General features: G+C 44.1%; 1 protein-coding gene across 1 annotated transcript; it reads right to left on the bottom strand.

The window, feature by feature from the left end:
- Positions 1 to 23,280: 23,280 nt before the first annotated feature.
- PAFAH1B1 (platelet activating factor acetylhydrolase 1b regulatory subunit 1) lies at positions 23,281 to 141,822 on the bottom strand. Its single transcript, XM_040338446.1, has 11 exons — positions 141,434 to 141,822; positions 96,652 to 96,859; positions 68,060 to 68,144; positions 59,327 to 59,401; positions 56,957 to 57,163; positions 53,055 to 53,223; positions 51,716 to 51,818; positions 51,352 to 51,580; positions 49,408 to 49,509; positions 31,756 to 31,912; positions 23,281 to 28,090 (listed from the first exon to the last, which is right to left on the bottom strand). Exons 2-11 carry the CDS (start codon positions 96,681 to 96,683, stop codon positions 28,017 to 28,019), a joined length of 1,233 nt encoding a protein of 410 aa, XP_040194380.1. The 5' UTR covers positions 96,684 to 96,859; positions 141,434 to 141,822; the 3' UTR covers positions 23,281 to 28,016.
- Between the last annotated feature and the right edge of the window lie 2,357 nt (positions 141,823 to 144,179).

The raw sequence follows: 144,179 nt of genomic DNA, 5'->3' as shown, positions 1-144,179 counted from the left end.
GACATCCAAGGATGCCAGAAAAAAATCCCCCTGATGGAGTGCCGCTATTACCAAGCGAATTGACGCCACCTGAAAGTTTGCACCTTTTTTTTTTGTAAATTATTTTTTTATTATTGCATTTCAAACAATACAGGTTACAACATGCCACCCAACGTGGATAGCAACCGGCCAAAAGGGAGCCGGCATATACAGAGAAAAAAAAAGAGAATCACATAAAAGGTACAACATAAATAACCTCACCAAAACCTGTGAGACATTCTCCCCCCCCCCCAATGCTTGCTCAGATAGGCACGGAAACATGCCCACCCCCATGCGGAGGCGGGCAAACATAAAGAATGTGTAGAGTCCCACCGCTCCCCATGCCCCCCCATCAGATATAATAGTTAGAAATTAGCCCCCCCAGGACCCCCACCCCCCCAAAAAAAAATAGCTTAACAAAGCGGAAAGCCCTCAGACCCCCATGATTTCAACAATGAGACCCCACCAGTTTTCACTCAATCAGACACTGTATGCATGGAAGTCAACCACCCCCCCCCCCCCCCAAACCTTATCAAATTTAGTCAGGGCCCCCCTATTCAAGTATGTAGCCTTATAGAAGGGGACAGCCCTATTGACCAGAACCTTCCAAGACTCCAAAGTAGGCGCTACATTACTCTTTCAGGATAAGATGATATGTTTTTTAGCGTAGAATAGCAACAGGGTAAGGAGGGTCCGTATAGCTCTGGTAGTGGCCAAGGGCTCTACTATATGCAAAAGACATATCTCGATGGACATGGGAATAGATATGGAAGTGACCTCCCTAATGCAGGAGGCAATTGCTTGCCAGTAGGATTGTATCAATGGGCGTTCCCAGAAGATGTGCATAAAGCCAGCCATGGGTGTCGCACATCTCCAACACTGCGAGTGACTCGTCCCGAACATTCAAGCCAACCTGGCAGGAGTGAGATAAATTCTATGCAGAAATTTATACTGTATTAATCTATCCCTGCTAGACACCAGATACTGAAACGCAGTCCCCCACATGTCGTCCCAGTCATCCCTGTCCAGTCCCGGGGCCACCTCCTCCCACGCTCTCCTGCAAGGTCCCAATAAGAGGTTAGTCTCACAAAACAAGTCCCTATACAGGCGAGAAACCGGTTTCGACAGGGAGTCACTACAAGTTAGTAATTCCAAGTCACTGGGCTCAATGTTCAGGGGCTCCCTCCCAAATTGTGCGTAAAAAGCATGCCTTAATTGGATGTATCGAAAAAATGTGTATTAGGCAAATCAAACTTTACCTTGAGGTCATCAAACGACACCAAAACACCATTTGAAACAATGTGGAACAGAGTCTTGATACCATATTTAGTCCACACTACCGGGTCAGGGTAATTGAGAAACTCCGCTAAATTGGGATTCCTCCACAAAGGCATGTTAGGCGAGAGTCGGGTCACACCAGACAAGCTCAATCCCTGGGCCACAACCCATGCCTTCATCACTGAGCGCATGGATGATGTCAAAGGATAAGGAGCTCTCCTACCCCTGTACACCATATGGGTCAGTGCTTCGTAAGATCCAACACAGGCTGCCTCCAGGGAGACGGAAGCATCCTCCTGGGGAACAGTCAGCCAGCGATGGGCCACCGTCAACTGCCCGGCCAGAAAATATTTGTAAACGTTTGGATCCGCCAGACACCCCTCCCCCCACGGCTGCTGCAAAATTGCCAATTTAAGGCGGGGAACACCTCCCTGCCACAAAAAGGAGGAGACCACTGCATCCAGCGATCTGAAAATTGACCGAGGGATCCAGACCGGGGAGTTCCTAAGAACATACAGTAACGAGGGCAGGATTTTCATTTTAATCAAGTTCACTCTCCCTATGAGAGACAGAGGGAGGTTCTTCCAGGCCTAGAGCCGCCTAGACACCAAGACGAGCAGAGGGTCAATAATAAGTCTGATAAAGTCAACCACCGACTTGGTAATCTGGAGCCCCAAATATTTAATCTGAGAGACCCACTGCAGGGGAATATCGGGATCCATTTGGTCAGGCACTGGGTGAGAACACAAAGGGAGCATCTTGGATTTAGACCAATTGACCTTGAGCCCAGAAACCCGTGTGAACCTATCCATAAGCTCCAATGCAGCCCGTAGAGATGGCCCAGAGTCACTCACAAAAAGGACCAGGTCGTCTGCATAAAGCGCTGTGGTCTCAGTAAGGGTACCTACCTTAATGCCCTGAATCAGAGGGGAGGAGTGCAGTGAAATCGCCAGGGGCTCCATTACAAGCGCAAAAAGACCAGGAGAAAGAGGGCACCCCTGCCTGGTGCCCCTAGACACTGAAAAAGGCCCGTTAACACGGATGGGCGCTCATACAGCAGCGACACCCACTTAAGGAATGTGGGGCCAAACCCCATGCGCTGCAGTACATAGGTCATATAGCTCCAGTCAATGGAATCAAAGGCCTTCTCCAGGTCAAAAAACACCATGGCCCCCCCCGGAGGATATCTCCTCCCCCAGCTGTGTATGGGCATGGACTACGTAAATTAATATCAGTAGCCTTCTTGGGCATAAATCCCGTCTGGTCAGGGGACACCATGTCCTGAATTACAGTCGTCAGTCTATTGGCCAGCATCTTCGTGAGTATTTTTAAGTCCATGTTAAGCAATGCTATGGGTCTGTATGAAGAACAGTACAGAGGATCCTTATCAGGTTTGGGGAGCAAAACTACATGAGCCCCGTAGAATGAAGGTGGCAAGCCCCCCAGGTCCAAGCAGGCACGGTACAGCCTGAGGAGCCTGGGTGACAAAAGCTCCACATATTGTTTATACCACTCCGCCGGGAGCCCATCAGGCCCCGGGGACTTACCATTAGGGAAGGATGCAATGGCCGCCCTCAATTCCTTGTCCGTGAAGGGCACCTCAAGGCTGGCCGCCGCCTCATCAGACAACATCGGAACCCGAAGGGGGCCCAGCAAATCAGTCAGCACCTGGCAGTCATAATGCGGGATAGCAGTATACAATGCAGAGTAATACTCCACAAATGCCTGCATGATCTCCTCCCTGTCCCGTAGCAAAATCCCTCCCGAGGTATATATACAAGGTATGGCTGCATGCGATTTCGTATCCGCAGTCAAATATGCTAAAAGCTTTCCATTTTTGTCACCTAGCTCAAACAATTCTTCAGCCCTACTGGTGCATCTACACTGGGTGAGGTCTTGGAAGTGGACTAGTAAGGCCCTCCTAGCCATCTGCAGGGCAGCCAGTGAGGCGGGGGAGGGCGTATCAGCATGTGTCTTGGCACAACACCTCTCGTGGGCCTGTAACTCTTCAGTCTTAGCGTTTTTTTTCAACCCTTGCCGCCTTGATGGCTGACACATATGCCCCCCTGGTGGATGCCTTAAAAGCGTCCCACACAATATGTCCCCCCGTGGAGCCCTCATTATGACCCCAATAGTCTTGCAAGTGAGGTGAAACAAGGGTCTCCACTGAGGGCTCACTAACCCAACCAGGACTCAGCCTCCAGGACCTGCAGCTGCGGCTCGCAGTAAGCGTCAACACCACCTTAAGGGGGGTGTGATCCGAAAGTCCCCCAGCCAAATAGCCAACCTCCGCAATATGGGGGCAGCAGTGCCGGGCTGGCAAATGCCAAGTCAATGCGGGAAGAGGAGGCACTGACGTGGGAGAGATAGGAATACCCCCTCTCCCCCGGGTGTTTCCAACGTCAGACCTCCTCCAGAGCCGCAGAGTCCGCCCAAAGGCCAAGGTCCAGATTCTGAGCCCTATTCGGGTTCGAGGTATCCAAAGAGTAATCTAGGATGTTGTTGAAATCGCCCGCCACTAATACCTTGAGAGGGCCGAAGGCGACTACCTTCTCCAGCACCTGATACAACACCTCCTTTTAGAAAGGAGGGGGGACATATACATTGACTATGGCTATCAGCTGAGATTCAACATTTATGACTACTATAGCATAGCGCCCCAACGGGTCAGTTACCACATGTTCAATTTTACAAAATAAGCTCTTATGAATCAAAATGGCCACACCTCTTGCATAAGAGGAGTAGGTGGAGTGTATAGCTCTCTGCATCCAGTTCCGGTTAAGGGACAGTATCCTGTTACCCAAAAGGTGAGTTTCCTGCAACAGGATAATGTGGGGGTTTAAAGATTTAAGATATTGTAAAACCAAGGACCTCTTGAATTTGGAGTTCAATCCATGGACATTCCATGAAAGAAGTCTGAGATCACCCATTACGTTATATAGAGTTTATTATGAGGAGAGGAGAGGGGCCCAGGGAAGGGAAGGCTGGCATAGGAGGAGCCTGAGCACAGAGAGCCGCAGAACCCAAAACAAAAAAGCATCAAAAACATGTACCATACCGAGCAAGCATAGCAGCCACCCACACCAGCAAAAACTGCACGGTGCAGGCAGAGCGTAGAAAAAAAAAACCCTACCATGAACAAGAAAAAAAGAAGAAAAAAAAAGTCTCAAAAAGCATTAGTTCAACAACCCCACGCCCTGTTTGCTCCGGGCAAACCTAACCCAAAAAATTGCCGGAGAAACTTTGATCCCAAGAACCAAAAAAAAAACCAGTGGGAAGTTTCGAGAGTTCATCCACTCCGTGAAGTTCTAGTCACTCGACGTGTAGTTCAGTGCATCCAAAATACAGCCAGAGTCCCCCGCTGTAAAGGAAATAGTTCTGTCCAAGGATATAGCACAATCACCACCGCAGCAAAGGGAAGCCCAATAGGGGAGCAAGTGTATAATGAGCCCATTAGACCGTACACTTCACAGCTACCAGAGAAGGTTGCAACAGATGTGGGTAGCTCCGGATTTTTAAGTCCCTAACAACAGTCACTTCACTCACACCGCAGTCTCACCATCATAGACGATGGAGTCCAGCCAGTCCGCCGCCTCCATAGGGGTATCAAAGAATTTGCTGACTCCACGATGAATAACTTTCAGGCGGCTGGGATAAAGCATTCTGTAGACCAGATTTTTCTCTCGCAGTCGCTTGCGGACATCTGTAAAAGAGCGCCTCTTTTTCTGCAGATCCGAAGAGAAATCAGGATACAAATGTATGACAGCATTCTCGTGCTTAAGCTCAGGGTGCTTACGTGCCTCCGCCAAAATGAGATCTCTGTCCCGGAAATTTAGTAGACGGACCAGAAAGGCCCAAGGCCACGCGCCCGCAGGCTGCCGCCCAGTGGGTACCCGATGTGCCCGCTCCACCACATAAACTGGCGACAGATTCTGCAGGCCCAGGAGTTGCTTGAAAAAGGCTTCAGCAAACACTACAGGGTTCTGGCCTTTTGCACCCTCAGGGAGACCTACCACCTGCACATTATTGTGCCTTAAGCGATTTTCGGCATCCTCTGAGCGCGCCATCAGGGTCTTCACCTGTTGCTGCAATTCACTTACAGACTGAGCAGTGACGGCCACAGAATCTTCCACCTCTGGGATGCGGTGCTCTACATCCGTGAGGCGGCCTCTGAACTTGTCCATATCCTGTCTGATTAGCCCGCATTCTATTGTAAGGGTATCTATTTTAGCCTCCACGGAGGACTTACTTTCCGCTATGGCCGCCAGGATCATTGCGGTGGACTGTTCTCCCGGTGCCTGCAGGTCCCCCCTCAGTGTAGCAGAAGGTTCCCCCCGCTCCGGTGACCCGAGCGCCGCCATCGCTATGTCCGTCTGCACCGCAACAGACGCTGGAGACCAGGAAGTGACAGGCAAGATGGCCGCCGCACGTGTGTTCGGCGGCTGGAGTCGGGACGGCAAGGCAGCTGTTTTCCTGGAGGACCTGCGCTTACCCGTCATTGGAAGCGCCGGGGCCGCCCCCCAGACCACCGGGAGAAGTTTGCTCAGCAGGATGGTCGGTGAGAAGGTAGGATTCCGGCGGATAATGCAGTCGGATTGCGGGAGCTCCAGCTAGACAAGTCTGTCCTCTCTCACATCCCGGCCACGCCCCCCAAAAGTTTGCACCTTGACAAAACAAACGAGGGACTTGAGGCCCAGGATTGACCGGGCCCCATCCTCCGTGGGGACACAAACAGAATGGAGTATAACCCCTGAGACCATTCCAACGAGGGAACTGGCACAACACCCTGACCAGAAGATCCTGGACAGCCCCTGACAGAGCCAACCGGCGAACCGGAGGAGGCCAGAGGCCGGAGGGAAAAAACCTGTTTGGCAGACAAGAGAGAAACTCAATCTTGTACCCCAAGGAAACCACTTCGCAACCCCAACGGTCGGAGAGGAGAGACCTCCACCGAGCCATGAACGTGCAAAGCCAGTCTCCCACCCGAGAGACGGGCAGGAGCAGACCTACAGGCGGAAGCAGGTACGTCCGCAGACTTGTTAGGCATGCAGTATCAGGTGCGCTGCTACCCCGCGGCGGGGATTTAAGCACCATGTAGACCTACCCCCACCGCACAGGGGGTAGTCAAGGAGGGTCCTTGCACAGGGCAAGGTCCCTAGCCCTTCCCAGACTGTGGGAACAACATGCGCTTATCACCCGTGGCATCCACAATGATGCCATCCAGGGAAGTCCCAAAAGGACCGTTCACCCTTAAAGGCCATCACCAAGGCCTCCTTAGAGGACTAGTCCGCAGCCCAGCTCTTCAGCCACACAAGGCGGCGCAGAACCCTGCATAGACGGAAGCCCCGGAACGTATCCATGGCCGCCTCGCAGAGTAACTTCTGACCCTGAACTAATCGTTCAGCCAGGTCCCTAGAGGACTCGGAAGCGTCCCCTTCTTCCAGCTCCTGCAGCAGGAGCTTCGCCCTGTCAGTCGGGGGCCTGACCAGGGCCCGGCCAGAGCCGGCCTCACCGCCGAACCCACCACGTGAATAGGGAGCGGGCCACGGCCTCCACTCTCCTATCAGCGGGATCCTGAAACGCAGGAGCCCCTTTCACAGGCAATGTGGCGGCCCTGCTCAGTCTGGACATAGGGGGTCCACTGGCGGAGGAGAGACACACTTTTTTTTTTTTTTTTTTTAATTCCCCCTCAAGGGGGTAACGGGTTGCAACGTTTTTTGACAAACTTTTTGCGGAGCATCCCATTCCTTGCATAACATATTGTCCAAATAAGGAACACAAGGAAACACTTCAGCGGTGCGTGGCGATCTGCGGAATCCAAAAGGTACTGACATGGTGGTGTCTCCGCCACAACCTCAATTTTTAGAGTCCCACGCACCGCAGAAACAAGAGCTCCAACAAAATCTTGCCAGCAACTGAAACTGCAGCATAGACATCCTCACTATCCATGTGGGTCAAGCCCGCAGCCTCTGACATACCAGAACCAGATTCCATGTCAGACATCCCCAGAAGCAGGCTCAGGGAGGGGGCGCTTTTTAACCCCCCATCCGGGCACTAGCTGCTTCAAACCTGCCAAGAAACCCAGTACAGCCAACATAACAGATGGGGAAGGGGCGTTAAGGGTTAACTCAGGTTTAGTGGAGAGGGAGACCTGGCTCAGGTTCCATAGCGCCAGCGCTAAGTCACCCACCCTGCAAGGCAGGACAAAAAATCCCCACTGGTCACCTCCTTGCAGCTAATGCAGAGCATGGGGGCCCCTGGTACTCACCACCCCACCAAGCTGCAGAGAGCTGAAAACCTGAGGTGTGCTCTGATGTGCTGGCTGTGATGTGTCTGCCACCTCAGGGAAGAATCATCACAAGAGACCAGAGGCTGTGCTTGTCACCTCAGGGAAGAAACGCAGCGTTTCACAGCACTAAAACTGTCCCACAGACCAGAGGCTGTGCTGTGTCTGTCACCTCAGGGAAGAATCACAGCGTCTCACTAAAACTGTCACAAGAGACTTCCAAGATGGCCGCCGTCTGAGGTAAAAATCACCTCATACAACACAGCAGCACACAGCAGCACCCCCCAGAGTAACAACACAGTACCCCAACAACACACGGGCCCCGGTGGTAATAAAGAAAACCCAGGAGGCCCCCCTTCACAGCCACCACTCAGTCAGGGAAAGGAGGGAGAGGAAGGGGAGAGAGGAAAGCAGGGCGGACCCTCAGTCGACCTCCCCAGGGAAACATTCCAGCCAGACCACTTACCTGAGTAAGGGGCCACTACTTACCCGTCCTGCGACTACCCGGCTGGAGGTATCCCAGACAGAACCAACGTCCGTAAACGGCATGGCTGTCGGCCAGACACACTGTGACACAGCCATAGAGACCGGTCATATGTGAGCCCTAGAACCGAAGTTCCCCGGCCGCCCCTGGAGCAATGGGGCCTGTCGTGGATGTCCTAAAGCTGAGCTAAGGCCTGGCACACGCTCGATGGCCGGGACTACAAGAGTCGAGGACCCAGCCTGTCACCCAGTCGGCTGTTGATAGAAGAATCGCAGGATTAAAAAATGCAGGAACAAAAAAATAAAAGCGAGAAAAAAATCGCCAGAAAAAAACTCCAGAGTACAGGAACTCCAGAGAGCGCCTCACTCTCCTGCCGTTAGGCAGAAAAAGACTGAGGCTCCTAGAGCAGGGTGTGGGTTATGCCTGGGGGAGCCACGCCCCCTGGGAGGAGCGGCACGAAGGAAAGGTTATAACACTTTAAGTGCTGTTAAATTCTGCCTAAACTCTCCTGGTAGGAAGAAGCATAACCCTAATGTCAAAGAAGGCTGTGTCTGTCTATGAACGGAAGAGAAAATTAATCTGTTGAAAATGTTTAAGTCTGAAGCAGACTATAGACATAGCCAGGTTGCAATTGTTTTTAGCATTTTTTTTTACTTTTTAATGTATGTATTTTTTTTTTTCATTCAATCTAAACATAGTAGGGGTACATAATGTGTCTGGTTATGCAGTAACTGTCCACATGTTACAGCTGGATTGAAAAATCCACAAAGCTTGAATAATAAAAAAAAATCTCTTACAAAAGACCTTACTAGATTTGTAGTAACACTTATGCCCCGTACACACCATCACTTTATGTGATGAAAAAAAACGACACTTTCTGTGAAGTAAAAAATGACGTTTTTGAAACTTCAATTTTCAAAGACGAAGTTGCATACACACCATCGTTTTCTCACAATGATCTTGCAAAGTCAGGTTACGTTCCACCACGTTTTACCATTGAAGCTAGCTTCTGGGCATGCGTGGATGAAAAAACGTCTTAGAAAACGACGTTTTTTGCTACACACGGTCAATTTCTGTGAGGTAAAAAGTGCACTTTTGAAAAACGACACATAAAATTGAAGCATGCTTCAATTTTTTTCTGTCGTTTTTTAGAAGACATAAAACGACGTTTTTGCCCACACACGGTCAATTAAATTGACGTTTTTGAAAATGACGTTTTTTTCCATCGCAGAAAGTGATGGTGTGTACGCGGCATAAAACATGTCATGCTGGGAGCTCTAGATTTCATTACTTTCTAGCATCAAACATATTATCAAAGCGTTTGTTATCCCAAAAAAAAAAAAAACGATCCTATTCTCTTAAAGCATGTTATACAACACAGCGCTTGTGCTGTGTCATATGGCACCCTGTAATACCTGTCTGATCCTGCCTGGCTATGCCTGTCCCCTGTCCATTGACCACAATGTATCAGCGCTGCTGAGCCCTGACACCGTTGTCGACGTATGTGCCTCTGTCAGCCGTAGCCCTGCTCACTGTCTCCTGTGTCCTTTTCCTCCATCATCTCCCCCCACCCCTCTGACTGTTAGTGATTTTGATTGCCAGTGTTAACAGTGGGCCTTTCTGCCTTTCCGATATGCCTCACAATTGATACAAATCTGTTTGGGCACTCTAGCAGTGTGGGGTGCTGGACACTTAACAAATCTAGATTGTCAATCAGTCTGTAAGAGATGTATGCCATTACAGCTATCATTGCTGCATGACCCCCGTTACCTGGAAAGGTCATCCAGATCAGGAGATCTGCTGGGATTAGAAGCAGATTTCCTTGTCACTCTCTGGGAACAGAACTCCCTGATATGTGCTTCCTTCCATTGAAGCTTCCCAAATTGGTCCAGACAAACTATTTCACAAAGTGTTGCATGAACTGTATGTCGCAACATACAATACACAGTGCTGGTTTCTGGCTGTGAGACAGAGTCCTTTTTTGTCTCACATTGGAACAAGACAGTCAGTCTAAGGGGCACTCAGCCATTCAGAGGCAGCTCTGTATTCTGTGTATGAATACAAAGCTTCCTCTGGCCGAGTCAGAGATCGTGATGTCATCAGCCTGCCTCTCTGCCTTAGCCAATTAGAGGGAGCTTTGTATTCATTCACAGAATACAAAGATGCCTCTGAATGGATGTGCGCCACTCAGACCAACTGTTCTGTTCTGTGTGTTAAACAGAAAGTCTTATCTCACAGCTGGAACCCAGCACTGTATGTAGCTGTCACAATGGGTGATCGTGTCAGGGTGGTGGCAGCTGATTTTAGTAACCATAACAATGGGTGCAACATCTTACTAAAAGGGAACCTATACTTGAAGCCTCCAATTTACCCTCTTTGGGAGATTCTACCTCTATCAAACACAAGGCCCCAACCGCTCTACCTAGATTTCAGCTTCAAAACCTAAGTTAGAAGTGCAAGACCAAAAATCCCACCAAATCTTCCGTAAAAGTCCTCTTTCCAAAGAAGGGATAGACTTATGGCTAGGAGTGGGGGGGCCGTCTGTTACAGTTTGTTTCTCTCTGGGTCAGCAATAGCCTAGACCTGTGCATTAAGTTGGTGGTTTTGAAGGGGTAAAAAAAAAAAAAAAAAAAAAAGTTTTAAAACTTTACCACCTTACTGCTTTCTTTTCTTCAATCAACCAAAAACTGTCCAAGATGTTTTTTCAGAATGCCCTGAACCATCTTTTGTCCTAGGGAGTAGTAGTGCTTACAAGTCAGGTTCAAAGGTTCTGACCTGTTCACGTTACCAAAGCCCAGTTGGGGGTATTCATGCTGTTTTGGACCAAAAATCCTTCGATACCTTCAACTTCCAAAACTTTGGACTATGGCTTGGTATTCCATGTAAGCGGACGCTTGCTTGGGCTCTCCTGCTGAAGCCCTGTACACACGGCCGAGTAGCTTGTCAGGAAAAAACCGTTGTTGTTCCTGACGAGATTCCTGGCAAGCTTTCTTGCTTGTCGAGTGTACACACGGGCCGTTCTTTTGAATGGCAAGAACGCTGTAACATCATCAACTATGACGAGCATGCGCTCGTCACATTCGATGCTGTCGCCGCCATCTTGCTACACCCTACACTATGCCTTGGAAGCTACGGCGCATGCGCCGTAGTCTCATCGAGCATGCGTGGGTTTCCATGAAGGCAGGTAAGTATACAGACGCTCAGGTTTCTTGGTAAGAAAAAAATCGCTGAAAATCACAACGAGAAAATAGAGAGCAGGTTCTGTATTTTTCTTGTCGAGATTCCAGGCAATTTTCTCGACGAGAAACCATACACACGCACGGTTTTCTCGGGAAAAAGCTCTCCCAGCAGTTTTTTTTTTTTGTGCAGAGAAAACCATGCGTGTGTACGAGGCTTAAGACTCTGGTACTGTTACCCTGTAGGAACGTTCTATCCTGTTTTACCGACACACAACTATACAAATTGCATCAGAACATACTGCTGGTATATGTTTTAGCTAAATCCCGCAATGACCACACAAAACAAAAATGAGCCCTCTTCAGTGGGATATTCCACTCAAGGTTGCGTTCAGCCATGGAGAGACCTAGAAAGTGGCCCAAAAAGCTGGAAAAATGTACCTACCCACTCCCTGCAAAAGCCAAATCAGGTCAGTGTACACTGTACTCCTGCAGTGGATGAGTCTACAAGATGGGACCAATGCAGAGATAGAGACCAGAGACCTCAGTGGGGATGCATGGGACACTGATTATACCATGTACCAACATTCTGCAGACATAGGGGATGCAGGACCTATCCTCTGAGGCATACTCATCGTAGTGTGTTCCTGTAATACCTCTCTAACTGACCTAACAACAGAACTTAAAACCATAAATGATGTTAAACTGGTTAGACAGTATGCAGAAGATAAAGAAATGCACATATGCACTTTAAGGGTGAGAAGCTAAGGCCCCTATCCAAAGAGATTTACATCAAGCCCAGTCTCAAATGTCTGACCATGATGCTCAGTTAGAAGACATGAAAAACCAGCTGTCGAAACAACGTGTGCAGAGGCATCCCTGAAAGAACCCCTGTACTCTTTTATCAAGCACTGGTTAATTAATAGATTTGTCAACAACAGTTTCACCCCCATGTTTGCAGTGGAATGAGCTCACAGAGTGCCTGCATGTCAGCTCAAACCCAGACCATTCTTGCTCAAATGATTAAACTACTGTACAAAGACAGACATTATCCACTAGAGTTAGAACTGTGGGGAATATTGAGATAAATGACTCCATGATATCACTGCTTCCATATTTCTCTGCCGAATTAGTGTCAGAGGGCCAAATACTTCAACTTCGAAAAAAAGTCTCAAATTTATTAAACTACCATACACCTTGCTCTGTCCTACAAAGTTGAGAGTAGTGGCCAAGGGTGAGACACCTTTCTTTGAAACTCCTGAAAGCTGTTAACCCCTGGCTTGATCATAATGAGACACCCCTCAAGGCTCAGACTGATACCTAACATGTTGTTATCCCTAATAAAGATGATGCTATTCCCACTTTTGCCTCAAACATGTTCGAAGGTGGTGACCTACAAATATGCATTCTGCAAGAACCACTTGTGACTATGCTAAACCCATGATACTAGAGGACAACTTCCTGCAATCAGGCTACATTGTGCCCCCTCGGTCATGTTGTCTTGCATGACGGTTAATGCACAGTTGCATTTGGTTGTTTTGTCTGTTTTTTGTTTTTGTTTAAAAGTATCAATGAATACAATACTTGGCTTCCTTATATATCTATGGCCTATTGGACTCTGACAAGCTGCGAAAAACAGCACATACTCAGCGCCCCCCCCCCCCTGTGTCCCCGCTGGCTCTTCTTGGGGTCTTCTGCTGGTTTCCCCCAGGAGAACAAATAGCATTTTTTAAGAAGTGGACGGATGACTCTAATGCCTGTTGTGGTAAATTCCTGGAGAACGGTAGACTGCCCACCCTTGAGACCCACAGGGCTTGCCATGGTAGCTTCCCTCTTGACTTCTGGTGACATAAGCAACTTAATCACTTTTTTTGTCACGCAAAACCAACCCATTAGAACTACCTCCCAGCTGACTCCATTCAAGCTCCTCCTTGTTTTCAGAAGAACCCACCCCCTGCATGATTTCATAATTGCACCAACTATTGGGCTCGGCCGCCTTGGAGATTAAGCTGGCCTATATTAGGGAATAGGAATGGGAGCGGGACCTGGGAATAGAATTTTCTGGGGTGCAGCTTACTCACCTGTACCAGCTAACGCACTCTAGCAATATCGAGTCTAGAACGCAGGAAACTAATTACAAGCTACTGGTACAGGGTGCCAGCAGCCCTATCTTGAATCTACCCCACCATGTCTGAATGCTGCTGGAGGGAATGTGGCCACTGGGGCACCTTGCTTCACATATGGTGGGTGGGAGTGCCCGAAAATTAAACCATTCTGGGAGGAAATTAAAACTCGGATACAAGATATACTGGGCATTGACGTTCTCCTCTCTCCTTTGCACTTCCTATTTCATGTTCCTCCTATGCCGGTCAGCCAATATCGGCAGAGTGCTCTGCCACACTTCGCAAGGTAAGCTGGGTTCCACAAGCCCCCCACCCAAAGTGACTCCTGTCACACATCTCCCCTTTCGGCAGAAGACTAACACATTAGAGACCGTAATCCCATCCACTGATATCAGCTCAAGCTACAGTTGTGAGGTGCCGATTGCATTTTCTCCCTGGAGCATGCTCTGAAGCCAGCTCTTCTGCTGATGGCTCACCGGTTATTCTTCAGCAGAAAAATCTATTAAATGCCCAGTCTCTGGAACTGGGGATAGAGGATCACCATCTCCTGGCTATAGAACGAAGGAGTGCTGGGCAGAGCTCAGTGACGTTCGACCCTGATGCCAGTTCTTCTGCTGGAGGCTTACTAGGTTGTTCCTTCTCTATCCCCATCTCTGGCGTCTGGGGATAGAGGTTCACCATCTCCTGTCCGTAAAACAAAGAAGATGTTACTGGTGCTGGGCAGAGGCTTCAGGTTTGGGGACATCATTCTCTGGAGTTTCTGCTGTTAATTCTGGGGCATGCTGCTAAACTTGTTCTAGCAGTTCTCTGTATGCCCTTTCTAGGTGCTGTTCTTTCCTTAGCAAGTATTCCAGATCCGGGTTAAGCTCTGAGACCCCTGCAAGATCGAGCATAGCCTCTCTAAATTATCAAAGGTTCTCAAGGGTAGGTTCCCCTTCAAAGCCAAACACAAAACCATCTGTGAGGCTCTGCCACAGCAATTCAGGGCCGCCAAAGTCATATCCCTCTGGAGAGCATTCTGTTGTCTCCCCTAAATATTCCTGCTCTGCATGCCATTGCAGAGCCTGATATTATTTGTCCAGCTCTATCTCCTGCTGGACCAGCCTGGCCAACTCGAACACCCATTGCTCCTAGGACTGTTCTCCCAGGAATGGCATCCGTAACTCCCGTTGGTCACTGGCTCGTTGCTCTGGGGTTGGAAAGCACTTGCCCTGGTGTCTACCAGCGACCTGGAGAGCTCTAATCCAGACCTACACCCAAATCCGCTGCCTGATCTCTAGGTACTTATCTGCAAACATAGTCCTGGGGATTGCTGAAAGGGCCATCCACAGCAGCCCCTGCAACTCTGATACCAGGTCCATATCTCCGCTGGGGTAACCGAAATCTGCTATCCCGATCTTGGATCCCGGTGGTGGTTTGGACGTGCTCACAGCAGCACTATCCCACCGCTTGCCACCAATGTTTATTCAAACAGGTACAACGAGATATACACTCGGGCCAATCCCCACTTTGCATAATGACTGAGGGCTGGGTAAACTACATTCAGTAACAGTAACAAGAGACACACAAGTGTATTCAACGTTCCAAGAGTAGACCATCTTTAGGAGGGGCTGCTGGAGAACCCCCCACCCCTCTAGCATCTCATAGCTGACAGGGGTTTCATTAACATGTAAGCCAATCCACATAAGCATATACACTCCATATTAGGTTGCTTCCAAGGCACACCAAAGCAATAGAACAATGGGATACAGCCACACCTCAAACAATCTAGTAAAAAGTATGCAGCAGTCTATGAGACCAAGCTCATACAATATTCCAGTGTTTGGAAAGGTGTCCCAAGTCAAAGAGCCTCTTTATTGTTTCAACACAAACCACACATATAGAACCCTGGATAACAGGGGTAACATGAAATGCTGAGTCCAGAAATCATAACATCATAAAAACATCAGTTTTATTGTATCTTGTTAAAATATGCTATCTAGCTAGAAAAGGTATATCAATGCATGTGCTATGCTTCTTCAGGGTACACATGGCAGCTACAAAAGTAATGAGGAAAAAATCTTTAATAAAAACACAAAATAAATACTGAAACAAATATGAAGAAACATAACACATATGTAATGATACATAAACTGTATTAGCCAGTGGTGGACCTCAGAAAAAAAGGGGGGGGGGTATATAGAAGGAGGATAGGAGAGGAAGAAGGGCACACTTTACTCGAGCAAGTGAGTTATGCTTCTTTTTGCAATACTCCCTGGGGTATATGTTTTTGAGCCCTTTATTTATTTGATGTACCTTCCTTTTTTTTTTTTTTTTTCTCAACCACTTCTTCCTCTGCCCCCCCCCCTTCTTTCTCCCCTTTTTGTTTTTCTCTGACGTCCACCCTGGCTAATACAGTTTATGTATCATTACATATGCATTCTGTTTCTTTATATTTGTTTTATTTATTTTTATTTTGTTAAGATATTTTCAAATTACTTTTGTAGCTGTCATCTTTAAAGCGTGTACCCTGAAGAAGCATGTAGTGAAATGCGTCATTTGTCACATGCTTGCTATACAGATGGACATTTGTCTGATCGTTTTGTATTGTTGATTTTAATTTAGATGGCATCAGTTTGCCCACCACATATTCACTAATATATTTTAACCCTTGGCTTGCCAGGAACACACACACTATACGCCTCCATTACTAGTATAGTGTCTGAACGGATTCATATCTTTGATCAGATCAGAATACTAGCGTCCCCAATAGTATAGTGTTCCCAAAAACGCAGCATTAGCAGGATCACCCCCGACACCTGCCAGCACCTGTGTTTAGCTCCTCCACCCAGCCCAAACAAGTGCAGGATCGATAAATCACCATCACACCCAATATACAGTATACAAAACTGCAGCATTAGCAGAGTCAGGCATGATCTCTGCTAGCTCTAGCAGTTACAACATTTTTGTAGCAGTTCAAGCAGTCTCTAGTTACCTATAAATGTATTTGCAAAAATGTACAAACAGAGGTATCACCCCAAGTGCCCCCCCCCAAAAAAAAATCACTGTCACATCTGATACACAAAAACTGCAGTGATAGCAAGATCAGGCCTGATCTCTGCTAGAACTAGCAAGTACATTTTTTTTGTAGAGTTTCAAGCAGGTGCTTTTTTTAATTTATTTTTTTACCTGCGAGTCACACTAGGTACCTATAGAATTAGTGGCCCAAATGTCCAAAGAAATGTACACTATTGAAGAGGCCTACAGGATACTGAGCATGACAGATGAGAGCGATGAAGAAGCCTCACTGTCAGAATCAGGCTCAGTATACAAACCTGTAGAGAGCAGCGACATCCTGACATAGCTCAGAAGATGGCTAAGGTCAGGCGTACCCGACCCCGTATCCGAGATGGTACAATTGAATGATAATACCAGTACTAGTGCCGCTCTACCTTATGGTGAACTGGCGAGCACCAGCAACCTAGTACATTCTGGTTTTAGACACACCAACACTGCAGTAACACTTGGTGACATGGTGAGTCCCTTAAGTGCAGTCCAAGCTGATGCAGTGGCTAGCACAAGTAGTGTCCCGCAGCCACCAACAATTCAAACACAGGCCCGTAGAGCCCATAGTATCCTTCCTGATGCGCTTGCAAATCCTGATTGGCAGCCCACAGATTCTGCAGCACCCATACTTCCCCCCATTCACTGCCCAACCCGGAATTCAGGTGGAAACTGCAAATGTAACTGCCCTTGGTTTTCTTGAGGGGTTTTTCACAGATCTGTATGGATCGATTGTGGATCAAAGCAATTATATGCTGAGCAATATATCACTGCAAACCCAAATTCAAACTGCCAGACAATTCCCAAGGAAACATCTCGGTTTCTGAATTTAAGACGGTTTTGGGCCTAAACCTTTTACATGGGCATTACTAAAAGGAATGCGTCACGGTCATATTGGCCCACAGATCAAATTCACGATATGCCCATGTTCTCTGACTTGTATACGCCTCAACAAGATGTCTGCATAGAGTCCCTCACTAATTTTTCTGGCCGCCTTGCTTTAAAACTGTTTCTGCCCAGCAAGAGTGCCAGATATGGGATCAAAATGTATAAGCTCTGTAAGAGGGCAACAGACTATACATGTGATTTCCAGATTTATGAGGGGAAAGATAGTTATATGGAGGCCCACCACTGCCCAGACTACATAGGAAGCAGTGCAAGTTTGTTTGGGACTTGGTGTCTCCCTTGGTTTGTAAAGGGTCTCCTTTGTACAAGTGTGCTACTTTTTAGACACCTATTTAAATTAGAAATTGGCTCATGTGGCACCGTGCAACCTAATCACCAGGGCTTCCCCCCCCCCCCCCAACAGCTTGTTAATACCTGACTAAGACAGGAGGAGAGCGCCTGTTTGACACGTAATGAACTGCTTGCAGTGATGTGCAAGGACAAAAATAAAATTATGTTTTCACCCTGTCTTGCATTAAGGCAGACACGACAGTCCAAATTGCAAGGGTGACTGGTGTTGAGAAGCCCCTCTGTGTCCACGACTACAACCCTAATATTGGGGGGGGGGGGGGGGGGGGTGGACTTCAACGACCAGATGATGGTGCTGTACTTCATTTCCTGTAAAGTTAGATGCTGGTACAAGAAGAGGTCTGTATATTTATTTTATCTGGCTCAGTATCATGCTTTTGTACTATACAAAGTGTCAGGAAGAAGTGGATCCTTGTTAAAGGGGTTGTAAATGTAAAATAAAAAAAATTCCCTAAATAGCTTCCTTTACGTTAGTGCAGTCCTCCTTCAATTACCTCATCCTTCAATTTTGCTTTTAAATGTGCATATTTCTTCTGAGAAATCCTCACTTCCTGTTCTTCTGTCTGTAACTCCACACAGTAATGCAAGACTTTCTCTCTGGTGTGGAGAAAGCCTCTTGACGGGGCGAGCAGGAGTGTCAGGACGCCCACTAACACACAGCTCCTTTCTCTATCTGCAAAGTAGAGCGCCTCCTGCTCGCCCCCTCAAGAGGCTTTCTCCACACCAGGGAGAAAGTCTTGCATTACTGTGTGGAGTTACAGACAGAAGAACAGGAAGCGAGGATTTCTCAAAAGAAATAAGGACATTTAAAAGCAAAATCGAAGGATGAGGTAAGTGAAGGAGGACTGCACTAAGGTAAAGGAAGCTATTTAGGGATATTTTTTTTTTTACCTTTACAACCCCTTTAAGTTTCAGGAAGAGATCATCACAGACCTTTTGTATCCAGAAGGTGCTGCAGCCCACGCTTCCAATCCAGATGCAGTGAGCCAGCTGCATTAGAGGCATTTTCCAGATGCCATTCCTGGTACTCTGACCCAATAATCACCCCAAAAAAAGATGTGTCTATAGCAGACACAGAATAAGAAGAGACGCCAATTTTTATTTTGTCCCTCCTGTCCTGGCCAACCTGGTTTCCCTTAAAGGGGTTGTAAAGGAAAAAATGTTTTCCCTAAATAGTTTCCTTTACCTTAGTGCAGTCCTCCTTCACTTACCTCATCCTTCAATTTTGCTTTTAAATGTCCTTATTTCTTCTGAGAAATCCTCACTTCCTGTTCTTCTGTCTGTAACTCACCACCGTAATGCAAGGCTTTCTTCCTGGTGTGGGTAAAGCCTCTTGAGGGGGCGAGCAGGAGTGTCAGGATGCCCACTAACACACAGCTCCTTTCTCTATCTGCAAAGTAGAGAGTGTCCTGACTTGCCTTCTCGCCCCTCCTCCCTCAAGAAGCTTTTTCCACACCAGGAAGAAAGCCTCGCATTACGGTGGTGAATTACAGACAGAAGAACAGGAAGTGAGCATTTTTCAGAAGAAATAAGGACATTTAAAAGCAAAATTGAAGGATCAGGTAAGTGAAGGAGGACTGCACTAAGGTAAAGGAAGCCATTTAGGGGAAACAACCCCTTTAAAGACTGCTTCCATCGCTATCACACACTAGTGGAGTCAATTAGTCATTTGTCGTCACAATGTTTTTGGAAAATGAAGAAAGAAAACAAAAATGTATTTTTTCAATACCTTAGGACAAAAAAAAAAATGAGATCTGCAAAATACTCACCATGCCTCTTATACAATTCCTTGGGGTGTCTACTTTCATGGGGGGGGGGGGGGGTTGTGCGGTCATGGCATTTCAGGGCCTCTAAAACTGTAAAAGGCAGCAAGGAAGTGAAATAAGCAAGTTACACCCTTGAAAGCCTGAAGGCGGCCATTGGTTTTCTGCACCCGAGCACAGCTAGGCTCCCAAAAAGTCCCATACTCAGGAGACGCAGCAGAATGCTTTTGGGGTTTAATTCCACATATACCCATGGCATGCATGAGCAATATATAAATTTAAATGACAACTTTGTGCAGAAAAAATGAAAATGAAAGGAAAATTTACTGTATTTAATAGACAATTTTGCATTTTCCCGACAGATTCCATGGCAGCATACGTTTGGGAAATAACTCATACACATCTGGGTGGGTAGATGCTGAGCAAAGAAAAGGTTTGACACCATCAACAGATAGGATTTCTAAACCAAAATGAATAGAGGATAAAGCAGCTGGTTCTACACATTGAGTCATAAATGTATTAATTGAAGACCAGGAAGCTGCTCTGCAGATCACCTCGGAAGCGACGTGCCAGGAGGCTGCCCAGGATGTTGACAATTCTGGTCAAGTGTGCAGTCACTACCTCCAAGCCCTTCTCTTTATGGGCCCACTGGATGGCCTGAACGATCAATGCAACAATGGACCTAGATAAGTCCCGCATCCCCTTTTTCTTCCCATGCAAGAGGACAAATAGGTATTCAGACTGTCAAAAAGGTAGCATTGGCCTCTAGATATTGTTTGTTTCATGGCGTTTCCCACGTCAAGTAGGTGGACTTTAGAATCTTTGGTTGATCTGAATGTGGGGAGAACAATCTCCTGGTTTTCATGAAAAAACGGATGTAACCTTACCATTTGGGGAATCCTGGCTTCCTCTGGGGCCTAAGTCTCGCTGCATCAAAAGAACTGCTGGATAAGCTCGTGTCTGGCCCAAGACACACCAGTGAACTCTGATATAGCACCTAGAGAGAGCTGACTGACAAGGCCAAGTCTAGGCCCAACTGCAAGAAGCTCAGGATGTCTTGAACTGCTGGGGCACTAAAAGAACTGGTTCTGTGGTTTGAGAATTTTGACCAGATTTTTTCGTAGATTCTGTTCATGCTCTTCCTCCTAGTGTTTACAAATGTGAGGATGACTTCCTCTGGCCAACCTAAGGCCTCCAGCCTTAATTTCTCAAGAACCAGGCCCTCAAGTGCAGGTGAACCAGCAGCAATGGATGTAGGGAAGCGCACTGAGACTGTAGGTCTGGTCTGAGATGCAGGGGGATCGGATCCCGGAAACTCCTGGAATAGCATTAACAGAGGCCTGTTGGGGCAGTGTGGCATTATCGCCACTACTTCCAACACTTCTATCCCGAGTCCTTGTTTAAAAATAACAAACATGTTATACTTGGCTCCTCTGTGCAGTGGTATTGCAAAGAGCAGCCCAGATCCTGCCCTGCTCAGGTTCCTTACTGGCACCCCTGGCCTCGCCATCCTGCCAAGTGCCCCTAAAGTAAGCAGGGGCACCTGAGCCATGTGTCTATGCTCTCGTGCAACATAGCTGGATCAAGATGGGGAAAGTATATGGGGGGGGGGGGGGGGCTGACGCACACTTTTTTTATCTTGCTGCATAGAATGCATTAAGAACCACTTAACGGCTTCAGATCAAACCAAGACCAGTCTGATATGATGCTTGTACAAGCTAGCAATAGTTTATAAACAAAAGAAACAGGATATGACAAAATAATTGCCCCTAGGGGACTTCCAAGATGGAGAGGGATCCTAGTAGAAGACAGACTGAGCAATAGCATGTAGAGTCAAGCTGTGGCTACCAAAGCCAGCAGAATATTAGCATGCATTAAAAATTGAATTTACTCCAGAGATAAAACTTTTATTCTGCAACATTTTTAAAGCTCTGGTTCAGCCTGGGAGAATTCCATCCATTTCCAGTCACTAACCCTCAGAAAGGATGCGCTGGAGCGAGTCCAGAGAAGGACAATTCAATTAAAGCACTAAATTTATTCTCCTTGGAGAAGAGACGCTCGAGAGGCAATATGATAGCGATATACCGATATCTCACCAGTGATCCCAGCGTAAGTATGAAACTTTTCAGTCCCAGGGAGTGAACTGGATGGACTGTTGTCTTTATTCAACCGTTTCCAGGTCCCCCACCAGGATGGGAGAGCCCAGAAAGACACCCTCCTACCACATGTAAAAGCAATTAAGAGGCTAGCCACAAGGGTGGATTTTACAAATGGAATCACCCACAGAGGGAAAATATTAGGCTGATGCCTGTCACTGCAGACATCCTTCCGGTATAACAAGTGAAAGTTGTGGGCGGTGGAGTAGTTAAAAGTGTCTGTAAAGGCTTTTTTTTTTTTTTAACCTCTGCAATGAGTTTTTTTTTGGTGCAGCTACTCCCACACCCTACTTACTCACCCGAGTGTGATCTTGCTCTGCTCTCTCCCCTCCTTATCACCGAATTCAGTAAGCGCTGTAGGAGCCATTGTCTCCTGCTGCAGTCAATCAAATTCAGTGACAAGGAATCAGGGGCAGGGTCAATCCAGTGTCATAAGATAGATCTAGCCCACACAAGTATCCCCCCCCCCCATTGCAGAGCAGGAAAGCAAAACATAAAAAAAAAAAAAATTGAAAAAAAAAAAAAATCATCCTTTACTTTTATGAATGGTGGGAAATGGCACCGAGCATGCAACACTCCACCAGGTGGATGGCATGGGATCATAGTTCCTCAGCATTAACCCCTTTAGCAGTAAAAACAACATGATTTGGGAAACGTGGGGAGGCTTCTGCTGTTCAGCTGACCAGCACAATCACAGAGTGAGTCTTCTGACCCAGGGCAAGTGCAGAGTTAATGCCAATGGCTCTTAAACTGGAGACCACAATTTGTCACCAAAATAGGAGCTGGAATGTGTTCAGCACAGAACTCCATACCAAAGGGTGACTTCCAGGCCTCCCCTGCAACATCAGAACCAGCAGGGCCTGGGTAAAAAGCTGCAATTGTTGAAAACAACTCAAGCAGCGATGTTATACAGTCTTGATTGAAGAAAAATACTAGCTAAAAAAAAAAAAGTAATAATTTTCGGTGAAGACCAGAAGGATAACCTCCTGGGATATTAGCAAAAGGCTGAGGCGTACCGGTAGTGGGATTAGTTATCCTGGATCAGCTCACATTTTGTTTGCTAGCGTTTTTAAACCTCCTGCAGATTGCCATTAAACCTGACAGTATATGACTTCCTGTGTTCCTCAATTGAAGTGAATACATGGACGTTGTACAGCAGCGATTCATTTAACCAGGTTATCAACATTTGTACTGGTGGACGCTTGAGATACTTAAAAAGGAAAATGACCTAAGGGCAAGTCATGGACTTTGAGGGCTTGAGATACTTACTCAATTTTGAGAGTGTACAAGGTGGCGGGACAAACCAAATTTCATGCAAAGAAGTTACATAACTTGTGGCTGGCCAATACAGAGGGCTAACTGGACATGAAATAAGATGACCTGTGAGAGCAATGGTGGGCATTTTGAGAGGCAAGTGTGCATAATAGCACAATATGACAAAATCAAATACAGAAAAGTACACCCAAACAAAAAATTCAGCAACAGGTAAATGGTAGTTTCCTAGTAGTTAAAGGAAAAAAACCCTCAGGAGTAACTATTGGAACCAGAAAGGCAGAAGGCTTGGCCTGAGAATTCTTACAGGTTGAAGGAACACCACCATGTTACTTTCAGCTAGCACAGAAACTCCATTGTCTCTAACAGAAGGCCAAAGCTACCAGAATTCAATACTGGCATAGAAAAGACAAGAAAAAACAGGCATCTAGTTTTATATGCATTTAATAGTTTACCAATTGGTACAATAAGATTTTCTTTAATATGCAGAAAAACGAATAAATTTTGTTTTACACAGTCTGAGAGCAACAAATCTTACTGTAAAACACAGAGCAGTATTATATACATTCCTTTACTGATTTTTATAATCGTCCTTTAATTGTGTCACTTTCTTCTGTTAACGCTTACAGTCCAAGAAGAAAAAAAAATTCCTCCAAAATAAAACCTTTCCGTTTTTCTTACGAAAATGGACACTTTCTGTCATGTCCGTGTCAAGGGTCTACTAGACTGAAGAAACGGTTCTTCGAGAAAGGTGAGGAATGAGTGTATGTGTGTGGGAAAGGAAGGGGGGGGGGAGGGGAGACAATGTCAGCTTGGAGAACAAAGTAGCCACTTACATGATAGTGTGGATCAGCTTAAAATGGTTGTTTAAAGAAGTTTCAGTCGTGACTTGTAAATCCAAAACTTGGTTTCAATGAGGAAAAAGGTCTCTGAATTTACATTCACCACAAGTTTACATCTGTGTAAGTATTAATTTATTAACTAGAGCTACAATTTTGACAGATCTTGTAAGTGCCTGTTAATATATATATATTCATTATTTTCCATATGACCAGGATTATCAAGTCACCACCGAACAATAAAATAAAATAGCATGTTTAAACATCCCGTGTTGAGGGCACTGGCAGATTGCAAGATAGAGTTCAATCACCAGAGGGTTTCACATAAAGCAGAGAAGAGGCAATTCGGGGATAAGCAGGGTCTGACAATAATAGACTGGGCTTTGTGGGTCTAGAGTCCATTTTTGAATCTACAGTGCTCCACGACCCTGGACAACTTGCTAGTAACTAGTTACTGTTTGATTAGTGCCTGGGCACATCATTGGTCACACCAAACTAAAGCAGGACGGCTTAATCTTCTAAAGTGCAAGATGCTAAACAGACAGCAACAGTTTTTCACTCAACCACCCCACATTTCTGGTTATGTTAGAGCGACACATTTGCACTTTTCAAGCTAAACTGAAGTATAGGCAACAGAAGTGTCCATCAAACTGGAGGCAACTTTGTGAATGTTGCCTGTTGCTGGCTTGCATGACCATGGGCATCTTCAAAGTGGTCACAGTAGAGGCACCAACAGCACAAGTTCAGCGTTGCTGCAAGATAAGCGATACACTGCTCCAAAGTACGTGGAGTCCTTTTCTGTTCCACAGAAGTGTATAGTGCAAAAGCAATTTTCACTAATAAATAGGTGTTGATGCTTTATCCAGCTATGATGTGCTAAAATTTCAAGTTTGAGTTATAATGCCTGTCATTCTGACACATCCTTTCCCCCGGCGCCATTTGGCTGTTGAATGCCTTTTGTTGCCGAGGTTGGTCTCGATTCTCCAGTTATGATTTGCTGTTTGTAGGACAAAATATTTAATTAACCACAGGGAGCAAAGAACGACTTCTAAGTGACCCCAAAAAGCAACAATGCATGTAGTGACTACAGCTATGACATGGAACTTCCTTTTGGTTTTAAATTGCTAAAAAGGCATTTCTGCGAGCTAAAGCCTTTGACTAGGCCTCTGCAGCATCTCTGAAAAGACAGCAACACTACAAAGCAGATCAATAATGCTTCAACATACTATACAAAATGTGTCAATGTACAGAAGAGGCAATAAGGCACACTCACAATTGCCCAATCACTGAGAGTTCACATGACAGCTGACCGTACACTGAACATCAGCCAAGGAGTCCATTACATAGTATGCACACCGCTGACAATTTAATGGAATTCTAGACCAAGGGATCCTTCAAGTACATGTCTAAAAAGTAGATTGTGATTTGGGAAACCTCAAAAAAAAAAAAAAAAAAAACTTGAAAAAAAAAAAGTTATAGAAAATGCATTTTCTAAGAGGGCATTGGTCTGAATCTGTATTTTTTTTTTTTAATAGGGTGGGTAAAGCAGATCTAGAATTTTAGCTACAAAACGTGCTGGACAAACCATAAATGTGAAAGAGCTCTTTGTGTTTGGGAGCAAATGGTTACTGATGTTTCAAAATAAAATTGCCTTTTATATTTAAAAAACAGTGTAGTGTGACTTTTTTGTATTTTTTTTACTTTTTTTTTAAAGAAATCCTTGCTGGATACAACAGGCCAAACACTTACTAAACTTAAAAGCCTTTGTGCAGTTTTGGTTGTAATATTTAGTCAACTTACACTCGGGAGGGTAAAAAAAAAAGTAGATGATGCATAGCAGCCTGTACAGTGAACTGGACTTGCCCAAAAAAAAAAAACATTTAAAATTTGTGGGCACTCATAATGGAAACACCTGTGTATTACTCCTATAGTTTTGCAGGGTATTTTTATTTATGTGGGAGAAAAAACAAACAAAAAACAAAAAAAGGGGGGGGGGGGGACGTCAATATGACAAGGATTTATTTTTTTGACTATTCCACAAAAGGGAATTTGTTTTGCTTAATTTTTTTAATTTTAATTTTTTTTACACAAACTGCTTTGATATTTGACATGGTGACTACTGTGAGCACAAGTTTCAGGCATCAGAATAATTATACATGCTTGATTCCAAAGGTGCTTTTTGAAAAGGAATGGTTAGATCTGGTATTAAAACAAGAAATCAAAGAGAATGAACACAGTCACTGCAAAAGAGTGTGGGCCAGGAATCATCCAGGTAAATAGAGTGTCAAAAGCAATAGTAGGTAGAAAGGAAAAAAAACACATCAGTGGCTGTTGCTCATGAAGAGCGGTCACACTTTAAAGTCTATTTGCGTCAATATGTTTAGAAAGTACGTTTAAACTAGCTGGTTTATTTATTTTTTTCAGTATGATTTTGCCCATTTTTTTATTTGCATGGCAGTGTGCATGCTTTGAGTATTGACACATACACAAAAAAAAAAAAAACTAAAAAAGAAGGCAATTGTAAATGTTGCGTCTTCTCAGGTAACCAGTTTAAAACTGTGTACACGCTGCTTAGTGGTATTTCAGTAACAAAACATACAGCCAACGGATGTGAGAAGGCTGTTGCATGGGCAGGTGGAAGGAACAGCTTTATCTATTCATTGCCACCTTATTTGTAATGTGTTCATTGGTGCCGTCTCATTGGAAAGGATCAAATACAACAAAATAGAGCACTGATGTGCAGAAGGTCCACGTCTGAGGCATTTCCATTGAGCAGAGGTTTTGATGGGTTTCAGGATTAGTGCAAAGCATTTTTTTTACAACTCCACAATGTGCCTGCGTTTACTAACTAACAGAAACAGATGATTAACTATTATAGCATCTGTGCCTAAAGAACGCCCCTAAGAAACATTGATTTTAATGAGTGCAATGAATGCAAAGTGCACCCGCCCGTACGTAGCAACTAAAATTAGTAGTGATCTTAGTAAAAACTGAAATTTGACAGACTACTGAACACTGCACTCATTGTACTTTGCAAAACCTATATGATGTAGTTACCTGGTCCTTAAGGAGCGGTCAAAGCCAACATGAGCCTTTATGCATTCAAAATAGCTAACCCAGAAATCCTAAGCGCAATTAAGATTTTCAGTCAAGTGTAAAGCCAATACTTTTTCCAAATTGTATTTTTTAAAAGTGTCTTAAGTAGCCCTGGCAGCTGCTGCAAAAATAGCAAGCAGCCAGTAAGATTTTATATATGCTGCCTTGTTATAGATTAGCTGACCATACAGACTTGTGTATGGTGCAATACAAAACTCCTGTGTGTGGCTCTCCAACTTTAGCACTGTTTGGGAACTGCTATATGGGCAATCAAAAAATTCTAGTTTGTTGAGAAAGGTTTGTAGGGCAGCTTTAATCCTTTGCTTTAGATGAAGGCATGATGGCAGCTAATCCTGAGGCACAAAATGGTGGATTGACAGAATAAATAAAAAAAGGTAAGACAGCACATGGTTTTAAACATGCAGGTGTTCGTAATTCGAAACAAAACAAACTAACAAGTTTGTTGCATATTTTCTTTTTCCTTTTACGCTGATGAAAAGTCTTTGGTTGCCATCCAACAATCACCTCCTTAAAGGCCATCAAGCATGTAATGCCTCATACGTACCCTGAAGTGGCGATTCTTCGACACTAAGCAAGCATCCAGATTTATATGGACAAAAATTTATTAAATAATAATAAAAAAAAAAAAAAACACAAGAGGGGACACACATGCTGCGGGGGAAGTTTAATACCTGCAACAAAGTATTTAGTGCCATATTTTGCAGTAAGTTTACATACATAAAAAGACAAGTGCTACTGCTACACAAACCTCTGACTCTGTGGACACTCCAACACGAAGTGTATATTTTCATTTTAAAGCTCACTAAAATATTGTAATAGATCCACATTACTTTTCAAAAAGCCCCACAAAAATGTGCTTTTGAAGTGAGCCAACTGATCCAGGAAACCACAACCGAAGACAAAAAGCGACAGGCATGATTCTGCGGGACACCCCAGAATTACCTAGTTCTTGCCTGTTAGGTCTGATGTGACCAATGCCTGCCCATGTTCTTAAACCTATGGTACTTCTAGACAACGTATGTAAATTTACAGTATACAATTTGGATTCACCATGCATGAATACTTTTTGTGTAACATTTAATAAGCTCAATCTACATCCAGAATAATTTACATGAAAGGACAATAGGTATTTAACAGATGGGTAACCATGGTATCTGAGTGCATCCAGAGGAGAGGGAAGAGGCGATGGGAACCAAGGTGAGTTCAAATCAACGGCACTCCCACACTTTTACTGTTTGATCTACGCTTCCAGTGACCACGTAAGGTGCAGTCTTGTGGAAATCTAGAAGAGAAACCAAAAAGAGTATATTAGCTTACACTCTGCATACAACATTCAAGCTCAATCTTCACATAAAAAGGCTCGTTTACAGTAAAGAGCTTACAAGTTTACTGCTGTAAGGATATTGATGCGACTACCAAATATTCTAGATTAGCATTAAACAAATAACATTTCACTGGAGGACTGTACGTCATGTGCCGAATTGGAGTCTGATCTGACACAGGATTCTCTGCCGCATTCACAGATCATGTTACAAGCAGTGTAATCAATGATAGGAGAGGGGTCATGCCTTCCATGCACCATCTCTACTGCTGTTCTGTATGAACACCTAAAGCTGTTAACCCACACAGGACCAGAAGTTTAGAGACATGGAGACAGGCATCCCTGCAGTGAGTATTTCTCAATGATCCAGCTGCCTGCACAATGTGGGACATCATTCATTACAGGTAGAGTGATGCAGCACTCTCTACCTAGGTAGGTGCTAGAGTTTATGATTTTTTTAGAGCAGGTAAATTTAGGCAGGCCTAGCTGGAAGCCATTTTTTCTGATCTGTGTGGGCTAGGAGTGGCTCAGACAGTGTCACTCCATTATCTCTTCCCTTTTCCTTCTAAAGGATTCTAGAAGTGGAAGCAGTCTGTGGTATCTCAGGGAGCCATGACCAATCCCCAACTAGGATTGGCAGGGGGGACGGCCTCCTTGAAATATTTGGGGTCAGCCCAGCTGGGGAGGTGGAAGAACCAAGGATGAAGTACACAGCTGTCAGAGCCTTGGAGGAAGCTCGTGGGGTGACCTAGGGCTTGAGATTAGGGTGCAGGACAGATCCCTTCAAGAACTCATGAAGGATCTGAACAAGAGGCACAGAGAGGAGTCAGCTGGAGCTAGTACTGCCGGGCAGGTCTTCAGGAGGGAACCACCGGTTTGCAGCCAGGAGGGCTGGTGAGAGACATGTGCTATTAAGAGATCTAGAGAGGCATTCTATAGGAGGAAACAGTCAGTGTTGGGTGTGAAGCCTGTGAGGATTGAAATGTCATGGGCAGTAAAGACAGGCAGCTGCAGCCAGGAGGGCCTGAAGAGGGCTTACTGGAAGCAGTAGTCCCACCTAGGACAGCTAGCACTAAAGACTTCTTATTTCTATTTATGCTACATTAAAGGGGCCCGCAGTCCCTGCCTGCAAACATCGGTTACTAAGGTTTGGCTTGGTCAGTGTCAGGCCTAAATATGTGCTAGCTGTGCCTGAGAAGTAAGGCTAGGGGCTGTCTGCCCTTAGCGGGCTCTCTCCGTGCCGTCCCTTTAGGAAGTGTGCTGGAGCCGTTTGCGCCGTATTCCTAGCCACTAGAGGCAAAAACACATCCCCAAAATGGCCGCTCAGTAATAAGAGCGCGTGGGCTACAAGAAAATGTCCGCCGACACTATTAAACATGGCAGCGAACCCCCAGGGGACCCAAGGCAGACCCCCCCGCACACATGGCACCCCCAGAGAGCGGACCCGCCTCACAGCACTAAGCCCCAGGATGGACCCCCCCCCCCCCCCAGGTGGACACCCGTATCGCAGCCCCCAGCTACCCAGAGCATAGGGAAGGGAGAGAGGGAAAGCAGGGCGGACCCTCTATCGACCTCCCCAGGAATGCCCAGCCGCACCACCCTGCCGGAGCAGAGAACTGCTACTTACCCATCCTGCGACGACCGGCTGACGGCATCCCAGACAGAACCAACGTCCACGCGGTTACGGCATGGCTGTCGGCCCGGCACACTGTGATACGGACATAGAGCCCGGTCATGTGTGTGCCCTGGAGCATATAGCTCACCGGCCACCCCTGGAGCAACGGGGCCAAGCCCTGCTGTCTTACAAGATGCAGCCGCAAGACATAAAAGCGTGGGTGTTCCGAAGGAGAGCACTTCTCCGACGGGGCACTCAAGACAAGCCACAAGCGCTGCTGAAGGACCCCAGAAGAGGAGGATCAGGGCCACTGTGCAAAACCAACCGCACAGAGGAGGCAAGTATGACATGTTTATTTAAAAAAATAAAAAAGACGTTTAGTAACCCTTTAAGATAGATTTTTTTTCTAGCACAATACCCCAAGTTCGTGGTTCTCAACTCCTGTTCTCAGGACCCACTAACAGGCCAGATTTTAAGTATTACCTTGGGGAGATGCAGACTAGAATACTGCAATCACTGAGCAGCAAATTATATCACCTGTGATGTATTTCAGTTATCTTGCAAACCTGGCCTGTTAGTGGGTCCTGAGGACAGGAATTGACATCCACTTAGGGCAGTGGTTCTCGAGGACCTAAGGAGTTGGAAACAACCCTAAAAGGCAACCACTATACATCAGACTGACCAGAGGGGGGGAAAAAAAAAGGGTACAAGATGTATCCTTCAGCAGAACATACAAGAGTAGTAAAACCACCCTATACTGGTGCAGCAACACAAAAAAAACAGCAGGATGACTGGATGGGTCCACAAGCATATCCGGCGATTTCACAGGTTTCGCATAAAATCTCCTGCAGGGCCTGTGTACATTATTCAGGAGATGGTAATGCCAAGTCCTCCAACTTGCAACTATGCAGCCTCTTAATAGAGAACTGTGCAGGTGAGGGCATCATACCGAATGTCATTTAGTGAGCATTAGATAAAGTACGCAAAAAGTAGGTGTAGTGAAAAGGTTTTTGCAGCCTCAGAAGCTCTAAAAAATCCAAAAGGCCTATAAAAAGCAGACCGATCCTCCAAATGCAGGGGGACATGCACAGCATCAATGAGGCCTGAAACAGCCCCTCTATATCAGAGCCGGCTGAAGGAGACTGGGGACCCAACGACAGTTTTTCCCGACTACTTAGATTCTAAATCTGAAATGACAATGGGGCCATTTGGCTCACAGTCTTAAAAAGGGTCTGAAATAGATTGTCAGTTATCACACTTGAAACCACTATATAGACAAAGATCTAATAGCTGGGCACAAATTCCAGGTTAGCCCTGCAATCTTCCAGTCCAGTGGGATCCAAATACCTCAATAGCTGTAGCCAAGGATATGCCGCTTCAGCTGCTGTGCAGAGACTGGCTCAAGAAGCGTTACCGAAGTCTTGATGCAAGTCACAGAAGGGGGGGGGGGTGAGGAGAGTGGGGGGTTAGGTGGCACAGTGGGGTCATGGTTAAAACTTTTGCCTAGCAGTAAAAAGGTTCGCTGGTTCAAATCCCAACCACGACACCACCTGCCTGGAGTTTGCATGTTCTCCCTGTGCCTGTGTGAGTTTCCGCCCACACTCCAAAGACATGCTGATAGGTTAATTGGATCCTGTCTAAAATGGCCCAAATATGTATGAATGTGAGTTAGGGACCTTAGACTGTAAGCTCCTTGATGGTAGGGACTGACGTGAATGTATAATATGTATGTAAAGTACTGCTTAAATTGACAGCGTTATACAAGTAATAATAATAATAATACTAAAAGCTAATGGAAAAGCATCCAACTTCCTGGCACAACCATAAAAAACATTTTTTTAGGTAGGGTAGGGTTGGGTTATACAAGGGCTACCCCCAACTGCTTTAGATTTTCAAAAATTCCTGTCTCCCTTTAAAGGAGTATCGAGAGCAATAACCTTTGAGTCTAGAAAAGTTGCAATAATGGCAAACTCACCTGAAATGATAAAAACATTTATCATAAAAAACTTACCCAAAGAGGTAACAAAGTGTTCATGCGCATTCAAGGTTTTCATGCAGCGCTTGTTCTTATAGTCCCAAATACGTAGGGTTTTATCATCAGCACAGCTCAATATAAACTTCCCACCTGGATGAAACAGGATGCCACGTACCCAGTTATCATGGCCAACCTATGAAACAATGGTATTTATTTTTAAAATAAGTTTATTTAGAAATGTTTTTAACAGACCAAACAGGTCAGGATAATACATCTTAGCATATAATATATTCACATTTTGCCATCTCTTATCATTCATATGTGTAGTATAAGATTGGTAAACAACCCAAAAAGTCCATGAAAAGAAAAAAAAAAAAATAGGATATTTTGCACTCACTGTAAAATCCTTTTCTCTGACGTCCATGGACGGACACAGCTCCTTAAATCTTGACAAGTGGGTTATGTTCCCTGTTTACAGGAGACGACTAGGCAGAAACTTGTTCGATAATTAAATACATGTTACATTAACAGAGTTTAACAGCGGTCCCTCCAGACAAAACTTTCTTGCAGTATGCAGCCTCAGTTCGTAACAAGCAGTACAAACCTAAAAAGAAGGGGGGGGGGGGGGTGCTGCTGTGTCCGTCCATGGACGTCCGAGAAAAGGATTTTACGGTGAGTACAAAAGATCCTATTTTCTCTTATCGTCCATGGACGGACACAGCTCCTTAAATCTTTACAAGTAGGACATCCCCAAGCAGTGTCAAAAAAGAGGGGTGGGAACAGTATCAGTAAAACCAATTTAAATGTCACCCCAAAACAAGCAGAGCTCCTCAACAGAAGAGGTGCAACAGTAAACAGCCGCCTGCAAAACTTAGCGGCCGAAAGCAGCATCAGAAGATGCACTCACAGCAACCATGTAAAATCTGGAAAAATCTGGAAAAAGTGTGAACGGACGACCAAGTCGTTGCCCCGCACACCTGTGAGACTGTCGGAAAACTCAGGAAGCACCAATTGCCCTGGTCGAAAGTGCCGTGACCGGAAAGAGAGGTGACCGCCCCCTAAGAGTATAGGTCTGTATGACAGCCTGCCTGATCCACCGAGAAATGGTGGTCGACGAGACCGCCAGGCCCTTTTGTGGACCAGACACCGACAGAAAAGGAGAGTCAGATCTCCGAAACGGAGCAGTAGCAGGCAGGTACAGCCGCAAAGCGCATACCACGTCTAAAGTAGGAAACGCAACCTCCTTAGAATGCACCGGCCGAGGACAAAAGAATGGAAGAAAAAAGTCCTCATTCAGGCGAAAGGCCGAAACCACCTTTAAAAGCACCACCACGTAATCCTAATGGAGGATCAAGCATGGTGACTTGCAAGGCAAGACCTTAAACTCAGAAACCCTTCTGACAGGATTAATGGCCACTAAAAATGCCACCTTCCGAAATAGTGTCAAGAGAAGAATCTGATGTTTCCAAAAAGGAAGGTTCCTGAAGAACCGAGAGCACCAGAGTCCAAACTCATGGGGGAAGAGGTGAACCAAGAGGGGGAAGTATGACAAACCCCTAGCACAGAAAAGAAAATGGGCCGCAAAAGGCCACTGACAAAAAAAACAGTCAAGGCTGAAATCTGCCCCCAAACGGTGCTTGAGGCAATTTTTAGATCCATTCCAAGCTGTAAAAACAGCAGGACCCATCTCTTCGCACAAAAGAGACGTAGGCCTTCTAGGTGCGATGGTAAATCCTCCTGGATTTACCATCAGCATGGGTGAGATGACCGAGACAGACAGACCCCGGTCTCTTAAAGTCTGGCTTCCAACAGCCATGTCGTGCAAGACAGCGACTGTACCACAGGAGGAAGTATGGGACCTTGAGACAGGTCGTCCTCCCGCCCTGGCACCCACCAGGGTACATCCGCCACCAGGCGCCCGAGATCGGTGTACCAAGGACGCTGAGGCCAATCTGGAGCGATTAGAGTCATCGGGATCCCCTCGGCCTCCACTCTTTGGAGCAGCCGAAGGAAGCAACTACAATGGAGGAAAGACCAAAGAAGCCGATACAGACCCCACAGGGCCACCAACGCGTCCGTACAGGGATCACTAGACCTGGCCACAAACTCCGTCACCTTGTGGTCGAGACGAGCGGCCAGGAGATCCATGCCCTGCGAGTCTCCCCTCCTGCAAGGGAGCTGAAACACCTCCAAGTACAGCGATCAGTCACCCTGGTCCAGCATCTGGCGACTCCGGTAGTCTGCCTGCCAATATACCTGATGGTAGATCGAAGCCACGGCCGTGGCGTTGTCCGGCTGAATCCAGATCGGGCGACCCTTCAACCTCCTCGACCACGAGGAGAGGCATAGCCTGATCGCCCAAAGTACTAGGACATTGATTGGTAGACAGGAGTCCACTTGAGTCAAGTGACCCTGGGCCGACTGGACCCGCCAGGCGCCCCCCTCAACCCATGAGGCTGGCGACCGTTGTAATCGCCATCCACTGAACGGGAAGAAACTACTTCCCGGACTGAAGAGTCAGGGATCCCAGCCACCAATTCAGAGAGACCGAGTAGGTGGCTCACCAGATCTGATGATCCAGAGACCAAAGAGATTTGTACCACTTGGACAGTATCTCCCACTAGAAAACACAAGTGTGGAACTGGGCATACGATACCGCCTCGGAGGCTACCAACAGGCCCAGGACTGGCATGCAAAACGGAGAAATGACCGATTGCATGAAGCCAACACCCTCACTGCAGACTGAAGAGTCTGCAATTTCTCCAGGGGAAGAAAAACATTTGCCACTGAGGAGTCCGGATCAACCCTAGGTACTCCAAACGCTGAGTCGGAACCAGGACCGACTTCAAAATGTTTAACACCCAACCAAATTTTTGGAGGGTCCACAATGGCTATAGACACATCCTCCACTAATTCTGGGCCAGAAGCTGCTGTCAGAAAAAGGGCGTCCAAGCAGTCCACGATGGCAAAGCCTCACTGTCCCAGCAAAGCTAGGATAAGTGCGAGCACCCTGGTGAAAACTCTTGGTGCTGACGCTAGATCAAAAGGACACTGACAGTGGACCTCCCCAATCACGAAGCACAGAATCTCTGACTTGCGCAAAATGGGGCATGCATGTATGCGTCCTTGATGTCCAAGGACACTAGAATGTCCCCCGGATGTAGCGCAGCTACCACCGAACGAATGGATTCCGTGCGGAACTACCCATCGTTCACAAAGGCATTTTAGGCCCTTGAAGTTCAAAATCGTATGGACCCCGTCCATCTTTGGGACAGAGAACAGATTCGGATAGAATCTCTCAAACCTCTAGTCCCGCAGGACAGGTAAATAGCAAGCGCCACACTGCCTCAGGGAAGACCGACGAGCCGCAAGACTCGAGGGAAAAAATCTGTTCGGTGGATTGGAAGGAACCCTATCAAATACTCTGAAGAGACCACCCCGCAGACCCACTGGTCGGCGATCAGGGAGGTTCACTGAACTGTGAACCTGCAAAGCCGTGCCCCCACCCAAGATACAGGCGGGGGGGGGCTACATACATTGGCGTGTTCGGCTTACGCACCCAGGGACATTTCAGTCCCCCAGTTGAGCCTTTAGTCGGCCCGGGAGGGTCAACCCGCGGGCCCTGACTAACGCAAAAATACCGCTAAAGGACCGGCCCACATCACGGCTCCATTCCCCTGGAGGACTGAGGGAGAGTGCTCTCACCCCCAGTGAGATCCTTGATAATGTCGTCCAAAGAGGTACTAAAAAACCTCCCACCCCTGAAGGGTAAATCAGCCAGGGCATTTTAAGATGCTAGGTCAGCAGACCAGCAATTCAGCCAAACCAGGCGGAGCAAAACCAACGCGGAAACAGAGGCTCTGGACATCAAGAATGCCCCGTGTGGCATCACAGACATATAGAAGGCCCTGGATCAACTGGTCAGCCAGTCTAATAATTTAGGGAGGGAGCTGGTGCTCCTCCACAGTCTGTGCAAAACCTTGCCCATTCAGAGAATGTCAGACACCAAGGTTGCGGCCACAACAGGTCGCAATGCATACCCCAGCATGGTAAACATGGAGCGGGTCAGCGCCTTGGACCTCCTATCAATAAGGTCCCTGAAGGCAGGGGTCCCTTCTATAGGGAGAGCAACAACCTGAGAATTTTTTTTTTTTTAAACTCTCCTCAAAAAGGGAGAAAACCCCAGGCGCTGAGGCACTAAAAAGACATGTGCAGCATTTCCCATTCCTTATAAATGAACTAGTCAAAGAAAAAAATAAGGAAAAGCTTTCACAGAGCGGTCCGATTTACACAAAAAAGACAGAGCACTCAGAGAAAACCTCCGCTGCACAGACAGCATAAGGGAGTTCCATACAGCGCACTAACAAGTCATAGGAGTGTGGGAGGAAATCAGATTAACCGGAGAAACCCCACGCAGACATAAGGAGAGAGCATGCAATCTGCAGGCAGTTTGTGTTGGAGTACAGATTTAAACCTGTGACTCTCTTGCTGCCAGGTGAGGGAGTGAACCACCACATCACCGTCCACGTCTCCATATAAAACAGAACAGGGGGACCTGAGCCGCAGCCAGGTCCTGGTCTGATATAAATCATTCCCCATGGAAAAAGAGTAACGCTCCAAGCCCTGCGACCTATGCTATGCTCCCGCCCTGTAGTACTGACAGGTGCAGACTCTGCGCTGATCCGTGGAAAAAATAAATGTTCCTGGACTGCCGCACTTGGATAGGCGATTTATTGAAACAAAATGAACAAAGGATAAAATCCAAAAATTCATGCAACACTGCAATCAATGGTAGCAAGTGGACATAGGGGACAAAAAAGCGTCTGTGGGAATCCCAGGTGCAGGAGCACCAGCTGCCACTTCAGGCATGATTGGGGAAGAGACTGACTCCATTTCAAAAGCTTCCAGGGCCCTATTCAGGCTAGACTGAAACCCCACCCTCTTGCTGCGCTGAACGGGGGGACCCACCATCACAGCAAAAGACTGCACAGCACCGCTGCCCGCCCTAAGTAAACAGCGTGTGTGAGAGGAGGAAAAACTGAGGAGACCTGCGCACCGTAGGGACCAGCACAAGATGGCCGAATGCAATAGTAACCTGCGCCATAGCGCGGCTACAACAAAATGGCCGCCAGTGGGATTTTCAATAGTAACTGAAAATCACCCAAAAAAATGGCGACAGCACTGCAAAAAATGGTGGCAAAACGCAGCATTTTGAACAGTGAAATCCCAAAAAGTCTAAACAGTGTCCAAACTCCCGTTTTAAAAAGACCCCAGCAGTAAAAAGAAACACCGCAGTCCCCAAAGTAAGGTGCCACCCCTCAGTAATGTAATGCAGCAGAGGGAAAAGGAGCAGGGAAGGGAGGATAGGAGGACCCCCGAAACCCAGGAATGCCAAGCCGTACCAACCCACAGAAGCGGGAGGGACTGTACTTACCCGTCCTAGCGAGGACTCACTGACGCATTCCTGACAGGCCTACAACAGCAATGGAGGTAGCCGTCGGCCCGGTCAACTGTGAGTGAGACAACACCACAGCCCCGTCATGTGTGGACCTCTGAGCAAAGCTCACCGCCCGTCCCAGGAGTCATGGGGTAGGTTGTGGCAGACCCAGCCTCTTTGCAAAGGTGTGCTTACGCTCGCTGGCTGGACTGAGTAGACTACAAGGATCTATACATCCAGCCTGTCTCTCAGCCGACAGTTGATAGAAGAATCTTTCAAGAAAAAATAAAATAAAAATTTTCCTCAGAGCGCTGGGCCCAAAGGGAGCCATACGTCGTCCTCCTTTGCTAGGCAGAACGAAACTGAGGCTGCATACTGCAGGGGGGGGAGGGTTATGTCTGGAGGGACCGCCCCCTGGGCGGGGCTGTTCAACTCTGTTAAAGTAACATGTATTTAATCATCTAACATGTTTCTGCCTAGTCCTCTCCTGTAAACAGGGAACATAAGGAGCTGTGTCCGTCCATGGACGATAAGAGAAAAGTCATTTTTAACAATCACTGAACTTTAGAATTACAATAAAAAGCTACAAAATAGAACTGAAGCCATTCATAGTGGCTGCATGTTTCTGATCAACAGCTTTACATACAAAGGGCTATATAAAAAGGAGTTTAGGCCCATCAAGCGTTTTTTCCCGTTGATTTCGATGGGAAGGGGCGCTTTAGGAGCGGCGTATTCACCGCTCCTAAATCGCTGCAAAGAAGCTGCTTGCAGGACTTTTGATGCCCTGCCAGCGCAGTGCCTCAGTGTAAAAGCACTCGGGATTTCACATTGGGATTGCAGATGCGGCTATTGCGCCTGAAAAACGTCCTAGTGTGAAAGGGGTCTACATGGACATCTAGGCTAACAGAGTTGCTTCTACAGGCTGAAAGAAAAAATGCCAAATGCTTGAATAAGCAACATTTTTTATGTCCAATGCGCATGAGACCTATCTGTCATATCCATGCACAATGTATACCTCAATACTGAGTAATATACAGTGCTACAGTGCCTTGAAAAGGTATTCATAGCCCTGGAAATGTTACAACCAAAAACGCAAAATGTAGGTTATTGGGATTTTATGTGATAGACCACACAAAGTGTCACATAGTTGTGAAGTAGAAATATTTTTTTTTATTTAATATATATATATATATATATATATATATATATATATATATATATATATATATATATATATATATATATATATATATATATATATATATATATATATATATATATATATATATATATATATATATATATATATATATATATCCTAACCCTGCTTTAACCTTCTCCACAACTTTATTTCTGACCCATCTGGTGTGTTCCTTGGCCTTTCATTATGCCGTTTGTTCATTGTGGTTCTCCAACAAACCTCTGAGGGCTTCACAGAACAGCTGTATTTTTACAGGGGTTAAATTACATTGGCGGACTCTTTACCAATTAGGTGACTTCTGAAGGCAATTGGTTCCACTAGATTTTTAGTTAGGGGTATCAGAGTAAAGGGAGCTGAATACAAATGCACGCCACACTTTTCAGAGATTTGTAAAAAAATATCGAAAACCATTTTTCATTTTCCTTTCACTTCAGTTATGTGCCACTTTGTGCTGGTCCATTACAAAAAATACCAATAAAATACATTTACATTTTTAGTTATAAACGTAGAAAATTTCAAGGGGTTTTTAAGGTACTGTATATTCCATGTATACACCAATACTGAGCACTATATATATGTATATTCCATGTATACACCAATACTGAGCACTATATATATATATATATATATATATATATATATATATATATATATATATATATATATATATATATATATATATATATATATATATATATATATATATATATATATATATATATATATATACCCCATTACTGTACACCCCCCTCACAACACACCTGTATTGTTAATGTTTAAATATTTTATTTTATGAACTACACCTGCATTAAAGTTAAGTAATTTAGTAGTTACTGTTCTAAATACTGTTATTGTATTCTGTGTTCAAGCTACATGCAGGGAGTGTTTTTTTTTTTTAAAGATTAAAATAAGGTGCGCATGCGCGAGCGGCGGTGATGGACGCCTGATCCGTGCGCTCCGCTCCAGGCTCAGGCAGCGGCGCCCATAGCTCGGTTCACGGCCGGAGTTAAGCGCCAAAAACGACACGAGCTGTCTCCCCGGGCTAGCGGGCACATTTAGGCATCTTAGGCGGTAAGAAAGGACGAAAATTCAGGCCGTTATCGGAGGAGGAAAACCGTGAGGTAAATCCAAGATGGCCGCCACGCAGCAGCCTAAAGCCCTCTCACACAGCCTAAATGAGAAGGGGACACACAGGCCGATGCAGCCCTTCCTCTACCCACCGCAGTTTTCCCCAGAGGCAGTGGGGAATTCCCCTCAGGGGTGCTCTATATCCCAGGAAGCCATAGGCTTATTAAACAAGTCAGAGGGAGCTGAATTACCTCCCTTACAGGTGGGAGCTAACATGATGCTGACACAAAATCCCCTCAGCCATGACACACAGCTACAGGGCTCTGCAGCTTCAATGGATGACCTATTCCTCAAATTCTCTATGCTTCTGGAGAGAGGACTATCACAAACGGCTGCAAAAATAACAGGGGATTTGAAGGCAGACTTTCACTCACTAGGCTCCAGAATTGAAGCTATTGAAAGCAAAATGGAGGAGACAGTGGCTGCTACTTCACAAAACTTCAGCCAAATACAAACACTACAAGACCAACTGGACATTGCAATGTCTCGTATCGATGACCTCGAGAACAGATCGAGAAGAGCGAATATTAGGATCCGTGGGCTCCCTGAGACCATTTTGAATGTGCCAGAAGCAGTGCAGGACCTAATTAAATATCTCGTACCGTCTGTTGCCCCCCATCATTTGGAGCTGGATAGAGCCCATAGAGCCCTGGGACCTCCCAGGAAAGACGGCTTCCCCAGGGATATCATCGCCAAACCCCATCATTACTTCATAAAGGAGGAGGTCATGAGGCAAGCTAGATCTAATCAAAACATAATGTGCCAGGGACATCAGGTACAACTTTTCACCGATCTATCTCCGTCCACCATCCAGAGACGTCGATCCTTGAAGCCCCTTCTCCTAGCTCTTACCCAGAAAGTGATCAAATATAAATGGTCCTTCCCTTTTGCAGTCAAGTTTGAATTCAAAGGCAAACCATACGCTTTTTCCAATCTACCAGACGGTGAGGCATTGCTTCTTCGCCTGAAGATCATTGCACAAGAAGCGGAAATGGACACGTCTAACACAGGACAGGGATCTAATAAACGAGCCATTCCCACTAGCCCTCCATCTCCTTTATGGGTGAAGAACAAAAACAAGAAGGCTAAAGATGATGGAACAACTTGAAGTAGTACCTCTCCTGCTTGAATAGCAGGTTTTTGTTCACCGTTGTGCTAAACCTTGGCTGAGCTGAACAAACTGACTTGATTTGTCTTGCTCGATTTCATTCATTGTGTGGTGTTTCTTCTCTTCTCATTTTTTCTCTCCTAGTCTCTACTAAAATGTTGGATTCTAGGTTCAAGTATGCTCTATACTCCCAGATATGCTAGAACGGGTGACTTTATTCTATGTCTTTACTCCCAGGTTAGGGATGTATTGTGTGTCGTGAGCCGTTCTATTTTTTTTTTCAGGTGATCATCACATTTTCATGGGCGCCCGGCCTGGGCCTGGTCCCTATGCGCCTCCTTCCAGCCTTCGGTCGACTTATGGTCCCCGAGGGATGGACGGCTCTCCCTGGTTTGGGGAGAGCTGATTGTGAATTCTCTTACATGAGCGTCTGGGGCCTCTCCTCCCTAGCGCTCCTTTTTCCTACTTCAGGAGACCTTTCTGGTTCTGTCCTTTCCTGTCTTCCCCTCCCTATTCCCGTGATCCCTAAGCATCTTTATGTTGGTCTAACATGTGTTTTGCTTCCAGGTACCTCAGTTAACAGAATCAGCTCGGGGGTTCCAGACCTCGTGAAGGTTGTTGCGATCGGGGTCAGATCCTTCTTGGTCCTGAGACTGCAACAGGTGAGTGGGGGGTGCATGCGCTGGGGGGCCACCTCTGAACTCCATGGCTAGCTCCTGTGATCTTAAGCTCCGCATTGCTTCCCAAAATGTCCAAGGTATCAACTCCCCGATTAAACGAAGGAAGGTATTGGATCAATATAAATCTCTCCATTTTGATGTCATTATGTTACAGGAGACTCACTTTCCTATCCGATACAGCCCTACTTTTCTTCATCAGCATTTCCCCCAATTTTATTTAGCCAGTGCAGAAAACAAAACGAAAGGGGTGGCTATTCTTTTCTCCAAAAAATGTGCATTTGTTAAGACTTCCGACATCTCTGACCCGGATGGGCGGTTTTTACTTTTAAAAGGCAAGATAGGGGATCAAATATTCTCATTTGTATCTTATTACGCCCCGAACAGGGGACAAGCAAAATTTTTCAGGGAAATGCTTGAGGCCCTATCCCCTAATTTGGAAGGCACTATAGTATTTGGTGGTGATTCTAATATGGCCCTGGATCATGGATTGGACAAAACTAAACCGCCTGGGTCTAGACTAATACGTCCATCGAGAGAAAGCCTCAAAATCGCCAGGCTTCTGCATAGCTTTGGCCTTGCGGATGCCTGGAGGGAACTCAACCCCTCTAAGAGAGACTACACTCACTTTTCCCACCCACATCTCACCTATGCTCGCATTGATCACATTCTTACACCTTCCATCACCTTACCGGCAATACTGTCTGCTTCCATACGGGACTCTGCTATATCAGACCACTCCATAGTTCTTATCACACTTAAACTAGGCCTTAGGGAAGGCTCGCGCACGTTATGGAAATTGAATGAGTCGCTACTTTCTGAGCCGGCCAGAGTCAAGGAGATAGGTTCTGCCCTATTGGACTATTTTAAGCTCAACGACACTGGAGAAGTGTCCGAGGAAACACTCTGGGCGGCCCACAAAGCCTATATAAGGGGTAAGCTTATACAGATCTCCTCGCGGGTTAAGAAGGAAAGATTAGCTGATATAGAGAAATTGGAAAAGGAATATTCTTCCCTCAAGGAAATGCATAAAAAGAACCCTACGGGAGTCCCTACTACCCTGCTTGATAATGCCAGGTTGGCTCTGAACCTAGCTCTGACAACTCGAGCAGAAAAATCAATTAGATGGGGTGCACACAAATTCTTCACCAAAGCTGACAGAATTGGACCCATGCTCGCATCCAAACTTTCCCCCAAAACCAAACTGATCTCCATGCCTAAAATTAAAATAGGGGGGGATCCTCCCACGACCAATCCCTCCAAGACTCTGGAAGCTTTTCACAGCTTTTATTCAAGCCTCTATGACTCTCATACACCGCCCTCGACGAACCTATATTCCAAATTTTTTGATGGCCTCCCCACCCCTTCTATCTCGAGGGCTCATAGGGAGATAATGGATTCCCCAATCACAGGGGATGAGGTGAGGGAGGTGATCAAGGGTCTCCGTAAGGGGTCAGCTCCGGGACCGGATGGTCTTTCCATTCCTTATTATAAATCCTTCGTAGATATACTCACACCCCATATGGTCAGATTCTTTAACTCCAAAACCATGGGCAACCCTTTTGACCCCCAGATTAACACGGCTTTCATTTCAGTTATCCCCAAACCTGACAAAAACCCTGAAGAGGTCCAGAATTACCGCCCAATTTCCCTTATTAACAATGACCTTAAGGTCCTCACAAAAATTTTAGCCAACAGACTGGCGGGGTTTATTGGACAGTATGTACACAGTAACCAAGTGGGATTCATACCGGGCAGACAAGGCCCAGACCAAATTCGACGGGCAATAGACTTAATATCGATCCTACAAACCAATTGGAAGGGAGGGACCCCCCAGAAGGGGTTTTTATTGTCACTGGATCTCCAAAAGGCCTTCGATTCTGTTTCCTGGCCTTACATTTTCAACGTTCTCGAACGTTGGGGTTTCGGGTCCGGGTTTCTAGGTATAGTCAGAGCACTGTATGCACACCCTAGGGCGATTGTTCGGATAAATGGTCACTACTCCAAACCCATAGAAATTAAGAGAGGCACGAGACAGGGCTGCCCTCTGTCGCCTTTATTATTTGCTATTGCGATAGAATCTCTCGCTATTGCCATAAGACAGAATCCCAACATATTAGGAGTCAAGTGTGGGGAACAGATTCATAAATGTGCGCTCTTTGCGGACGACATTCTATTGTTCTTGACTTCTCCCATTACCACCCTCCCCAACCTATGTCGTATTCTAGACGACTTTACTAATCTGTCGGGCCTCTCGGTCAACTACTCCAAATCTCAAGCACTTAATATATCTCTAAGTCCCCAAGAAGTTCAGGGCCTCCAACATTCCTTTAAATTTATCTGGAGTGAGTCGACTATAACATACCTAGGCATCACCTTAGCAGCCAAGACCGAGGCTCTCTATAACCTTAACTATCCCCCCATGTACAAAAAACTGGAAACCGACATGCTCAATTGGTCTAAATTAAACCTTTCCTGGATTGGTAGGATCAACTCGATCAAAATGTCTCTGTTCCCCAAACTCCTATATTTCTTTCGCTCCCTTCCTATCCCAATTAGAAGGAATCACTTAAAATCTTTTCAAAGCAAACTACTTAAGTTCGTTTGGGGCGCATCGGGGTATCGTATACCCCAGGATACACTCTTTCGACATAAACGCAAAGGTGGGCTTGGCCTTCCTGATCTATACAATTACTACCTCTCAGCTAGATTAGCACAGCTCTCATCTATATATGACAAACACAATATACCGGATTGGGTCAGCATTGAGGAACAAGCAGTCCCCAACATACCGCTGGACTGCCTTCTATGGATCCCTATTAAATCACGCCCTTCTATCTTATCCCCAGTGTTGTCCCAATCTTTTGCCTTGTGGGATCGCCTTAGACAAAAGCACCAACCTTATCTCTTCTATCCGTCCTTTAGCTCGTATTTTTAATAACCCTGATTTCCCTCCCGGATTGCGATCAGAGGATTTTCAATGGTGGACGGATAAGGGGCTGTATCGGATAGGACAGTATTTTACCCCTAGTGGTCCTATTTCCCTTTCTTTCTGTATTCAAACCCTGAAACTACCTGAATCGGAGAAGGCTCACTTTCAGCAGATTTCACAATTCTTGCATGCCATCTGGAAATCAAAACCTTTACCCCCCAACTTTACAACATATGAAATATGGTGCGGCCAAGCCATGGAGCGAAGAGGTGGTATTTCGGCAATCTATGCGGCCCTCACTCATCCATCAACCAAAACATCCTATATGGAGGCCTGGGAGGCTGACTTCCGTATGGATATTAGCCAAGAATCCTGGCATAAAGCATTCTTTAGATCATTCCGGGGTATACAGGGAACGTCCTTGATGGAGGCTAGTGTTAAAGTCATTACTAGATGGTATCTCACACCCTCCAGATTAGCGGTCATGTACCCAGGTGGAAACCCGAATTGCTTTAGGGGTTGTCAGCTGAGAGGCACTATGGCCCATATATGGTGGGAGTGTCCTAGGATCCGATCCTTTTGGAGAATCATCTTCAACATGATTTTCACAGTGACAGGGACCCGGATTCCTAGGTCTCCAGAGGTAGCTCTCCTGAATGCCCATATCCCTCTACTGGCCAAACCTACTCAAAAATTAGTGCACTTTATTCTGCTTGGTGCCAAAATAGCCATTGCAAAATCCTGGAAACAACCCAAGCCGATGGTATCGGTTGCCAAGCAAAAAATTTCATGGGTCATGACCCAAGAAAAGTTATCCAGCATTCTGGAGGATTCTTCTGAGATGTTTCTTGAGACCTGGGGACCCTGGGCTGAATATATTGGTGTTCCTTTGGCACCCGTTTAAGTCACAGCTTGACTGCCACCTAGTCCTATGTTAGACACTTTAGATCCCCTCCCTTCCCTGACCTCTTTCCCTCCTCTTCTATCTATTTCCTAATCTATTTTCTTTATGTGACTATCCCTTTGGTACTAGATCCTCTTGTTTTTTATTTTTTAATCAAGCGATCTTCATAGGATTACGGTCGATGATACTGACACTTTAATGTCTAGTTAGACTCCTTTATTTATAGCAAGTGTTGTAAGGGGAAATTCATAGTGGTTTTTTTTTTTTTTTTTTCATCCCGCTGCACTCCATTCGCCCGCACTAGTGGGAGTGGTGCGGGGGGGGGGGATGGCGAGGAGCGGGGGTCGGGGTCCTCTCCCTTAGCACAGCAGGATCCCATACGGGGTGCTGAGGGTCTGGTCTCCGAGTTGCCCTCAAATCCGAGCCACAGTTTACTTAGAATGACCTTCTTAGGTCATGAGGGTAGTTCATTTTACTACTTTATTTAGCCTACCAGACAGTCACTACTTCTTCTGTTTTTTCCTCAAAGAATTATTTTATTTAATTGTATTAAACGTTACAAGATTTATTAGCATACGGCTATTTGATGCTCCTAGGTGCCATATCTATTTTTGAGAAGTATATATGATGACTGTATTCCTATATGAAATATTTAATAAAAACTTATTGAAAGTAAAAAGATTAAAATAAAAGAGTTTTTCTGACTGCTTGAATCTTTTGATGAAAACCATGGGAAGTGCTTTGCGGAATCGACTCGTTGACAATATAATTGTAATCGAATAGTGAGACCAGTGGAGATGCACACCTTTATTACTACCAAATTCTTCAAGGATCCTGGGCACTACTTGGAAACTAGCTCCAAGCTGGCTAGAGGAGGTAGGTGATCAGGTTCTATCCAAATGGCTGTCCATTAGGCCTGAAAATCTCAACAGGTGGTATGGGATATGTTTAACCACTTAACCCCGGAACCATATTGCTGGTCAAAGACCAGAGCACTTTTTGAGATTCGGCACTGCGTTGCTTTAACTGACAATTGCGCAGTCGTGCGACGAGACTCCCAAACAAAATTGTCGTCTTTTTTCCCACAAATAGAGCTTTCTTTTGGTGGTATTTGATCACCTCTGCGGTTTTTAGTTTTTGCGCTATAAACAAAAATAGAGCGACAATTTTGAAAAAAAAATGAATATTTTTTACTTTTTGCAATAATAAATATCCCCCAAAAATATATAAAAAAAACATTTTTTTTCCTCAGTTTAGGCCGATACGTTTTCTTCTACATATATTTTTATTTTAAACGTTTATTGATTAGTTTGCGCAAAAGTTATAGCGTTTACAAATTAGGGGGTAGTTTTATGGCATTTTTATAAATTATTTTTTTACTAGTAATGGCGGCGATCAGCGATTTTTTCGGTACTGCGACATTATGGCGGACACTTCTGACACATTTTTGGGACCATTGGCATTTTTATAGCGATCAGTGCTATAAAAATGCATTGGATTACTATAAAAATGCCACTGGCAGGGAAGGGGTTAACACTAGGGGGCGGGGAAGGGGTTAAATATGTTCCCTGGGTGTGTTCCAACTGTAGGGGGGGGTGGACTCACTAGGGGAAATGACTGATCGCTGTTCATACATTGTATGAACAGACGGTCAGGCATTTCTCCCCTGACAGGACCGGGAGCTGTGTGTTTACATACACAGCTCCCGGTCCTCGCTCTGAAACGAGCGATCGCGGGTGCCCGGCGGTGATCGCACCCGCCAGGCACGCACGTCGGGATCAGGGAAGAGCGGCTAGTGGCCGCTTTAGGGAGCGAGGTATAGCTACGGGCTCTCGCGCAGGGGAGCCGACCTGCCGCAGTAAAACTGTGGCGTCTGGTCGGCAAGTAGTTAAAGCCAGCACACTAAGGACATTTACTTTCTGCAGGTCATTTTTTTTTTTTCCCTCCGTACATACCTTTATATTCTGATTTTGTCCAGGGCTTCCGGGTTGCGATGACTGCGGGACTGGGCGTTCCTATCCTTCAGTTCGATGATTGACGGCTTGTGAAAGGCGCATCACCAGATTTCCAGAAATAGCCGATCTGCGAGTCGGCACTATACAGCGCCTGCGCAGTCAGCTCTACACGGCAGGCGCCGTATAGTACCGACTCGCAGCTCGGCTATTTCTGGAAATCTGGTGACGCGCGCTGTGCGACAGGGGACCCGTTTCACAAGCCGCTAATCATCGAACCGAAGGATAGGAACGCCCAGTCCCGCAGTCATCGGAACCCTGAGGCAGGGATAGGAACGCCCAGTCCCGGAGTCATCAGAACGCGGAAGCCCTATAAAAGGTATGTACGGAGAAAAAAAAAAAATGACCTGCTGAAAGTAAATGTCCTTAGTATGCTGGCTCTAATGTTAAACATTTGTTTTTAGGGTGAACCCCCGCTTTAAGTCTGTGAAAAGTCAAGTTACCCTCCAGCAGCTGCAGGCTGAATATGAGGGCAAAGATAAGATGCATTCCCTTCAGAGGCTAAACCAGGGATGGGCAATCTCGGCCCTCCAGCTGTGGTGAAACTGCAAATCCCATCATGCCTCTGCCTCTAGGAGTCATGCCTGCGATTGTCAGGGTCTTGCAATGTCTCATGGGACTTGTAGTTTCAAAACAGCTGGAGGGCCGAGTTTGCCTTCGCCTGGGCTAAACCCTCTCCAGACTCCCCACTATAGTATAAACCTCAGTTCACATGTCCTAGAGATCTGATCTGGCAATCTGGTCCAAACCATTGACGATATTTTGCAGGGTAGTAGGTTTACAACATTTGAGGACCTGAAAAAACGTCTCTTCCCAATTTCTATAATTTTTTTGAAAGTGTGCAAGTGTGGGATTTACTTGGTTTCTGTCAAATATCATATTAGAATTCACTTCACCCCTGTAAAACTTGCAGAAATATATCGATCACTCATCTGTATGCTCGCATTTCACTCAATCACCTGCTATCAGCCACAGTTTATGTCCAAATTTCTGGAAAGGAGTTACCCAATTTACTGAATACTCCCTATTGGGACTGGTGAAAGGGGTAGCAACACAACAGCCCCTAGGACTTCCCTTGGTATGCGCTTGTTTTTTGCCTGCAAGGCTATTACATTACACGGGAAGAAGTTAATGGCACCCTTTATGGTTAATCAAGCCTGTCCATCTAAAATTGACAGGATATGGCAATACCAAATCCATACTATAAAGCACATATGGTTACTTTAGCTTTTTTTTTTTTGGAAAAGATGGGCTAAAGCCAATCACAGACTGTTTAGCAGGAACCAGCAGAGACTTGAACCCTGTATGGGCAGGCTGACTGATCAACTTGGGTACAACCAGCATGTCAGATTCTTCATACGATTATTGCCAGGGGCCTTAGCAATAACAAAATGTTTGTTCTCCCTGCCGGGGAAGCTCCCTCCTCTGGGAGAACACAATAGCTCTGTGGGAGGAACTCCCCCCATCAACACTGTGTTGAGTGGGGGTGGGGGGGCAGCCCAGTTTCAACCAAATCAACCCAACAGTACAAGTTAAAGGGGTTGTTTATTTTCTAAATAGGTTCCTTTAAGCTAGTGCATTGTTAGTTCACTTACCTTTTCATTCGATTTCCCTTCTAAATGTTTTTTTTTTTCTTTGAGAAATTCAGAGGTAAGTGAACCAACAATGCACTAGCTTAAAGGAACCCATTTAGAAAATAGAAAAAAACAAACCTTTACAACCCCTTTAAAAACAGGGGTTTAGTCTGCACACATTTGAAAATACATGCGCAAGCCATAGAGCCTCAGACATGAGCCATAATTCAGTTTGTCTATAATTATAATTGATGTTCACTGGATCCCAACGGGCTAGAGTAAGCTCCTTTACAATGGGTCAATGGTCCTTTCTAGCAATATATATATATATATATATATATATATATATATATATATATATATATATATATATATATATATATATATATATATATATATATATATATATATATATATATATATATATATATATATATATATATATATATATACACACACATACACACATATACACACACACACACACACACATATTTTATAAACACACAAACCTAGAAAATGAGGGTTGGTTTAAACTAGAATGCAGTGCAAGAAAGTGTATTTTCAGCACCACAGATGATCACATGGGTGTGGGTGCCAATATATTAACTATTATATATTAATAACTATTTCAACAGAGATTTTAATTGAACTGCTCAATTACACTTGCTATAAAACAATCTGATATTATCGCAAAGAGGTTTGTTAGACTTACAAGTGTCATTAGGCACATGCCAGTACTGATATCCCACATCTTAATAGTCTTATCTCTGGAACCGGAGAGCAAAAATGGTCCAGGCTTACCACTCTTCTTAGTCTGAGGAAACAAAGGTTTGGTATGAGATTATAAAATATCAGAAAAGGGAGGGGGAAACAAAAAAAACACAGACTACATATCTGTAGGTAAAAAGACAATGGGGGTTATTTACTAAAGGCAAATCCACTTTGCACTGCAAGCAAAATAAACAGCATTTTAGCTTGCACATGATTGGATGATAAAATCAGCAGAGCTGCCCCTCATTTCAGATCTTCCCCTCAGATCTACAGCAACTGAACTTTCAAGTGCACTTGTAGTGCCAACCCCAATGTTTTAAGCAAATCAATGGATATCTAGGACACATTTAAGCATCACTGTCCCAAACAGAAGCAAACCACTTACAAAACACCCATTAAATTACATTGAGTTTAACATTCAAAGTTAAGCTCAGAACCGTTTCCCCAAAATCAGATTTCTGTAATCACTAAAGAACATTTTTATTACCATTCTTAAAAGTGGGCGTAAACTCCCATCTCTGACTTTTACCTATTAGGTAAGCCTATAATAAGGCTTAACTATATTATAGGTAGTAAAACATCGCTTAAACGTGCAATGAATTACATGAAATTCAAGTAGCTGCATTAGCAGTGATTAAACGAAAGTGTATGCAAATCACAAGTTGAGGCGAGTGTCCGCTCCAGGATGAAATCTCCAAGAACTGCAGTATGTAGCCATGTGAACTACGTGGGATTCCTAAAAGGCAATTCAGTTAAAGCGGTATTAAACCCAAAACCAAAAATGTAATACATTGCAGCTTACCAATCATTAGATGTGGTGGCTGTATTAGTTTTCTTTTTAAGGCTTCTTTCCCTTTGTTCTTACCAGGTGATCTGGCCAGTAACACCTCCTGTATTAGAGTGCCCCCCACTCTAGATGAAGGAACATAGGGGCATCTTTGGATAGCAGCATTGTCAGTAAGGGGAAAGTGGAGTGTTAGATGTGCAAGTAGATTTAGGTACAATAACAGAAATCTAGAACAGAGCAGCTCCAGACACTTCCTGTTTGTACAGAGCAGCTGTGTGGTAAGAACATTTACAGGCACCTGGCAGCATACAGGGTACATGTGGTAGTATGCTGCCCAGGATTGGGTTCCAGGGGAAAAAAAATTACGGTAAAATTTTCCATTTTCCTGGCACCAACATGGCAGCATACTACCACAACTATGTAGCCATTGATTGGGGACAGGAAAGGAAATTAAGTATTTGATACCATTTTCCATTTGGATTTTGTATGCAGGCAAAAGCATCAAGCTAGCCAGCAAAACGGACAGTGCCAGGTAGGAGCATAGGCACTTCGCATTATTATTATAAGTTGAGCTGGACCGAGCAAAGTGTCAAAAATAAAGTATACAAACTCAATTTGCAGAAAACAAAAATATGCGCCATCACCCCACAAACATGCCTCAAAGTAGATCATTTCTTATACATCACTTCCCTTGTAAGCAATTCTCACTAGGACAAAAAAAAAAAAAAAAACACTTCCATGGGCATCAAATATTCTTGAAGCGTTTCAATAGGAGCATTGCTTTGTTCTTCATAACCAACACACATATGAATAAGCCGTTACTCGGCATATTCTTATCTTGCTAAACTGTATGAAGAAAAATATAAGCCTATGTCACAAATATTGACATCTTTCAACCTGTACTATTGCTCTGGTATAATCTTTGTACTGGCACAATGCTTAAAGATAATAAAAAAAAAAGGGAGGAGAAACTAACCAAGAAACGTGCCGGTAGAAACTGACCATGAAAAAGCAAATTTAAATACAGAGAACGCTCTTCAATCAAGGTGAAAAACAAAAAAAAGAGCGTCTAGCAGGAAGGATAAGAAAACACTGTACCTCTGATCCTGTTGCATCCAATATAGTAGTATAAGAGCTTTCGGGGGCCCAGGAAATACACTCTACAACGTGCTCATGTTCTCTAAGCTCTGCTTTGCATTCTTTTGTTGCTACCACCCAAACACGGACTGTCTGATCATTAGAACAACTTGCGATTAGGGTACCATCTTGATTTGGCCTCACCATTCGCACCCATTCTCTGTGTCCTGTGAACGTCTTCACACAATACCTAAGTATTTATAAAAAAAGAAAAAGTATTTTTTTTAATTAAATACATTTTATTTTGTATGTTCAAATTAGCAGGGAAAATAGATCAGTGGTGCTTGAATGACACAAATTGTTGGAAATAAAGCAAAACACTTACCCAGTATGAACCTCCCACATCTTAATGGTTTTATCCCTTGAGGCTGACACTATATGATCTCCATTAGGCATTATAGCTACTGAAGAAACATTGTGATCATGACCTAAAGACAAAAATAAATAAAAAACACACATGTTGTAACATGATTAAATAATGGCATTGCTCCCCTGCCAGTAGAGCTACAACATAATTGTAAAACACATTGAAGATCAGTATGGATGTTTACTTCTACAAACAAGCCCAACAGCAAAACATATTTCTGATATTATGTAAACTTAATGACACAAAGATTGATTTACTAAAGGTAAAATAGATCATTTTGCAAGGGTAGCATATTGTAAGCGAGGGGATCTTTTTAAAGTGTTACTAAACCTGCACCCCCACAGTACACAACCTATGTGTTTTTTTCATTAACATAAAACCGCTATACACAAACGCACACACACACACACCTTTTCTGACCCCTGACCCCTTGTCCGGTCAGCGCTGTGTGCCAAATCATGACCAGTTCCCCCAAAATAAAAACTCCTCAAACAGGGAATGTTCTCTCCAGCAATAGAGACCAAACTGAACATGTGCAGCCTGACTCCACACACTGGGTCTCTTACGGACTTGTGCAGGGGGTCATCGCAGGAGGGGGGAGGATCTGTACATACACAATCAGCCTTTTAAACACAACGTGGAAGATTAACCCCTTAGGTTCCACAGCGAGTATAAGAAGCATGCTTTACTGCATATACAGACTGATTTTAATGGTGCGAGTTTAGCAACACTTTAGGGCACATTAGAGGGACTATTAAACCACGTCTGTTGAAGCTTAGTAAGCATGTTTATGTGCATGTAGAAGAGATCAGATCAGTTTTACTAGAAAAAATAAAAATCTATAGCAGCTGGGAATTTTCTTTATGTGGTGGCACTGCCGTTGATGTAGTTATACTGGCAGCAGAAAAAAAGGATTTTTGTACTCACCGTAAAATCCATTTCTCTTTCGTTCATAGACGGACACAGCCTTCATTGACCTTAGGGTTATGCTTCTTCCTACCAGGAGATTTAAATCTCCTGGTAGGAAGAAGCATAACCCTAAGGTCAATGAAGGCTGTGTCCGTCTATGAACGAAAGAGAAAAAAGTTTTAAAGAACACACACAATTTTAAACTTTGTGCCTTTCACTTTACACTTTTAAATCAAGCTGTTAAACTAATGAAGTCTCCTAAAGACCACTACATTTTAGGTTGTCTGTAGATTTATCAATGGCAAACACTGACGATCATAACATTTCAGACATTACTGGTATTTTAACACAACAAAATGAATTCTGTTAAATGTAGTTCGGCACTTACCATGCATGGTCCTAATGCACTCAAATCCTTGAAAATCCCATAGCTTTATGGTCATGTCAGCGGAGCAGGAAGCCAGCATCTTGCCAGAGTGATCAAATGAGATATCCTGCACAGAGTCTGTGTGTCCCTTGAGTGTTCGCTCAAAATCTCCCGTCTCATAGTCCCACACCTAACATTGAGAGAAAAATCTGTTAAACGCTAGCCTGTGGCTTGACAAGTTGTGGAGGCTTCCATTTGCACTCTGCAGGGCAGTCTGGCACCTCTACGAAAAAATTAGCCAGGCACAAAGGAAGCTTGCCTCACATTCTCCATTCTGGCCTGGAGCCTTCACCTCTGCCAAGAAAACGATACCAAGCATGATCCAAAAATATACATGCGGCAGACTAGCATGATATATTGATTTATTAACAAAAGGCAACCACATGAAGGTTGTAGTTTTCATGAAAAATACACAAGGTCGATGTATTGTAAGTACAGTATCAATGGGAAAAAAACCCCCACAAAAATAAAACCACAGATGCAAAAAGACGCATCCACCATGTCCAGGGCATGTGGATTGGTATGGTTCAAGAGGGGGAACTCGCATGCTCCGATAAGGGTCTGCTATGGATTTTTAGAGGGGACTGCGAGCCATTTTGTTTTTCTTATTTTGGCATGGGGGTTCCCTCTTAAAATTCATACCAGACCAGAAGGGCCTGGTATAAAAAGAGGGGGGGGTTTGCCACTCAGTTTTTTTATGCCAGCATTTGTTTTATTTACATTTCATCCCACTGACAGCCAATGAGTTATCCGTTAAGGATGCGACAGCCATCCTCTCCTTAACAATTCAACATTCACTGGTTGTTTAGGGCGTTGGCAGCCTCTAGCTCCTTATTCAGGTTTTCTGCCAGAAAAATCGATCCCAAAAATGCAAAATAAAAAAGTTTTTTTTTCTGCTCCTAAATCCTGAGCTTAAAAATGCCTCTAGACTACAAAGTGCATGGACATACAGTATTAAGAAGTTGGAAAAAAAAAAAAAAAAAAAAGCCTCTAGAAGCGACTAAGCCAGTTCATGGAGCCCAAAAACATTTATACAGGATTTACTAACGTGCCAAACCTGGCTTCAGGCGTTAAAGATTTGTTTGAACTTTTGTAATTAAGGGGTTAGTATGCAATGCACAGTTGACAGTAGCTTCTGGTCTTTGCTGTTGATCGCTGACTGCCAGAGGTTTTGCAATGGCCACAACCCCCACCGAAAAGTAAAGAACAGACATGCACACTAAACTACACAGGCCAATTTAGTCTGATCCACTTATAACTTTTGTCAAAAGATGTATAACTAGAAACTGTTCATTAGATGAGAAACATACACACTGGCCTCTATAACAAAGGGTAATGTTATGCATTTACTACATCAACCAGTCTGAACAGTCACTGATTACCGACAGACGGTGAATAACTGACTGTCAATCACTGCTGACTATTTCTATAACAAAAATCAAATTTCCCCAATTCACCTGACAAATTGCACAAGCAAATATTTTCAAGGGAAAGACAGAATTTCAACTAGGTTAGCCATATCAAAAGAATATTTATTCAATATCAATAAAAATTATTAATGCATCATAAAGAGACAGAAGTTATTTTTGTAACACTTCTGCAAATATGTGCACACAAGCAAAGACATATGACAGATATGCAATTTACCAACTTTTCAGCTCCAGAACAAAAGATCCAGAGAGGTTTTTGATTTTATTTAAAATGATGCAAATTTAATCACCCAAGAATGGCCATAGGACTTTCACCCTCGCTCCAAAGAAAACGTCCTAAACCTGGCTTATATTTGTTAAACACCAAAACGCCTTACAGCATACTTTAAAGGACATAGGAAACCAACATGGGGCAGACAATTCAGTTGGGGGAGAGCTACAGACTTAAGGCTAGTCACTGATCTGCACTATGCAATAGAACTTTTAGGGTCAACGTGATCACAGCACACAACTGTAGTATCTTATTTGGTGTATATAGCTGAAAACTATTTGGATTCAAGCAAAGACAGCTTTCCATTCATAGGTATCTGAACAGAATGCTGCAAATAATGGAATCACCACTAGGTGGCTGTGATGTTCTGCAAAAGAAAGACATTAACAGTTTTAGGTGGCCTGCTGTCACTTGCCATACTCCAGAACAAACAGAAAATTAGGCCTAGGTTCACACTACTGCGATGTACTGAAAATTTGATCCATTTTTGGTCTGGTGTGAGGTGCGAATTTGTCTTGTGTTTTGAGGTGAACAGGTGCAAATTTACTGCGAATTTCAGGACGAAGACAGCGAACAATTTGCAGAGATGTGAACTGTGTGCTGCAAGTTTACTGCAAGTTCAGCTGTAGCCCATGAAGGTAAAATTCACACTGCACCATAGGAATTTGCATCACACCAACAAAGGACCCTTTTTTTTTTCTCGCGCCAAATTCACAATGCCCAGATGTGAACCAAAACCATGGAATACTATGCTTTTTACATGCTGTAAATTTGCATCAGTATGAACCCAGGCTTAAGGTCACAAACATTTCTACATCAATTTAACAATAATGGAGTCCAAATACTTTTGAAATGATGCATTCCTTTATTTCCCATTAAGGCGACAGAGGAATGTAAAATGCCTGAAAAATTATTGCCCACAATTCTCCTGTTTACGGACATATATTAACGTGAAAAACCCAACCTTTGAAATACACTCCACATGCAAACATTTGGGACACATACAACTGTAACCATGACATGCATTTTAATTATGGATTGCACCTAGAAGAATTCTCTATTGTTCATCACAATCAGTTTCGGAGGCCCTGTAACACAAAAATAGCACAAACCCCCCAAATGACCGCTGCTTGGAAAGCAGACGGCGATAAATTGATTAGTGTATAAATGGTTTTGGGCCACACTAGATCAATACAGTCTTTGGTGAAAAAACAGTTAAAAAAAAATAAAAATACATACGATGTTACCACCTGAATTTCGGGCTGGCCAGTATATGGGCGAAGTAAAAGTGCTGCAGAATCTGTGGGCTGCCAATCAGGAATTGCAAGCACATCAGGAACTATGCGCTCTACGGGCCTGCGTTTGAATTCTTGGTGGCTGCGTGATACTACTTGTGCTAGCCACCTCACCAAGTGTTACTGCAGTGCTGGTTTGTCTACAACAGCACTGGTATCAACACGCTGTCTCAGCCCTCCCCTCTGTCTCTCTGCCCCCCCCCCCCCCGTCTCGGTGTCCCTCAGCACCGCCCCCCCGTATCTCAGCTCCCTCCTCTGTCTCATTCACTCCCCGACTTGGGCTGCTTTCACACTGGGGGGGGGGGGGGGGGGGCATTGACGCTAGTTTTAGCAGCACTTTACTGTCATTTTAGCTGCTCTATTCAGCTTCTAGCAGGCGCTTTTAACCCTCAGAGGGTTAAATATGTGCCTACGTGTACTCTACTCGTGTCAGTGTAGTGCTTGCGTACTCGCTGTTGATCCTCTTTTCCTTGCACGCTGGAACCGAAGAGGGCTCCAGGAGGGGCGATTGTATTAATTCCTGTCTTTACATAACAGGATGTTCTGCCATTTATTAGAACTGATCAACAGGTCCAGGCCATAAGTCATTGGCCTGGACCCGATGACTGATCGGTTCTGAATCTAATCAGAACGCTGCGGAGATGGCAGCCACATGCCCCCTAGCCGCACCATACGGAAGTGGTTACGTTAACTGCTAACTCGCAAGTGCAGTGCATTCTGAACATGGCGCAGGGAATGCACATGGAACGCAGGTTTCCTGCTTCACATTCTGGTCTAAGCTGGTCCCAAACAATGTTAAAATTTGCCTTCAGTTCTAAAAATGTTGTTTCAACTGTTACACGACTTCAAAAAATTTACTAGAAATACCTTAATAGTTGCATCCTCTGAAGAGGTCACCATAACACTAAAGACTGGATGGAAAATTACACGAGTGACCGGACTCCTGTGACCACTAAGTGCATATTTTTCGGGAGGACGTGGTATCCATTCTTTGGGGTCCCTCTTCTGTCCTATAGGTCCCCCAGAAGTAAACTCTTCTTTTGCTTCATTCAGTTTTGATTCTAATTCCATAACCTGCAATTAGAAAGGGGAAATAAAATGTTAGGACAGTCATTGATATTAAAACGTTTGTCACCCCAACATTTCATATTCCCGATACGTACCATGTACTTGTATCGGAAAGTATCCTGTTCTCTTTACATGAAATCCCTGATGTTCCTGACAGTCTCTGCTTTCCTGTTAAAAACTGACCACACTAAGCAGGAGAACACACCGTGGTCAGTTCTCTAGCTATGCTGGGAACTCAGCCTATTCTCCAATGATCAGACTTGCCCTGAAAGCACCCCTCCCCCTTGCACAGCCTATCACTGAGAAGTTCAGTATGCTGTCGCTTCTCCTCCCCCAACTCTTAAGCAGCCGAGAACAGAGGGAATGTGATCACTTATTAAAAACATACTCCAAATGTTTTGCTTTAATTTGCATTTTAAACTGGATGGGTTGTTTTACAAGGCGATGTTCTACGAGTTGGGATAGGGCACAAATGTTGCTTTAGGTGATCGTAAACTATCAGAGCGAGTTAAAAATACACTGATTAAAGTGGAAGTCCATGCAAAAACGAAAATCCCTGCATGTATAGCCATCAACATTCTAATACTAACCTCTCTGGCCCCGAAAAGAAAACACGAGTATATATACCTTTTCTACAGACAATCTGACCAACAGCAGAAGCTCTAAACTCACGCCAAGCTGTCAGCCGCGGCTTCGCTGAGGAGGTGGGTGTAGAGGACACGTCCGTCAACGGAAGACCCATAGTAACTATGGGTGACACAGCCGTTGTCAGACGTGTACTCAGCAGAGCTTCTGCCGCTGGAGATCGGGTTGGATCGCCTGCAGAGAAGTTATGTATACTAGGGCTAGAGAGGCTAGTGTTAAAATGTTGGTGGCTATAGATGCAGGGATTTTCGTTTTTGCACTTTAAAGAACATGGAATGAGGTCTGCTAGCTTGAATACAAATATTTAGTAGAAGATCTGATAATATGCAACCATGTATAATACTTGGCTCAGGGCTCGACAAAATCCGGGCGCCTGGTCGCAATTGTGACAGGAAATTGTGAAATGGCGCCCGGGGAAGCTTTGGCCTGCAAAAGGCCGCTGCCTCAATTAACGGCCAACGCAAGCCCGGCGCGATTGCGTGGCGGGGGCGCACGGAGACACAGGATCCTTTAAAATTGTGACCGCTCGTGGAATGGCGACAAACTTTTACCCTTTAAAATCTCTATAGGCGACGTTTAAAAAACTCTACAGGTTGCATGTTTTGAGTTGGAGGTGGTCTAGGGCTAGAATTATTGCTCTCGCTCTACCAATCGCGGTGATACCTCACATGTATGGTTTGAATACCGTTTACATATGCGGGCACTACTCACGTATGCATTCGCTTTTGCGCGCGAGCTTGGCGTGACGGGGTGCGTTTTCTGGTTCCTAACTTTTAGCTGGCTCCTAGATTCCAAGCAAATTTGTCAAACCTTGACTTGGTTACATATCTATATATCTAAAACTCAACGTGTGTGTGTGTGTGTGTGTGTGTGTGTGTGTGTGTGTGTGTGTGTGTGTGTGTGTGTGTGTGTGTGTGTGTGTGTGTGTGTGTGTGTTCCAGCATCACGTCCAAACGGCTAAAGATATTAACATGAAACTTGCCACACATGTTACTTATATGTCAGCAACAAACATAGGATAGGTGGTTTAACCCTTACCCACCCCCATTTGCCATGGTCGGGGTTTTCCTTTAAAGTCTCATTCAACTCTATGGGAAATGCATGTTACTTCATAACTTCCAAACGGCTGTAGATATTTCCATAACACTTGGTCACATGTTACTTATATGTCCACGTAAACTATAGGATAGTTAATTTATCCCTTAACTACCCCCATTTGTGAGGGTCGGGGTTTTTGTTTAAAGTCCCATGCAAATCAATGGGAAATGTATGTTCCCACATAACTTCTGTACGCCTGGAGATATTTCAATAATACCTGGTACACATATTACTTATATGCTAAATAAAAATATATGACAGTTGAATTAACCCTTACCTACACCCTTATATAAAAGATGGGTATATTTATATTACTATGATTCCCCCCCCCAAAAGGTTAAGATAGGAAGACCGGGCAACGCCGGGTATTCAGCTAGTTCAATATAAATACAACGTACATTTATTCACAAAAACAAATGCAATTACCTTCTTCTGTAATCTGATAACTGATGTCCATTTCTTTTCCAGTAGGCCAGCATACTTTTTATCCATTTCTTCATTCTGAAATGAAAAATACATATTGAACAGGAAGAGCTATGTGAAAGGCATCAACGTGCTGTAGAATTCAACTATATAAGAAACTATCTACAGCACTTTACTATAGATAGATGCCAAAATATGTGACCAAGATTGAGTTTTTCCTAATTCTTACAGAACGCATTTCTAATGGCATCAGTACCACTATGTCTGTCTTTCAGTTCAACCATTTTTACAGACTGTTGTAATAGAATTTAAAGGACAACTCCACTTTAAACAGGCCAGAACTAGAGGGGTAGGTAAACCAAAGGCTGTACATTACATTAATCTCCATATTCTTATTTCAGCTATTCCACCATTCTTAAAAGTCCATCTCTACCAGTTTGGGACCTGCAAAATTCCTGTGGGATTGTGTGGATGGCTTCACTTTGACATCCGACTTCATTGACAGGTTTACCAGTTTCAAGTGGATTTTGAATGGCTATAGACTTGTGCATGAATATACTCTGCCTTAAAAAAGTATTCATAACCCTTGAAATTTTCCACATTTTGTCATGTTACAACCTAAAACGCCAATGTATTTTATTGGGATTTTATGTTCTGGACTAACACAAAAGTGGCACATAATTGTGAAATGGAATAAAAATGGTTTCCAACATTTTTTACAAATAAATGTGAAAAGCGTGGTGTGCATTTTTATTCAGCCCCCAAGTCAATACTTTGTAGAACCACCTTTCGCTGCAGTTACAGCTGAAAGTCTTTTTGGGAATGTCTCTAACAGCTTTTCACATCTAGTGAGTGACATTTCTATCCGTTCTTTGCAAAATAGCTCAAGCTCCATCAGATTGGGTGGAGAGCATCTGAACAGCAATTTTCAAGTCTTGTCACAGATTCTCAATTGGATTTAGGGATGGACTTGGCTGGGCCATTCTAACACATGAATATGCTTTGATCTAAACCATTCCATTGTAGCTCTGGCTGTACGTTTAGTGTTGTTAGAGCATCTAGTACAGGGATAAATCCCAAGGTGGGAACCTGATTGTCTATCGGGGTTACCCTTTCCCTGGCTGTCAAAAATCTTTTTACCAGTGGGTTCAGGGCCAACCTTTGGTTAAAGAATACCGATAAGGCTGCCACCTGAACCTTGAGCGTACTTACTGCCAAGCCCTGGTCAACTCCCTCTTGGAGGAAATCCAGGACCATGGGGATTGTTTGGAGAGGACCTTCTGTAGGCTGACTCCAGCGAGAGAAGACTTTCCAAACGTTTGCGTATATTTCTCTTGTGACTGGCTTCCTACCCTGCAAGAGTGTGTCAATCACCTTTTCCCGAGCATCCCCTACGCCTTAGGATCTCCCTCTCAAACACCATGCCGTCAGGGAAAGAAAAAACCTGGATCGGGATGCAACACTGGTCCCTGGGAGAGGAAATCGCATCTGGACGGGAGATGCAGCGGAGGAGCCATCGACCACCTTCTCAATGTGGGGAACCATGCTCGCTTCGGCCACCAGGGTGTGATCAGAATAAGGTATCCTTTTGACCTGGATAACTTCTGTAGAACCTGTTCCAGAGGAGGGAAGGCATAAGCTAGGGTGAATTCCCATTTCTGTGCCAGGGTACCTATGCCATAGGCGCCCTGCCCTCTGGTAAAAGTGAAGTACTTGTGGACTTTCCTGTTCTTCTTGCAGGCAAAAAAAATCTATTTCTGGTCTGCCAAAATGTTGGCTTACCAGAGAGAAAACCTTGTTGTTTAGCTCCCACTCTACCTGATGAATGGGCTGCCTGCTGAGGAAGTCTGCCTGAATGTTGAGGGACCCTCTCATATGTACTGCCGAAAACTGAGATAATGTCTCTTCTCCAAGTCCCCCAGGGTCTCCTGGGTCAGTTTCATCAGCTTGCTGGACCTTGTTCCCCCCTGATGATTTAGGTAGGACACAGCTACTGCATTGTCCGAAAGGATTTGTACTTCTCTTCCTTGGACCTGGTCTTTGAAAAAGTTTAGAGCTTTTCCGACCGCCAACAGCTCCCTGAAATTGGAGGCTTTGCTCTGCTCCCGGTCCCAAGGGCCCTGGGCAAAGAGATCTCCTATATGAGCTCCCCAGCCCCAGGTGCTTGCATCTGTAGTCAATCAATGGATTCTGTTGGGCCCAGGTCCGACCTTCTGACAGGTTGTCTGCGTTGAGCCACCAGTCTAGGGAGTTCCTTGCCTCTTCTAAAAGGGACACTTATGTCCAGGGATTCTCTTCTCCCATCCCAGGAGGAGAGAAGGAATTCCTGGAGTTCCGGGAATGGAATTGGGCCCAGTGAACCGCTGGGATGCAGGAAGACATGAGCCCCAGCACTCATCATGGCCCTTAGATCAACCTCTCTGGTACCAGAGCAGAGACTGCTTTTTGCACTTTGGTGATCTTTTCTTCTGGTAGAAAGATCCTTTGGTTCACCGAGTCCACCCGGTACCCTAGAAACACCTTGGTTTGTGCGGGATCTAGGGAACATTTTTCTTTGCTAATCAGCTACCCCAGATATTCTAGAGTGGACAGCACCTTGTATCGGTCTGCTTGGAGCTGTTCTAAGGCCAGACAGAAAATCAGCAGGTTGTCCAAGAATGGGATCAAGGCTATCCCCTGGAGGTGTAGGAATGATACCACCTCGGCCAGAACCATGGTAAAAATTCTTGGACTGGCCGCTAAGGCCGAAGGGGAGAGCCTTAAACTGCCAGTGTCGAACGCTCTGCCTCGTCTGCACTGCAAACCTCAGGAACTTCTGATGTTTCAGGGAAATGGGAACATGCAGGCAAGTATCCTTTAGGTCCAAAGTTACCATAAAGACTCCCTCCTGAAGGTGTCTTCTGACCATGTAAATGCTCTCCATCCTGAACTTTTTGTAAACCAGGAATTGGTTTAATTTTCGTAGATTTATCATCAACCAGAATTTTCCAGATGGTTTTGGTACCACAAATATGTGGGAATAAAACCCCTGGCCAATTTGATCTACTGGGACGGGAATGATGACCTGCTATTCCGCTAGTTCCCGGACACTCTCCAATAGGCCCCCTGCTTTTAATGGGTCTTTGGGGAGATGGGTCAACATAAAGTTTGGTAGAGGGGGAGACAAGAATTCTAGCTTGTACCCTTCCTTTATCCAATTTAGAATGTAAGGACTGTATGGAAGTGATATTCTCCCACTTATGGAGGAACCACGAGAGCCTTCCGCCAACTTTTTGCAGGCGTCACTTGGATTCTTTGTTGGAAGTAGAAGCTCCGGAAAAAAGGATCCCGCCTTATTCCTTGCCTTTACCGAATCCCCACTTTTTATTTGGCTCCTTCACGAAAAAATGTCTTCCCTTTATGTTTTTTGGACTTAGCAGGGAACTTTTTCCCTTTCTCTGTGGAACGAGACAGTACCTGCTCCATATCAGAACCAAAGAGCAGGGATCCCCCAAAGGGAGTCCTGCAAAGGCGAGACTTGGATGCAAAATCTCCATCCCATGTCTTTACCCAAAGGGCTCGTCTGGCAGAGTTTAAAAGAGCTGCTGATTTGGCAGTAGTTCTGACTGTTTCCACTGCGGCATCTGCTAGATAGGCCACTGCTTTCCCCACCACTTCTAGGGAGTCTAGCACTCCTTTGGATTTGCTGTCCTGTGCTACGTGGTCCATTAGTCTGCGGACCCACTTGTACCGAGATCTGCGTGGGCGGCAGCTGGATGTCCTCAGAAGTATAAATCACTTTGAGGAGATCTTCCATATCCTCCGCAGAAAAGAAGTGGCCGCCAGGTCTAGTATCCCCCAGGCTACTCTGGTCAGAATCTTCCCCTTCTTCCTGAGAAGATTAACCCGAGGATTCCAACTCTTCCTAGTAGGTCAAAGACGGCCCCTGAGACCCGTCCATAACGCTTGTTTGGGTCTCTCCAGGGAAGGGGAATATTTCGTACCTAGGGGGGACCAAATCCCTGTTTGCCACCATGGCTTTAAAGGATTGTAGAGTAGCAAGCATTTCAGTCTGTAAAGCTCTGCACTGCTTCATGGCCTGCACTGTCTCCCTACCTGCTATAAATACATTTTTCTCTTTTCTCCTCCCCCCTTTTTCTTTCCACCCCCCCTCTTTTTCTTATCCCTTCCCTCTTTTCTTTTCCCTTCTTTTTTGAATTAATTTAAAACAGAAGGGTTATGTATGGTCCTGTGGGAGCTTATCACCACAGTTCCCACAGTGCTTAGATTTACCAGATGACTTGCCCCTAGCTTTACTGGTAGTCTCCTGGGCAGGGCATTCAGTTTCTGAAAAACAAACAAGAAACCCCTGTTTCCCCCAGGGGTAGCCCTGGGAGAGAGTGGATAAAGGGCCACCCCAGAATCACTACCCCCACCAGTCAAGTCAATCACCCCCTGTGGCGACTTGTGTTGCTGGAATCGATCCATCCTCCATCTTGCTCAAAGGCAGCCCCGCCGCAGGCAAAGGATCACCGCCTGTAGTAAAGGCTGGGGGAGATGTAGGACCGTGGACCCCCGCTCCGTTTACCGCTCCGAGGCCTGCAGCACGCCGATCGCCGCCATCTTGGCGTAGCCCAGGCGCGCGGAAGTGACATCATCCCGGCGCGCCGCTCGTTTAGCTTCTGGACATGAGCAGTAGAACCTCTGGGACGCTGAAGCCCGCACTGCATTGAGAGAAGTTTCTCTTTGCCTGATCCTCCAACACTACGCCGCCAGAGACATTGAGGCAAGACACCAGCAGCCAGCGCGACTCCTCCCCAGCCAGATGGGACATCCGAGCGGCTCCTCCCCACCATCAGGTAGGAGGAGAGAGTGGGATAGATGGTCCCTGGAGACATGGACACCCTCACCGTGACCAAAATGCCGCCAGTATTCTCAGGAAGCTTTGCGGTAGCCCAGCATACCTTGCTTCCTGAGAAAATATAGAATGGGGGACCCTCCTTGGAATAAAGCTAGAGCTTTAATCTGTCCATGCAGCCGCCACTGACTACATTTTGGTCAGAAATCCAAGGAGGGAAGACCTTGGTCCCAGACCTTAGTCTATTGGAAAAAAAAAACTGTTTCGCTGCCATCCTGTGGGAAACACAATCAATAACTGAGGGACAGAAGGAAGGGTGGGGCCTTTTAAACTCTGTTGATTGTGTTTCATGTCAGGTGGAGCCCATCATCTCAGGTGTGCCATCCTGGAAGATGACTGGAGAAAGCATCCCTACAACATAATGCTGCCACCACCATGTCTCACGGTGGGGACCTTGGTTAAGGGTGATGTGCAGTGTTAATTTTCTGCCACACAGATATTTTTTTTAGGCCAAAAAGTTAAATATGGGTCTCATCGGACCAGAGTACCTTCCTTCCACATGTTTGCTGTGTCCCCCAAAATAGCTTCTCGCAAACTGCAAACGGGAACTCTTATGTCTTTCTTTCATTAATGAATGAAACTGGAGTCGGACCACTTGGCCTTCAGGAGAAAGATTAAAACCCATCTCTTCTGAGGTCAAGGGGTTACTTACCCATGAATTGGATACAGCGCCCAGAGGCAATTCAGTTTGCATGTGTTGCGCTTTACAAGTCTCTCACTCACTCAATGGCTTTCTTCTTGCCACTCTTCCATAAAGGGCAGATTTGTGGAGTGCACAATTAAGGCTCCATGCACACTGAAGCTGATAAAAATGCCCAAACTCACAAAAACATCAGTTTAACAGCCCTTAATCTCCCCTCTGTTATCCTATATGACCATTTGTTTGAAGGTTATTAGCAGGGGAGTGAATGGGCTGTTGTCTGAACGCCTTAAAATTTTGTTCAAGAGCAGTCCTAAAAACAACTGGTGCCTGTAAAAAAGCGGTTTAAAAATGCTGTATACAGAGCTTTAAGCCTCGTCAGGCGTTTCTCTGCCTTTAAAAAAAAAAAACAAAAAAAAAACCCAATGGTTTCCTATGGGAGCCAATTGATTTGAAAATAAGTCGCACCAGAAGTTGGATCATGACAATGCGACTTGTGTGCTGAAGATGTTGAAGGGGAACTCCCGCCCAATTGACCACCCCCCCAGGAAGATAGCAGACCCCCCATTCCCCGAGGGGGGGGCAAGCGAGCCCCCCCCACGGATCATACCAGGCCACATGCCCTCAACATGGGGGGGTGGGTGCTTTGGAGCAGGTGGGCACTGCTCCCCCCACCCCAAAGCACCTTGTCCCCATATTGAGGACAAGGGCCTTTTCCCGACAACCCTGGCCGGTGGTTGTCAGGGACTGCGGGGCTTATCGGAATCTGGAAGCCCAGTTCATTAAGGGGGCCCCCAGATCCCTGCCCCCTAACCCTATGTGAATGAGTATGGGGTACATTGTACCCCTACCCATCAAAAAAATAAATAAAAAAAACAGTACACAGGGTTTAAAAGTATTTTATTAAGGCAGCTACTGCGTCTTCCAATGTCTTCTTCCTCTGCTTGTCCTTCTCTCTGCGCTGTCTTCTCGCTCTCTTGCCAGGTCTTCACCCCTGTTTTCTCCCTCTGTTCTTCCGATGTTGACACGACACAATCTCCCAATGTAAGGCTGGACCGACATGGGGCAGGGCCACCCGCTGATGTCATCCGGTGGCCCCACCCCCTTGTGACGTCACCACCCTGGGCATGATAGAACAATGACGTCACCAGGAGCAGGAGTCTCAGAGCTTAAACCAGATCTGGACTATTTGTTACGCAAGGAATAGTATCTGGAAAGGGCATACAGGAAACTGCTAGAACACGTTAAGCCAGCGCAGGGAGGAAAAGGACCAGCAGAGAGAGAAGACAAATCGCCAGAGGGAGAAGAGCCAGAGAGGGGAGAAGAAAATCGGAAAAGATATCTTAATAAAATACTTTAAAAACCTGCGTACCGTCTGACACTTTTAGGTGAATGGGTACAATGTACACCATACTCATTCACATAGGGTGGTGGGCCAGGATCTAGCCCCCCCCCTGTTAAAGCCCCAGCCAGGGTTGTCGGAAAGAGGCCCTTGTCCTCATGACATGTCAAATCGCATGCCAAAAAGGTGCGATGCCGCATATGCATGTCGCACCGATTTCTTAAAATAGTTTCTATACTAATTTCAGCGATTTCGGGGAATGATTTCCATAGCACAGCTATTTCTGAAATCATCCCTGAAGTCGGGGCTGACATGCGGGAATGAAAATTTCCACAGTCAGTGTGAACCAGGGCCAAATTCAAATGCACGCCACACTTTCCAGGTATTTGTTAAAAAAAAAAAAAAAAAAATGGAAAACCAATTATTTTCCTTCCACTAAAAACAATTATGTGCCACTTTGTGTTGTCTATCACAATAAAATATATTTACGTTTTTGGTTATAACATGACAAAATTTCAGGGAGGTATGAATACTTATAAAAGGCACTGTAGAACCCATCTGACACAAACAGAAGTCCATCAACACGGGTTTAAGTTTGAGTAAATTTACGACACCCTGAGATATGCAATTCTGGTGAATTTTTTTTAAAGCAGTCAGAGCCATATGCACTACAATCACCTCCCCACCCTGCACCCATGCATGCATCCTCTGTGGAGTACTTTTTAACATACACACTAAATGTATTTATAATGTATATATTTTACACACACACAAAAAAATTAAAGGAATGCTTTTGAAATCAGAACTCCTGGGATATTGATCTGGTCAGTTAAATAGCAGAGGGGGAGGGGTGTATACACAGGGGGTTGTTAATTTCAATTAACAGCAAAGCAGCTGAAACTGATTAACAGATGCACTATATGGATAACAATGAGACAACCTCCAAAAACAGGAATGTTTTTTCAGGTGGAGGTGTCTGAAAAAACTCAATTTACAATTGGATTTCTTATTCTATTTTTTTATGGACACCGCACCGGTTCTGAGGAGCTGCGGGCAGGAGTTTCTTAGGCAAAGCCGTGGCTTCGGCCTAGTCCACGGCATCGCAGACAGGGGCCGAAGCCACGGCCTCGTCTAAAAATCCTGCCCGGTTCTTGAGGGGGGCTTTTTTGGGCGGGGGGGATTGATTTTCTGAAAGTCTGAATCGATTTGACCTCGCAACTCGATTCAAAAAGTTTTTTCCCCAGCCCTACTCCCAGCATAGTCTCAAGAGCATGGAGGAGATTCCAGGAGACAGGCAGTTACTCTAGGAGAGCTGGACAGAGCCGTAGAAGGTCCTTAACCCACCAGCAGGACCGGTATCTGCTCCTTTGTGCAAGGAGGAACAGGATGAGCACTGCCAGAGCCCTACAAAATGATCTCCAGCAGGCCATGGGTGTGAATGTCTCGGACAGAAACAGAGTTCATGGGGGTGGCCTGAGGGCCCGACGTCCTCTAGTTTGCCCTGTGCTCACTGCCGGACACTGTGGCGCTCGATTGGCATATTCCATTAAACGGCAGAATTGGCAGGTTCGCCACGGGTGCCACATGCTTTTCACAGATGAGAGCAGGTTCACCCTGAGCATATGTGACAGACGTGAAAGGGTCTGGAGAAGCCGCGGAAAACTTTATGCTGTCTGTAACATCGTTCAGCATGACCGGTTTGGTGGTGGGTCAGTGATGGTCTGGGGAGGCATATCCATGGAGGGACGCACAGACCTCTACAGGGAACCCTGACTGCCATTAGGTATCGGGATGAAATTTGATTTGTTTTTAAACTAAAAACGACAGCAGACATGAATCGGCAAAACTAGGACTTACCATGTCCAACTCTGCTTCCTTTCTAAAAACAGAGTAAGCTTCTTCGTAGCCATTGGAACGAAGATAATCTGCTATTGCTCGATTTCTGGGGGGAGAAAAAAAAAATTGATATCAATTAAAATTAATACTTTCACAAATAATTTTCAAAGGTCTCTACAATATATCTCAACTGTTCAGCTTAAAGTGAACTTGCCATATCTGAATTAACCTGTACATGAGATGGCACCTATTATGCTTGGTTACAAGTAAATACATAGTGTAAGGTTAAATCCCAAACCAGACCAGCTGGGGCGCCCTCTCAGGCTAACTGAACTGTTTATTTTTTTGTTCTTCAGTTCAGGAAGGATTTGATTTAAATCAAGTCAATTAAAATCACAATTTAAATCACTAGTAAAAACTAAAAAGGCTTGATTTAAATCATAATTTTTAAAGAGCAATCGTCATCTGTGCCGCAGCAGCTCCTCCTGATTTGCTGTTGACTCACCGACAGTCCCATTAATTTTAAAAGGGACAGTTGGTGATGAGGCAGTGACACAAGGTGAGGGATGTAGCAGCAGCAGGTGAAATGACAGGTGCTTTTTAACTACTTGCTGCCCGCAGGCAGGGAGGTGCAGCTATTGTTCTGGGCAGGCGTCATGCGACGTCCTCGCCTTCCCGGGCCACTATGGGCCCGATGCGCGTGCCAGGCGGCCGCAGTGTCCGCCGGGCACCCGCGATTGCCCAGTAATGAAGCAGGACTGTGGATCTGTGTGTGCTGTCAGAGAGGAGAGGAGACCGATGGTGTGTTCCTTGATCGGTCTACTCCCCTTGTGAGTCCCCTACAGTTAGAATCACTCCCTAGGTAACATTTAACACATTGATCCCCCCCTAGTGTTAACTCCTTCACTACCAGGTACATTTATACAGTAATCAATGCATTTTTATAGCACGGATCGCTGTATAAATGTGAATGGTCCCAAAAATGTGTCCGATATATCCGCCGCAATATAGCAGTCACAATAAAAATATAAAAAAAAAACTATAAAAATCTATCCCCTTTTTTGTAGACGTTATAACTTTTGCACAAACCAATCAATATACGCTTATTGTGATTTTTTTTACCAAAAATATGTAGAAGAATACATATTGACCTAAACGGAGGGAAATACTTTTAAAAAAAAATTAAAAAATTATAGCATAAAGTTAAATAGTGTTTTTCTCCAACTTGTCACTCTTGTTTAAAGCAATAAATCAAAACTAATTTTCATTTGGGTACAGCGTTGTATGATCGCGCAATTGTCATTCAAAGTGTGACAGCGCTGAAAGCTAAAAAATGGCTTGGGCAGGAAGGGGGTGAAAGTGCCCTGTATTGGAGGTGGTAAAATGTAAAGACTCATTCTTGCTGGTAGTTAGAATCTTTAATATTTGCAAACAAAATTAAGGTTTTCCCATTTAGAATAAGCCGTCAGGTTAGTAAAAAAATAATCGGATTTTTAAACCTTTATTTATATCCACCCTGCTTCAGTTTATGGCAACATTTTTGTGCACATTTGTTACAGTTTGGTTATTGGTGTACTATATATTTACATTTATTGCACACGGCTGATTAACCACTTCCATACCGCGCCTATTCTGGCACTTCTCTGCTTCATGTAAAAATCAATTTTTTTGCTAGAAAATTACTCAGAACCCCCCAAACATATATATTTTTTTTTAGCAGACACCCTAGGGAACAAAATGGCGGTCATTTTTATCTTCCACGGTATTTGCGCAATCATTTTTCAAACACCTTTAATAATTTTAACGGTTTCATGAATTAAAAAAAACAAAACAGTAAAGTTAGCCCAATTTTTTGGTATAATGTAAAAGATGATGTTAAGCTGAGTAGATACCCAACATGTCACGCTTTAAAAATTGCACAAACTCATGGAATGTCGCCAAACTTCAGTACTTAAAAATCTCCATAGGCGACACCATTTTTTTTTTTTTACAGATTACCAGTTTAGTGTTAGAGGTTGTCTAGTGCTAGAATTGTTGCACATGCTCCAACGCACACGGCGATAGCTCACGTGTTAACAGCGTTTACATATGTGGGAGGGATTTGCGTGTGTGTTCGTTTCTGAGCACAAGCTACCGGGGACAGGAGCATTTTAAACTTTTTTTTTTACTTAAATTTTATTTTTACACCTTTTTTACAGTTTAATTTTTCTGATAACTTTTATTTCTCTTACAAGGAATGTAAACGTCCCTTGTAATAGGAATATATTGCGACAGGTCCTCTTTATGGAGAGATGCGGGGTCAATAAGACCCCAAATTTCTCCTTCAGGCTGGAAGGCATGAGATCGAGAAAAAAAATTCCCCACTCTCATGCTGACAGCCGGGGTCGCGGCTTTGCTTACATCCGAGAACCCAAGCGTCGCGTTATAACATCGAGCACAGGCCTCCGGCGATTATAGAGATGACTATCATCCAGTGTCGGCCGATTCTTTCTCCGGGCTCCCGATGGCACAAGAGAGCCCAGAGAAGCACCGGATGGTGGACGTCCCCTCCCATCGCCTATAAGAACGATCAATCGGCCGAACTGCCAATATGATTATTCTTATCGTGCACAGAATCACTGGCTGCAAAGAATGATATCTGAAGGATGCCTGTTGCTGCAGGCATCATTCAGATATCCCTGCACAAAGTCAAGGATGTCATGGCGGCGTGCGGTAGGGAAGTGGTTCATTTTTACAGGAACGCTGACTTTAATTTTACTACCAATTAACAGTGTAAGCCCAATAATAGACACTCAGAGCCTAATGACTATTCTCAAGTAAATCTTAAGGGCCGGCTCATACCCGAGCCACATTGAACGTGGTCCACGATCCTCTGTATATTTCTGCATGGTACAATTCTGTAGCCATTTGAATAGGTTACAAATCATGCCAGAATGCAACATTTTTTATAAATTGTGCATGCATTATTCCAATAAAAAATACCACACCAAATTGCATTAGTAATGCGGTACTAAGCAATCTGGTGCCCGCAAACGTAGTGTTTGGGGTGGCATTAACATTAAATTAGCATCCACAGCAGATTGCAAAGGCAGTGCATTTAAGCATGGTGCAGGAAATGCGCCTTTTCCGCACCACGTTCTGGTGTGAACCGGCCCAAAAGCAGTATTTAACCCAAAATAGTTTGCTATATCGCAGCGTATCAATTTTTCAATGTGATGGTTGCATTGTTTTCATTTCATCTGGTGATCCTGCAAGGTAATCGTTTTTTCCAACAGAACAAGCTGTCCTTGCAGATGTAAGAGGTTTGCGACAAACCAAAAAAAAAAAAAAAACTAACACTCCCCCAAGATTAACAATGCTGCTATCCAAAAGGTGCCTTAATGCTCCCCTTATGCAGAGTAAAGGCACTCTAATGCAGGAAGAAGTGTTACTGGTTAGATCACCTGATGACAAGGAGGGGAAAAAAAATGAATGAGGCCACCACATTAATGACTGGTAAGCTGCAATATATTCAATTTGTAACCTTGGCCCAATATTTCAAAAGAAATATGAGGGCTGCCATTGTCAACCTCTCGAAACTGCTTACTGCCTTACTTATGACGACTTACTGGCTTTGGCATTTTTAGTCACAGATTCCAACAAATACGCATATTGGGAAAGTCAGCAGTAACCATCTGAATACATCAGGGGTGGACAAATGAAGAGAATTCTGGAACCAGTCTGTCCAATCAAAAATAGTCTTTCTTCTTTTGGGAGCCTGCTACACTGACAACTAGAGAAAACCTCAAAAGTAGAAGGCACCAGCTGTGGTTTTCATGGAGCATTGGCTGGCTGCCTGGCTCTTGGGATTTGTCTGGCACACATGTATCTGGTTAGTGACTCAGAAGGCCAGCAAGACAGCCAGGCAAACGTGCAATAGCAAACTCCATAATTCCTTTAACCACTTAAGATCAGGACCAATATGCAGGTTAAGGACCTTGTCCTGTTTGCGATTCGGCACTGCGTCGCTTTAACTGACAATTGCGTGGTCGTGCGCCGTGGCTCCCAAACAAAATTGGCGTCTTTTCCCCACAAATAGAGCTTTCTTTTTGGTGGTATTTGATCGCCTTTGCGGTTTTTATGTTTTGCGCTATAAACAAAAATAAAGCGACAATTTTGAAAACAAACAATATTTTTACTTTTTGCTATAATAAATATCTCGAAAAAAATATTTCCTCAGTTTAGGCCGATGCGTTAAAAATCGCAATAGGCGTTTATCGATTGGTTTGCGCAAAATGTATAGCGTTTACAAAATAGGGGATAGTTTTATGGCATTTTTATTATTATTTTTTTTTTTTTTACTACTAATGTCGGTGATCAGCGTTTTTTTTCCGTGACTGCGACATTATGGCGGACACAGACACTTGACACATTTTTGGGACCATTGTCATTTTCACAGCGAAATGTACTATAAAAATGCACCGATTACTGTGAAAATGACAATGGTAGCGAAGGGGTTAATAACTAGTGGGCGCTGTAGGGGTTAAGTGTGACCTCATGTGTGTTTCTAACTGTAGGGGGGCGGGGCTGGACTTGTGACGACATTGATCGTCTGTTCCCTTTATCAGGGAACAGACGATCACTGACATTGCCACACAGAACAGGGAAGGCGTGTTTACACACACCTCTCCCCGTTCTTCAGCTCCTGTGACCCGATCGCTGGACACCCGCGGCGATTGGGTCCACGGGTCCCGCAGTGACGGAGCTTCGGACCAGGTCGCGAGCACGCCGGTGCGATCTTGACCCATGGCTGGGCTCTTAAAGGGGTATATATACACGTCCCTGTGCCCAGCCGTGCCATTCTGCTGACGTATATCGTTGTGCGGCGGTCCTTAAGTGGTTAAACTGCTTAATCAGACTAAGGCTGGGTTCACACTACTACACTACTTTCATCCTACTTTGCTCTGTGTTCAATGTTTCCCTATGAGAGCGTCTTGTAGTGTCCTACACAAGTCGGTCCGACTTTGAAAATGCTCCCTGTACTACTTTTGGTCCTACATTGATCCTACTTCAGGCCCATTGAATATCATTGAAGTCGGACCAAAGTAGTATCCTGTTCATGAAAGTAGGATGGATGTAGGACCAATGTAGGATAAATGTAGGACCAATGTAGCAGAGCAAAGTAGGATGAAAGTAGTGTGAACCCAGCCTCAGTCAAATCTCAGTTTTCCCATACAAAACAGTTATTTTCATTTAACAACCAGTCAAATCAAGGCAAACATGCAACTGCATATATAGTTCTTGAGAAATGGTATGTAAAAATGTTTTTATTAGGGAGATTCATCCGTCTTGTCCTGATCACCAAGGTCAGTAAAATGCATGGGCCAATGATGAGAAATGCTAAATATTTAATTTGTTACCAGAACAGCAATAGAGAGAAAAGAAAAAATCTTCCAACGGAAACACCTGTTCCTGAGACGAGTGCTTATACCCCTCACTTTGGAAATGTATCTTTTCCCTTTCTGTTGAGTTTACAGGGTGGGAATTAAAAGGCAAATCTCCTGAATGAGACATAGCTGTCAATAAAAGTCAGCCAGCAGTATTAAACCTCCCTAAATACCTATGTAAAAACAAAAAATAAAATACACAAGTGGGGTTGCTTTGTTATGGCAAGGCGTAAATCACTCATTTATTTTAGTGCCATGTCATGCAGGGTCAACCAATTATATCAGCTACGAGCCTGACTTCCGACATGTCATTTGTGGAGATTGTGGATAAAAAGGCAGTTTTAATACAGATAATATATACAACAAGCAGGCAGGTTATAATATACACACAATATATAAATCATACAGTAGATGGTAAGCGTCAGTCATTCATTGAAATTCAGAAGACAATAGCAACATGACAAGTGTTAACTGACAATTTCAGCCTAGGGCAAGATAAGCCAGCCTGACACCCTCAGGACTAGCTGCTACAGAGCTGCAAGAGATCAAAGTTCACAGTAGATGGAAAAGTCCCATCAATAATCACCTTCATAAAGCATGGTCACTGCAGTTGGGTACAAGCAATTATCTGGAAAGACCTGCACTTAGTACAAGAAAGAAAAGAAGATATAATGCAAGGAGTATTAACACTGGGTGTTAAGGTGCAAGTAGATAAAACGCCAAGCCGGATTTATATATAAAAAAAAAGTAAAAAAAAAAAAAAAAAAAAGTAGTGTAGGGGGCTGGCGGAGGGGCTTTGTGGGAAGTAGAGAAGCCAGAAAAATACTGGACTTCAAACAGTTCAGAAACATACTAAATATATCCAATTATCTTTATATAAATTCCTTAGAATAGAGGTAAACGAGATGGGGAAATCCAAGAGTACCTGCAGGGCCTAGACCTTCCCATGGTGCCTAAGGAGGAGCTTGAACAAATTGATCCACAGATTATGTATGAAGTATGGAGAGCAATAAAGAATTTGGCCCTGGGAAAGAGCCCGGGCTCCAATGGGTACTCTATTTTATATTATAAAAAAAATTCAAAAGCTTCCGATTCCTAAACTATGCAACTACTTGAATACCTTAGTACAAGGGTGCCCAACCAGTGGCCCAGGAGCCACATGTGGCCCGTGGAGCCCTCTGATGTGGCCCGCGACCTCCTGCTCTGCTCTATACTATTATTACAGGTAAGTTTATTACTAAAATCACAGGGTATATATGGACATATCTGTTCTGCAGTGATTACCAGGCTTTCAAACTGATCCGCAGGTGTAGAGCAGCGTGGGTCACCTGCACTGAGCCATACGTGCGAGTTTGTTGAGATTTCTGAAAGTGCACTACACCTACAGCATATAATAGAAGTCTATGGCAAAGTGCAGCTAACCTGCATGAAAGCTCCAGGTGAACTGTGCTGCACCCGCAGTGCTGGAAAACAACAGCGCATCGGTGTGAATGCAGTCCGACCCAATTGGACCCTCCATTCAGTCCGACCCAATTGGACCCTCCATTCACCTCTAAGGAGTAGCAAATGTAAACGGACTTGTGTCCATTCACAAACGCCTACCTCCAATCCAATCTGCTAAAAAAAAATTTAAATAAGTTGAGTGGGCTCAGCTCATTGTGGCCCACGACCGGTTACCAAGTCGCTTAAGTGGCCCTCGCTCCATAAAAGGTTGGGCACCCCTGCCTTAGTAGAAGGAGAGACCATGCAGGAGGAATCATTATTGGCCTATATAGCGCTTATTCCAAGAGGGGAAGGCCCAGCGAGCTATAGGCCAATATGTTTTAAATACAAAGATTTTTGCCAAAATAAATCGCAGAAAGATTAAAAAACTGTTGCTACCAAGCTGGATCCATAATGATCAGGCAGGGTTTGTGTAAGGGAGGGATAACTGCTTGAAGTCTATGTTCTTGATCCCAACCCTAGGACAACAATCCCAACAGTATTGGAGGAGTTGAGAAAGTATGGAAAGTTGACTACCGTATATACTTGAGTCTAAGTCGAGATTTTAAGCCCTTTTTTTGGGGGGGGGGGGGGGGGGGGGCTTATACTCGAGTCAGTGTACCTGGAAATAGAGAGGTTGTGGGCGTCCATCGTTTAAAACTCGTGCTCTCCTCTTGTCCCTTCCGTGATGGGCGCAACTCGTCTGCTGAGAAACGCCTATCACGAACGCTCTCTAATCCTCGCCCATCCCAGCAGACACTATGTTCAGTGTTCCGCCAATCACGGACGCCTTTTTATCCTCAGACATCCGTGATTGGCGGAACACTAAACACAGTGTCCGAGGATGAGAGAACGCCTGTGATAGGCGGAACTGTCAGTTGCCTATCACGGAAGGGACCAGGAGACCGCGAGTTTTAAACATGGAATGGACTCCCGGTGCCTCTCAATTTCGGGCACAGTGAGGTTGCAATGGGCATAGTGAGGCGTGCAAATTGGCTGTTGACCCGCTTTTTCTCTTACAGTGGTTAATGCATTCTCACTCTCTGCTTATACTCGAGTCAATACGTTTTCCCATTTTTTTGGTGGCAAAATTGGGCACCTCGGCTTATACTCGGGTCGGCTAATACTTGAGCATCTTTAATATAACTACCCCAAGGGAGGAACAGCACGCCATTTACTCTAAATTCTGCTTTGTAGGGTATAGGGAGGAATTGGGATATTTGGGAATAAAGCTGACTGCGTCCCTGCGGACTATGTTTGGTGGCAACTATATGCCAATGCTTAAGATTAACCACTTCCTGCCCGCCGGCCGCCATATGAAATTTTTGACTTTGTGCAGGGATAGCTGAATGATGCCTGCAGTCGCCAGCCGGCAATTCCCTAAACCATAAAAACGATCATAGCAGCTGCTCCGCTGCTTGATCGTTCTTACGGGAGGCGAGAGGGGACATCCCCACTGGTGCTTCTACCCAGCGCTACGATCGGTGAGTCGGAGACAGGATCCTCCGGCCCTGGATGTTTGTCAGATTTCCGGGGGACCAGATGGTCGCCAGAGTCTTTATGATTGGAGGCTGGGCGTGATGTTATAAAGGTCACACCCTTGCCTCTGTATTCAAACAAATGGCAACGCCTCAGCTGGAAAGCCACGATCGTTTTTATTTTAGACCCCTTTCACACAGGCTAAACCTGTTCAGTTTTTTAGGCTGACCTGAACGGGCGCTCCGTGCTCCTCTATGGAGCCATAGATGTCATCTGACATGTCCGCTGACATCCGACCCGCCAAAGTGCAACGGAGGAAAACCCTGCTTTTCATTCCGTCTGGCGGATTGGGCGACAACGGACTCTATGGTCCATCGTCATCCAATACCCCATAGGGTAGAGCAGTGCTCTCACAGGTCGCTCCCTGCACAGTGTGCAGAGACAGAGAGCGATCCCCACTGAGCAAAGCGGAGCCCGCACACTGATCGGCCCCATGTGAAAGGGCCCTTAGGCTTCCCAGCCTAGAGGTGAGATGTGGTCTCATTTACCCCCATCTCTCACTGTAAAGAGGACCTGTCATGCCATATTCCTATTACAAGGGAGGTTTACTTTCCTTGTAATAGGAATCAAAATAGAAGTGTCAAACTAAAAAAAAAAAAAAAAATGTTTAAAGTGCCCCTTTCCCCGTGTGCTCCCATGTAGAAGTGAACACATGCAAGTCCCGCTAACATATTAAAACAGTGTTCAAACCACACATGAGGTATCGCCACGAACGTTAGAGCGAGAGCAATAATTTTGGCCCTAGACCTCCTTTGTAATTCAAAACATGTAACTAGTAAAAAAAAAAAAAAAAAAAAAAATTAAAGCACCAACTATGGGGTTTTTTTTAAGTAGCGAAGTTTGGCACCATTCCACGAGCGTGTGCAATTTTGAAGCGTGACATGTTAGGTATCCATTTGCTCGACGCAACTTCATCTTTCACATAATGCAAAAACATTAGGGTAACTTTACGGTTTCGTTTTCTATAGCCAGTTTCTCCTCAAGTGATTCTTGGTCAGTGGAAATGTGTTCTAAATTATTGGCAAGATGGTACGTGACCCCTCAGAGGGCTCGGGACAGAGGGACCAACTTGGAGAGGCTGCGATACACCGGGGACCTTTGCGTATCTGTAGTGGGAATGTATAAAGATACAACCTTATTGGGAGGAAAACATAGGAGTGATTTATTAAATTAAACAAAAAATGGCAGAACAGATTCAGAAAGACCACTGGGAATATTTCATGATGGGAGGAAAACTGTCTCCCAATATAGGAAAATCTTAGTCCCATATCTCCTAAACGCAGCTAAAAGCTTGGTCCCGAGTCTATGGAGAACCCAAGAAGGCCCGAATATGAAGGAGTGGGTAGCAAGGGTGGAATGGGCGAGATATATAGCGGAAACAATCCATACAGTAGGTGATTCACATATGAGACATGGAAAAAACCTGTGAACGTGAGATCATAATGGAGGCTTGGGGGGGGGGGGGGGCGACTTTAGGAAGCAATTGGGGTCCCGCCCGTTTATTTGGGAGGGGTTAGGGAGTTTCAGGGAGCATAAATTAATTGATGCAACAAGAAATTTTTTTTTTTCCTGTACACTTATTACCTTCTGCACAATAAAAGTATAAATTCCTTAGAACGAAAAACAATTGGTTCCTTGTTTTTTGCAGGTTTGATTGGAAGTGCACTTGGAAACACCTTGTTTTTTGTTCCTTCCATGTGCACTAGAGCTGCACGATTCTGACCAAAATGAGAATCCACATTTATTTGCTTAGAATAAAGACCACGTTTCCCGTGGCTTAACACCTTTCACATTATACAAACAGAAGTGGGAAAGAATTGTGATCTGTTCCCTACAGTAGATCCGAATTGTTTTAGGGGATATCAACTCCTGGGAACTATGACTCATAGCTGGTGGGAGTGTCCTAGAATTAGAACATTTTGGAACAACATTTTTTCTATGATTTTCAATGTAACAGGTTGCCAGGTCCCGACATCTCTACCAATAGCTCTCCTGAATGCGCATATATCTCAAATTACAAAACATTCTCAAAAATAAATTCACTTTATTCTTACAATTGCCAAAAATTGGAAGAAACCCAAGCCCTCTTTCTCGGAAGCAAAAAAAAAAAAACTCTTGGATAATGACTGAAGAAAAGTTAGCCAGCATTTTGAATGATACGGTTTTGAAATTTGGAACGATCTGGGAACCTTGGGCCAGATATAGGTATTTCTCTTACTCAGGATGCCTCTTCGATTCCCACAAACACTGTAAATTCGGTATATAGCGTGTCTTATCCTCTTTCCTCACTCTCTCTGTCCCTTTTTTTCTATCCGCCTTTTTCCTGCCTTCTTTTTATTTGTCTCCCCTTCTTTAGGGGAGCTTTGTGATGTTATGAAGGGGATTTATCCTCATTATATAGATGATATTTTTTAGGGCTAGAAATAATGACCTTTGATTTTAGATATTAATTTTAATCTAGCAACATAGGGTTTGGTTCAGAGTGTAATTCAGTATGTCGAAAAGATTCCGCTCCTGGTGCAGGTTGAACCCGATAGGGGCACCAGGAGGTTATAAGTATCCTTATTTCTATTGAGTTAGCTTTCTCTCTTACATCAATATATATATTTTTTAATTGTTTAACTTTTAAATACTCACATATTTTACTACAATGTATGACTTTTAAATTTTTTTATTTTATTTTTTTTCTCTCCTTCTCAAATCGGAAGGGGGGAGATTTTCTATCCCCCTCTCTGAAAGTCTTTTTAAGTTCCTGCTGACATTTGCTAGGTTATGTCCATATTAATATGTATTGTGATTTATTGCAATTTTTTTTTATTTCTGAAAAAAAAAAAAAAATTGAAAGAATTGTGATCCGATTCTTTGACGCAGGGTTTGGCAAATTTGCTTGGAATCTAGAAGCCAGATAAAAAGTTAGGAGCCAGAAAACGCACCCCGTCCCGCGCAGAAGCAAACTCATACGCGAGTAGCGCCCGCATATGTAAACGGTGTTCAAACCACACGTGAGGTATAGCCGCGATTGGTAGAGCGAAAGCAATAATTCTAGCCCTAGATCACCTCTAACAAAACATGAAACCTGTAGAATTTTTTCATGTTGGGTATCAATTTACTCGGAGTAACATTATCTTTCATAATATAAAAAAAAATTGGGCTAACTTTACTGGTGTGTTTTTTTTTTTATTATTAAAAAATAAGTATTTTTTCCCCAAAAATTGTGCTTTTAAGACCGCTGCGCAAATACTGTGTGACAGAAAGTATTGCAACGACCGCCATTTTATTCTCTAGGTTGTTAGAATAAAAAATATAAATGTTTGGGGGATCCAATTAGAGGGAAGGAGATGGCAGTGAAAACACTGGGGAAGCTCCATTAGAATTGCTGGTTTACTTGTCATACCAATGGCCACCACAAGATGACGCCAGATCACAGAAGGAAGCATAGGCTTGCAGAAGGCCACAAAGCCGCAGCCCGAAGCGATCGCGCGGTGGGGGCGCACTGGGGTATCCTGTGTCACCATGCGCCCCCGCCGCGCGATTGCCCCGCACCGGCCGGTAATTGAGGCCGCGGCTAAGCGGCCTTCTGCAGGCGCCAGGTCGACAATTCTAGTCGCAATTGCGACCGGGCGCCCAGATTTTGTCGAACCCTGCTTTAACGATTAAAGTTAGGTGCACATCAGAGCTGCACGATTAAAGGATCAGTTCACTTTTTCTAATATGTCACATCTTTGTCCTTGGACGTGGAGCATTTTTCATAACATGACAATAAACCAAAATACACATCTAAGGCCACTGTTGCATTTCTAAAAAAAAAAAAAAAAAGGGTAAAAGCAATTCAGTGGCCAAGTAGGTCTCCTGATCTGAACCCAAATTGAACACCTATAGGGAATTCTGAAGAGACAAGTTGAGCATTACTCTCCATCCATCAAACCCATTTAGACTTACACAGTAGAATTATTGTTCTCGCTCTAACAATACGCTGCAATAACTCACATGTGTAGTTTGAACACCGTTTACCTATGCGGGTGGGACTTAAGTATGCATTTGCTTCTGTGTGCGAGCTTGATGACTTTTATTCCCATTAAAAGGAATGCAAACATCCCTTATAATGGAAATAGGCACAGACGGGTGCTTTTTATTTTGAGATCTGGGGTCAAAAAGACTACTGCCTATAAAAGCAATCCCGTGACAAATCAGCCGCTGAAACCACTTTTATATAAAAGCTGGCCGCCTGTTGTAAATAAAGATACCCCGGTATTTAAATATCAAAGTAATGATGTACATTTACAGTTAGGCGGCCAGCAAATTGGTTTAGTATTTTTTTTTTTATTTCATCACTGCACCAGATCTCAATGAAAGCACGCTAAGAAATGTGAAAATCTGAAAACATTCAAATGGTCCACACACATTAGGCAGCAGAAAAAGATGCATTAAAAAAATGCTTATAGCAGCTCATATTGCACAAGAGCTTGAGAATACATTGGCATTTTTCTTTTATAAGAATTTTTCCAAAAAACATTCCCCTCCGCTTACTTTTCCCTATAATATATGTACACTTAAAAATGCTAAATGCTCCTAAACACTGTTTGTGCTTTCAGACATTTGAGCGAATTTACCTCTAAACTCCTGAAATGCCTATAGTGTGCATGGAATTATTCGCCAACAGGCAGAGAATAATAAAGCTCAAATGCGCGTAGAAGCAGCTTTTTTTTAGATACAGTCTGCATGAGCCTTGAGGGTGCCTTCATTCACAGGCCAACCAACCCCTGGTGCAATGTTACAAATTCTCTATATTCCTGAGCTAAGGGCATATCGTCATTACACTAATGCATGGTTCTCAATAAGACCTCAACAGGAGTAAAAAAAAGAAATCCACTTTTTTTACGGATTTGAAATTGGATGCGTTATTGTCTATGGAACAATGCACACAGCTGAGTAAAGATCAGTAATACAGCGATGAGTATAGCACCATATAACAAAAATAGAATTGTTTACCTTTGTGTGCAGCAATTTATGCGCATAGGTTTGTTTATGCATTTATAAGCATACAACTAAAGCTCCATGTACACGGGACGTTTTTACAACTGCTCCTAAATGATTAAACTTGACAGATAGTAACCCACGTTTAAAAACGTCAGTTTTGCCATGTTTAAGTTTAGAAGGCCCCTTGCACACTGGGGCGTTTTTCATGCGGTACAGCGCTAAAAATAGCGCTGCTATACCCCATGAAAAATCATGCCCTGTAGTATTCAATGTGAAAGCTCGAAGGCTTTCACATTGAAGCAGTGCGCTAGCAGGAGCGCACCAAAAGTCCTGCTAGCTGCATCTTTACCGCGGTATAGGAGCGGTGTGTTCACCGCTCCTATACCGCGCCTTCCCATTGAAATCAATGGGAAAGCGCGGTAATACCGCGGTATTAACCCTTTTTCGGCCGCTAGCGGGGGTTAAAACCTCACCGCTAGCACCCGAATATCGCCGTAAATACGACGGTATAGCCGCGCTACAAATAGCGCGGCTATACCGTCACCGCGGCTGCACGCCTCAGTGTGAAAGCAGCCTAAAAAATAAAAACCGCTATTAACGAAACGCTGCTAAACGCGGTTTACTGTGTTAAGCGTCTGAACCCATTTTTTTTGGGCTTTCAAAGAAATGCTGTTAAAAACGCAACTGCCTAAAAACGTCAATAAACGAGACTGTGTACATGGTCACATAGGATAACATTGAATGAGTTTACAAGCAGTTGAAAAAAGCGCCCAACTGCTAAAACGTACGTTTAGCAGTGTCCCGTGTACATGGGGCTAAGTGTTTGCACCTATAAGCATGTTTATGAGAGTATAAATCAGTATATTACAACACTGACAATTTTTGTTTTGATAATTAGGCTATTTATACACTCAGCATTTAGCCTGTTTTCAGACAGACAATCACTGTGTTTTGGTGTTTGGAGGGCACAGGTGCGGTGCTCAGCCCTGCCGTCTGCAGCCTGTCAAAATTACAGTGCATCCAGAAAGTAATCACAGCGCTTCACTTTTTCCACATTTTGTTATGTTACAGCCTTATTCCAAGAATGATTCAACTAATTTTCCTCAAAATTATACCCCATAATGACAACATGAAAGCAGTTAATAACAAAAAAAAAAATCTCATGTACACAAGTATTCACAGCCTTTGCTAGGACACTCAAAATTGAGCTCAGGCGCATTTTGTTTCCACTGATCATCCTTGGGAGGATTCTACAACATTAATTGGAGTCCACCTGTGGTAAACTCAGTTGATTGGACATGATTTGGAAAGGCACACACCTCACTAAGGTCATACAATTAATGCATATCAGAGCACAAACCAAGCCATTTAGTCCAAGGAATTGTCTGTAGACCTCCGAGACAGGACTGTATCGAGGTACAGAAACAGTTGTGCAGCATTGAAGGTCCCAATGAGGACAGTGGAATCCATCATTTGTAAATCAAAGAAGTTTGGGACTACCAGGATTCTTCCTAGAGCCGGTTACCCGGCCAAACTGAGCGATCGGGGAGAATGGCCTTACTTAGCCAGGGAGGTGACCAAGAAGCTGATGGTCACTCTGACACAAGCTCCAGTTTCTCTGTGGAGAAAGGAGAACCTTCCAGAAGAACAACCATCTCTGCAGCACTCCTCCAGTCAGGCCTGTAGGGTAAAGCAGCCAGACTGAAAGCCACGCCTCAGTAAAAAGCACATGACAGTCCATCTGGAGTTTGCCAAAAGGCACCTGAAGGACTCTGACCATGAGAAGCAATATTTTCTGATCTGATGAAACAAACATTGAACGCTTTATCCTGAATGGCAACCATCATGTCTGAGGGAATAAAGTGACAGTGCTTATGCGCTACTATAGACACTCAATGAATAAACCCTAAACAAAATGTATCAAAAAGTTGCTGCAAAACCTAAAGTGTTTACAATACACAAATATAATAATGGAAGAGGTGAGGGGCTCTGCGCAACCTAGCACGCAGACATGGTGAAAGTGCCGAGTATAAATAAATAAATATAAATACTGATAAGTGGTAACAAACACGAGCAAATAGGAGCTCAATCCAATCCAGTGAGAGAGTGAAAATATCCAAACAATAAATATAAAATGTATATAAAATATAGAATATATAATATATAATATTAATATGCAATAAATATACAGTCTATTTATATATATGCATATATAAAGTGAAGTCTATAGCCGTGAAAAAGTGTCCATTCATAGGGTGAGAAATGGATAGATTGATTGATTTATTTATTTATCCATTTCTCACCCTATGAATGGACACTTTTTCACGGCTATAGACTTCACTTTATATATGCATATATATAAATAGACTGTATATTTATTGCATATTAATATTATATATTATATATTCTATATTTTATATACATTTTATATTTATTGTTTGGATATTTTCACTCTCTCACTGGATTGGATTGAGCTCCTATTTGCTCGTGTTTGTGTTACCACTTATCAGTATTTATATTTATTTATTTATTTATTTATACTCAGCACTTTCACCATGTCTGCGTGCTAGGTTGCGCAGAACCCCTCACCTCTTCCATGTCTGAGGGAAACTAGGCACCGCTCATTACCTAGCCAATACCATCCCTACAGTGAAGCATGGTGGTGGCACTGACAGCATCATGCTGTGGGGGTGTTTTTCAGCAGAAGGAACTGAGCAAAGGCTGTGAATACTTATGTACATGTGATTTTTTATTTTAATAATTTTGCAAAGATTTGAAACAAACTTCCACGTCATTATGGGGCATTATTAGAATTTTGAGGGAAAATAATGAATTTAATTTTGGAATAAGGCTGCAACATAACAAAATATGCAAAAAGTGAAGCACTATGAATTTTCCCATATGCACTGTATATGGCAGGGTGAATTTAGTAGTACTCGCATTTAGGGCACTATACATTTAGGGACCTGTGCCCAGAATAGGGCCGAAACAACAAATCGATTAATCGACAACTAATCGATTATGAAATTAATCGATCACTAATCGATTAATCATCCAGTAACATAATGGGGTTAAAACAACTAAAATTAGCCCTTTATAGAACAAAAAAGCAAATCGCTACTGTAAATATTACTTTCACTGTCCCACAGTAAAAAAAAAAAAAAAATGAATCCCTTACAGTAGCGATTATTTGCTCTTTTTGTACTGTTTTTTTTTTTTAACCCCATTATGTTACTAAACATCTCAGGCCCGGGGGTCACACCTCTGTTTTTTGGTGCTTTTTGCAGAAACACTACAGTTCATTTACATGTTCTCCTATGGGACACATTTCACATCCATGATTTTTTTTTCCAGCTGCTGCGTATTTGGAAAGGGCAAGGACTTTTTAATGCAAATACGAAAAAAAGTAATTTTTTTTTTTTAAAGGCCATTAATCGAATTAATCGGACAACTAATCGATTACGAAAATAATCGTTAGTTGCAGCCCTAGCCCAGAACACAGAATACCTGAATTTTCGGGTATACATACCTAAAAGCATAGGGCCCTAAATGCAAGTTCCAGTCAGTACAGCATTCAGCCCTGTCCAGCCATAGACTGAAAGGGTGCAGGGCTGGGTGCTGCCCCTGTACCTCCTGGGCAACCTAAAATGGCGGGCTTGGACGCATACATGCATAAACACAAAAAAAGCAGGTGCTTATCAAGTGACCACCACCTCATATTTCAGTTTATACCAGGTCACAGACTCCAGAAAGATCAGGATGGCTTTGGAGGCTCCAACACCAAAATCAACTCAATGGCAGTTAAAGACACAGAGGGCCAATATGCAATATTGTACCACAGAAAAACAAATATTGGTAAAAAAAAAAAAAAAATAGCTAGTATCAAAAAGTCCAGTACACAAAAACTCCAAATGGAAATATATAAAAAGTGGATACGGTGCTAATTATAAATAGCAAACAATGAATGTTGGTAAAAGTGAAAAAGAAAACTGAAAAAATAAAATAAAGGCAAAAGTTCCATCACATAAGAAAGTTTATAAGTGTCTATTTAGAGTCCATCAATGAAAATAAGGAATAGAGCAGTGAATGATCTTCACACACAATATATGTATGGTGGCTCCGCACACCCAAGGTGGTATGATGGTCTTATTACCAGATGGCGATGACTGACAGCAGTCTTGCCCAACACAGGGATACAACGGCCTACCCAAAACCTAAATGGTGTCCGGAGCTTCTAGAGATGATGATTCCTAGTGTCGCCAGCTAGTGGATCATATTGCTCAGAACTTTGACAACTTCAGCCTCAAAAGATTTTACCCACAATTGCGCGGTCGTGCGACGCAGTACCGAAATAAAATTGGTGGCATTTTTTCCCACAAATAGAGCTTTTTGGTGGCATTTGATCACCTCTGCAATTTTTTTCTCTTGCACGCGTTTATTGCCCGTATGTAGTTCCCTTTTCTTTTCTTCCAACCAAAATGCTTTCAACACTCTAAATTCACAAACATGTCAGCAGAAGCCTCAGATTTAAAAAATAAAAGCTTAAATTTTGTTGAAATTTACCATAAGCCCAGGTTCACACTGGGCTGCGGGAGTGAAGCCGTGCGAGTTCAGCTGAACTCGCACGATTTCACTCCCGCTTGTCAGTCCCGATTTCGGACGCGATTTCAGAGACATCTGTGCAGGTTTCTGCACAGATGTCAATGTAAATCGCGTCCCGAAATCGCAAAAACTAGTACAGGAACTACTTTTTGAAATCGGTTAGGATTAGGATGGTGCCATTGCCGACAAATGCCGCCGATTTGAGATGCGATTTGACATGTCAAATCGCATCTCAAATCGTACCAATGTGAACCAGGGCTAAATCAGAGGTTACACACAAGAGGAGGTTCTGCTTCTCCTATTCCCCCCCCCCCCCTAATATAATTGGAACTTTGACAGTTCAGACCCTTCCTACCCACGGAGTCTCTTGTAGCTTTGGACTTTCACATTTTAGTTTACAGGATGAAGCTTCTCTTTAAGGGGGAGGCAAGGCCAACCTAGAGTACCGGGTCCCTTACACACTGGTCTGTAGAGGTGCAGTTCTTCCCTCCCACAGAGCTTAAGTATGCAGCTGGTGAAAGTCTATGGCAGGCTGGGGCTCAGAGACGTACCGAGTGACACCAGCATTTAGGGCCCTGGGCATTCAGAATTGGAGGTTCCAGAACACGTCTTATGCATTTCAGAACCTTGTCAAAACTGCAGACAGTCCACTCTGTATGCTAGGTGGCCTTACAGGGAGGCAACAAAATAAATAAAATCAAGCACGGCATTTCATTTTAGCTGACTACCAAAACGTTTTGACAGGCAGTTTTTACTGAAGGTAACAATTATGTATTTTTCTCACATGTTTAAATTAGAAATATGCTCGATTGTGACAGGATTACATAAAATAAACATGCCCGGTGAATCTGAAAGTTGAAATCAGCCCAGCAAAGGTTTATATCTAGATATAATAGCTGAAGCAAGCCAAGGAAAGGTCGGTTAGAGGTTGTCTGTATTCTGACAGCTGTGCATGTTGGCATGCGACTTGCAGAACTGCTGGAATTGTAGTACAAGGGGAAAAGCTGACATTCACACAATACACATTTATCTTTTCTCCACTGCCTAAATGGAAAAGCAGCTTACAAAGTTCAATGCAAGATCAGATCAATACTGCTTTATCGTTTAGATAAGTCCAGCCATTTAGAGATTTTTGCTTCAAAAGGCTTCTAGAACCTTAAAAGCGGAGGTTCACCCTTTAAAGCATTTTTTGACATCACACAAAGTCGCGCCATCCTACCGACACAATGCCGGTGTTTTTTCTTTTTGTCAGCACATACCTCTCAATCACGATTTTCACCTCACGGCGATCCCGTGGGAGTGGGCGTTCCCAAGCACTGCCTGTGATTGACAGGCTTCCGAACGGCGCATACTGCGCGTCACAGGTTGCCGACAGAACCCGAACGTCGGTGCGCAGGCGCCGTATAGAGTCACACCGACGTTCGGGTTTTTCCGGCAACCTGTGACGCGCAGTATGCGCCGTTCGGAAGCCTGTCAATCACAGGCAGTGCTTGGGAACGCCCACTCCCGCGGGATCGCCGTAAGGTGAAAAATCGGGATTAAGAGGTATGTGCTGACAAAAAAAAAAAAAAAACACCAGCATTGTGTCGGTAGGATGGCGCGACTTTGTGTGATGTCAAAAAATGTTTTAAAGGGTGAACCTCCGCTTTAATGAAGCACCATACTTTGTGTGAATATTTCAAATCACTATCGCCTCTTAAGAGAATTAAAATACTCTGGGGTTATTACAGTTTCATAACCTAGCTGGAGGCAGCATGGTCTGATGCTGCATCTGTCCCCTGAGGCCTTTACACTGAGAACCAAACATTGTGGATGACTCCGTTTTCACAGCTCCCCGGGCAGAGAGCTGCCAACTGTCTATCAGCAGCTCTCCGCTCCTCCACGCTCTCTCAATAAGCGTATATTGATTAGTTTGAGCAAAAGTTATAGCGTCTGCAAACTATGGGAAATATTTTTGCCATTTTTTTTTTTTACTAGTAATGGAGGTGATCTGGAATTTTTAGCGGTACTGCGACAATGCGGAAGGACAGATCGGAGACTTCCTTGACACTTTTTTGGGACCATTGACATTTATGCAGCGATCAGTGCTATAAAAATGCACGGCTTACTGTGTAAATGTCACTGGCAGGGAGGGGGGTTAACACTAGGAGGCGATCAAGGGGTTCCCTCTGCATGTTCTTTGTGGGAATGTGAGTGACTAGGAGAAGCCATATTGTTTTCCTACTTCGTAGGAACAAACAATATGGCTCCTCTCTGACAGCACAGGTATTTGTACTTGTGCTCGCTGATGGCGATCATGCTCTCCGACCACACACACACACACATCGGGCTCCCTGCCATGCACCGCGGGCCCTCTAGTGACCATAAATGGGTAGGATGTACCCGTATGGGGTTTCGCCCAAAAGTGCCATTGTGCCGCAGTATATCTGCATGACACAGTCGGCAACTAGTTAACCAAGTCACAGGAAAGATACCGAGCTTTTCACACACAAATGAAAGCCAAGTACACACTTCTGGAAATTAAAGCAGTATTTAACCCCAAAAGCAAAAATTTATTAAACTGCAGCACACCAATATGTAGATTTGGTAAATATTTGTTTTTTAGGCTGACCAAAATGACAACCGAAGATCTTCCAGGTGAGCACTCCTAACCGCCAATTCCCTTTCCAGCAATCCTATAATTCTCTATGGTTCCTCCTCTAAGTTTTCCCATGTGTGTTTCTCATGTAAAGTAAAGAGACTATATATTTGCGCAATTAAAACGGATTAGGATAGAGGTTTTCGGTACATTTAGAACCACTCACATAGACCAGAAAGTTTGGCGCATGTATTAAAACGATCAGATCCAAATTAGTGTGTTGTATGTAGTCACTTAGGCTCCTCCAGACGCGTTGCGTCACATGTCACGTGACCTTTTCAAAGGTGAAAAAGTCACGCAACGCTTCGGGAGGAGCCCAAGTGACGACATCTGTGTAACATCACACCACCTCTGGCTCAGACCCTTGGGGAGGGCTGCTCACCACAATCACTTGCAAACACAGAAGTCTGGTTTCTGTGTTTACAAGTGACAGCCCTGCACTCTGTGTGTAACCCTCCTACTGTTCGTGAAATTTGACTGGAGGGTGTGTGTGGGTGGAGGGGTTTTGGAGGGTCGTGGCCGAGTTCCAGTTCCTATTGTTTGAGAAGAAAAGCCCTGATTACTCTCATACACCACTGTAAACACAAACAGTTCTGGTACAGGGAGTCACTTGCACTCCCACCTCAGCCATTTATAAAGCTTCTAGTGTTTATTTCACAGAATAAAAGGTGTTCTGTAAATAAAGAAAGAGGGGAAGGTTATCTCCACCTCATCCAATCACAACACATCTAGTATTCTGTGAAAAGTCATCTGAGGTGGACAGAATGGACCCTGCACTGTGAGAACTGCACTATAGCCACAAGACCAAGTTTAATTGTCGATATTTACATATTGACAGCGGTGTAGGAGACTAAAAGGTGCGATTCACACTTGGGCAGAATTTGCAGCGATATCTATGCGTTTCCTGCTCCATATCAAAAATTGTACCCTCTTCATGCAAACCGCTGCAGGTGTGTATGTTAACACCTCAAAAAAAGTAATTAAATTATTCTGAAACTGGGTCTTACGGCCTGCTGACATTTTGCAGCTCAAGGGAGGAATAAAGCACTACACGCTATGTGCAGAAAGTTCACAAGGTTTATAAGCTGCTTAGAAGGTTTCACTTTCATTATTACTGCGCCTCACATTTGGAGCCTGTTACACATTTCTCTTTAATCATAGTTTACCTAGGATTTGCAAAACAATGGGATAAAGGAATATTCCTGAACTTTGTTTTATCTCATGGTTACTGTGAAATTGTGTGAATGCATAAATGCAGTGCATGGTATCTCCGCTTCCAGAGCTTGGATTTGTTGAATGAGTATACCAAAAAAAGTAAATATTGCAGAATAAACAGTCTCATACCATATAACCAAGCTCCATTTCATGCTGAATAAACTAAAATTAAATGCATCTTCAATAGTTTTTTTTCTATTTTTAGATTTTTACTCCAAAATAATTTTATTTAAAAAAAAAAATAAAAAAAAATGTTTTTTTATCAATCGATTTTTATCTACCCTGGTTTGGGGCCAAATTGGCCCAATCTACTTCCCCAATTGATATGGCTGTTATCGAATAAACTGTTTCAGCCAAATACAGTATAAAGCACAGTGTTCCCAAAAGAGGTACAAGACTTCCTGCCTGTTGCTGGAACAAAAAAAAAAGTCAGGCTGAGTGCTTTTCAGCCATTCACAGGAAGTCTTGTATTTTCATCAATACAAGGCTCCTGATTGGCTGAGGTTGGATGGAAAGTCCCTGTAGCTCTGTCTTAACATAGCACTGTATGCATCCGATGCTACATACAGTGCCGACAACAGCCGTATCATTTAGTACAGGAAATTGTTTGGATCAGCTTGGTCCAAACTATTTAAAGTACAAGCAAATCCGGATTCAGGCAAAATAAATTTTAAACAAATTTGCAAGGAAGAACTCTTATTGCAGAAGAGAAATGCCTTAGAGCCAGTTCACACAGGGGCGACCCGTCAGGCGACTGACAAGTCGCGGTCCGCTCTATTTAATGGAACCGTTCTAATAGGAGCGACTCAAGATGCTCCGACTTAGAAAAAGGTTCTTGTACGACTTTGGGGGCGACTCGCATTGACTTAAATACAGAAGTCATTTTGCAAGTTGCCTCTCAAGTTGTTCTTGAGATCGCCTTGCCGAGTCGCCCCCCAAAGTCGTGCCGCCTGTGTATGAACCGGCTCCTAAGGCAGATTTCCTAAAAGGTGTTAAACTTTATTGTAGTGGTGTTCACTTTGAATATTTACAAATATTTGCATTCCAAATCAAGAACTAAAGAGAGCCTTTTTTGAGTGAAGAATCTTAACTCCCTTAGTAAAATCACCCGCCTCATTGGCTGGTAATAAGTTCTTATACTGTGAACGTTAACTTTCACAGACTTCTAAAATTTTCATTACATGCAAACATTTCTACTATAGATTTACAACTCATTTTGATTAACCTCCTCTGGACCACCTCACGTACATATACTGCAGAAGGGTGACCTCTGTGCGTGAAATCACATACCTGTACATTATTCACGCCCACGAGTAGGCCTGGCAGGGATTGGATTTGTTTCAGAACCAATTAATCTACAGGCCCAGACCAATAACTTAAGGCCTGGACCTGCTGATTGGTTTTGACAAATGGCAGAACGTTCTGTGCAATGTAAACACAGGCACAGGAATCTATGCAATCTTCTCTCGAGACCTTTTTGGTTCCAGTGAGAGAGGAGATGGCATCAGACTGTGCGTACAAGCACGACACTGACACCAGTACACACAGTTAGGCCCCATTAAACAGTTTCACTCTCTGTTAAAGTGGCACTAGGTACAGTGTACAGATTTTTTCCTCATCACTGTATTGGGGTAACTGGTGACAGTAGAGTTAGCAGCAGTCCCAGATAGGGTCAGGGTACCCGCTATATATCCCCAATATAATATTTAACCCCCTGATCACCCCAAGTTAACCCTTTCACTGTATAAGAAAAACAAATGCTCCTGCGCTTGAGAAATTGCTGTGTGGCTGATTGAAAACATGTGTCTTCACTGGTGTAGCTACCACATTGTGTTGCCACTCCCAAAAGGAACAGAGGGTGCACCAGCCTAGCGCATTACCTTTGCGACAAATTTAAAAGACGTAGAAAAACACTCACAACTGAATGATAAAGTCAAGCAAAATATATAGACTTCACCAGATGCTCCATCCAGTGTGATCTGCTTGCCAGTGACAATTGAGGAATGAAGAGTCGAAAAACTGACGCCAAGGACGAGCGTACCCGACCCCGCTCCCAGGTTGCCGAGGTGCTACAATCACATGATTCTCATATGCAGCAGAGTGTCAGTGCTAGTGATGCTCTACCTTCTGGTGGCAGTCCCGCAGCCCCCAAGAATTCAAAAACAGGCCCATTCCCAATACGCTTGCAAATCCCGATTGGCAGCCCACAGATTCGGCAGCGCCGTCCTTCCCCTACTCACTGGCCAGCCCGTAATTCAGGTGGAAACAGCCGATTCAACACCCCCTTTTTTTTTTTTTTTTTTTACTTTTTCACAAAAGATCTGTACAGATCTATTGTGGACCAAAGCAATTTATATGCCACTTTCGCCGCAAACCCAAATTTGACCCTCACCAGACAATTTGCATGGAAACCTATGATGGTTTCCAAATTTAAGACTTTTCTGGGCCTATCCCTTAACATGGGCATTACTAAAAAAGTTGGTCATATTAGTCCACTGACCCAATTCATCATATGCCAGTGTTCTCTGCTGCCATGGCCAGGACTAGATAAAAGCAAATATTGTGGTTTATGCACTTCAGCAACAATGAACTTTGTCGTCCTCGGGATGACGCTGGATATGATCGGCTCCACAAAATTCTGCCCCTCGTAAATCACTTCAACCAAAAATTGCAGCCTTGTATCACCCCCCGTCTGCGTAGATGAGTCCCTGAAGAAACTTTTAAACCGTTACAGGCATCATTCAGATATTTTTTTTTTTTAGCCTGCAATTCAGTGCACCGTAACAATCAAAGCAGCAAATGAGCAGCATGATCGTTCTTACAGGCGGTGGAAGGAGGCAACACGCTCTCTATGACCCTCAGAGGCCCAGGCGTGATGTTATAAACGTAAACACTGCTGGGGACGCGGCTGGAAAGGCCGAGACAGTTTAATTTTTTTTTTTTTATCTCAGTCTTTCCAGCCTGAATGAGAGATGTGGGGTCTTATTGAGGGGTGCTACCTTCAATTGTGCTGGTCTCTCCTGGTAAGCAATGCATGAACCTATGGATCCCCAAATCATGCTAAATGTAATATAATTGCCATCACTTTTTTATTATATACTAGTTATGGCTGTTTGACTAGGAGATCATATCTATAACTCATCTTGTAGATAATGATCGATTCCTCCTGAGGACGCGGCTTATGCCACGAAACATCTACATTAGTGTGCCCCTTGTGTTAATATGGGGCTCATCGACCCATTTGAATATCATCAACAATGCACGGCTTTAACTATCCATTGTATATCATTTTTTTCATAATTTTTCCCTCCCCTTTTTAATCATGTTTTCTGTGCAATAAATTATCTTTATTACATTTCCACCTAATCCTTGGGTACCGAGAGTCCAATTTTCTCCAATCTTACCAGGGGCATGTTTGGGGCAGCCCCAAGTATTCCCTTCCATTAGTAAACTATTGTGGATGATGGTACCTGCCCCTATTTCTAGATTTTGATTGAGGCATAAACTTAAATCAAACAGAGAGACAAGTACCAAAGTTTGGCACCATTACACAAGTGTGCACAATTTTAAAGCGCGACATGTTAGGTAGACATTTACTTAGCATAACATCTCCCACAATATACAAAAAAGTTGGGCTAACTTTACAGTTGTGTTTTACGTTTTTAATTCATTAAACTTGCCACCAAAACCGTGTTTGAGAAATTGTCGCGCAAATATAGTGACGTAAAAAGTTGCAATGACCCCTATTTTATTCCCTAGTCTCTGCTTAATATATAATGTTTGGGGGTTCGAGTAATTTTCTAGCCCAAAAAAAAAAAAGGGGGGGGGTGATTTTTACATGTAGGAAGGGAGTGCCAGAATATGCCCGTATGGAAGTGGTTAAGATACATTAAAGCGGTTGTACACCCCATTTTTACATACAGATAAGCCTATAATAAGGCTTACCTGTAGATAAAATGAATATCTCCTAAACCTTGCTTGCAACCGCTGACGTCAGCGATGCATGCGCTCTGAAGTTCCGGCGGATGCTGCCAAAAAGATGTATGGAGGTGCATACTAACTCATTATGCCATTGCCTTACAGGTTGTTTTTTTGGCAGACATAAAACTGCTTTAATAATTTTGTTTATTCAGCATTAAATGGAGCTTAGTAATGTAGCATGAGGGTAAATATTCTGCAAACTTTACATGTTTGGTAAACTCATTCAACAAATCATGCACTGCATTGATGCATTCACACAATTTCACAGTAACCATGAGATGAAACAAAGATCAGGAATATTCCTTTATCCCATCGTATTGCAAATCTATGTACACTACAATCTGTATAATTGAATCGGTTCTGATATCACTGTTTTACTAACCTGACAGCTTATTCTAAAATCGGAAACCTTAATTTTGTTTGAAAATATTAAAGATTCTAACTACCAGCAAGAATAAGTCCTTACAGTTAAAGAGCACCTGTCATTTCAAATCCATCATGGCAGCGCCTGTTCGTGGGCATCCACTAACCTGCTGCCGCTACGTCCCTCACCTTGTGTTAACTGCCTCATCACCAGCTGTCCCATTAAAAGCAAATTGGACTGTCGGTGAGTTAACAGCAGTTCAGGCCTTTTTACTAGTGATTTAAATCATGATTTAAAACTCGACTTGATTTAAATCCAGCCTGCATTTTAGATAAAAAGTATTAAAAAGAAAATTTTTAAAAAAGCCGAACCGATACAAGTTAGTTTATTATCCAGCATTCACTATTCAAAAAGACCAACTCAAAATACTTCAGTAAATTCTTTAAACCATGTAACCAACACATTAGATTTTTATAGGGATTTAAGCTAACGGCACTTGTTACCATTTCAGAAATATAAGCCTGTTCAACCTGTTCACAGACAGTACAAAGTCTACTACACCCAGACTCTCCTGAAAGCCATGGGCAGGGCAGTCTGACATGAAAATTGTATATTCCTTAATAGAGAGTAGAACACCTATTTTCTTTTGTTAAAAGTCGAAGTAGCTGGATTGAGCACATTTCAGTTCACGGTGGGAAACCTTACGCAAATCATTCAAGACATTAGGTTACTTCACCAACTCAAAAAAGACTGACTTTATTCAGTTTTTACACCAACGTATTCATCACGGAACTATATATTCTACTACAGAAGTTCAGTGCCAAATCAGTGTTAACTTGCCAGATCAAAAGTTTGGATCCTGCTCCCTTGAACAGGGGCGTCAAACAATGCTCAGGTGCAAAACCTACAATACTGTACATGAAATTAGAAATTGACCCACCATTATTAAAATACACAACCAAATGGTACATGTTTGCATTACTATTACAATTGATAAGCACTTGTGTGTCCAAAAGAGTTTTGCTAAAGTTGCAATCAGATTAAAATCTGTCCACTAAAACAGGCTGCAATATTGCATAAAAAAAGCTCAACTGCAATAAAGAAAGATCAATTTTGCAGCAAAGCCCAAACTGGGACTTGGGCTGGATTCACATTTATGCAGTTTTAGTGCAAATCTGCAAAATGCAAAAAGCGCTATCAAACTTGTTCGATAGGAAACCATGTTAAATGGACTGCAGTACAAATCTGCAGAAATCACTAAAACTGCATAGGTGTGAATCCAGCCTTAGGCTGACAAACCGACATCCTTTCCTGGCAGACCAACACACACTGGAACAAGCTACATACATCCTGGGTGCTTAGCTGTTTCCTAGAGTGTATTTATGCATCATCCAAAGTCTTAAATAGGTTAAGCAAAGACATCGCTGTTAACCACTTGCCAACTGTCGCACACGGCGGCAGAATGGCACAGGCAGGCAAATTGGTGTACCTGTGCGTCACTTTGAATTTGGCGCCTATCAGACGCGCACTATAAACAAGGCATTTCCCTGTTCTGCCTAGCAACATGACAGGGATCTCCTGCTCCCATCATCGTGAGCAGTGATCTTACTGGACACACTTAAACCCTTGATCGCCCTCCTAGTGTTTAACCCCTCCCCTGTCTGTTATTTATTTATACAGTAATCAGTGGCTATTTGTAGCTCCGATTGCCATATAAATGACAATGTTCCTAAAATAGTGTCAAAAAGTGTCCACCATAATGTCACAGTCCCGATAAAAATTGCAGATCGCCACCATTACTAGTAAAAAAAAAAAAATATATATATTTTTTTTTATAAAAATCCAGTAAATCTCCTATTTTAGACGCTATAACTTTTTTGCGCAAACCAATCAATATACACCAATTGCAAGTCAAAAATATTGCTTTTCTTTCAAAATTTACGCTTTTTTGTTTATAGCGCAAAAAAATAAAAAATGCAGAGATGATCAAATACCACCAAAATAAATCTATTTGTGGGAGGAAAAAGAACATCAATTTTGTTTGGGTACAATGTCGCACGACCACTCAATTGTCAGCTAAAAAATGCTCTGCCAGGAAGGTGGTAAATCCCTCTGGGGCTGAAGTGGTTAAGACACTGTCAGACATGGGAGAAAATGTACGCCAAAAAGGAATAATATGCAACAGCAGAATTATACTGTGTGTACTTAGCCTCCAACTCCTTTCCATATTTCCCCCCCCCCCCCCCCCCAACAAGCATGGTCTCATTAACTAGAAAAACTGGTTTTACTTAGTGTCCGAATCACTTGATTAAAATAACCATTACAACATACCAGAGTGAAGAAAATGTAATGTACATGCAATTGCAACTAAATTGTTAAAACTACTTACAGCTCATCTCGTTGCCTCTGTGACAGAACCATGATTGGAAAGTCTCTGTTGATTTTATATAGGAGAGCTTCAGGAGTTCACAAATCCTAGGGAACCCCAAATCTGCAAAGCATACAGCCACAGAGTGGCTTCAGTTGTAGGAAACCTCTTCACCAAAGGCAGGGTTCCAAAGAAAACTTGGGAGTCATTCAAGGAAGGGTCATTCCACCTGGAAAATAAAAACAATTATTGTGAATTTTTCAATACAAGACATAACATTTATTGTTTATAGCATATGAAAATTCTGGTCAACATGAGACCACTCAAAATAATAAGTACAGTTTCATGTTAACAGGAGGATAGTGCAGGTCAAAAATGCAAAAAAGAAAAATTACTGAAATAAACACATTGGGAGTTAATTAAAATTGAATACCTTTGGCTTCTAATTTTTTTTTATATTTAAAGCTTTTATTGAACAATTTACAGTTTAAACATATTTCTGTAGGTTATAAGGCAATACTGTGGAAATGCATAGAAGGATATGTGGCTCATGTACATTTAAATTGGGTTTCTATTTTTAAATGCTTGCTGTGCCATATATGTGTACTGAAGAGTGTTGTGTTAATTAGCCACAAGGGGGTGCTCTGCATGTGGCAGCCTCATTACTTAAAGGGAATGTATAGTCGTTTTTTTAGTTTATACAGTGCACCCGGTAAGTATTCACAGTGCTTCACCTTTACCACATTTTGTTATGTTACAGCCTTATTCCAAAATGGATTAAATTATTGTCTTCAAAATTCGACAAACAATACCCCATAATGACAACGTGAAAAAAGTTTGTGAAATCATTACAAATTCAAAGTGGATGTAAACCCGAAAACATTTTTTTCCCGTTCCACCCCCTTGCTGTGACAGGTTATTTACATATATCATGCACTAGCCTGGAGACAGGCATTCTTTTTTTTTTTTTATTCCCACCCCTTTTCTGAAGTCATTTGGTTACTTTTCTGGATTTTGACTGGATGTTAGTGATCATAGCAGAATTTAGTGTAAGGAATACACAAGAGAAAATGCATGTTGACAAGGGGAGTGTAGAGGTGGGCAGGGAGTCTACCGACATCACGACTCCACCCACAGAGCTCCAGACAACAGATCCAACCACAGAATCTGCAGATTTTCAGTTCTTGTAACAGAGGGGAAACATGTGACAGGTAAGGATACATGCAGGAGGCATCTATATCCTTATAGATAAGCACTATGGCAGTAGTTTAGAAAGGATGAGAGTGGGTTTACATCCACTTAAAACAAAAAAATCACATGTACATCGGTATTCACAGACTTTGCTTAATACTTTGTTGAAGCACCTTTGACACCAATTGCAGCCACAAGTCTTTTTGAGTATGATGCTACAAGCTTGGCACACTGGAGGCCACTGTACTCACTGGGATCTTTAATGTTGCAGTAAGGTTTCTGTACCCTTTCCCAGATCTGTGCCTTGATACAATCCTGTCTGAGATCTACGGACAAATCCTTGGACTTAATGGCTTGGTTTGTACTCTGACATGCATTGTAATCTGTGGGACCTTATATAGGCAGGTGTGTGTGCCTTTGCAAATTATGTCCAATCAATTGAATTTACCACAGGTAGACTCCAAGTTGTAGAAACATCAAGGATGATCAGTTGAAATAGGATGCACCCAAGCTCAATTATGAGTGTCATGGCAAAGGCTGTGAATACTTCTGTACTCATGATTTTTCTTAATTTTTTATACATTTTCCAAGATCTCAAACTTCTTTCACACTGTCATTATGGGGTATTGTTTGTAGAATTTTGAGGAAAATAATGAATTAAATCCATTTTGGAATAAGACTAACATAACCATGTGGAAAAAGTGAAGCGCTGTGAAAACTTTCCAGATGCACGGCAGTCAATACAGAGGCTTAGTGTGGCCTACTTGCAACAAAAGTGCTAGTAATATTAGGACCGCCAGGTAAGAAACTGTGCAAGAGAGTCCCCAAAAAAATAGCTTAATGCTTCATGTACACAGGATGTTTTTACAACCTCTCCTGAAAGATTTAACTTGCCCTCATGTCCTCGGACATGAGGGCATCCATGATAGGCAGAACACTGAACACAGTGTCTGCTGGGAAGCTGAGTGTTGCACCTATCACAGAACAGCAGAAGGAGGAGGCGCGGCTTTTGAAAAACGGACGGCCGCTGTCTGACAGATTCTTCATGTCAGGGATAAGGTAAGGGAACTTCGAGGCATGCAACGGCGGCACAGTCTGGCATGCAACGGCACAGTGAGGTGAGGCATGACTAGTAGGAAAGGGGGTCGTCTTATACGGTGAGCATATCCCAAAACCAAAATTTTAGCTGGAAAATTAGGGTCGTCTTATACGCCGACAAATACGGTAATAAAAAGCTTTCAGCGCTATAACAGACCAAAAAGGGAGCAAATAAATAACGTTTAAAGAGAAACTTCACCCAAAACAGGAAGTTCTGGCTGTCTACCACTCCCCCCATTAAGTTGTCAGTTTATTGATCCGCAGTCTTCTGGAACACATCAGATCCCAAAAAGCTGTGGGACCATTCATGAAGTGCAGTGTCGCTTTCACATTGAAAAGACAGCTGTGAAGCACAACCAGTTACAGCCAAATTACCAGAGTAAAAATGCTTGCGCCAGGACCACAAAATGGTCAAAAAGTCAGCTCGAGTGAGGACCACGCTGGATCCCTGGACAGGTAAGTGTTTTGCTTCCAAGTTGAATTGCTTTAAATACACTAAATCACTATAAAGTAACATTTCAAATCAAGTATGACAAAATATATTTGAGAACACAAAAATCTATTCTCGAAAAAGGATACTGCTGACAATTGTGTCAGCAGAATTTCACAAGTTATTCTAAATTTCAGTGTGAAGCATTGTGTGCCAGCAATCACTTGTACATGCAATGCAATTAAAAAACACAGTGAACACCAATCTGCACTGGACAGCCATTCTTTAATGGAAAAGAAGAAAAAAACTTGTGCATTCTACCATTGAATCATCCATTAGAAATTCAGTTTCCAGTATTGGCATTTATGTCCAGTAAGCAACATTACCATTCTAAAGCCTCATACACACGATCAGACTTCCAGCACAGCAGTACTTCAGCCAACTTCCACCAAATCACGTGTTTTTTCTGCTCTTTACCGCCACCCTTTCGGCAACTTCTGCTATTGTCGTCTGATCTTTAGCATTGGTTCGGAGCATGCGTGTTTGAACTTTAGTCCGATGGACTTGTGTACACACGGTTAGGGCCAAAACAACTAATCGATTAATCGACAACTTATCGATTATGAAATTAACCGATTAATAGGCCGGTAACAGAATGGGGTTTAAAAAAACTAAAATTGGTCCTTTATAGTACAAAAAGAGCAAATCGCTACTGTAAATATTACTTTCACTGTGCAACAGTAAAAAACAAACCCCTTACAGTAGCAATTATTTTCTCTTTTTGTACTAATTTTAGTTTTTTTAACCCCCATTATGTTACTAAACATCTCAGGCTGGGTCACACCTCAGTTTCATGGTGCTTTTCGCAGAAACACTACAGTTCATTTACATGGTTTCCTATGGGACACGTTCACATCCATGATTTTTTTCAGCTGCTGCATTTGGAAAGGGCAAGGACTTTTTTTTTTAAAGCAAAACGGTTCCATTTTGTTTTTTTGGTTCAATATACTTCAATGGAGAAGCTGCAGAAAAGCATGTAATGTTTTTTTGCGGCAAATTGTGTTTTTTAATCTGCCCAACAACAAATTGGACCAAAAAAAAAAATATGCAAATCATATCAAAATAATAATCGGCCAACTAATCGATTCTGAAAATAATCGTTAGTTGCAGCCTTACACACTATAGGACTTTGCTCCATCAGACATTTGTTGCCGGAAAGTTTGTCTGTTCTCACAGCGAACATTTGTCCGATTAAAAAGTGAAAAAGTTTGTCTGATGGAGCGTACACGGTCGGATTGTCTGCAAAAACAGGTCAGTTGGAGGTTTGTTGTCAAAAAGTCTGATCGTGTGTACAGGCCTTTATGCAGCCAACAGATGAGTCACCCCCCTCAAGTGTTTGAAGAATTTCTCACCATCAGAATACACGGATCAGAGTTGCCAGCTATAGTCTGCAATGCTGACCGAGTGGGGAAAATTCAACAGGGTGGTTGAACTGAAGTTGATCAGCAACTTATGTACAGCCAATGCCTGTACATGGATTGAAATTCGGCATGTTGGACCAGCCAAATCTCGATTCATGTATGGGCAGCTTAATATACTCTGGTAATTTAAATTGTACAGCCACCATCTGTCAAATGAGCCATGATGAAAGGAAAAAATCTCTTCAGGTTCCAAACAAATCATTCCTAAATCAGACAAACACATTAAAAGCAACTCAGGTAAACCAATATTCAACACTTCAAAAAGGGTGTAAGGCAGGGGCAGGCAAACCTTCCCCCCTAGGACAATTTTCAGCATTTGTCGCAATTTGAATGACAATTGCGCGGTCATACAACACTGTACCCAAACTACATTTTTATAAATTTTATTCCCACAATAGAGCTTTCTTTTGGCGGTATGTGGTCACCACTGGGGTTTTGAATTTTTTGCCAAACTAGAAAAAACACCGAAACTTTGTTTGTTATAAAATTTTGTTTTCCCTTTCACTGATGGGTTGGCACCGATAGGCGGCACTTATACGCAGCACTGACAGGCAGAACTGATGGGCACAAATAGACACTGATGAGGTACTGACAGGTTTTCCTGAGGGGTACTGAGGAGGCCACTGATTGGCACTGTGCCAATTAGCACAGACCCCAAGCAGGAGTGTCAGGACGCCCACCAACACACAGCTCCTTTATCTGCAAAGTAGACAGTGTCCTGACTTGCCTGCTCGCCCCCTCAAGAGGCTTTCTCCACACCAGGGAGAAAGCCTTGCATTACTGTGTGGAGTTACAGACAGAAGAACAGGAAGTGAGGATTTCTCAGAAGAAATCAGGACATTTAAAAGCAAAATCGAAGGTTGAGGGAAGTGAAGGAGGACTTCACTAAGGTAAAGGAAGCTATTTAGGGAAAACAAAATGTACCTTTACAACCCCTTTAACCACTTAAGACCCGGAACTTTAGGCAGCTAAAGGACCCGGACAGTTTTTGCGATTTGGCACTGCGTCGCTTTAACTGACAATTGCGCGGTCGTGCGTCGTGGCTCCCAAACAAAATTGGCGTCCCTTTTTTCCCCACAAAGTTTCTTTTGGTGGTATTTGATCACCTCTGTGGTTTTTATTTTTTGCGCTATAAACAAAAATAGAGCGAAATTTTGAAAAAAAATGCAATATTTTTTACTTTTTTCTATAACAAATATCCCCCCAAAAATATATAAAACATTTTTTTTCCTCAGTTTAGGCCGATACGTATTCTACCCATTTTTGGTAAAAAATAAATTGCAATAAGCGTTTATCGATTGGTTTGCACAAAATTCATAGCGCCTACAAAATAGGGGATAGTTTTATTGCATTATAATTTTTTTTTTTTTTTTTTACTACTAATGGCGGCGATCAGCGTTTTTTTTCGTGACTGCGACATTATGGCGGACACTTCGGACAATTTTGACACATTTTTGGGACCATTGTCATTTTCACAACAGAAAATGCATTAAAAATGCATTGGTGAATGGATAGTGGTCTTATGCGCTGGTCAAAGTGAATAGGACAAATAAAACTAATAAGTGTAAGTGAATGAATGCAGCTCAATCTATAGTGAAAACAACTCACGGTGTAAGATATAAATGAAAAAAAAAAAGGGTGATGAGCGCAAAAAAATGGTAAATTAAGCTAAACTAATGAGTGATCAATACCATCTAAATATATAATAAAATATAAAGTGTACTGAAACAGTGATAAAGTGCTAAATACGTAATCAAGAATCAAAAATACTGACAGCAAGTCAAAGAATAAACAAACAAAATCAATAGTGAATACAGTGACAGTCAGCAAAATAAATGTGCTGAATAAGCAATAGTGCCCAATAAGTGCTGGTGAGCACAGTGTTAATGAAGTGCTAATGCAACAATAAAGATCAAATTCCTAATGAATAGGAATGATGCTTATGGGATCCACTGGGATATGTGCATGAAACAGTTCATAGAGATAAAGTTCATAAGCCAATGTAGTTCATATGTTCATGCTGTTCGAATGAGGACAACTTTACACCACTCTGAGCTACTGCCCTGTTGGGCTAAGGTAAGCGCTCTGTGAGCCCAGTATCACTGTTAAAAATTCATTGTTTACTGTGAAAATGACAATTGCAGTTTGGGAGTTAACCACAAGGGGGTGCTGAAGGGGTTATGTGTGACCTCATTTGTGTTTCTAACTGTAGGGGTGTGTGGCTGTAGGTGTGACGTCATTGATTGTGTTTGCCTATAAAAAGGGAACACACGATCGATAACAGCGCCACAGTGAAGAACGGGGAAGCTGTGTTTACACACAGCTCTCCCCGTTCTTCAGCTCTGGGGACCGATCGCGGGACTCCAGCGGCAATCGGGTCCGCGAGTCCTGTGGTCACGGAGCTTCGGACCGGGTCGCATGCGCGTGACCCCACGGCTGGGCTTAAAGAGCCACGTCCATGTATGTGCCCAGTCGTGCCATTCTGCCGACGTATATAGGCGTGAAGGGGTCCTAAAGTGGTTAAAAAGACGCAGTGTCGAATCGCAAAAAGTGGCCTTGTCTTTGGCCAGCCAAATGGTCCAGGGCTGAAGTGGTTAAGATTGCAGACATAAAACAAAAGATGGTTAGAGGCACAAGAGATGGTCATGACAATATTTTCTTTAAACTGTAATTTTTGGTCTAGTGCAGTGGTTCTCAACCTGGGCATCAGGGCCCCCTCAGGGGTCAAATGATGATTTGCCAAGAGTCCTTGGATCCTGGGCTGTTCCCGAAGCCTGCACTGCTCTACCAGCCTTTTCACAGCTGTCCCTGGAGTCTGTGACGGTCCAGCTGGGCTGTTCCTGGAGCATGCGGCCGCCCCCTCCTTTTCATTGCAGCCGCCCATTCAGTTCTCAGCATGGCTAGGGAGTAGAGAATAGAGGTCAGCTGACTGGTGAAGAATGTGAAGTCGGAGGGGCTGGAGGAGACCCCATCTCCTCATTTCGGCATAGGTGTCACTGCTACGAGACACCACAAAGTCAGAGACACAGTGAGTAACACTACCTGTGATTATAGTTGCCATTAAAAGCCCCCACTACAGTTCTCAAATCAAGAGCACCAAAGTTGGCTGATGAGAACCCCCCACTGCACTGCCACTCATCCCACCCCCCAAAGAGTAAGACGGAATAAAAAATAAAGAATACATGAAAAGGAGGGGGAGGAACAAAAAAAAGGGGGAGAAAGAATAAGAGAAAGAACAAGAAAGACGGCTTGAGAGCGAGGTATGTGGGAGCGGGGGGCGGAAAAACAACAAGAAATTAGGATAGAGAGAGATAAAAGAAAAAAAAAAAAAAAAAAAAAAAGAAGAACAAAAGAGAAAGAGTGGTACATCCTAAAATGTTACTGTTAAGGGTCCCCACAACTTGGGAAATTTTATCAAGGGGTCATGGCACAGAAGGTTGAGAACCACTGGTCTAGTGCATCCTTAATTTTTAGTTTCGGCAGCAACATTTCCATTTGGTGCCCTAGCTGTAACTTATCCTACCGTGTGATGTATGTCTTGCTGGCTGCAGAATGAGGGGTGTGATTTATGTTGAAGTGGGTGAGTTCACGTTTACATGAACCTCCCACATTCACTCCCATTCCAAGGACTCATGGAAAATGTAGGCTTATTACAGTTAGGCCACTTTCACACTGAGGCGCTTTACAGGCGCTATCGTGCTAAAAATAGCACCTGCAAAGCGCCTGTCCTGTCACTCCAGTGTGAAAGCCCATTATCAATGTAAAGTTAACGACACCCCCAGGTCGGTTCGCAGATCGCTGTGCGAACTGTAAAATGGTGCAGGAATCGAATCGCATAAGCGTGAACACTTGTGTGATCCGATTCATGTGCAGATAACATGCAATGTCTGGCATCGCACTAGTGTGAACTCAGCCCAAGTTATAAAAAAGTTACAACTAGTATCACCATTTCTCTCCATAACGTTGAATCTAATAAGCAAACATTATAAGCATTCTGCCATTAACCTCTTCCCGCCTGGCTGGTTTTTACGGCCACAATGCGGCTCTTAATTGACGGGAGGCCATCTATATACGGCCTCCAGGCCACTGGGGGGCGCGCGCACGCCGCGTCAGCCAGGTGCCAAAACGCGTGCCTGGCGGCCGCGATGTTCTCCGGGCACCCGCGATAGGCAGTCACGGAGACAGGGACGTGGAGCTCTGTGTGTAACCACAGAGCTCCACGTCCTTTCAGGGAGAGGAGACTGATGGTTGTCCCTATGTACAAGGGACACACTATCAGTCACCTCCCCAAGTCACAGATTGCATGTTTTGAGTTAGAGGAGGTCTAGAGCTAGAATTATTGCTCTCGCTCTACCAATCGCGACGATACCTCACATGTGTGGTTTGAACACCGTTTACGTATGCATTCGCTTCTGCGCGCGAGCTTGGCGGGACGGGGCACGTTTTCTGGCTTTTAACTATTTTAGCTGGCTTCTAGATTCCAAGGAAATTTGTCAAACCCTGGGTTAATATATTCAGGGAGTGTTCATTTTACATGCCTGGATATGTTTTAATATGTTTTAGGTTTATATATCCAACTTTGTAATACATTAAAAAAAATTTAACGCCAACCTGGGCCACTTTACTCCCTACGGCCACTTTACTCCCTACGGCCGTCTACCCAGTCACCTAGTTCATCTTTCCTTGGTTTCCTTTGTTTATTACAAGCACACATGAATTGCGTGCAGGATTTGACAGGTATGCAATTCAAAAACATTATATAGCAGCCAGTACTGTGTCAAGTAGATAATGTAAAAAGCTAAAAAAAATATTGGGCGAAACATGCATCCACTGTAATCCATAACTGTTGGAATAAGTCACTCTGACGTTTAAAAAAATAAATAAAAAATCAGAAAATGTATCTGAGAAATAATGTTTTAACCGAGTTATTGCAATAATTCTACACCATAAATTGTCCCAAAAATGTCTACTTGTACAACAATCATCCATGAAACCAAAACAAAATTTGGACCTGCATGTGTCATATCACTGCACCCAGACAGCAGACAAGGGAATTCACATTTGAGACCAGAGCTCTGACACAGCAAATTGTATGCTGCATGTCTCATCCAATCGTATGTAAAAACAAAAAAGTTTTAATTCTTATTAACTCCAAGACAAGAAAAAATAAAAGTAGATCATTAAAATATTTTTGGAATACCTGCCTTACTAATGTGCTTGAAGGCATTTGTAGATCATCTTCAGATCTGTGTCTTTGTGAAACCCCTTGGACCCTCTGTCTATAAACAAAACCTTGAACTCTAGCCAAGCCATCCCCCTCTTGGAACTGAACACCATTCAAATGATGAATGTGAAAGGTCCTGGCCTATTCACACCGACATATTTAGGCGTGTTGCAGGTGTGGGGTGTCCGAAATGTCTTTCTTCAGGGTGGTATTAGCAAAACACTTCACACCAAGTGGAAAAAAAAGGGGGGGGGGGACTTGCATACCAAAGTCGTCTACCAAGATCTTGAAAGAAGGCAGTAAACTTTAATCAAGATAGAAAAAATAAAATGTAAAAAACCTCAAAGAAAAATCTTAAGTCTGTCTTTTTCCACCTACCCTAAGTTTTTGTGGCCCTCTGTGTACCCGTTAACCACTTGCCGACCGTCTCACGCCGATATACGAAAAAAACATTTTTGAAAAAAAACTGCGCTAATTAGTAGTAAACAAACCCGTACCTCAAACGTGTGAGAAAGTGATTGCTAATGAAGCAAATTGTAAAGCTGCACCTTACTGTGTGACATTAAACAGTGGTATAAATATGGGAAAAAAACAAGTTGCGCTAAACAATATAAACATTTGATGTGACAATATAAAACAAAAATTTATTGTGTTGAACGATTGAATAAACAATCATCATATAGTCATAAACATGCAAAAGAATCAAAGCACGAACCCTTAAAGCAAAAAGTCCATATATAAAAAATAATTGGAAAGTTGGATCACAGAAGTGATCAATTTGAGATGCTCCTTCACCAGTGAAGAGAATAAGTCCTCAAATGATATAGTCAGATGAGCCAGCAATACGGAGTGACAACCAGATCCTCCACCAACAAAGCATATAAATCTGCTTACCAGATCCCGGCGGTCCCTTGATTATAGGGGACCCCAGGTAGCATGTAGATATAAAAAGAGTTGCAAAGCCACACACTGGATGGACACGGTCTATTGGGGATCATTGACATCCACCGGCAGGCCACGATCGCGGTGAGGAGAGCTTTATTTTGGTAGCATTTAATCACTGCTGGGTTTTTATTTTTTTACACTGGGGCAACACGACTTTCAGCATGACTTTGGGAGGCAACTTGAACACGACTTGAGTATAAATCAACACGACTTACAAACACGACGTGAGGGCGCCTCCAGGAGGGGGAACTAGATGCCAAAAAAATTAAAAACACGGCATGGGTTCCCCTCTAGCATACCAAGTCCTTAGGTCTGGTATGGATTGCAAGGGGAACCCCCTACGCCGAAAAAAAAGTGTGAGGGTTCCCCCCAAATCCATACCAGATCCTTATCCAAGCACGCAGACCAGCCGGTCAGGAAAGGGGGAGGGGACAGGCGAGCGCCCCCCCCCCCACCATCCTGAACCGTACCAGGCGCATTCTTCTCTTCGATGTTGACTTGACGCTCCCTCCTGCTGTAATGCCGGGTGTGCGGTGCGCAGCAATTTATATAGGCCTCTTATGACTTCAGTCCTAGCATGCTCCGGGTGATCATAAGAGGCCTATATAAATTGCCGCGCACCGCACACCCGGCATTACAGCGGAAGGGAGCGTCAAGTCAACATCGAAGAGGAGAAGGTGACGCAGAAGACTGGGCCCCCACTGGTGAAAGAGCTGAAAGAAGACATCGGTGGTGCCCGGCAGAAGAGAAAAAGAACCGGAGAGCAGGAGAAGAGAGAGCGGAGAAGTCGGGAGAAGACCCCCCGAAGTCGGGAGAAGACCCCCCGAAGTCGGGAGAAGACCCCCCGAAGTCGGGAGAAGACCCCCCGAAGTCGGGAGAAGACCCCCCGAAGTCGGGAGAAGACCCCCCGAAGTCGGGAGAAGACCCCCCGAAGTCGGGAGAAGACAGGGCCACAGCTGGCAAAAGCTGAAAGACAGTGGTGGTGCCTGGCAGAAGACGCCCGGAGCTGTCTAAATAAACTACACTACTTTAAAAACCTGTGTAGTGTTTTTTTATTGACATTTATTTTCCACCAGGTGAATGGGTAGGGGTACGATGTACCCCATACTCATTCACATAGGGTGGGGGTCGGGATCTGGGGGCCCCCTCATTAAAGGGGGCTCCCAGATTCCGATAAGGCCCCCGCCCGCAGACCCCGACAACCAACGGCCAGGGTTGTCGGGAAGAGGCCCTTGTCCCCATCAACATGGGGACAAGGTGCTTTGGGGTGGGGGGACCACAGGGAGCCCCCCTACCTAAAGGACCCCCCCCATGTTGAGGGCATGCCGCCTGGTATGGTTCAGGAGGGGGAGGGGCACTCGCCCGTGACCACCCCCTTTCCTGACCGGCCGGTCTGCGTGCTCGGATAAGGGTCTGGTATGGATTTGGGGGGAGCCCCCATGTCGTTTTTTGGCGTAGGCGTTTCCCTTTGAAATCCATACCAGACATAAGGGCCTGGTATGCCCCTAGAGGGGAACCCATGCCAGTTTTTTATTTAAAATTTGGCGTGGAGATCCCCTGTGGGAGGGAGGAGCTTGCCTTAGAACAGGTTCACACTGGGGCGACTTCCTGCAAAGTTGCCTCACTGTGAACGGGGATCCGACTTGGAGGCGACTTCCATTGAAATCAATGGACACAGGTCGCCTAATAGTCAGATTAGTCAGTAGTACAGGAACCTTTTCTGAAGTCGGAGCGACTTCAGCAGTGTACATTAAGACGGCTCCCATTCACTTTCTCGACCGCATGACTTGGGGCGTCTTGAAGTCGGATCCCAGGTCGCCCCAGTGTGAACCAGCTCTTACAGTAGCAATTTGCTCTTTTTGTACCAATTTTAGTTTTTTTAACCCCCATTATGTTACTAAACATCTCAGGCCTGGGTCACACCTCTGTTTTTTGGTGCCTTTTACAGAAACACTACAGTTCATTTACATGGTTGCATATGGGACACGTTCACATCCATAATTTTTTTCAGCTGCTGCCTATTTGGAAAGGGCAAGGACTTTTTTTTCACGAAAAACTGTGCCATTTTGTTTTTTTGGTTCAATATACTTCAATGCAAAAGCTGTAGAAAAGCACGCAATGCGTTTTTTGCAGCAATTTGTTTTTTTGTTATTGCGTACAATTATATGAAAAAAACTGATGAATTAAAATCTGCATGGTATCCAAACATGAGATGTCAATACTGCAAATAACAAAAAGGAGTTTAACACAAGGCTATTGCTCATAGAAGAGCCCCAACGCGATTCGATCGTATATTGTTCTGATCTTCCTAAGGGGGATGAAGACATCTTCAAAATTGAAATATCATGCATGATCGGAGTCAATTAAAAACATAGGCAGGGTAGTTTCCAGGTGGTAATCTGTCCAAGAAGTGTGGAACGGGCCCACACCAACCCACGGAAAGACACACAGACTAAATGTGAGAGAGGGAAAGGAGAGCACAGACATACCCATAAGTGGTCTTAGCTGTGCTTTGAATGTTATTAACCATCCGACACTGATGGGAATCCTTTCAACAGTATATATGTATATCTCCTACTACACTCTACATGTTCTACACTGATATCTCATTCCTTGCAGCAAGTGATCAGTTGCAGGATGGGAATGGCTGCTAGACAATAATACTTGCACCTACCTGGATATGTGAGGAATTCACAGTATTCCTCGCATGAATCCCTGACTCTTTAAACTTGTAAAAAGAGGACCTGTAGAGATAAACTACATTGAATTTGAATTATACAATCAAGTGGGATATACAGTGCCTTGCGAAAGTATTCGGCCCCCTTGAACTTTGCGACCTTTTGCCACATTTCAGGCTTCAAACATAAAGATATAAAACTAATATTTTTTTGAAGAATCAACAAGTGGAACGCAAGTTATTGGATATTTCAAACTTTTTTTAAACAAATAAACTGAAAATATTGGGCATGCAAAATGATTCAGCCCCTTTACTTTCAGTGCAGCAAACTCTCTCCAGAAGTTCAGTGAGGATCTCTGAATGATCCAATGTTGACCTAAATGACTAATGATAAATAGAATCCACCTGTGTGTAATCAAGTCTCCGTATAAATGCACCTGCACTGTGATAGTCTCAGAGGTCCATTTAAAGCGCAGAGAGCATCATGAAGAACAAGGAACACACCAGAGAAGTTTAAAGCCGGATTTGGATACAAAAAGATTTCCCAAGCTTTAAACATCCCAAGGAGCACTGTGCAAGCGATAATATTGAAATGGAAGGAGTATGAGACCACTGCAAATCTACGAAGACCTGGCCGTCCCTCTAAACTTTCAGCTCATACAAGGAGAAGACTGATCAGAGATGCAGCCAAGAGGCCCATGATCACTCTGGATGAACTGCAGAGATCTACAGCTGAGGTGGGAGACTCTGCACAAATCTGGCCTTTATGGAAGAGTGGCAAGAAGAAAGCCTTTATTTAAATATATCAATAAAAAGTGTTGCTTAAAGTTTGCCACAAGCCACCTGGGAGACACACCAAACATGTGGAAGAAGGTGCTCTGGTCAGATGAAACCAAAATCGAACTTTTTGGCAACAATGCAAAACTTTATGTTTGGTGTAAAAGCAACACAGCTTATCACCCTGAACACACCATCCCCACTGTCAAACATGGTGTTGGCAGCATCATGGTTTGGGCCTGCTTTTCTTCAGCAGGGACAGGGAAGATGGTAAAATTGATGGGAAGATGGATGGAGCCAAATACAGGACCATTCTGGAAGAAAACCTGATGGAGTGTGCAAAAGACCTGAGACTGGGACGGAGATTTGTCTTCCAACAAGACAATGATCCAAAACATAAAGCAAAATCTACAATGGAATGGTTCACAAATAAACATATCCAGGTGTTAGAATGGCCAAGTCAAAGTCCAGACCTGAATCCAATCGAGAATCTGAGGAAAGAACTGAAAACTGCTGTTCACAAACGCTCTCCATCCAACCTCACTGAGCTCCAGCTGTTTTGCAAGGAGGAATGGGCAAAAATTTCAGTCTCTCGATGTGCAAAACTGATAGAGACATACCCCAAGCGATTTACAGCTGTAATCGCAGCAAAAGGTGGCGCTACAAAGTATTAACTTAAAGGGTCACTAAGCCCTGGTTCACACTGGGTACGATTTGGAACGATTTGAGATGCGATTTGACATGTCAAATCGCATCTCAAATCGGCGGCAATTGTCGGCAATGTCCTAATCAGTGCGACGCCGCATCTGCGATTTCGAAAAGTAGTTCCTGTCATACTTTTTGCGATTTCGGGCCGCGATTTACATTACATTGCGGCCGAAATCGCGGCCGCGAAATCGAGGTAAAATCGCGCATTTTACCGCGATTTTGAATTCGCAGCAGTGTGAACCTAGGCTAAAGGGAATTTTTTTTTTGATGAAATTACTGTTTACAGGGTAGAGACATAATAGTTAACTGATTGCTTTTAAAAATGATTAAAAATAGATAAAAACCAATCATATAATGTGCCTGCAGTTTAGTTTCGTTTTTGCTGTTTCCTGGTTCACTGATGTACAGAGACAAAGAGCCAATAGAGGGCAGTGAAGGTTTTGCCAAACGAAACTGGATTGGTGCTGAGGGGTTTTAGACACACCTCCTTGATTAGTCACCACAGTGAGAAATCTCCCAGTACTGTGGTGATCAGGAAACGGACAACCAGGAAGTGTCCAGAACAGAGAGGAATTACAGCAACATCAAAGCAAAAACGTACAATGAGGACATGAAACCAGGACTGCAGTAAGGTAAAGGAAGCTATTTAGCTAAAACAAAAAAAAATCCTTTAGTGACCCTTTAAGGGGGCTGAATAATTTTGCACCCCCAATTTTTCAGTTTTTTATTTGTTAAAAAAAAGTTTAAAATATCCAATAAATTTCGTTCCACTTCATGATTGTGTCCCACTTGTTGATTCTTCAAAAAAAAATTACAGTTTTATATCTTTATGTTTTGAAGCCTGAAATGTGGCAAAAGGTTGCAAAGTTCAAGGGGGCCGAATACTTTCGCAAGGCACTGTATACATACATGCATGCATACTGTTGAAAGGATTCCCATCAGTGTCAGCCGTGCTTTGAATGTCATTTACCATCCAAGACCACTTGTGGGTAGGTCTGTGCTCCTTTCTCGTCTTTTAGTCTGTGACTTTCTATGGGTTGGTGTGGGCCCGTTCCACACTCCTTGGACAGATGACCACCTGAAAACTACCCACCTATATGTCGTTTTTAAATGGACTCTGATCATGCACGATATTTAAATTTGAAGAGGTCTTCACCCACCTGAGGAAGATCAGAACAATGAACGATCGCATTGGAGCTCTGTGAGCAATAGCATTTAGCGTCAAGAAACTCCTTTTTGCCATTTGCAATATTGACATCTCATGTTTGGATACCATGCATACCAGAGCTCATATAGTTTTTAATTGATGTGTTTTTTCATATATTTGTACGCAAGAACTTTGATATATTCTATTCAAAATTTTTTTTAGCTGCCTATAGGCCCTTGGGAGCAATTAAAAAAATTAAACATTAAAATTATAGACTGATTATTTGTCAGTGGGCAAACATACAAAATCAGCAGGGGATCAAATCTAAATAATTTCAGAACTTTTTCCACCTTTAGACCCCTTTCACACCGAGGCGCTTTTCGGGCGCTTTTGGGCTAAAAATAGCGCCTGAAAAACGGCTCCCCTGCAGTCAGTGTGAAATCCCTTAGGCAATGCGCTGGCAGGATGTTAAATGTCCTGCAAGCAGCATCTTTGGAGTGGTGTGCCCACTCCTGCCCATTGAAATGAAAGAGCAGCGCAGCTTAACTGCCGGCAAAGTGCCGCCAACTGCGGCGCTTTGTGGGTGATTTTAACCCTTTGTCGGACGCTAGTGGGGGTTAAAAGCGCCCCGCTAGTGGCCGAATAGCTCCGTAAAAACGCCCATACGTGAAAGGGCTCTTAATGTGACCTAAAAACTGTACAACTCAATTGAAAAACAAACTGAAATCTTCTAAAGTTCAGCTGTTCTAGTAGGCCTTTCCTGACATTTTCTTAGTCACATCCTACAGCAAAAAAGCCATGGTCCACATAGAGCTTCCAAAGCATCAGAGGGATTACATTGTAAAAGGCATCAGTCGGGAGAAGTGTACAAAAGAATTTCTAAGGCATTAGACATACCATGGAACACAGTGAATTTAATACAGTCATGAAGTAGAGAAAATATGGCAAAACAGTGACATTACCAAGAACTGGACGTCCCTCAAATTGATGAAGACGATAAGGAAAACTGGTCAGGGAGGCTGCCAATAGGCCTACACCAACATTAAAAGGAGCTGCAGGAATATCTGGCAAGTACATGTTACAACAATCTCCTGCATTATTTATGTCTGGGCTATGGGGTTGAGTAGCAAGACAAAGCCTTTTCTTGCCAAGAAAAACATTCAAGCCAGGCTATATTTTTCAAAAAAACACATCTTAAGTCTCCCAAAAGCATGTGGGAAAATGTGTTATGGTCTGATTAAAACCAAGGTTGAACTTTTTGCCCATGATTCCAGGAGATATGTTTGGCGCAAAAACACTGCACATCACCAAAACAACACCATTCCAAGAGTGAAGCATGGTGGTGGCAGCAGCATCATGCTTTGGGCCTGTTTTTCTTCAGCTGGAACAGGGGCCTTAGTCAAGGTAGAGGGAATTATGAACAGTTCCAAATACCATTCAATATTGGCACAAAATTATATATGTTATTTTATCAAAGGCCCTAGGGAATAAAATGGCAGCTGTTGCAACTTATGTCACACGGGATTTGTGCAGCAATTTTTCAAATGCTTTGGGGGGGGGGCAGTAAAGTTAGCCCAATTTTTCTGTATAATGTGAAAGATGATGTTACACCAAGTAGAGAGATGCCCAACATTTAAAATTGGCCACACTCGCAATAGGCAACGCTTTAAAAATTATACAGGTTACCCGTTTAGAGTAACAGTGGAGGTCTTGGGCTAGAACAGTTACTCCCGCTCCAACGTTCGCGGTGATACCTTGTGTGGTTTGAATGCCGTTTACATAAATCTCTATGCTCAATTTCCGGTGCCAGTGGATTCCTTCCCCGGCTCACCAAACGCATGGACAAGACGGTAAAAGCACTGGAGGGTGGCGTTTCCTCACCTGTAAGAACGATCAAGCAGCTGAACTTCCGCTATGATTGTTATTACGGTGCAGGGAATAACCAGCCGAAAATTATATCTGGATGATGCCTGTAGCTGCAGGCATTCAAATATCCCCAAAGTCCAAGACGTCATATGATGTACCTTGGGCAGGAAGTGGTTAAGGGTGTGCACATTTATGCAACCATATTTTAGTTTTACTTCCCTCAACCTAAAAGATTTAAGTTTGTTATCCGGCTGACTTCATTCACACATGTCAGTCCCAACTTCAGGGGCAATTTAAAGCAGGGGTTCACCCTAAAAAAAAAAATTCTAACATTACATCCAGCATACGAACGACATTTACAGTATGCAGTTTTTTTTTTTTTTGCCGTACATACCGATAGTGTGATTTTCTCCCCGGCTTCCGATTCCCGCGGGACTGGGCGTTCCTATTCCTGAGTTAGATGATTGGCGCTATACGGCGCCCACGCCCGCCGTGTAGAGCTGACTGCCCAGGCGCCGTATAGCGCCGACTCGCAGCTCGGCTATTTATGGAAAACTGGCGACGCGCCTTGTGCAACATGGGAAATTTTTCACAACACGTCAATCATCTAACCCAGGGATAGGAACGCCCAGTCCCGCGTGAATCGGAAGCCGGGGAGAAAAAAAGAGATTTTTAATACAGCTTACCTGTAAAATCTTTTTCTTGGAGTACATCACGGGACACAGAGCGGCATTCATTACTATATGGGTTATATGGAGTACCTTCAGGTGTAGACACTGGCAATCTCAAACAGGAAATGCCCCTCCCTATATAACCCCCTCCCATAGGAGGAGTACCTCAGTTTTGTAGCAAGCAGTATGCCTCCCAAAATGGTCCTCAAAAAAGAGGGGTGGGAGCTCTGTGTCCCGTGATGTACTCCAAGAAAAAGATTTTACAGGTAAGCTGTATTAAAAATCTCTTTTTCTTTATCGTACATCACGGGACACAGAGCGGCATTCATTACTATATGGGATGTCCCAAAGCAATGCTTACAATGAGGGGAGGGAGAACATCTCCAAGACAAAAGGATTTAATTTAGAGATATACTCAAATCATAATAAATCCAACTTAGTTGAGAAAAATAAAATTTTTAAATTTAACTCGAACAAGAGGAGCCCCCGGAATCCGAGGGTCTCAAACTGCAGCCTGCAGCACTGCCTGCCCGAAGGCAGTATCAGTATTCCTTCTTACGTCCAACTTGTAGAATTTTGTAAACGTGTGGACAGAAGACCAGGTTGCCGCCTTGCAAACTTGAGCCATAGAGATCTGGTGGTGTGCTGCCCAGGAGGCGCCCATGGCTCTAGTAGAATGAGCCTTTAATGATACTGGAGGAGGCAACCCTTTCAAGCCGTAGGCCTGAGTGATTAATTGCTTAATCCACCTAGGAATGGTGGACTTTGCAGCTGCCTGCCCCTTCTTGGGCCCATCCGGTAGAATGAACAGCACATCTGTCTTCCGGATCTTCTTTGTAGCTTTAAGATAGGCCTTCATGGCCCTGACAATATCCAAGGTATGCAGCAACCCTTCCTTTCTGGAAGTAGGTTTAGGGAAGAAGGATGGTAATACCAAATCCTGGTTCAAATGAAAACTGGATATGACCTTCGGAAGGAAGGAAGGATGAGGGCGGAGAACGACCCTGTCCTTATGAAAAACAAGATATGGTTCCTTACAGGATAAGGCTGCCAGCTCCGAAACTCTTCTTGCGGAAACTATGGCAACCAAAAATACTAACTTCCTTGTCAGTAGAACCAAGGAATATCAGCCAACGGCTCAAACGGTTGTTTCTGTAAACTTGACAGAACAAGATTTAAATCCCACGGACAAAGCGGGGATTTAACTGGAGGTCTAATACGTAAGACCCCTTGAAGGAAGGTCTTAACCAGCGAGTGGGTGGCCAGCGGCCGCTGAAACCACACTGACAGAGCAGAAATCTGTCCTTTGATTGTGCTTAATGCCAATCCTTTATCCACTCCTAGCTGGAGAAAACGTAATACTCTATCGATGGTAAATTTGCGAGAAAGCCATCGCTTGGACTCACACCAGCCTACATAGGCCTTCCAGACCCTGTAATAAATCACCCTAGAGACCGGTTTCCTGGCTCTGATTAGGGTAGAGATTACTTTCTGAGACAGACCTCTACCCCTGAGAATCAGGGATTCAGCTTCCAGGCCGTCAAATTTAGATGCCGTAAGGCAGGGTGGAGGATCGGACCTTGCGATAGCAGGTCTGGCCGTAGAGGAAGAGTCCAAGGGTCTCCCACTACCATCCTTAAGATTAGTGAGTACCATGCCCTTCTGGGCCATGCTGGAGCTACCAGGATGACTGGTATGTGCTCCACCCGGATCCTGCGCAGCAGGCGGGGTAGTAACTGGAGCGGGGGAAACGCATAAAGAAGTTTGAACTGATGCCAAGGGCAAACCAACGCATCGGTTCCGCAGGCCATCGGATCCCTTGAGCGGGACATGAACCTGTCTAGTTTCTTGTTGAGTCTCGATGCCATGATATCCACGTCCGGCACTCCCCATCTTTGGCAGAGTGCTTGAAAGACTAGTGGATGCAGAGACCATTCCCCCGGCCATAGAGTCTGGCGGCTTAAGAAGTCCGCCTGAAAGTTGTCCACTCCTGGAATGAATATTGCCGATATGCAGGGCACATGAGCCTCTGCCCATAGAAGAATCAAGCTCACCTCTCTCTGAGCGGCTTGACTCCTGGTTCCCCCTTGGTGATTTATGTATGCCACGGCCGTGGCATTGTCTGATTGAATTCTCACCGGGAACCCCTGCAATTTTGACGTCCAAGCCCTGAGGGCTAGTCGAGCAGCTCTGAGCTCCAAGATGTTGATGGGCAACTGCTTCTCTGGCTTTGCCCAAGTACCTTGGCGAGTGCAACCATCCAAAATTGCTCCCCAGCCCGTCAGGCTGGCGTCTGTGGTCACTATCTTCCAAGCCACTGGGCTGAAAGACCTCCCCTTCAGTAGATTCTGAGGGTCTAACCACCAACACAGACTTTGTCGGACTCTTGATGAGAGCGGCAACGGGATATCCAAGGCCTGTGGCCTTCTGCTCCATGCTGACAGGATGGCTGCCTGTAGGATGCGAGTGTGGCTCTGGGCGTATGGTACCGCCTCGAATGTGGCCACCATCTTGCCTAGTAACCTCATACATAGGCGAATAGTCGGTTCTTTCTTGCTTAGAACCAGTAGGATTAATTCCTTGATGGCTTTTACCTTCCTCAGAGGTAGGAACACTCCTTGTTGTTCTGTGTCTAATCTCATGCCGAGATATTCCAACTGCTTTGTGGGCTGGAAAGCTGACTTTTCTCGATTTAGGACCCAGCCGAACCTCTCGAGGTATTGGACCGTGAGGGCCACTGCTCGCTCCAAGCCGGGAGACGAGTGATCTATGACTAGGAGGTCGTCCAGGTATGCTAGGATCGTGACCCCTTGGATCCTTAGTTTGGCTAGGATTGGAGCTAGGACCTTCGTGAACACCCGGGGGGCCGTAGCCAACCCGAAGGGAAGCGCCACGAATTGGAAGTGACGCGAAGCCACCATGAAGCGTAGATATCTTTGATGTGGCTGATAAATTGGAACATGAAGGTAGGCATCCTTTATGTCTATGGACGCCATGAAGTCGTCCTTCTGGAGTGTGGCAGCTGCTGACCGCACGGATTCCATCCGAAATGAGCGGATCTTTAGATATGCATTTACCATCTTTAGGTCCAAAATTGGCCTGACATCTCCATTGGATTTTGGGATGATGAATAGGTTGGAGTAGAAACCCAGCCCCTGTTCCAGGACTGGTACCTCTACTATTACTTCCTGGGAAAGTAGATGATCTAATGCCGATCTTAATGCGGCTCCCTTTTCCGGATCGTTTGGAATCCTCGACTTCTGGAAATGAGGAGGAGGAAACCTTAGGAAATCTAATTTGTAGCCTGTGGCCACGGAAGACCGTACCCACTCGTCGGGAATGCTGGCTTCCCAAATCTCTGAAAAGAGTCGCAGCCTTCCCCCCCCCCCCACCTTCGTGGGTGGGGGCGCCCCTTCATAAGGTTGGCTTGGGGGCTGGTTTTGCTGGTTTGCGAAACCACTGCCTTTTGCCTCTAACAGCCTGTCCTTGTGATCTGCTGTTGAAGCCGAAGTTTGCTTTTGCAGGAGGCCGTCGATACTGCTTGGCATTAGAGGGCCCCTGCCCAGGGGAATACTGTCGTTTAAACGCAGGTCCCTGAACCTTCTTCTTAGTTGGCAAGAGAGTACTCTTGCCGTTTATCTAGGTCTTCTCCGAAGAGTCGTCCTCCATGGAAGGGGAACCCTACCAGGAGCTTCTTGCATGGGGGCTCAGCCTCCCAGCTTTTTAACCATAAGAGTCTTCTCATATGGATAAGGGATAACGATAAACGTGACGCTTGCTGGATAGAATCCTTGATTGCGTCTACCGTAAAACATATGGCCTTAGGGACATCCGAAAATTTTTCTGCCTGCTGGGCCGGAATAAGTTTAAGCATCTGCTTAAATTGATCCGATAATGCTTGAGCGACCCCAATCGCAGCCACAGCTGGCTGTACTACTGCCCCTGCAGTAGTGAAGGAGTTCTTAAGTAGTGCTTCCAAGCGCTTATCAACTGGATCCTTGAACACCTGTATGTTTTCTACAGGGCATGTTAACGATCTGTTAACACATGAGATGGCTGCGTCCACTGCAGGAGTAGCCCATCTTTTGGAAAATTTTTCTTCCATAGGATATAGGACAGAGAACCTTTTAGGTGGTAAGAAGATCTTATCTGGCTTGTTCCAATCTTGGAACAAAATTCCCTCTAATAGAGGATGGATCGGAAACACAGCATTGCTTTGAGGCGCCCTCAGTGAGCCCAAAGCTGAAACCGTCGATACCTGGAGATCTGGTACTGGCAAGTAGAATGTCCTATGGACCAAGTCCGACAATCCTTGAATCCACCAGCTCTCCCTCAGGGAGACTGCCCCAGACTCCTCTGTATCCGGGTCTTCGATCCCTGAACCTACTTGGTCCGTGTCCAAGAGGTCGTCCAATTCCCCTGAGGAAAGGACCTCCTCTTCTGAGGGTCCGCGCTCGGGCGACGGAGATCTATTCCGCTTACTGCCCCGCATAGCTGCGGATATCATTTTTCCCATGCTTTTCTGCATCTCTTTTAAAGAGGTGAGTAATACCTCCTCCGTGACCAACTTAGGGTTGGACTGACCCGCGTCAGCTCCAGCCCCAGATCCCGATGGCCCCAAGGCTCCCTGTAGGGAAAACAGCGGCATACCATGGTACAATACCGAGGTACACCTGCTACCTATTGGTATTTGGAACTATAAAAGTTAATTGTCCAAACACCTGTTTGGGGGATAAAAAAAAAAAAAATGCTTCCTCTCCCCTAGATGACTTTTTTTTTTTTTTTTTTTTTCGTTTTTGTTTCAAATCCAGGAAAGAAAAAACATTCTGTCCCCCTGAGTAGTATTGCAAAGAAAAACTATGAGATGGAAAAGAAACAGCCTATTTCTAGGCTTGACAAAACAGTCCTCTGAAGACTGCAATATCCTTTCTGGCCACTGTGTGTCCTCGGCGCCCCCGTGCTGCCGCTCTGGTCTTTCTCCTCAGTTCCAAAGTATTGATGGAACAAACAAGGAAGGGCCGCCCCTTCCTTTAAGCCACTGACCCGCCCTTCCCCCCCAGCAACCTCAAACAGGAAATGCCCCTCCCGACAGGGGGAGGGGGGGGGGATTTTGGGAGGAAGGGACCTCTCTGTTCCAGCAAACTGCAGCCTGCAGCCTGGAACCATGAGGAGGTCAGCGTTTTGCCTGCTTGCAGGCTCTGAGGAGGAAGACTGAATAGAGCATCGCCTGGAGGCCTGCAGGTAAGCAAAGCTCTCTGACACACACATATATTTTTATATAACACAGGCCCCACTCAATGCTTTTCCAACACTACAAGGGAGGTCACATCTTATGGGGAATAATACATAGAGAGCCATCCTATCTTTATGATATGTGACTAGTTTGCCAGATGCAGTGCATAACTTTAGGCATGTCCCCTGTGACCCCCCAGAAAAAAACCTGCTAAGAACCAAGTTCCGCAAGTTTTCCCCTCACTTACCTGCTCCATGCCGCAGGACTTTGCCAAGCAAGAGGCCCAATCTTCCCCCATCTCCGTGGGGATGTCTAGACCTTCAGGCCCTGGGTTCCTATGAAGGATCCACTGTCCTGGGCCCATATAGCACCCTGGCAACAGAAAACTTTAGGTACCCAAAGGTTTCTAAGTTCTGGGCCCAGGGTCCAGCTCTCTAAAAAGAAAAGCATTATGGGCTATACCCCAAGGGTTTGGGGTCCGGTTACTGACCACTTTAGCGCTGAGGCTTTTTTGGACAGAACCGGTAGCTCACCTAATCCCAAGGATGCGGAGGCAAGCTAAACCATGACTAACACCTAAGACACTGGCGTAAAAACTGAGGTACTCCTCCTATGGGAGGGGGTTATATAGGGAGGGGCATTTCCTGTTTGAGATTGCCAGTGTCTACACCTGAAGGTACTCCATATAACCCATATAGTAATGAATGCCGCTCTGTGTCCCGTGATGTACGATAAAGAAATCACACTATCGGTATGTACGGCAAAAAAAAATAAAAGAAGACCTGCAAACTGTAAATGTCGTTCGTATGCTGGATGTAATGTTAGAATTTTTTTTAGGTGAACCCCCACTTTAAGACATCTGTGCAGCAACCCACAGATGTCTATGAAAATCGCACCCAGAAGTCGCCAAAATTAGTACAGAAACTACTTTTGGCAATTGGCACGGAAAATGTGGCATTGCTCCGATACGGGGCGATGCCAGTGCCAGAAATTGACGCCGATTTGGCATGCCAAATTGCTCCAAACTTAGGCTCAAGGTGGAAAAAGTTCTGAAATTATTTATCTTTGTCTCTTTTTACATCACAGAAACCTGAAATTTTAATAGGGGTGTGTACACTTTTTATATCCACTGTATTTTGCACCATCTATGCCTTGGGACTGTGGAGAAATGCTGGCGGCAGTTTCCAGCAAAGCATCTGGTGTAAATGAGCCCTTAAAGCGGAGGTTCACCCTCAAAACATGTATATTACATTACATTCTGCATACTCCAACATTTACAGTATGCGGTTTGTTTTTTGCTGTACATACTGTATTATTGCTATTTTCGCACCGACTAGGAGCCGTGTAGAGCTGACTGCGCAGGCGCCGTATAGAGCCGACTCGCAGTTCGCCTACTTTCGGAAACTCGTGACACGCCTTATCCGCCGGGGGGAAGTTTTTCCTAAGACGTCAATCATCTGGGTGAAGTCCTACATGATACTGTGCCTCTGCATAGGAACGCCTACTTCCGGGGGAGTAAGCACCCGGAAGCCAGGTAGAAAATGGCAATAATACGGTATGTACAGCAAAAAAAACAAAAAACAGCATACTGTAAATGTTGGAAGTGTGCAGAATGTAATGTTATATACATGTTTTTAGGGTGAACCTCCGCTTTAAGGGCTTTGTCCTTTTTTCATAATGTGCATCTGTTTTTGTTGCAGAATAATTCTGTTTGTACAACGAGTCACTCTTGCAATCCTGAAAAGACACAGGATTTTACCCTCAGGCAAGATCTGCACAGCAGGGGGGCTGGCTTAGTGTCTTTCCACTCTACAAGCCAGCTGGAGAGGGGGGCTGCCCGATGAACAGTGATTGGGTGAATGGCAAGTGGGCGGTGTTGGGTATGTGTGCTTGAAGTGTGGATGTTAAAACCGAATCACAATGGGTAAAAAGCTCTCTGTTATCATCAAAGCAAGGTTGAGTCAAGAGCTCAGCAGGAGGATGGCCTAGGCTAGAACCACATGGACTGGGCCTTATGGAAGCCTTAAGCCTGGCTTGTAGTTTGGAGGCCCAGCCATGTGGGGCAATGCCGAAGCCTTCTCTCTTTATCATCTAGGGCAGGCCAGAAGAACATACCATCTTTGAGAGGGCTGAGTATACTTGTGTTATTTACCAGTGTTATAGTTAGACATTTTGTTAGAGTATTATCCTATGTGTAATAGATATTTCTGTTAAAGCATTGTTTATGATGTAATGGACGTCATTTGTTAGAATAAATATAACGATTTGATTCAAAGGTGTCTGCCTTTAACTAACTTCAGGCTTCAGGCCTTGAGCACATGGTGGTACATATATGCACTTGCAAGCGAATGGCTCATACACAGTAATACAGATGCAATAGTTTATATATATATTACAGGTTGCAGTACGCATACAAGTAATAGTAATTATTGCAAAAAGTTCACTTTTAATATTTGGCACCCTTCAGATGTTTGGACATAGAGTTCACAAATCCTAATGTATTTTTGTTTTGAGTCCATTAAGCTAATACCCTCTAAATAACCCAGAACTGAAATCGTCTCTGGCGTGGATAAGAAATTGGCGCTGGCTCGCGAATCTTGAAACCCTGCTTGGATGATCGAGGAAGTTCTGTAAAATTTCAACAGGATTGTAGACGTACATGAACTGGTGAGAGTTATTTATTTATTTTTTGGCCGATATGTTTGTGTTTTTTTTAAACGTCCTTTTTTTTTGTTTGTTTGTTTTACTGATGTTGTAATGTTCATGTGTGTTAGGCCTGTAACCAGTCAAGTGTACTGGTGAGTAAAGGGGATTGATCACCCCTGGATGTAGCCTGTAGATTGACAGGATAAACCACACATCTTTGCGGAAAAAGTGGGAGAAATATAGATTTTTGTTTATTTTATTTTTTTTATTAAATTTGAATTTTTTTTATTATTTCATTTCTACCCATGTGAAATTGGAAAGAGATTTCTGTTCCCAGTTGCGGAAAAAGTGGGAGAAATATTGTTTTTAATTTTTTTTGAAAAAAAATTTAATTTGAAGTTTTATTTTTATTTTATTTTTACCCATGTGAAATTGGAAAGAGATTTCTGTTCCCATTCGTGGAAAAAGTGGGAGAAATATTGTTTTTATTATTATTATTTTTTTATAATATTTAAAAATGTTTAAAAAAATTTGAAGTTTTTATTTTTATTTCATTTTTACCCATGTGAATGTGGAAAGAGCGTTCTGTTCTTAAAGAGGATCAATGTGGCCTGCGTTCTGACAGAGGGAGCGTTGACTTAGAGTGCGCTCGGTAGGACTACAAAAATAGTCCAGTTTTTTATTTTATTGTTGGTTCATGTGAAGCTGTATATGTGTTGATTTGTGTAGATTCAGGTATGTATTGTATAAGCAACTGGTCAAACAGGTTTTCAGTGAAGCCAATTGCAGATTAACGTAACAATGGACCTTCTTGGAAGACTACTTAACGAGTATGGTTTTAATACTGTACAAAAGAATGCTATAAGACATGAAATTATGGATATCTTTGGCAATATAATGAATATAGCTAAACAGTGTGATGCAGATGCATGTAAACGTATGGAACAATTAATAAATGAGAAGTGTGTATTGGAAAAGAGGGTTAGTATGTTAGAGAAGTCTTGTAGGCAAAAAGATAATTGCATTGCCTACTTAAAGCAGAGAGAATCCGCTAATGAGCATATTAAAGAATTAGCGGAAAGTACAGTAGTGGTGACACCCTCCGCAAATGCCCAGTGCGCAATAAAGATACAGATTAAGCAAGATGCAGGAAAACCATATGCTATGGTTAATGCAAGTAATAATAATATGATAGAAATCAAGGTTGAAAATTTAAATGGAAATGCGGTAAGCGCATTAGAAAATGATTCTGGTATTGAATCAGTGGAGACATCTGATGAATCCATCGCTAGGGATTACTCCTCGGGCGATGAAAGTATTAAGTCTGTTCAGAGTAATGGTATGCAACAATGTGGGGTTCCATCGCCTTATACTCAGAGAAGGGCCCAGGCAGGGAGACCGACCCTTAAGTGTTTTTTATGTAAAAAGGGGGGTCACATTGCCAGATATTGTTGGACGGCGGCGAATAATATCAAAATAGGATCTCAACACCCCAAAATTGCCCCAAAGCGTTATGAAGTGTATTCGGTGAGATGGGGTAACCCTAGGCATAGGGTCCATAATAGTCAATTAAGACAGGGGAGTCACTATTATGATAAAGGGGAGGAGCTACATGTTCATTCAAATATAGCAAGGGGAGGAAACAATGGGAGCAGCCCTTAAAGAGCTGCAGGGATGGTGAGAATTTTCGGGCTAACGTTTCTTTGCTATGAATAAGGATTTAGATGTGTGGAACAGAGATTTGCCGGTCGTGTATGGAAAATTATAGAGGACCTTGATATATGCATATTTCGAGGATAAGCCTCTTAGTTTCAGTTTTCTTTTTTCTTTTATATAATTTTTTTTATTATTAATTTTCATATTTTTTTCTATCCATTTTTCAATTTTTTTCATTTTTCTTTATTTTTTCTTATTAATTTTTCATTTTTCAAATTTTTTTTATTATTATTTTTTTTTTCTTTATTTTTCAAAAAAAAAAATTTTTTTAATTTGTTGGTCACTAGTGTTTCATCTATTTTATTTTTGTTTCATTCAGGTGGAAAGAATTCCAATATTTTGTGATTTATCCACCTGAAAGGGGGAGTAGTGCATAGATCTTAAAATACAGATAATGCATTGTTCTTTTTAATGCTTAAAATTTTGAGTTTTTGAGAAGCAACGTTCACATTCAGTTTTTTATTATTTTAGATTTTTGCTTGTACCATGGGGATCCATTTTAGAATGGGTCATCCGAGAGGAGTCATGGTTGTTTTGATAATTTGTTCAGAAGTCAGGAACACTAAATTACTATGTTATGAGATGTTATCGATAAGAATTTGATGCTGCCCTTGTTCTTTAATTCCAGAATCTTGGTGGAGCGAAACTGGAGTGGATTCTGGAACAGAGATGAAGAATGTTCATCTGGTTGGCAGTTCGTCTGTACCATACCACACCGAAAATTTGTTCTGATAAATGTTCAGGAGAGAAAAGATTCAGAGTAATACTTGAAATATAGGGTTTCTTTTTCTTAAGGACAATTTTTGCACTAATACTGAATCTGAAAGACTTTGTCCAACAACGAGACGCATGAAACATTTTGCCAAAGTCTCTCCTGTCACTTATGAATGCAAACGGACTTGAATATAAATGCAATGGGTTGGAGGTTGGGGAAGGAATATAACTTTTCCAATCCTTCAGAACAAGAGATGTAAAATATGTTTTTGATTATGAAAGAAGGAAATGTTTAGATGTATTGTCATAACTGAATATGGTGCAGGTACCTAGGAGGCTGGCACTTATGCATAATACAGTGTCTGTTGGCCAGACTAGAAGGTGCCAGGTGATACATCAATGGGGTGAAGTCTTCCTCGTAGGGGCGGTGTCTCCATCTTAGCAGTCCTATAGAGAAGCTCTTGGTTACTGGACATGTGGGAGATACACCTAATTGATGTCTTACCTGAGAGGTTGAAACCCTGCATGGGTAATGCCAGTGACAGCAATAAATGCTGGCTACCAGGATACAGTATGCCGTCATCACATGGTGCTTCAGCATCTCGCAGTGGTTGATAGAATCCTAGTACCCTATATGTGCTGAATATACTCTGAATCAAATGCAATATATTTGTGGCTTGCTCTCAGAGATGTGCGGACGCAGAGTGAGGTTCAGGGCGCTTATCTCTGAGGAGTAACCAGAGGAGGAGGGATGTATTCAGCACTATATTGGGAATAGGACCCAGTGTAAAGTAGCTCAAGATTTGGTCAACCAGGGTGAGAGGTTGGTAAAGAGTGTGAGATGGTATAGGATAGATATGTCAGTGGCTCTGGCGTGCACGCAGCGGCAGGCGGAGTTATAGACCACCATCAAGCTGATTGTACAGTCTCTCTATGAGGGGCAGTGGCCTGATGAGTTAGCATCACTGCTCAGTAAGACTTTGCAAAACACGTCTCTTACACTAATCCAAAGGGGTAGTCGAATGCCTGGATGGGCTGTACTGGTTTGGATTGTGAAAGGGTGTGCTGTATGATCCATGTACAGAAGGGCAGACTCGGTCTGTATATTTTGTGGTGTCAATGGGCTTACTGACTGGGGATTCTATCTTGTTGCATGTGTGGCTAAAGGACCCACATGTGGTCAGAGAGTACAGAAGCGGGGGGCAGGTCTGTATTTCCCTCTGTCGAAAGCATGATCATGATCTCCTCTGCATACCAGGTCAATACACGGTACTCTGTGTTCTGGATGGAGAGATCATTGCTGGGAAGGAAGCACCCGGGTATTATTTAGGACGTAGACAAGTTTTTCTTGTCCTGGATGATACCAATGTAACGTCAGTCATGAAACAAGGGTATTTCTTGAGCCTAACAGTAGGTAGGGGTGCAGGATATACCCTGGGCATGGTCACTGGAATCCAGTCACAGGGATAGAATTGTGTGGGTTTTTGTTTGTCATTGTTTGAGTTTTATATGTGTTGTTAGACTCAAAACGTATATGGAAAGCTCTCCTGCTTATCTATGCAAGTTGAGGGACGAATTGATGGTGGGGTCTCTTCATACAAATGAGAGACTTTGCTGCCAATTTAGATCCCTGAGGTACCGCAGACAGGCCAAGTTGCAGTAGGAAAAACCACTGTGAGCAAGCCTGCATAATCCCGACCCGTATTTACAGTAAAGAGTTATAGAAGGTTGGGAGCGGGATATGTAGTTTGATGGGTCATATGCATATATGTAGATATTATGGTAATGGGTTGATTTATGTCATGGTGTAGTGTGATAATGGTATATTTTAGGCTAGTAAGATGGGCAAGAAAGGCCCTCCTCGAGACTCTGTATCTGAAAGCTGGTTAATATACTGCTCTGAGTGTGTGCTGGTGAATGATGAGTGAATGGACACCCCTTGCCTGGCCTGTACTACACCCCTTTCATGAAGATGTCAGAAAGAAGAAGAAGATACGGAATGGTGACATGGAAGCCGTTGGTGTGTCACTCAGTAGCAAAGCGGCACGTGTTGGGAAACACAGCACGTTAAAACCATTATGGACTGTTCCAAAGAGCTGTTTCAGAAGCACATGTTGGAAGATAGTTAAGAACTGTTCCGGAGGTACTGGTTCTGAAACACATGCTGGAAAACAGTTGAGGACTGTTCCAGAGGTCACATGTTGGAAGTAATTTATGGACTGTTCCAAAGGAGCTGTTTCACATGTTGAAAAATGCAACATGTTCCAGGGGTACTTGTTTGGAGACACATGTTGGGCGTTAAGACCATATGGACTATTCAATGGGACCCATGTCTGAAGAAGGAGGTTATGCGCTTGTTAGGCGCAAAGCGGCATATGTTGCAGAATAATTCTGTTTGTACAACGAGTCACTCTTGCAATCCTGAAAAGACACAGGATTTTACCCTCAGGCAAGATCTGCACAGCAGGGGGGCTGGCTTAGTGTCTTTCCACTCTACAAGCCAGCTGGAGAGGGGGGCTGCCCGATGAACAGTGATTGGGTGAATGGCAAGTGGGCGGTGTTGGGTATGTGTGCTTGAAGTGTGGATGTTAAAACCGAATCACAATGGGTAAAAAGCTCTCTGTTATCATCAAAGCAAGGTTGAGTCAAGAGCTCAGCAGGAGGATGGCCTAGGCTAGAACCACATGGACTGGGCCTTATGGAAGCCTTAAGCCTGGCTTGTAGTTTGGAGGCCCAGCCATGTGGGGCAATGCCGAAGCCTTCTCTCTTTATCATCTAGGGCAGGCCAGAAGAACATACCATCTTTGAGAGGGCTGAGTATACTTGTGTTATTTACCAGTGTTATAGTTAGACATTTTGTTAGAGTATTATCCTATGTGTAATAGATATTTCTGTTAAAGCATTGTTTATGATGTAATGGACGTCATTTGTTAGAATAAATATAACGATTTGATTCAAAGGTGTCTGCCTTTAACTAACTTCAGGCTTCAGGCCTTGAGCACATGGTGGTACATATATGCACTTGCAAGCGAATGGCTCATACACAGTAATACAGATGCAATAGTTTATATATATATTACAGGTTGCAGTACGCATACAAGTAATAGTAATTATTGCAAAAAGTTCACTTCTAATAGTTTTCCAATTCAAAAAACCTCCAATATTGCATGCCGCAAGAAGCAGATGCATATAACTCCATGCATAACGTTTCCCTGCGCTGAAAAACCTTTTGCATTCTGAATGAGTTGCTCAAACAAAATAAGCATGCACTGCTGTTATGGGATGAAAAGGGCCCGGAAACTGCAATAGCAGACCACTCTTCATGAAAATGCTAGGTGTCTAGACATCAAGCCGAAATCCTTACTTATTTGGACAAAGACTTCTAAAAGCTCTCAGTTTCCTAATCTACTTATTCCAGGTCAGTGACACAAGGTACTCAAGCCAGTCATCCAGGGTAACAGCCAATCAGCTAGCAATTTCTATATGAGGTCAGCAATGACAGTACTTTCCAAACAAGAACAAGGAGTAAAACACTATCTAGTCTCCCACTATAATGCACAATTATATGAACAAACGAACATCTTGCTATACTGAATTCATATTATATACAAACTCCTAAATAGAGATTGATAACTTGTATCATACAAAAATAGATGCTTAAAATCTTAATTACAGGCAATACAAAATTATAAATGCATTGAAAAAAAAAAAATTTATTTATCCAAGTGGTGCATATATCCCATAAAGCAGGGTTTGACAAATTTGCTTGGAATCTAGGAGCCAGCTAAAAAAGTTAGGAGCCAGAAAACGCACCCCGTCCCGACGAGCTTGCGCGCAGAAGCGAACACATACGCGAGCAGCGCCCGCATATGTAAACGGTGTTCAAACCACACATGTGAGGTGTCGCCGCGATTGGTAGAGCGAGAGCAATAATTCTAGCCCTAGACCTCCTCTAACTCAAAACATGCAACCTGTGGATTTTTTTAAACGAAGATTTTAAAGGGTAAAAGTTTGTCGGCATTCCACGAGCGGATGCAATTTTGAAGCGTGACATGTTGGGTATGAATTTACTCGGCGTAAAATTATCTGTCATAATATTTAAAAAAATGGGGATAACTTTACTGTTGTCTTATTTTTTTATTAAAAAAAAGTAATTTTTTCCCAAAAAAGTGCGCTTGTAAGACCGCTGCGCAAATACGGCGTGACAGAAAGTACTGCAACGATTGCCATTTTATTCTCTAGGGTGTTAGGATAAAAAATATATATAATGTTTGGGGGTTCTAATTGGAGGGAAGAAGATGGCAGTGAAAATAGTGAAAAATTACATTAGAATTGCTGTTTAACTTGTAATGCTTAACTTGTAATACCAACGGCCACCACCAGATGGCGCCAGGAGGCTATTCCAAGCCAAGTCGCCAGGAGGCTTTTTCTAGTCGCCATGGCGACCGGGATTTGTCGAGCCCTGCCATAAAGTGAAAATAAAATTGCACAAATCCATAATAAAAAAAAAAAAAAATCAAACCCTAGTGAAAAGTTCCCCCAAAGCGCCATTCACACTTGTACAACTCCAAGGTCGCGCAATTTTGAAGTGCAAATTTGTCAACTTGATTGTGAGTGACGTTCCCTGTGCCCAATGAGAATGGACAACAGTTGCACATCTATCACATGCATAACATTCAGGACTGACTTTCATGCAACTTTTGAGGGTTCACATTGCAGTCTAAAGCACTGAAGCAGCATGAAAGTCAGACCAAAGTAGTGCAGGAACCTTTTTAACCACTTCTGCCCTGGAAGTTTTTACCCCCTTCATGACCAGGCCATGTTTAGCGATGCGGCACTGCACTACTTTAACCGACAATTGCGTGGTCCCAAAAAAAACCAATTAACATACATTGATTGGCTTGCACACAAGTTCTCATCTACAAAGGGATATTTGTATTTATTTTACTAGCAATGGCAGCAATCTTTAGAGGGACTGCGACATTGCGGACAAATCGAACACCCGACACTTTTTTGGAAACCAGTGACATCAGTGCTAAAAATATGCACAGTTACTGTACCGATGCTGGCAGGGAGGGAAGAGATTAATACCAGGGGCGATCAAAGGGTTAAGTGTGTCCCTAGGGAATGCTCTCTTACTGAGTGGGGGGATGGACTCACTGTATGACCAGCAGGAACACAAGATCTCTTTGTACCCGACAGGATGGCGAGCTGCCTTGTTTTCAGCGGTAGACTGCAGTCCTGTCACTCTGGGGAGCGATCGCAGGACCTGCTGATTGGCCAGAGGGGAAGCCAATCAGCATGCGTGCCCCTGCTTGCTACTGCAGAAAGTGAAGTACAGGTGAACATCTGCTCTCACTCTTCAGTTGCGTGTTAAAGCGGGGGTTCACCCTAAAAAAAAAAAAATTCGAACATTACATTGAGCTGACTTCTGACACTGACAGTATGCTGATCTTTTTTTTGCCGTACATACCGTTTTATCGCTATTTCCCCCCCGGCTTCCGGTAGTGGCTCCCGCAGGAGTGGGCGTTCCTATTCACAGGCTAAGTGATTGACGTGATGACAAAAGCTTCCCACCGGCGCATCACGAGTTGCCGAAAGAAGCCGAACGTCGGTGTGCAGGCGCCGTATAGAGCCGACTCGCAGTCCGGCTTCTTTCGGCAACTCGTGACGCGTTGTATGCGCCGGTGGGAAGCTTTTGTCATCACGTCAATCACTTAGCCTGTGAATAGGAATGCCCACTCCCGCGGGAGCCACTACCCGGAAGCCAGGGGGAAAAATAGCGATAAAACGGTATGTATGGCAAAAAAAATAAAAAAAAGGAAGAAGATCAGCATAGTGTCAGAAGTCATTTCAATGTAATGTTAGAATTTTTTTTTTAGGGTGAACCCCCGCTTTAAGCTCTACCTCGTCACATTTAAAGCAGTTCACCTTATGCTTATGACGCCTGTATAAACAAAGGCAAAAGCACACTTCCCCTTTATAGGGATGTATATTTTGCAGCCCCCCTCCAATGGACAAGGTACTTAGGATTACAATACTTTGGGGTCATACATTTAACCACTTCCATACAGGGCACTTATACACCTTCCCGCCCAGACCAATTTTTAGCTTTCAGCGCTGTTGCACTTTGAATGACAATTGCGCGGTCATGCTACACTGTACCCAAACTACATTTTTATAATTTTGTACCCACAAACAGAGCTTTCTTTTGGTGGTTTTTGATCACCTCTGGGATATTTATTTTCTGCAAAAAAAAAACAAAAAATTACCGAAAATGTAGAAAAAAAACTTTGTTTCCGTTATAAAACATTGCAAATAAGTACGTTTTCTCCTTCACTGATGGTACTGCACTGATAAGGCGGCACTGATCAGGTGGCACGGATGGGCACTAATATGCGGCACTGATGGGCACTAATATGCGGCACGGATGGGCACTAATATGCGGCACGGATGGGCACTAATATGCGGCACTAATATGCGGCACGGATGGGCACTAATATGCGGCACGGATGGGAACCATCGTATGTGTTGTACTAATGGATGCCAGTGCCAAACAATGCTTGCCAATCAGTGATGCCCATTGTGGGCACTGATTGGCAGCCATTGCGGCACCGATTGGCATCCATTTTTTGTGTCCTTGTCATCCCGGGTGGCATACAAAAAAAAAAAAAAGTATCCCTGGTGGTCCAGTGGGCATCCCTGGTGGTCCAGTGGGCATCCTGGGGGGGGGCTGCGCTGATAATCGATCAGCACAAACCCCCCCCCCCCCCGTCACAGGAGCAGCCGATCGGCTCTCCTCTACTCACGTCTGACAGACACGAGTGAGGAAAAGCCGATAACCGGCTTTTCCTGTTTACCACGTGATCAGCCGTGTCCAATCACGGCTGATCACGATGTAAAGAGTCTTTGTGAGAGACTCTACCTTGATCGGTGTTGCGGGGTGTCAGACTGACACCCTGCAACAACGATCGCCACGATGCGCGCCCCCGGGGGCGCGCAGCGGCTCATAAACCTGAGGACTTCATATGACGTCCACTCAGGATTTTACAACCACTTTGCCGACGTCAATTTGTCATTGGCGGGCGGCAAGTGGTTAATGTACAACACAATGCCAAGAAAAAATTAAGACAACATTGCATAGGGCTCTCTAAATGCAATTCTTAGCTAAACTTTTATTAAATTTATTTTTGTCCGCAAACACACAACTTTGTCACTGAATGTCACTGTGCTCCTGCCCGGCACTGTCAATATTGCTGGATGGTTGATCAGCAGGGGGATCACCAGAGGGCAGGAAAAAATAAAGCCTAATGCAGTCACATCCAATGATGCAATATTTAACATTTTTGGTTTTGGATGCAAAAGGGGTTGTAAACCCGTCTTTAAAATAACAAACATATCATTTACCTCTACTGTGCAGTTCGTTTTGCACAGTCTGGCCCCGAACATCGTCATCTGGATAAAACTGTGGGGGGGGGGGTAGCCAGTGTCAGAAGTTCTCACCTTAAAAAGGCCTTGTAAAGTTTTTTTTTTTTTTTTTAAACAACAAACATGTTAAACTTGCCTCCACAGTGCAGCTCGTTTTGCACAGAGTGGGCCCCGAACCTGGTCTTCTGGGGTCCCTCGGCGGCTGTCTCGGCTCCCCCCGCAAGGACTCAACACCTTAATGCGAGCAAGCTTGCATGGTGTTGAGTTCCTGCGGGCGCGCTCCCGTGATGCAGCCGGTGGCTATTGCCACTCACTGCATCACTTAGCCCTGCCTCTGGCGCACCGAGTCATTGAATGATGTGATTGACAGCAGCGTGAGCCTATGGCTGCGCTGCTTTCAATCCATCCAGTGTAGCCAATCAACGGCCAGGCTGAGCAGCGAAGAGGATGTCGGGGACAAGCGTGGGACCAGGCAAGTATAACGGGGGCTCAGGGGGGGAGGGGGGTTATTGTCGGATGTTTTTTCACCTTAATTCATCCTATGCATGTACTGAGTACTGAAAGGTCACCATCTGTGTCAATGATCCTGCTGCTGAAAACAAGGATTCTACAATCCATGGCTCCAAGTGTGGAAGACAGCACCATCACTCGAGATGTCAAAACTGCCATTAGAGAGGACCTGCAGCCCAGATACACTTCACCCCCTACTCTACAGGACTACTGCCCTGGATCGGAGGTTCAAGTCCCTGTCTCACATAGACCCTGCTCTACACCAGAGGACATACAGTGACCTCACTGCTGGGATTGTGAGCAGTCTGAGCACTGAAGACTGATGAGGTAAAGAAAAGGATTATTTAAAAGTGATAAATTTAAAACTGAATACATTTTTTATTTTCAGTAAAAATGGCCATTATTAAATGTTTCATAGACATAAAACATATGTCAATATTGGCACATTTTTCATGTCTATTAAAAACATGAAAATAAATAGGTTTAATTAACAAATTTTTTTCTTTCATTGTCAAGCTAGTGACCCAACAGGAGCAAACTTGGACACATCTCCTCCACAAAAGAAGTCGGCGATGGCAGAGTTTTTGAAGAGACCTTTGCCAATAAAGACAACATGACTCCTGCTGACATCAAAGAGGAGGTGGCATCCTACCTGCTGGCAGCAAGCGGCATTACAGTGGATGGTGATCCGCTGACATGGTGGAAAAGCAATGAGTGTAAATACCCTCGTATTGCCAAGATTCTATCTCACTGTGCCAGGCTCTTCAGTTCCTTCCGAGAGAGTGTTCTCAACAGCAGGGGACATAATGACTGCAAAGAGGTCCACACTCTCCCCAGACAATGTAGATATCCTTGTCTTTTTAAAAAAGAATTTGAAATTATAAGCTCAGGAATGCTTTGCTTTCTTGTATTCTTCTTTGATGATGTGGACATACTAGGCTTTCACTATCCATGTTTCAAGGAAGATGATGTGCTGCCTTATGTTGCACGTTGTTGTTTTTGGCTCATTGCCCATTGGTCCATGTTTAAAGGAAAGAGATATGCCTTTTTAGTTATTTTTCATTATGTTAAAAAGAAGATATTATGCCTAGTGCACTTTAAGTTGATTTTATATACTTTAAAATAATAATAAAAAAAAAAATTTTAACATTACATTTAGCCGAGTTGTCATAATGACAATAGGCTGTTTTATTTTTTTTTATCCCGTACATACCGTATTTTCACCGCCGCTTCCGGGGTATGTCTTTTGCGGGACTGGGCGTTCCTATCTGATTGACAGGCTTCTGACCGTCGTATACAGCGCATCACGAGTTGCCGAAAGAAGCCGAACGTCGGTGCGGCTCTATACGGCGCCTGCGCACAGACGGTCGGCTTATTTCGGTGACGCGCAGTATGCGACGGTCGGAAGCCTGTCAATTAGGAACGCCCAGTCCCGCAGAAGACATACCCGGAAGCGGCGGTAAAAATACGGTATGTACGGTGATAAAAAAAAAAAAAAAAGAAAACAGCCGATTGTCATTATGACAACTCGGCTAAATGTAATGTTAAAAAAAAAAATTTGGGTGAACCGCCGCTTTAACAAAGACAAAATGTATATTTTTATTTTTTTATTTTTTGCTGATCCGAAAAATTATCCGATCCATGACTCTGATCCGAGGAACGATCCGAACCGTGAGTTTTTTTATTCGTTGCACTCCTATCAGACGCTGAGTTTAGTCTCATTTCAAGTGCCAAAGCGCTTCTAAACGCAGTAACCCGCGTTTCATTTACAGGCGTTTAGGTATTGGCTATTTTTTTTTTTTTTTTTTATATATAGAAACGCTTCCAAAACGCAAATGTGGCAAAAGGCTGCTGAACACGTGACGTTTTAAACGTGGGTTACCATCTGTTAAGTTAAATCGTTCAGGAGAGGTTGTAAAAACGTCCAGTGTACATTAAGCCTTACATGTCGCACACACACAAAGACCTTAAAGAGGAAGTAAACCCTCTAAAACTTTTTTTGGAAAACAACCTGCAAGAGAAAGGCATAAAGAGCTAGTATGCATAGCAAAATAGCTCATTATGAATTACTTACCAAAGATTGAAGCCCCCGCAGCGTCCCTCGTTCCTCTCCTCCACCATGATACCCGGATGACTTCCGGGTATCGCTGCTTCGGCACTGACTGGAGCATCGATGACGTCAGGGACGGCACGATCCCTTTCATTAACGGCTGCTCATTGCGCCTCCGCCGTTGTCTATGGTGCGCAGGACCCGTAGACATCTGTGAATCTTTTCTACAAATATGTCCTTAACCTCGTAGGTTAGGGAGATATTTCTTGCACCTACAGGTAAGACTTAAAGTGGTTGTAAACCCTTTACAACCACTTTAACCTACAGATAAGCCTAGACTAAGGCTTACCTGTAGATGCTTGAAATATCTCCCAGACCTGCACGGTCTAGGAGATATTTGCAAATCGTCATTCTGCGCATGCGCCAGCCCTTTCTAACTCGGATCATGCCATGAGTGCTGGCTCCCACACACACACCACTCACAGAGCCGGAGTTTGCGGCCCCGGAAGGAAGAGGGGTGAAGAATGGCCGCTCGCGAGGAAGACGGGAACATCGCGGGCTTCTCCTGCAGGTAAGTGTCACATAATGGTCTACTATGCGATGCATAGTAGACCATTATGCTTTACCTTTGTAGGGAAACAAAGGCAGTAACACCCATCAGGGTGGTTTACTTGCTCTTTAATCTAGGCTTACCTGTAGGACCAAGTGGTCTTTAAAGCGGGGGTCCACCCGGAATTTTTTTTTTAACATTAGATTGAGGCTAATTACGGGAAGCAGAATCGGGTGTTTTTATTAAAATCGATGCAGTACTTACCGTTTTAGAGATCGATGTTCTCCGCCGCTTCCGGGTATGGTCTTCGGGACTGGGCGTTTTTATTTGATTGACAGCCTTCCGACGGTCGCATACAGCGCGTCACGAGTTGCCGAACGTCGGTGCGGCTCTATACGGCGCCTGCGCACCGATGTTCAGCTACTTTCGGAAACTGGTGACGCGCTGTATGCAACGGTCGGAAAGCTGTCAATCAAATAGGAACGCCCAGTCCCGCAGCCCATACCCGGAAGCGGCGGAGAACATCTCTCTCTAAAACGGTAAGTACTGCATCGATTTTAATAAAAACACCCGATTCTGCTTCCCGTAATTAGCCTCAATCTAATGTTAAAAATTGATTTTTTTGGGTGAACCTCCACTTTAAGGGTTTACAACCACTTTAAGTGCAGGTAAAATGTGCGCAGACAGTTCACAGAAAAAAAGTTAACATGGGATGGATGTAACAATTTACATTATTGTGACTAACTGAACTATAAAGTTAAGATACAGCCAAGAGATATACAATACAGCAAACCTCCGTCACAAGCTAGAAAATATGCAATAACTTAAATGCACCCATTATAGCCATAGTGCATAGACATTTTGCAAAAACAATTTTTAAATCGACAGCAAGTGTGAAAATAAGTAACCCATTCTAACCAAATTTCAGTTTACTATAGACTTTTCAGGTACATCTAATTATGATCGGTGTTTTAGCACTGCTCCTCCTTCAACTGCCTACCTGAACAACCCCCTATTTATTTATTTTTACTATAAAACAGAAGTCAGTAGGTTTTCATATTCAAGCACTAAAAAGGTAGAGAATGTTTCCTCCAGCTAAACACAAGGTAAACAAGTAGAAAATATCATCCTGCATATGCAGCATTTAAAAAGGAATGGCAAGTTTTGTTAGCACAGGTTTTAGGAACGAACATATATTTATTAAGAAAAATGTATTCAGTATTTATCAATAGAATTAGAGAACAAAACAGCATAAAATATGCATTCCTTATTTAAATATACAGAGGAGCCAGCAATAGAAGATTTGACTGGGAGGCTCACATGCTTTGCACAGGAGCAGCTAAACAAAGCCAAACTGATGCATAACATCACAGGGGGAAAAAAAAGGAACACACGCGATGAGCAGGTGTCAAACTTCCTTTGTGTCTCAAAAACATAATGGCTTCAGAACATGTTTCATTTAGCACTGAATTTGGAGTAGGGAAACACATTAAGAAAGGATTATAAAAAAAAATGATTTGGTCAGATTAAAAACAAAGCTACAGAATGATGCAAGAGAGAAGTTTCAAAGCATTAAGCAAGCACTGCATTGTAGGAGTGGCATGCACTGAGACAAAGAGTGAGGATTTATAAACAGATAACCGCTGGACCAGACAGGTGACTTTAAATAGGTAATTATTAGAACACAAAGATTATATTTTTAAAACAAACAAAAAAAAAACATGCTTTTTAAAATTTAAGTTCACAACAAACACGACCTTCATAAGAAAGAACTGCCACGTTTTCTATGAACACGTGTGTTGACTAACAAAATATTAACACATTTAAATACAAAATGAGAAAATGATGTCATGGAAACAAAAGATACAGAGACACAAAGAAAGGAAGCTCAGCAGAAAAGCACCTTTGTACAGGCAACTTCACAAAGAGCATGTCACACTGTACCATAGCATTGCTCTAAAGTCCATGGGACACCAGGAAGAGGGTGTGAGCATACACCAAGACAGTGCACTACAACTAAAGGCAAAGTTCACCCCAAGTAGACCCATCTAACACCGTACAGACCAGTTCATCAATTCTGTTTCAGCAAACCGTAGACATCGTTGCAACAAAGAAAAGTTGTCAAAACCAGAAAAGCCTAAGCATTCATAATTTCTCATAATCAGCACAGTGCAACTTGATGCAAAAATGACAAATCCCTCAACAAGTGCATTTAAGACTGCAGCTAGCTAAACGACCATGACTAGTCATTTTTCATGTTGCAGTCATTTGCATTTCATTCACATTTATAAACGATTATGAGCCCACAGTTTGAACCCTTCCAATACAGAAACAAGCAAATCGTATTGGAAATGCCATATACTCTGATGCAGCTTTCCAGAGATGCTATGAAATGATTCTAGGAGTCATGAGAACAACCATTGCAAAGCTTTACCCTCCTTACTCCACCCAGTCGCCACTGTCAGTGCGCAGCATCCATCCGTGTGATCCCACTAACAAGGTCCAGACAAGCACCGGCTAGCTTTTTTTTATTCTCTACCTTGACCAGCAAAAAGCAGACTGGATTTAATTCATATTAGCTGTATTTAGTATTTGAGATTGAAGAAAACAAGCTGGAAGCAAATGTTTCCACTGCAGTCCTTGATCTTGGAATATTTATTAAGTAAAGATCCATCCTTGTGCTGTACATCCAGAGGATAGTATCACAGCATCATCTTCACAAAGAGGTGATATAAGCAATGTATAAAACAAGGGTGTGCACAACACACACCTAGAGTGATTCAGCCATCTCCCACTCCCCGCCTACCACAATCCCATCTTCAATACAAGCAACAGTGTGCATTACTGCAAATTATCCGGCTACCATCAAGTGTTCAGAATAGCCGTAATTCTCTCAAAATATGCATAACAAAAAAATGTACTAGGCAAAAAAGGGACTGAAAAGAATACATCATGTAGGCATATACATCCCAAGTCTTCCACTGTCAAAAAAAAAAAAAAAAAAAAAAAAAAAAAATGATTTATAATTCTATGAATATTTTAGTTGAAAACTCTAATCCAGCCTTTGACAACCTTTTTACCATAGAGCAACCCCTGAAATAATTTTCAGGCTTCTGAGAACTATTCCTAAAACCTATCAAGGGTCAATAGGGTAAACAAAATCTCCTCAGGTTAGTATTCAGTAGGAAGAATGTCCCTTACAGTGGTGATGGGAATACCAACCTTACAGACAGCTAAATAGATCATTGTGTCATGTAGCTGGCTCTGCCAAGTGGTGCTGGCCTTAGACCTATCAGATGGAAGGTCAAGCTCAAGGAACACCTAGCAACCTCTGGAGGAAGCCTGGTTGAGAATGGATGGCCTAAGTCTTACAGTGATGGCCAACCTTTGCTCCCCAGATGTTTTGGAACTACATCTCCCATGATGCTCATCTACACTGCAGAGTGCAAGATCATCATGGGAAATGTAGTTCCAAAACATCTGGGGTGCCAAGGTTGGCCATCACTGGCCTAAGACAACTAAATGGTGAATCAGCTTTACACGAAAATAGATACTTAAAAAAAAAACAGTTGAGGTATAATGTACGCTGTTATATTGCATACTTGACATTGAGTAGAAAAGAAAAAAGGTCTATTGTTACTTGAAGCAAATATATCCCCTGATCCACAATACCATAACAAAAAAACATTCACAACAAACTCTCCATAAACAGCTCAAAATTCAATCACCCAATGCCATCTAGAAGAAAGTTTCCTTCAGGTGACATGGCCGTGAGGGAAGTCTGAGTGGGGCCTCCAAGCTTGGGCCCCAGTGCAGATTACACAGGGGAACAGGCCATAACCTGATGATATGCAAGCATAAAAAAAAAAAAACAGTCAGATTAAATTACAAAACAAAGGGCATAATCTTGTACAAAAGCTGTTATGGTCACTTTATCCTGTAAGGCAGCTATTCCCAAACAGGGTTCCTCTGGAGGTGCTCAGGTACCTTGAGCTTTGGCTCATTGACTTTGTTGGTGCCTGAATAGTTCCAGGATCAACACCACTTGGCAGAGCCAGCTCCATGACACTGAAGATCTTTATATATGTCTGTAGGGATGGCACACTAATCACCACCGTAGAGATTCTTCACTGTAAAAGGTGGGAAAGTCTTCCCACTGACCCCCACCCCCCTCTAAAAGAGACAGTCTTCCCCCATCCTGCAGCTGTCAAGGAGCAGAGTACCAGGCAATGAGTATCTGTACCGTCACTAGGCCAGAGCTGCCATTTCAGGCCTACTGCAGGGTAATCTAAAAGATCGGTGGAAGGCCAAGTGCAAAAATCATTCACCGACTGCAAACATAAAACCTAGCCAGTTCACCTGTCCCAGTTTCGTCACCTATGCAGTTACAGGTGTGCATGGGTAGACCCTCTGATGCTGGGCACTATTTGGCAGACACCAGATGAGGCTTGATGGGTAGGTGTAGATTCTCTGAGGTTGGGAACTATTTAGAAGGCACGAGATGGGGGTTTATGGGTAGTCCAGGGCAAGTGTAGATCCTAATGTTGTGAACTATTTAGGGGACACCAGATGGGGGTTCATGGGTAGACCTGGATAGGTGCAGACTCTCTGATGCCAGGCACTATTTGGGGGTTCAAGGGTAGACCTGTCAGGTGTTTGGGGGAGGAGGGGTCTGGATTGGTGTAGTTCCTCAAGTGGACACTATTTTGCAGACACCAGATTGGGGGGGGGGGGGGTATGGGTAGGTGTAGAGCCTCTGATGCTGGACACTATTTAGAAGACACCAGATTGGGGAGTGTGGCCCTGACATCTCCTGATCACAGTGCTGGAATTGCCACTAATGGGGCCCATGTCGGATGGTGGGTGTGTGGCCCTGACATCTCCTGATCACAGTGCTGGAATTGCCACTAATTGGGCCCATGTCGGATGGTGGGAGTGTGGCCCTGACATCTCCTGATCACAGTGCTGGAATTCCCACTAATGGGGCCCATGTCGGATGGTGGGAGTGTGGCCCTGACATCTCCTGATCACAGTGCTGGAATTGCCACTAATTGGGCCCATGTAGGATGGTGGGTGTGTGGCCCTGACATCTCCTGATCACAGTGCTGAAATTGCCACTAATGGGGCCCATGTCGGATGGTGGGAGTGTGGCCCTGACATCTCCTGATCACAGTGCTGGAATTCCCACTAATGGGGCCCATGTCGGATGGTGGGAGTGTGGCCCTGACATCTCCTGATCACAGTGCTGGAATTGCCACTAATGGGGCCCATGTAGGATGGTGGGTGTGTGGCCCTGACATCTCCTGATCACAGTGCTGAAATTGCCACTAATGGGGCCCATGTCGGATGGTGGGTGTGTGAAAGGGACCAGGTGAGAGGTATGCCTTGCAGTCCCAGATGAGGTGATGTGTCTGGCCAGGATGACAGGTCCCCAGCAGCTGCAGCTGGCCCGGATGATGCAGCACACACTGCAGATGTGGGGCCCGATCCCTCGCCTGGTGTAGTCATGGCCTCGCCCAGCATCCAGCGAGGCCCCCCCGAGCCTCCTTCCCAGCAGCCCCCCTCTGGTGTGGAAGCAGTAACGGCTGGCCGCCATTTTGAGAGGCAGAGAAGAAGATGAAGGGAGGGAGGAGGCGGCGGCGGCAGCTGCAGCCGCCACATCGTCAGGACCAGGCCCCGGCCCGCCGCTCCGTCCTTCACGGTCACCACGCAGCAGATTAAAACAGCAGGCCGCCACTTACCGGAGGATTCATCCGGGGCGCACAGCGCGGTGACGGGTAATGGCCGCTCCTCCTCAGGAAGGTCTTTGGAAGGGCGGTGTGTGCCGGCTGAGGGAATGTAGGGGGGAGAGGCTCCTGACACACAAGAACAAACCACAACGAAGAAAAACAAGTCTATAAAAAAAAAACAACCGAGCTGAAGGGCTGGGCACGAAGGGCGGCAGGAAGCCTCCTCACGGATTGATTCCTTTTATCGTCACGGTTCTTGTCACCGCGGAGAAGCCGGACCACTTTCCCGCGCCACCCTCCTCTCCTGCCTATCCCTTCCGCCGGGCACTGTGGGCAGCCGCCGCCGCCGCGCTGTCAACGAAACGGAGATCAGCAGCGCGGTGACGTCATATCAACCGCTGTAGGGGAGGAGGGAGCGGGCGACCGGCCGGCTGCAGGGGGAGGAGGGTGGAGAGAGGGCGGGGTCCGCTGGCCGCGCACGCGTAAAGCCAGCGCTGCGATCTAGGCGTGGACGGCGGGAGAGAGAGGCGCCGAAGGGAGGGGAGGATAATAGAGAATGACGCAGGGAGGGTGCACTGCGCGTGTGCGGTTGTTTTTCTGGAGCGCAGCGGAGTCACGTTAAACATTCATATAGCGTCACTTCTTTCAGAACCCAAAACAAGGGGGTTATTCCTCCGCTCGGCTGAGACATGCAAAGCAGTTGTTGTTGGTGTCCTAGAGGGCGAAGGGCCTGCCGGTTCATAGCACCACTAGATGTCCTTTCATGCTTGTAAGGCCTCATGTACACTGCTGCTGGTAAACGGACATTCAGGAGCAGTCGGGTGTTTTTTTTCAGCTTCCCCTGAACTCTCCTCTATGTTATCTTATCAGTACATGTACACAGGGTCATTTATAGGCCGTTGAGTTTAGAATTTTTTTTTGGAATGGAAAAAAATGGGTTCAGATGGATGTTCAGAGGCGTTTAACCACTTAAGCCCCGGACCTTTAGGCAGCTAAATGCCCAGACCAAGTTTTGCGATTCGGCACTGCGTCGCTCTAACAGACAATTGCGCGGTCGTGCGACGTGGCTCCCAAACAAAATTGACGTCCTTTTTTTCCCACAAATTGCCAAAAATGCCTTTTTTGGTGGTATTTGATCACATCTGCGGTTTTTATTTTTTGCGTTATAAACAAAAATAGAGCGACAATTTTGAAAAAAATGCAATATTTTTTGCTGTTATAAATATCCCAAAAACATACATAACATTTTTTTTCCTCAGTTTAGGCCGATACGTATTCTTCTACCTATTTTTGGTTAAAAAAAACGCAAATCGATTGGTTTGCGCAAAATTTATAGCGTTTGCATTTTTATTATTTTTTTTTTAACTACTAATGCCAGCGATCAGTGATTTTTTTCGTGACTGCGACATTATGGCGGACACTTCGGACAATTTTGACACATTTTTGGGACCATTGTCATTTTCACAGCAAAAAATGCATTTAAATTGCATTGTTTATTGTGAAAATGACAGTTGCAGTTTGGGAGTTAAACACAGGGGGCGCTGTAGGATTTAGTGTTCACCTAGTGTGTGTTTACAACTGTAGGGGGGTGTGGCTGTAGGACTGACGTCATCGATTGTGTCTCCCTATAAAAGGGATGACCCGATCGATGCAGCCGCCACAGTGAAGCACGGGAAGCCGTGTTTACATACGGCTCTCCCCGTTCTTCAGCTCCGGGGAGCGATCGCGAGGGGGCGGCTAGAAACGAATAGCCGCGCCCTCGTCCCGGATCGCTCCCCGACGATTTCCGACCGCCGCATGTATCGGGGGGGGGGGGGAAGGGTTAATACCGTCCGCATTGCGGGCGGTATTACCGGGGGTTTCCCATTGATTTCAATGGGAAGGAGCGGTAAACACACCGCTCCAAATATGCGGCTAGCAGGACTTTTGGAGCGGTCCTGCTACCGCACCGCTTCAGTGTGAAAGCCTTTGGGCTTTCACATTGAAGCCTGCAGGGCATGATTTTTTTATGCTGTACCGCATGAAAAATGCCTCAATGTGAAAGGGGCCTAAGTGACTGAAAGTGAAGGTGTGCAGCAGCTCAAATAGCCTAAATACGAAAAGCTTAAAATGTGTGAGTAAGGCCCGTTTCACACGTGGCGGATCAGTAATGATCCGCCTCCGTATGCTCAGCGGGGATCGCTCCGTTGATCCCCGCTGAGCCGGCAGATGACAGGGCGGATCGGATGCAGAGCGGATCGGATGAACACGGACCGTATGTTCGTGTTCATCCGCTCTGCAGACGGAAGAAAAAATAGGGTTTTCTTCCATCTGCAAAATCGAATCTTTGCGGAGGCGGACGAGATCGGGTGTCAGCAGATGTTCATCCGCTGACACCCGCAATCTCATAGGGACCAATGTATGTCCCTTTTTCATCCGCAAACGGATGGATGAAAAAGCGGACATACGTTCCGCACGTGTGAAAGGGGCCTTAAAAAGGAAAAACGTGCATGCACTCAAAAATGAATATATATATATATATCGGAAAGACTGAAAAACTCCCTGGTTATCAGCACAGACCCCCCCCCTCTGACAGGGAGAGACGTTGACCGTCTCTCCCTGTCAGCGTGAACCGAGGAAAGCCATTTACCGGCACTTCCTGGTTCACTTGATGATCAGCTGTGATTGGTCACAGCTGATCACGTGGTAAGAAGCCTCTGTCAGGGGCTCCATACCACGATCAGAGTTGCGATGTGTCAGACTAACACACCGTACCTCT

This window comes from Rana temporaria, chromosome 2 (genome assembly GCF_905171775.1).
Source record: "Rana temporaria chromosome 2, aRanTem1.1, whole genome shotgun sequence".
Classification (NCBI taxonomy): domain Eukaryota; kingdom Metazoa; phylum Chordata; class Amphibia; order Anura; family Ranidae; genus Rana; species Rana temporaria.
This window is presented reverse-complemented; position numbering and strand designations above follow the sequence as displayed.

What these genes read in the sequence shown, in the direction of transcription:
- PAFAH1B1 (XM_040338446.1), bottom strand. Translation starts at nt 96,683, where the DNA reads ATGGTTCTGTCACAGAGGCAACGAGATGAGCT. An exon ending in CAGAGGCAACGAGATGAGCT is followed by an intron (nt 68,145 to 96,651) that starts GTAAGTAGTTTT and finishes TTCTCCCCCCAG; the next exon opens with AAATCGAGCAATAGCAGATT. An exon ending in TTATCAGATTACAGAAGAAG is followed by an intron (nt 57,164 to 59,326) that starts GTAATTGCATTT and finishes TTCTAATTGCAG; the next exon opens with GTTATGGAATTAGAATCAAA.